General features: G+C 43.4%; 1 protein-coding gene across 1 annotated transcript; it reads left to right on the top strand.

The window, feature by feature from the left end:
* The first annotated feature begins 5659 nt into the window (after positions 1 to 5659).
* On the top strand, positions 5660 to 78453 carry LOC137651204 (heme A synthase COX15-like). Its single transcript, XM_068384360.1, has 9 exons — positions 5660 to 5889; positions 7353 to 7536; positions 35882 to 36014; positions 36483 to 36669; positions 46557 to 46736; positions 48159 to 48234; positions 48862 to 49016; positions 65241 to 65357; positions 77135 to 78453. The coding sequence occupies exons 1-9, from the start codon at positions 5827 to 5829 to the stop codon at positions 77273 to 77275; spliced, it is 1236 nt and encodes a 411-aa protein (XP_068240461.1). The 5' UTR covers positions 5660 to 5826; the 3' UTR covers positions 77276 to 78453.
* The last annotated feature ends 42864 nt before the right edge of the window (positions 78454 to 121317 follow it).

Raw genomic sequence — 121317 nt, 5'->3', positions numbered from 1 at the left:
TGACGTACTCCGTCCTTTGAATTTTAACTAAGATGTATGTGTCTGCCCAAAGAAAATGTTTATGATAAATTAAGAGAGACCCACCAAATGTAATGTCCAAATCAGACGTAAACTAAGGCGTTGAAGGAATACCTTTTTTTTTTTTCAACTCTTCCTAACGCAACAATGATACAGAATACTATCTTAAAAACTACCATCTGGTTTGTAACAACAGTAACTCTGCATCATTAGCCTCTGAAAGTATCCAGAGTTTTTTACTATTAATCGTGGTTTACACGGTCGAACGATTAGTCGAACCCGGTTGTCGAACCTGTTTGTCAAACGGTTTGAAGAGGTGGAGTTAGTCACAAATTTATAGGGCTTGTGGACAATGAAGCCCCGCCCACAAAAGTCAGGCGAGAACAAGCTTTATTTGAACCGTTCGACGAACATGTTCGACAACCAAATACCCCGTTCACACGTTTGAACATCACTTCAAACACTTGTCTGTCGAACCGCGTTCGACTTACCGTTCAACCATGTAAAACAGGCTTTACACGGTCAAACGGTTCATCGAATCAAGTTGTGGAACCTGTTAAGTCAGCCACAAATACATAAGGTTTGTGGACAATGAAGCCCCGCCCACAAAAGTCAGGCGAGAACAGGCTTTATTTGAACCGTTCGACGAACATGCTCGACAACCAAATACCTTGTTCACACGTTCGATCACCATTTCAAACACTTGTCTGTCGAACCGCGTTCGACGAACCGTTCTACAGTGTAAATCCACCTTTACCTGGAGAGGAGGCCTGACTTGTTGCAAGTACATGTCAGCTTTTAAAAAGAAAACAAAAATTACATCTCATGCAAAACATGATATTGTAGTTATAAAGATACTTGTTGTATAAAGTAAATAAATCATTATCCGTGAAAATCTATAAATAAGCTTTATGATGTGAATAGTGCATTATGTGTTGTGAAACGTGAAGATATAATAGTTTTTATCCGCATGCAAAAAGCTTCTGTGTCGGTCTTGTGTTTTTTCAATAACAGCAAAGCCTTGGTTATCAAACTCTTGATAAATTAACTCTCCTTGCGAAATTGAATATCATTTTAAGTAATTGGTTTTCTCCTCCAGAATAAGTTACTTTTAATTACATTTATGGCGATGGTGTCCTTGGATGAGGCGACGCCAATAGATAGATTCAGATCATTGATGGAATTTGACTTGGTAACCATTATTGCATATCTCTCTCTCTCTCTCTCTCTCTCTCTCTCTCTCTCTCTCTCTCTCTCTCTTAGAAAAGACTCGTCATCACCAGTAAGAAGGATAATCAACCAGGAGAGGCTGCACTATATGCCTTGTAAAAAGGATAGATTATAACATATATCTATTATTTATCCGAAAATTAAACACATTGTGCCTCTTAAACGTATCTTGCACTTTTGTTATAACTTAAGAAAACGTGTTTTGATTTATAAAGATATATTTGTACAAAGACTTTCATGTTTAAAAAAATCTCAAGTTGTTTGCAGAAGTCGATGATTCTTGCCACTGATTTGAAAATATAATTGGTCATTCACCCAATCCTTTACGAAGTTCCTTTTGATTATTGAGGCTTTGCTGTACTGCATATATACGCGTATATGTCTTATGTTCTTTTGAATATCTATATGTGCTGCACTTATATATACATGTCTATTTTTACACTATATGGATACATCCTATTATTGTTTATCGTTTATGATGTAGGCTACCAACTAGGAATTTTTTTTATATCTACAATTTTCATCTCTCTCTCTCTCTCTCTCTCTCTCTCTCTCTCTCTCTCGTTAACCACGTTAATGAAAAGCATTCGACTTTTCTGTTGTTCTGGCCTGATTGGTAACGTCTCTGCCTGGCATTTGCCAGACTAATGTTCGAGTCCCACTTAGCCTCTTTAGTTCCTTCAGTATATGCAACCTTATCATCCTTGTGAGCTAAGGTTTTGGGTGTTTGGGTCATCAGCAGCCATTGCCTGGCCCTCCATGGTACTAGCTTGGGTGGAGAGAGGGATTGGGCGCTGATCTTATGTATATATGGTCAGTTTCTAGGGCGTTGTCCTGCTTGCTAGTGCAATGTCACTGTCTCTTGCCTCTGCCATTCATGAGCGGCCTTTAAACTACCTTTGTTCTGCACAATGCCTTTTCTATCGGTCATTATTAAAATCCTTTGCCAAACCCAGTTCTTTTGATCATCCTTTTTAGATAAAGATATATCTTCATCTAAAGTCTAAAGCTTGCTAATCTCCCTGTTGCTGTAGTGACACATACGAAAACGTGCATCCATTAATGGTACATTCAATTCAAAACTTATATAATTCTTCAAGAATGGCTTTTTTCAATCTGATAAAGTAAGAATTTATTTTCAAACTTGCGTCTTGGCGTTGAATGTTCTTCCTAGTCCCAACACTGAACAATATGACAACTTCTATAAATCATATTCATAATTACCTTCCGTTACGGCTTCTACCCTTCTGTTTAGAAATAAACAAGAAATTTTCCACCATTTCCAGTTACATACGACTCTGGAGCTTCATATTAAAACACCGCTTTTCTGGTTAAATTCATTATTAAGAATCTCTCTCTCTCTCTCTCTCTCTCTCTCTCTCTCTCTCTCTCTCTCTCTCTCTCTCTCTCTCTCTCTCTCTCTCTCTCTCTCTCTCTCTCTCTCATTTCCAGTCGTTTATAATTGAATTCCTAGTTAAAAAAGATATCAACATTTCGCAAATCAGCCTTAATAAATGTGTGTAAATAAATAAGATCTCATGTGTATTAAATGTCATTATCTACACTATTTATCTTGTTTTTTTACGTTTTGTGAACTAATTATTTCCCATCAGTATCTGTGTACTCGCAAATATATAAGGTGTGCTGACATCCTTGTTTCCTTTACCTTTTAGTCCTATATACTTGCTTTACGTTACTTTAAGGGCGATTTTCGTATTGCTGTCACACGGAAACCCTGTATTTTACAGAACCTACAAGATTTGTTTATTGTACAGTCATAAGTACTTAAGAGTAGCACCCTATCCTGCTCTAATTGTCCAATCAACGTTAGCAAGGCTCTTAAAGAAAGAAACTCTTCAACATCTTGAAGGCCTTGATATTTTCATTCCTTCGAATGCCTATAGTCCATTTCTTTTAGCGAGGTATATTTGCACAGACGCGCAACGGTGCCCTTTTAGCTCGGAAAAGTTTCCTGATCGCTGATTGCTTAGAATGAATTTGTCCAACCAATCAGCGATCAGGAAACTTTGCCGAGCTAAAAGGGCACCGCTGCGAGTCGGTGCTAATACGCCTCGCTAAGAGAAATGGACTATAGTGTTTATATAGTCTTTTGGCGGAATATTCAAAGATTTGGGTTATACTAAAAATCGTAATTTTGAGAGAGGTAAGTAAGAAGATGCTACGCAGTCATAGGGAAGTAATTTCTTTTTTATTTATGCAAGTTATTTTTGTTTCTAATTTCGATAAATTCAATCATTTACACTGCTTTTGGGAGGGCCCCAGATAGTATGGTGGCAAGGCTCGAGACGGCTTGATGGTGGCCCGTATCCAGGCGGTAAGTTCACCTTTGGCTTTCCCACGATCCAAGAATGCCTACAGATACTGTGGGCTAGCTGACCTAGCTCTTGAGTGTTCTCGTGTGCTAACGAGCTGCAGAGTTGCAAGAGCCGTGCTTTGCTGTAAGGGCCAGGCAATCTATAAGCAGGATTGTGGCCAAAGTCTGAAGAGAAGTTCTTGCGTGTGCCCGCCATCTTCATGAACTCTGAAGTAAGTATCGTGTACGAGGTCCATTCCGATCCAGAAAATACCAAGTAACCCACTGATACACATGTAGTGAATATATCTGAACAAAAAAAATATATAAAAATGCTACAAAGATGTAATAGAAATTCGGCGGATGCAAAAAAAAAAAAAAAAAAAAAAAAAAATGGCTGTGTCAAAAATTGTTTCTTTTCATGTAAAACTTATCTTTGAATGAAATTAAAGGAGAAATAATTTAAAGTGATGTTAATTATCACTGTGGTGATATGGAAGGAAAATCCACACAAGATTACTCTTGATGTTATTAAGAATAAAAAAGATTTAGGGTCACATACGTATGCGTTAATTTTGTGCAAAGGGATATATCTATCTATCTATACATATATATATATATATATATATATGTGTGTGTGTGTGTGTGTGTGTGTATGTATGTATAGTCCGTAAATTTCTTAAATAAAGTGTCAATGAAAAACTTAAATCTAAGAGTCATTTCGGTGTATGCCGAAACAGGATAGAATAAATATTAATGTATAGAAAATTGGAAATGTAGCTTTGATAAAAAAAAATGCTCTAGATATTCTTGTGCAGTAGGCCTACACCGGACTAGACCATTGTAGCATATGATAGGCTGGTAAACTAAAAAACTTACCAGGCTAGCTATGCTATTATGAATTTTTAAAAGAAATGCTATAAAACAGTTCATGAACGTTTATCTTGTTATCCTCCAATAATCTGTAAAAAAATAGATATCAGATTTTCCATCGAAACAAAATAATTTTCTCATACAGGGCCGTTATTTATACATGGCCTTTCTGACTTCCAAGATGTTCCTGAAAGGCATAAGTGTCCAAAAGGAATTTATTCAGTGGCTCGTTTTGGTAATTAAACCTTGTATTTTTTTTTTTTGTCTGCCATCATTTCACAGAAACAGCTATGGCAGTCTAGTCTGTTGGCTATGTGTAGTTATGTGGAGACATTGCTAGTTTATTCATATCGAGATATTCATTTAAACAAAACTGCTCCTAAGATGCACAGTAGGCTATCATTACAAAAAAAAAAAAAAAAAGATAATGGAAACTACTTTTTTAAATCCATGCATACGAATCTGATACCTCAGAGAGACAAGTGTTGCATTTAGTATCAAGTTCATTGGATTGATTGAAGGCCTTATACATTAGGTAGCTTCGTAGATTCAGGCAAATATTAAGTGAGAGAGAGAGAGAGAGAGAGAGAGAGAGAGAGAGAGAGAGAGAGAGAGAGAGAGATTTTTAACGTTTGAATGTATGAAAGGGGCTATATGTGATTGCATGTGACCTAAGTGGACAAAGATAAATAAAGTATAAACTAAATATAAGTGTTTGATTCTCGTCCCAAGAACACCAATTCCCTCCTTAATATTGGTTTAAGAAACTCCATTTATTCTAAATTATGGAATATTTGCAACTGATATACAGTTTTGGGGCAGTAACTGTATATATTTAAATTACATTAGTCTTTCTATCGTACGTACAGTATAAACTCACTTTCTCTCAATTACATATCGTGTGATGTAGAATATGTAAAAAGAAACACGAGAAACCGGAGTATTGTCTCTGCCACTGTGGGTCAAAACAAACAAATATTTGCATGGTATGAAATATAAGCATACAAATTAATATTTCTGATATATGGAAGTTTTATAATTATCATTTTGATATTTCCTAAGAGCAATATTATCACAACAAACGACTGAGACGGTTCTAAATATAAAGCTACCATACAGAATAAGCCTTGCGTAAACATTGTTTTGATCATGACGCAATCAGTCCCAGAGCTGATATTTCCAATCCAAACCTTACCTGAAGTAGCATTGGCGTCTTGAATAATCACGTCCCTTTACGAAAGACGGAGCCTTAGATAACTTTACTCTTGACAATCTCTATTGTTTGTGTAAGATCACACCGACTGACAGAGACATAGTCTTCCTAGTCCAAATACTAGTGGTAATATCCCGTCACCCTGTGACTTTACGAAATCGTTCCGAAAAATCTCAAGATGTCTGTAATATGTTTAGCTTCTAGAGTGTGCAGAGCTGCTTTGCCGTTACGCAATGTTAAGGTAAGTTGGGACAATTTAGCCGAAAGTTACGTAAGTCTAATTCGGAGAATGACTACTGGTACCCTAAGCTGAAAGTCGTGACTGAGTTTGGGTTAATTTAACCCTATGGCAGTATGGCCTTTACATCCCGGGCTACCCCTTATCTTAGTTAAAAAATATACTAAATTTTGTCGTGTGAAAAGTTGTATGCCTTGTAATGTATACATTAAAATACTGAAGGTGCTGTAGAAAGTAGGGTTCCCCTGCAGTATAGGACCAGAAAAGCAGCCCTTAAAGTTAGTATGTACCCTTCTGAGATGGTAACATTTTCGATGAGTAAGGGAGAGGATATCCAAGGAAGGAAGATCAATTCCTTGCTGGTGTTAAATACTTTCCAGGTTAGCGATTTGCCATATGGAAATCTGTGCCTACCAGGAAGATGCAGTTTCTCCCTGGTAGATCAGTTTTAAGAAAATGGATTAGAGCCTTTGTATAACAACGGACAGGTACTTTCATTTGCATAGAAAATGGGAATTTTCTTCTCATTGTATAGTTGTTTGGGGTAGTTTGTAGCGCTACGGCCAAGCGTCCTAATTTGCTTATTATCGCTCTGACTGTTGTCTTGTATAGAATAAAAACGTTTGGAAATGGTCTACACATCTTAAATATGTTGTGTAAGGGGGGGTCCGGGGGGGGGGGGGCGCAGCCCCCCTGGGTAAGGACACGGCTTTTAGCATAGGTTAAGTGGGTTTTTTAAGTTAGCTTCTCCCGTCGTACTCGTAGGTAAGGAAACTGTTGTGTAAGGGGTGGGGGTCCGGGGGGGGGGGGGCGCCCCCCTGGGTAAGGATACGGCTTTTAGCATATGTTAGGTGGGTTTTTTTAAGTTAGCTTCTCTCGTCGTACTCGTAGGTAAGGAAACTGTTGTGTAAGGGGGGGGGGGGTCCGGGGGGGGCGCCCCCCTGGGTAAGGATACGGCTTTTAGCATAGGTTAGGTGGGTTTTTTAAGTTAGCTTCTCCCGCCAAAATCGTTTTTAGAACGACGGCCACAGTTCAGAATATTTCCGTTTAATACGGGATCTGGCCGTCACCCTACAAACGCTCCGTTGTTTGTAAGTCGTGGCTGTCGTATTACGAAATCTGTGCCCGTTGTTCAGGAAAACTTCTACACAAGAATACCACATACCCTAAACTTCCCCACCTAACCTAACCTACAAGCCATGTACTTACCTAAGGGGGGGGGGGGGCTATGGAATGGAATTAATAATAATTAAGCTAGCCCAAAAGACAATATATGCAGAGAAATCTAACATTAATGACTTCCTCAAGGCAAAATTTAACTTCACTTTATATAACCCCAAAAGAATTAATTGTAATACTATTAAGTAATTAATAATAATAATAGTTCACATTGTTTATTTTGCTGAGATAAATTTCTTTGTATTAGTGTATTGTTCATCGAATTGATATTTATTTCCTACTCTCAGGTAACTCCATCACGAAATGTTCCTCTTCAAAATGTTCGTTCTTGCCTTGGACGAACGTCTGTCACTTTAGCAGCGGAAAGTGTACAAAAAGTCATTGTAGATGAGATTCCAGAGGCTGGAAGAAAATATGTAGGAAGATGGCTATTTGGATGTTCGGGCATGGTTTTTGGAGCAGTTGTGATAGGTAAGATCATTAAAGTATTTTTTTTATTTGGTTTCTTTTTTATCTTTGATGCTGGAAATTTAAAGTATTGAACATTATAGTAGTCTTCTTACTGTATATAACAGTAACAAAATGCAAACGTTTGATTCTTGTGACATATTGGTACATGACACCAGGCCCAACCCTAGGCTTATACCAACGACAGTCTCTGTGTGGTAACTGCCGATGTAAACACTTGTACAGTACTTAAAACAATTCACATTCAAAAGACAATGGCAATAATGTAATAGAACTGCCATTACCTAATAATTCCACGATAAAATGCTATTGATCCAGGAGAAATGTTTATAACAGTGTAAACATCCTGCAGCCATTTGTAATACCTTCGATCAGCTGATCGCTAAGTTACGGAAGGAAATACTTCATAGGTGCGTTCACACTAAACTTTTTTTTTCAATATTAAACTTACCCGATAATCATGTAGCTGTCAACTCCGTTGCCCGACAGAATTCTATGGAGGGATACGCCAGCTATCACAATACTAGAAGGGGGTGTACTTACCAGCGCCACCTGTGGCCAGGTACTATAGTACTTCTTGTTGACACCTCCTCAATTTTTCCTCTGTCGTGCTTCCGGCAAGACGTTCTGGGATACGCTTATGATCTTCGAGTATTTTCACGGCTTTTGGTGAAGTATTCTCTCAGATTTCGGCTGTCGCTTTACTGGAAAACTTCTATATTAGCTTAGATAGCTATTATTTAGTCCTGATTTAACGGTTAACGATCTTTTGCTTGATTTTGAAACCCCACTTGGTTAACTCTTTTGATTCAAGATGTCTGACATTTCACAAGCCCCCACCCATAGACGATGTAGGTCTTGTAATAGGCGTATTCCGAAGGCCTCGGTAGATCCTCACACCGCTTGTTCTGACTGTAGGGAAAGGCCCTGTCAGTTAGAAGATCGATGTGAGGAATGCGCCGGACTTTCGGAACTTGATTTTGTCCGTCTTCTTAAGTACTCAACCAAGTTAGAGAGAGAGAGAGTTAGGAGGAGTTCTTCTCACTCTTCACTTTTTTCCTCACCTCATGATCCCCTACCTTTTCCTACCCCTGTAGTGGCTACCCCCGAACCTACTATTTGCCCTCAGCCTGATATGTCTGTTGTTTTGCGTGCCATTCAGGCCTTAGGCGATAAAGTAGAGTCAGTGGTAAGTGATCATAAGTCTCTTATGGCCGAAGTCAAGGAACTTAAGGTCAAGAGTGCAGTGGGTGGAATTAGTGCCAGTGCTGTGACGAGTGCTAGTGTCAGTGCAGTGCCAAGTGCTAGTGTCAGTGTCAGTGTGGTGCGTGAGGATACTTCTGTGCGTGCCAGTCGTCCTCCCAGTCCGGGACCTCTTGCAAGCTCCCAAGCCCAGGGGAGAAGCAATGTCGAAGGGCAAAAGGGTTCGGCAGGCCTTGATCGGCGCACAGAAGTATCCTCGGTGGTTGCGGGCGTGTCTTCCAGAGACCGTCACTCCCACCTGCAGACGATTGAGCCCGTCTTTTACTCGTCTGCTGAGCAATTGTCAGGGAAGAAACGCTGGACTCAGGTCTCGAGACCACTCAAACGCAGAGTCCAGACCTCAAGAACTCAACCGGGCTGCAGTCATTGGTTCAGCTCTGACTCGCCGCAGTCATCAGTTGAATGCACTCCGCCTAAGAGGAGTAAGGTTCTGCCACAACAGATCTCTGCTGTTAAGGCTTTACCTCAGCAGACCTTAGTGTCTGCCGACCCCAAGTTGACTCTACTGCAGTCCATGCAGTCACAACTTGCGGTCTTGATGCGTGAGTGTCAGGCTGAGCAGGTTACACCTCCTCCTGCGATCGCTCCGCCTGACCGCAGTACTGCCTGCCAGGCGTATGATGTTGAGGCTCCTCAGAATACCTTAGCACGTTCTGAGTTTACTGTTTCCAGTGGTGTGCAGCTCCCTCCGCCTTCCTTAAGGCAACCTCAGCAATGGGAACAGGAAGATTATTCCTTACTTCCTCCGCTTCCACTTGCAGTTCCACCAGTGAGGCAACACTCTCTTGAGGTACAACAACCTCTCCCATCCATGAGTCAGTCTCCTCAGCTCTCGCTGCAGCGAGCTCAACCCTCCTCAAGGCAACCACAACACCTTAGCCTTGCGCCTCAGGAGCCTCAACTCGCGAGACAATTACTGTGTTCTGCGCAGCCACTACCTCATCGCTCACAGCTCACACCTCAGGAACCTCAACTCGTTCCTCAGGAACTTGCTACTGCGCATCCGCCATCCGCTCAGCAAGCGCAACCCTTGAGTTCAGTCACTCATGCTAGGAGTCAGCCTCCTCCACCCATGCGCCTACCTTCTGCTACTTCTTTTGATCAGCCTTTGCAGTCTGAGCCTCGGGTGTTCCCTCAACAGAGTCTTGAAGAGGAAACCACTAATATTGTTGTTCCAGCTCGTGCTGACTCTGCTGTTCAGCATACCTTTCCGATCTCTTCGCTACACTCTGGTGATGAGGCGTCTGATGATGAGGTGGCACACCTGGATCCCTCATCAGACGTGGATGAATCCAAGTCTTCTCCACCTTCTATTGACTTTCGTAAGGTCTTGGCTCTGTTTAGGGAGGTATACCCAGACCACTTTGTCTCTGCTATTCCCCGCTCTCCGCCATCTGAGTTTTCGCTGGGCATGCAGCCAGCTAAGTCTACTTATACTAAGCTAGTCCTAGCAAGGTCCTCTAAGAGAGCGTTAAGGATCTTAGGGGAGTGGTTGCAGACTAAGCAACACCTTGGAAAGACTTCGTTCATGTTTCCTCCGACTAAGCTCACTTCTAAAGCGGGCGTTTGGTATGCCACAGGAGAGGAACCAGGCTTGGGAGTACCTGCCTCTGCCCAGGCTGACTTCTCAAGTCTGGTAGACTCGCCTCGTAGAACAGCAATGAGGCGCTCTAAGGTTTGCTGGACCTTCTCAGACCTTGATCACTTCCTGAAGGGTGTTTTTAGAGCATTTGAGATGTTCAACTTCCTAGACTGGTGCCTGGGGGCCCTCAGCAAGAAGACCTCCCCTGCGGACAAGGATTCTGCCATGCTATTAATGTCCTGCATGGATAAGGCCATTAGAGATGGATCTGGCGAGCTTGCGTCGATGTTTGTGTCAGGGGTTCTTAAGAAAAGGGAACAGCTATGTACCTTCCTTTCCTCCAGCATTACACCTTGTCAAAGGTCTCAACTCCTTTTCGCTCCGCTCTCGAAGTTCCTCTTCCCCGAAGAGCTGGTTAAGGACTTGTCTGCTGCCCTGATACAAAAGGACACACATGATCTTGTAGCCTCATCGGCTCGTAAGACTAAGGTTGCTACCTCAGTCCCCAGGACTTATCGCACCCCAGTGGCTGATACTCCTGCTACGAGGTTCATACCGCCCTTTCGTGGTAGAGCCCCCAGCCGAGGAAGCTCCCGTCCAGACTCTTCCAGGAGCAAGTCTAGGAAAGGTTCCAAGGCTTCTAAAGGAAAAAACTGACTCTCCGCATCTCCAGACAGCAGTAGGAGCCAGACTCAAGATCTTCTGGCAAGCCTGGGAAAAGAGAGGTGCAGACGCCCAGTCTGTCAGTTGGCTGAGGGAGGGTTACAGGATTCCATTCTGCCGCAAACCCCCTCTGACCACATCTCCCATCAACCTCTCTCCCAACTACAAAGAAGAGGACAAGAGGCTAGCGTTGCACCAGGAGGTGTCGCTACTTGTGCAGAAGAAGGCAGTGGTTATAGTCCGGGACCATCAATCCCCGGGCTTCTACAACCGTCTCTTTCTGGTGGCCAAGAAGACAGGAGGTTGGAGACCGGTGCTGGACGTCAGCGCGCTCAATGCGTATGTCACCAAGCAGACGTTCACGATGGAGACGACGAAGTCGGTCCTAGCAGCGGTCAGGCAGGAGGACTGGATGGTCTCGTTGGACCTGAAAGATGCCTACTTTCACGTTCCTATTCATCCAGACTCCCAACCTTTCCTGAGATTCGTTTTTGGAAAGGTTGTCTACCAATTCCAAGCCCTGTGTTTTGGCCTAAGCACAGCTCCTATGGTGTTTACGCATCTGATGAGGAATATAGCAAAATTCCTCCACTTATCGGACATCAGAGCCTCCCTTTACTTAGACGACTGGCTGTTGAGAGCCTCCACGAGTCGTCGCTGTCTGGAGAGTCTCAACTGGACTTTGGACTTAATCAGAGAACTGGGTCTGTTAGTCAACATAGAAAAGTCTCAGCTCATTCCCTCCCAATCCATTGTGTACCTGGGAATGGAGATTCGGAGTCAGGATTTTTGGGCTTTTCCATCGGCCCCAAGGATAAGCCAAGCCCTAGATTGCATCATGAGCATGCTGAAGAGGAGCAGTTGCTCGGTGAGACAGTGGATGAGTCTCACAGGGACCCTTTCATCACTGGCCCTGTTCGTCGAGCTAGGGAGACTCCACCTCCGCCCTCTTCAATTCCATCTTGCAGCTCATTGGGACAAGGGTTTGACTCTCGAAGCAGTCTCTATCCCAGTCACCAAAGAGATGAAGACCACTCTCTTGTGGTGGAAGACCAATCTCCTTCTCAGGGAGGGCCTATCGTTGGCTATTCAGACCCCCAATCTTCATCTCTTCTCAGATGCATCGGACTCGGGCTGGGGTGCAACCTTGAACGGACGGGAATGCTCGGGAACGTGGAACGAGGAACAGGGAACGCTCCACATCAACTGCAAGGAGCTACTAGCAGTTCATTTAGCCCTGCTGAACTTCAAGTCCCTCCTGCTAGGCAAGGTGGTGGAGGTGAACTCAGACAACACCACAGCCTTGGCTTACATCTCCAAGCAAGGAGGGACCCATTCGAGGAGCCTATACGAGATCGCAAGGGACCTCCTCATTTGGTCAAGAAGTCAAAACCTCACTTTAGTCACGAGGTTCATTCAGGGCAACATGAACGTCTCAGCAGATCGCCTAAGCAGAAGGAATCAGGTCATTCCCACGGAATGGACCCTCCACAAGAGTGTGTGCAACAGACTTTGGACCTTGTGGGGTCAACCTACCATAGATCTGTTTGCCACCTCCATGACCAAGAGACTTCCGCTGTACTATTCCCCAGTTCCAGACCCTGCAGCAGTTCATGTGGATGCTTTTCTGCTGAACTGGTCCCATCTCGACCTTTACGCATTCCCACCGTTCAAGATAATAAACAAAGTCCTGCAGAAGTTCATCTCGCACGAAGGGACACGGCTGACGCTGGTTGCTCCCCTTTGGCCTGCAAGAGAATGGTTCACAGAGGTACTTCAATGGCTAGTCGACATCCCCAGGACTCTACCTCTAAGAGTGGACCTTCTACGTCAACCTCACGTAGACAGGTTGCACCCAAACCTCCACGCTCTTCGGCTGACTGCCTTCAGACTGTAGAAAGATTCGCTAGAGCTAGAGGCTTTTCGAAGGAGGCAGCCAGTGCGATTGCCAGAGCAAGAAGGGTTTCCACTCGTAGAGTCTACCAATCTAAGTGGGAAGTCTTCCGGAGCTGGTGTAGAGCCAATTCAGTATCCTCTACCAATACCTCTGTGACCCAAATAGCTGACTTCCTATTACATCTTAGGAATGAGAGATCCCTTTCAGCCCCTACGATTAAAGGGTACAGGAGTATGTTGGCTTCAGTTCTCCGCCACAGAGGTTTGGACCTTTCTTCCAACAAGGACCTTCAAGACATCCTTAAGTCTTTTGAGACTTCTAAAGAGCGTCGTCTATCCACTCCAGGCTGGAACCTAGACGTAGTCTTAAGGTTCCTTATGTCACCTAGGTTCGAACCTCTCCAGTCAGCTTCCTTCAAGGACCTTACCCTCAAGACTCTTTTTCTCGTCTGCCTTGCAACAGCTAAGAGAGTCAGTGAGGTTCATGCCTTCAGCAAGAACATTGGTTTCACGACCGAATCTGCAACATGTTCTTTTCAGCTCGGATTCTTAGCAAAGAACGAACTTCCTTCACGTCCTTGGCCTAGATCGTTTGAAATACCTAGCCTCTCCAACATGGTAGGTAACGAACTAGAGAGAGTTCTTTGCCCTGTCAGAGCTCTCAAGTATTATCTTAATAGGTCTAAACCTATTCGAGGACAGTCAGAAGCCTTATGGTGTGCCATCAAGAAACCTTCGAGGCCCATGTCCAAGAACGGGGTTTCGTATTATATAAGGCTTCTGATTAGAGAAGCCCATTCTCACTTAAAGGAGGAAGACCTTGCATTGCTGAAGGTAAGGACCCACGAAGTAAGAGCCGTAGCTACTTCGATGGCCTTTAATAAAAACCGTTCTCTGCAGAGCATAATGGATGCAACCTATTGGAGGAGCAAGTCAGTGTTTGCATCATTTTATCTTAAAGATGTCCAGTCTCTTTACGAGAACTGCTACACCCTGGGACCATTCGTAGCAGCGAGTGCAGTAGTAGGTGAGGGCTCAGCCACTACATTCCCTTAATCCCATAACCTTTTTTAACCTTTCTCTTGAATGCTTTTATTGTTGTTTTTATGGTTGTTACGGTAGGCTAAGAAGCCTTCCGCATCCTTTTGATTTGGCGGGTGGTCAATTCATTCTTGAGAAGCGCCTGGGTTAGAGGTTGTGTAGAGGTCCTTTAGTAGGGGTTGCAGCCCTATATACTTTAGCACCTTTGAGTTGATTCAGCCTCCAAGAGGAACGCTGCGCTCAGTAAGGAAGACGAACTTAAAAAAGAGGCAGAGTAACGGTTCAATTCGACTTCCTTACCAGGTACTTATTATTTCATTGTTATTTGAGATAACTGTTATATGAAATATGGGATACTTAGCTATCCTTTAATCTTGTACACTGGTTTTCACCCACCCCCCTGGGTGTGAATCAGCTACATGATTATCGGGTAAGTTTAATATTGAAAAATGTTATTTTTATTAGTAAAATAAATTTTTGAATATACTTACCCGATAATCATGATTTAATTGACCCTCCCTTCCTCCCCATAGAGAACCAGTGGACCGAGGAAAAATTGAGGAGGTGTCAACAAGAAGTACTATAGTACCTGGCCACAGGTGGCGCTGGTAAGTACACCCCCTTCTAGTATTGTGATAGCTGGCGTATCCCTCCATAGAATTCTGTCGGGCAATGGAGTTGACAGCTACATGATTATCGGGTAAGTATATTCAAAAATTTATTTTACTAATAAAAATAACATTTTATTACATAAGTCTTAAGTTACAACATTTACGATGACATCAATTCTTTATTTCTCACTAAAATGAATTAAAATAAAAAGTATTGGCAATCTTTAAAATTCTTTAGAATTAGGTCAGCAGTGGTTGTGCTAAGAAGAAGAAAAGGCTGTTAGTTGCTATAATGAGCTCATCAGCTTTTTGGAACCGGTAGTTAACCCATGTGCACATGCCTTTCTTTATGTTCCCGTTACAATTGACAGCATGCTGAGAAAGGAATTTTTTTGGTCAATTTTATAAATATATGTTAATACTACTGTGTACAGTACTGTACACTATCATTTCATACGGTAAGCAGAGCAACACTTGTAATAACATACTGATAGTTTTTAATTAATGCTCAGTATTTTATATGATATGGTAACTTGTACACTGCTGCTTAGGCTAGCCAATAACTTAGGCGAGTTTTGTGTTATAAATCTTTTACTATAGTGCTGCTAAAGCTAGCCAATAATTTGGGTGAGTTGTATATTTTAAAGATCAACTTATGCTTCGGATATTAGCTAAAATCATAGAAATTTACTCAGATTTTGGGCTCGACTTATCTGTGGGTTGTCTTATATGGCAAGATATATGGGGCTTACCTGCAGTATAATCGAGATCCAGCTGACAGGGAAGATGGATGCTGTGTCCCAAGAGAGGAGAAGATGAAGAAAGAGGCCACTCATTCTTGCCATTCATCCCAGACTAAATCCATAACCTCCTTACTCGACTAACTGTTAATAATTCTGTGAGGGAGCAAAGGAAGCTGTACCACTTACTGAGCAGACACCACAGCTCCTAGAGGGAAAATATCTAGGGACCCGTATGTTACAGGTAGTGACCTGTGAAGTTGGTTTGTTGCCTCCATACACCCGCCTGAAGTACCTGCATCATTGAAAGATTCTTTCTGAATGCCAGGAATGTGCTTATGCCTTTGACATTGTGAGCTCTGGGTCTTGTCCTTCCTTGTTGAGATGTAATAATATACAGTAGTTGTCAATGACCTGCTTAATCCAGGATGAATTGTGTTCTTCGTGATCTTCCTTTTAACCTTGCCCATATTTACAAACAGATATTTAGTATGAGGGCGACCTCTTTTTGTGTGTTTGAAATAGCACCTCAGTGCTCTCACAGAACATGAAAGCATCTGATCAAGATCATCGCTTTGTTCTCTAAGACTTGAAATCTGGAAGGATGTAAATCTGTATTAAGAGACCGCTGAATTTTGAGCCTATGCAATGAACTTAAGGACCAATTTAAATGAGACCTGCCTCCCATCCCCTTGAATGGGTGACGTAAGAAAGACCATGCAGCTCACTGACTCACTTTTTGAGGCCAGGGTGAGCAAAACCACCATCTTAAGAGTCAACCTCCTTTTGATAATGATAAACAGTTAAGTCTCTATCACAGGCTTGACTCATCAGATCGTATTGAGCTCCTGTAAGGGAACGCAGTACTTCCGTCACATTCCAAGGAGTTGGTCTAACTTCCGACGGGGGGCAAGCTTGCTCAAAGCTCCATATGAACATTGACAACTCTACTGAAGAGGAAATACCAACTCCTTTCAGTCCGAAGACCTGATCCAAGGCTGAGTGATAGCCTTTAAAGGCCGACACCGAGCGCAGGTTTTTCTCTTGGTGGTACAGCAAAAACCCTGCTGTTAGAGGTATATGGGATCCGAGAGGAGAGAGACCCCTTCCACGACACCAACAAAAAAAGATTGCCCACTTTGCCTGCTACGCTGAGGAAGATGACCTCCTTAGGTATCCAGACATCTGTTTTGCCACTTTTTGGGAAAACCCTCTTTGTGTGAGGAGATGCTGGATAACCTCCAGTCTTGAAGTCGTAGGGATGCGACTGTCTCGTGGTAAATCTTGACGTGTGGTTGACTCAACAGTTTGAGAAGTATGGGTAACTCCCTTGGGACCTCCAGCAGCAGCAAAGGGTCCTTGTTACATTCTGCCTGTGACCATAGAGGAGTTGTCAGAGTCATAGATATCTTGGTCAGTGATCTGACCCATTTGAGGACTTTCCTTGAGGTAGAATGGGGGGAACGCAGAGACGTCCAAGTTGTCTCATGAATGTTGGAAGGTATCATGGAATGCTGCCTGTGGGTCTGTTACTGGCAAGCAGTACACCAGGAGCTTCCGATTTAAGGATGTCATAAAAAGTCTATTTTTGGCAAACCCCACAAAGCTATTACTTTTTTCGTTATCCGAGGACTCAAAGACCATTCGGATCCAACTGTCTTGAGTCTTCCAGCTCATATTGTCAGCTGGGATGTTCTTCTTGGCTGGTATGAATCAGGCTGACTTGAAGATCGCATTGTCCTCCATACAACGCAGGATTTCCATGGCTAGTGGGCAAAGTTGCTGTGAAATAATACGGTCATGTTTTTGCTCATCAACACTACCGGGTGACCTGCTAGAAGATGATGGAATTGTTGAAGAGCAAGGAATGTAGCTTTAAATTCCACGAAGTTTATATGACAAAGGCACTCAGATTCAGACCACTGTCCAGAGGCTATGTGCTCTACTTGGTAAGCCCTCAACCCATTTTTTGATGCATCAGTAAAGAGCATCAAATCCAAGGAAGGAGAAAAGAGGTCTCTGCTCTTGTGAAGGTTTGAGTCAAGACTCCACCAACTGAAGTCTTTCTTCTACTCCGACCCCACTGAAATGAACATTCTGGTTCCGGGAGGGTCCTTGCCCTAATACCATTTGGTCTTCAGTTGCCACTGTAGTTAGCGCATGCGAAGGCAACCGTCTGGCACCACACGCTCTAATGAGGCCAGGTGACCTAACCGCCGTTGCCACAGATGGAGTGGCAGAGGGTCTCACTGAATGAAAGTTTGCGCCATATTCTTGAATCTTGCGATTTTGTCCTGTGAAAGAAAGACTTTTGTTTGAATGGTATCTATCCTCATCTCCAGGTATACCATATCCTGGTTTGGCTGTAAGTTTGACTTTTCCTTGTTTATCATGATCTACAGATTGAGGCAAGACTTGAGAAATCTGTCATGATGGAGGATAATGGTCTCCATCGAGTCTACCAGGATCAGTCAGTTGTCTAGATAGCGAAGGAGGCAAATGTCTTTAGCGTGGGCCTGGGTTGAGACTAAGGTGAAGACTCCTGCAAACACCTGAGAGGTTGACGACAGGCCAAAGCATAGTACGTACCCTGAACTGGAATACTTTGCCATAAAACATGAAACGGAGGTACTTCCTTGAGGATTGATGTACTGGGCTCAATACTACACAGTATTGTGGAGGTTTTACTCCAGCTGTGAAAAGATTGTGAAATGATCTTCCTTATCTGGTATTTGAATCGGTAGATCGTCAGAAGTTCAAACTTGTTGCAAATGCTTTTTTGTTGAACAGGTCGACATAAGTCTCATGTCATAGTTAGTACTGTGTATGACTTTATCTATCTAACATTGTTACTGTTCTTAATATATTCGAAATAAGACCAAATACGATGAAGTAGTACTCCATTATATAACAGGAGAGAGCTAGATTGAGACAATACTGTTATAAAATTTTAAGTCCTTGTGTAATAATAGGTTTTTTATTTTTCTGTCAAGCGTTACTGTGTATAACGGAATGCTTGCTTTATTTTGTGTTGTATAACTATGAGCAGAATTTCTTTTGTCTTTTCTCTCAAGATTGAGCTACTCAAGTGTCCTTTTATATGCAACTGTTATTTGTGGTTTTTCATCATTTGCGAGTGTCTGGTTAGTAACCTCCACAAATGTTAAGGTTTTACTGTGCTTTCCCTCTAAGGTTCGATACTCATGGTACAAATAATTTTCAATATTAAACTTAGCCGGTGATCATATAAGCTGCAACTCTGTTGCTCGACAGAAAAACCTACGGTCAAAATACGCCAGCGATCGCTATGCAGGTGGGGGTGTACATCAACAGCGCCATCTGTCGAGCAGGTACTTAGTACTCCAAGTAAACAAAGAACCAATTTTCTCTCTGTCGGGCTACCGGCAAGACCTACTAATACGCTGTTACTAACTGGATTTGTTTTCACAACTATTTGGTGAAGTACACTATTCTAGTTTTGAGCTTTCGCTATGCAGGTGTTATATCTTCATCTCAAAACTTGAACTCGTTTTGGATAGATTTAATTATGGTGACAAAGAGAGTATGGACTCTCTTTCACTTTTAAATGGCCGACCCTTCCCTTAGACGGAAGTGTGTTTAGGTTTTTAGTAATTTTGCTTAACACGTTATAGTTCTATATATTTTATATCTCTCCGCCTTTATTAGGCCTCTTCGATTAACTTTCCATTTATTATAAACATATAAAAATAAATTTTTCAATATTAAACTTACCCGATAATCATGTAGCTGTCAACTCCGTTGCCCGACAGAATTCTATGGAGGGATACGCCAGCTATCACAATACTAGAAGGGGGTGTACTTACCAGCGCCACCTGTGGTCAGGTACTATAGTACTTCTTGTTGACACCTCCTCAATTTTTCCTCTGTCGTGCTTCCGGCAAGACGTTCTGGGATACGCTTATGATCTTCGAGTATTTTCACGGCTTTTGGTGAAGTATTCTCTCAGATTTCGGCTGTCGCTTTACTGGAAAACTTCTATATTAGCTTAGATAGCTATTATTTAGTCCTGATTTAACGGTTAACGATCTTTTGCTTGATTTTGAAACCCCACTTGGTTAACTCTTTTGATTCAAGATGTCTGACATTTCACAAGCCCCCACCCATAGACGATGTAGGTCTTGTAATAGGCGTATTCCGAAGGCCTCGGTAGATCCTCACACCGCTTGTTCTGACTGTAGGGAAAGGCCCTGTCAGTTAGAAGATCGATGTGAGGAATGCGCCGGACTTTCGGAACTTGATTTTGTCCGTCTTCTTAAGTACTCAACCAAGTTAGAGAGAGAGAGAGTTAGGAGGAGTTCTTCTCACTCTTCACTTTTTTCCTCACCTCATGATCCCCTACCTTTTCCTACCCCTGTAGTGGCTACCCCCGAACCTACTATTTGCCCTCAGCCTGATATGTCTGTTGTTTTGCGTGCCATTCAGGCCTTAGGCGATAAAGTAGAGTCAGTGGTAAGTGATCATAAGTCTCTTATGGCCGAAGTCAAGGAACTTAAGGTCAAGAGTGCAGTGGGTGGAATTAGTGCCAGTGCTGTGACGAGTGCTAGTGTCAGTGCAGTGCTAGTGTCAGTGTCAGTGTGGTGCGTGAGGATACTTCTGTGCGTGCCAGTCGTCCTCCCAGTCCGGGACCTCTTGCAAGCTCCCAAGCCCAGGGGAGAAGCAATGTCGAAGGGCAAAAGGGTTCGGCAGGCCTTGATCGGCGCACAGAAGTATCCTCGGTGGTTGCGGGCGTGTCTTCCAGAGACCGTCACTCCCACCTGCAGACGATTGAGCCCGTCTTTTACTCGTCTGCTGAGCAATTGTCAGGGAAGAAACGCTGGACTCAGGTCTCGAGACCACTCAAACGCAGAGTCCAGACCTCAAGAACTCAACCGGGCTGCAGTCATTGGTTCAGCTCTGACTCGCCGCAGTCATCAGTTGAATGCACTCCGCCTAAGAGGAGTAAGGTTCTGCCACAACAGATCTCTGCTGTTAAGGCTTTACCTCAGCAGACCTTAGTGTCTGCCGACCCCAAGTTGACTCTACTGCAGTCCATGCAGTCACAACTTGCGGTCTTGATGCGTGAGTGTCAGGCTGAGCAGGTTACACCTCCTCCTGCGATCGCTCCGCCTGACCGCAGTACTGCCTGCCAGGCGTATGATGTTGAGGCTCCTCAGAATACCTTAGCACGTTCTGAGTTTACTGTTTCCAGTGGTGTGCAGCTCCCTCCGCCTTCCTTAAGGCAACCTCAGCAATGGGAACAGGAAGATTATTCCTTACTTCCTCCGCTTCCACTTGCAGTTCCACCAGTGAGGCAACACTCTCTTGAGGTACAACAACCTCTCCCATCCATGAGTCAGTCTCCTCAGCTCTCGCTGCAGCGAGCACTACCCTCCTCAAGGCAACCACAACACCTTAGCCTTGCGCCTCAGGAGCCTCAACTCGCGAGACAATTACTGTGTTCTGCGCAGCCACTACCTCATCGCTCACAGCTCACACCTCAGGAACCTCAACTCGTTCCTCAGGAACTTGCTACTGCGCATCCGCCATCCGCTCAGCAAGCGCAACCCTTGAGTTCAGTCACTCATGCTAGGAGTCAGCCTCCTCCACCAATGCGCCTACCTTCTGCTACTTCTTTTGATCAGCCTTTGCAGTCTGAGCCTCAGGTGTTCCCTCAACAGAGTCTTGAAGAGGAAACCACTAATATTGTTGTTCCAGCTCGTGCTGACTCTGCTGTTCAGCATACCTTTCCGATCTCTTCGCTACACTCTGGTGATGAGGCGTCTGATGATGAGGCGGCACACCTGGATCCCTCATCAGACGTGGATGAATCCAAGTCTTCTCCACCTTCTATTGACTTTCGTAAGGTCTTGGCTCTGTTTAGGGAGGTATACCCAGACCACTTTGTCTCTGCTATTCCCCGCTCTCCGCCATCTGAGTTTTCGCTGGGCATGCAGCCAGCTAAGTCTTCTTATACTAAGCTAGTCCTAGCAAGGTCCTCTAAGAGAGCGTTAAGGATCTTAGGGGAGTGGTTGCAGACTAAGCAACACCTTGGAAAGACTTCGTTCATGTTTCCTCCGACTAAGCTCACTTCTAAAGCGGGCGTTTGGTATGCCACAGGAGAGGAACCAGGCTTGGGAGTACCTGCCTCTGCCCAGGCTGACTTCTCAAGTCTGGTAGACTCGCCTCGTAGAACAGCAATGAGGCGCTCTAAGGTTTGCTGGACCTTCTCAGACCTTGATCACTTCCTGAAGGGTGTTTTTAGAGCATTTGAGATGTTCAACTTCCTAGACTGGTGCCTGGGGGCCCTCAGCAAGAAGACCTCCCCTGCGGACAAGGATTCTGCCATGCTATTAATGTCCTGCATGGATAAGGCCATTAGAGATGGATCTGGCGAGCTTGCGTCGATGTTTGTGTCAGGGGTTCTTAAGAAAAGGGAACAGCTATGTACCTTCCTTTCCTCCAGCATTACACCTTGTCAAAGGTCTCAACTCCTTTTCGCTCCGCTCTCGAAGTTCCTCTTCCCCGAAGAGCTGGTTAAGGACTTGTCTGCTGCCCTGATACAAAAGGACACACATGATCTTGTAGCCTCATCGGCTCGTAAGACTAAGGTTGCTACCTCAGTCCCCAGGACTTATCGCACCCCAGTGGCTGATACTCCTGCTACGAGGTTCATACCGCCCTTTCGTGGTAGAGCCCCCAGCCGAGGAAGCTCCCGTCCAGACTCTTCCAGGAGCAAGTCTAGGAAAGGTTCCAAGGCTTCTAAAGGAAAAAACTGACTCTCCGCATCTCCAGACAGCAGTAGGAGCCAGACTCAAGATCTTCTGGCAAGCCTGGGAAAAGAGAGGTGCAGACGCCCAGTCTGTCAGTTGGCTGAGGGAGGGTTACAGGATTCTATTCTGCCGCAAACCCCCTCTGACCACATCTCCCATCAACCTCTCTCCCAACTACAAAGAAGAGGACAAGAGGCTAGCGTTGCACCAGGAGGTGTCGCTACTTGTGCAGAAGAAGGCAGTGGTTATAGTCCGGGACCATCAATCCCCGGGCTTCTACAACCGTCTCTTTCTGGTGGCCAAGAAGACAGGAGGTTGGAGACCGGTGCTGGACGTCAGCGCGCTCAATGCGTATGTCACCAAGCAGACGTTCACGATGGAGACGACGAAGTCGGTCCTAGCAGCGGTCAGGCAGGAGGACTGGATGGTCTCGTTGGACCTGAAAGATGCCTACTTTCACGTTCCTATTCATCCAGACTCCCAACCTTTCCTGAGATTCGTTTTTGGAAAGGTTGTCTACCAATTCCAAGCCCTGTGTTTTGGCCTAAGCACAGCTCCTATGGTGTTTACGCATCTGATGAGGAATATAGCAAAATTCCTCCACTTATCGGACATCAGAGCCTCCCTTTACTTAGACGACTGGCTGTTGAGAGCCTCCACGAGTCGTCGCTGTCTGGAGAGTCTCAACTGGACTTTGGACTTAATCAGAGAACTGGGTCTGTTAGTCAACATAGAAAAGTCTCAGCTCATTCCCTCCCAATCCATTGTGTACCTGGGAATGGAGATTCGGAGTCAGGATTTTCGGGCTTTTCCATCGGCCCCAAGGATAAGCCAAGCCCTAGATTGCATCATGAGCATGCTGAAGAGGAGCAGTTGCTCGGTGAGACAGTGGATGAGTCTCACAGGGACCCTTTCATCACTGGCCCTGTTCGTCGAGCTAGGGAGACTCCACCTCCGCCCTCTTCAATTCCATCTTGCAGCTCATTGGGACAAGGGTTTGACTCTCGAAGCAGTCTCTATCCCAGTCACTAAAGAGATGAAGACCACTCTCTTGTGGTGGAAGACTAATCTCCTTCTCAGGGAGGGCCTATCGTTGGCTATTCAGACCCCCAATCTTCATCTCTTCTCAGATGCATCGGACTCGGGCTGGGGTGCGACCTTGAACGGACGGGAATGCTCGGGAACGTGGAACGAGGAACAGGGAACGCTCCACATCAACTGCAAGGAGCTACTAGCAGTTCATTTAGCCCTGCTGAACTTCAAGTCCCTCCTGCTAGGCAAGGTGGTGGAGGTGAACTCAGACAACACCACAGCCTTGGCTTACATCTCCAAGCAAGGAGGGACCCATTCGAGGAGCCTATACGAGATCGCAAGGGACCTCCTCATTTGGTCAAGAAGTCAAAACCTCACTTTAGTCACGAGGTTCATTCAGGGCAACATGAACGTCTCAGCAGATCGCCTAAGCAGAAGGAATCAGGTCATTCCCACGGAATGGACCCTCCACAAGAGTGTGTGCAACAGACTTTGGACCTTGTGGGGTCAACCTACCATAGATCTGTTTGCCACCTCCATGACCAAGAGACTTCCGCTGTACTGTTCCCCAGTTCCAGACCCTGCAGCAGTTCATGTGGATGCTTTTCTGCTGAACTGGTCCCATCTCGACCTTTACGCATTCCCACCGTTCAAGATAATAAACAAAGTCCTGCAGAAGTTCATCTCGCACGAAGGGACACGGCTGACGCTGGTTGCTCCCCTTTGGCCTGCAAGAGAATGGTTCACAGAGGTACTTCAATGGCTAGTCGACATCCCCAGGACTCTACCTCTAAGAGTGGACCTTCTACGTCAACCTCACGTAGACAGGTTGCACCCAAACCTCCACGCTCTTCGGCTGACTGCCTTCAGACTGTCGAAAGATTCGCTAGAGCTAGAGGCTTTTCGAAGGAGGCAGCCAGTGCGATTGCCAGAGCAAGAAGGGTTTCCACTCGTAGAGTCTACCAATCTAAGTGGGAAGTCTTCCGGAGCTGGTGTAGAGCCAATTCAGTATCCTCTACCAATACCTCTGTGACCCAAATAGCTGACTTCCTATTACATCTTAGGAATGAGAGATCCCTTTCAGCCCCTACGATTAAAGGGTACAGGAGTATGTTGGCTTCAGTTCTCCGCCACAGAGGTTTGGACCTTTCTTCCAACAAGGACCTTCAAGACATCCTTAAGTCTTTTGAGACTTCTAAAGAGCGTCGTCTATCCACTCCAGGCTGGAACCTAGACGTAGTCTTAAGGTTCCTTATGTCACCTAGGTTCGAACCTCTCCAGTCAGCTTCCTTCAAGGACCTTACCCTCAAGACTCTTTTTCTCGTCTGCCTTGCAACAGCTAAGAGAGTCAGTGAGGTTCATGCCTTCAGCAAGAACATTGGTTTCACGACCGAATCTGCAACATGTTCTTTTCAGCTCGGATTCTTAGCAAAGAACGAACTTCCTTCACGTCCTTGGCCTAGATCGTTTGAAATACCTAGCCTCTCCAACATGGTAGGTAACGAACTAGAGAGAGTTCTTTGCCCTGTCAGAGCTCTCAAGTATTATCTTAATAGGTCTAAACCTATTCGAGGACAGTCAGAAGCCTTATGGTGTGCCATCAAGAAACCTTCGAGGCCCATGTCCAAGAACGGGGTTTCGTATTATATAAGGCTTCTGATTAGAGAAGCCCATTCTCACTTAAAGGAGGAAGACCTTGCATTGCTGAAGGTAAGGACCCACGAAGTAAGAGCCGTAGCTACTTCGATGGCCTTTAATAAAAACCGTTCTCTGCAGAGCATAATGGATGCAACCTATTGGAGGAGCAAGTCAGTGTTTGCATCATTTTATCTTAAAGATGTCCAGTCTCTTTACGAGAACTGCTACACCCTGGGACCATTCGTAGCAGCGAGTGCAGTAGTAGGTGAGGGCTCAGCCACTACATTCCCTTAATCCCATAACCTTTTTTAACCTTTCTCTTGAATGCTTTTATTGTTGTTTTTATGGTTGTTACGGTAGGCTAAGAAGCCTTCCGCATCCTTTTGATTTGGCGGGTGGTCAATTCATTCTTGAGAAGCGCCTGGGTTAGAGGTTGTGTAGAGGTCCTTTAGTAGGGGTTGCAGCCCTATATACTTTAGCACCTTTGAGTTGATTCAGCCTCCAAGAGGAACGCTGCGCTCAGTAAGGAAGACGAACTTAAAAAAGAGGCAGAGTAACGGTTCAATTCGACTTCCTTACCAGGTACTTATTATTTCATTGTTATTTGAGATAACTGTTATATGAAATATGGGATACTTAGCTATCCTTTAATCTTGTACACTGGTTTTCACCCACCCCCCTGGGTGTGAATCAGCTACATGATTATCGGGTAAGTTTAATATTGAAAAATGTTATTTTTATTAGTAAAATAAATTTTTGAATATACTTACCCGATAATCATGATTTAATTGACCCTCCCTTCCTCCCCATAGAGAACCAGTGGACCGAGGAAAAATTGAGGAGGTGTCAACAAGAAGTACTATAGTACCTGGCCACAGGTGGCGCTGGTAAGTACACCCCCTTCTAGTACAGTGAACCCTCGCTACTTCGCGGTTCGACAATCGCGGATTCACCACTTCGCGGGGTTTTCCCATAACCCATATATATATACATATCGCGGATTTTCCGGAAAATTCGAAAATACCGCGAAATCTGAAGATAACCAAATACGATATTTTGTTACCTGTAATTCCATTAATACTGTAATTAGTAATATCTGCTCTTACTGATTGTTCATTGCATTACATATGATATATAATTCAGCACAGAAAGAAATAAAACACGAAAAGAGAATGTGATCATACGATAATTCAGTACGTAGTAAAATTAAATCGAACATGAAACGCAAATCAGATGCAGTCATACCATATTAGAATGGTGTGTACTGTAATGGATGTGCTTCTTTTCCATGAATCTTTTGTATGTATACGTACGTAGTACAGTACTGCATCCAATAATATTCTTTGTTGCAAAAATCACATTTCGAATAAGTACTGTAAGCGTACGAGAGAGAGAGAGAGAGAGAGAGAGAGAGAGAGAGAGGCGTAAAATAGCGTACGTACGTAAATTTTTATTATTATTGTTATTATTATTATTATTGTTGTTGTTGTTAATAAAATTATTATTGTTATTATTATTAATCATTATTATTATTATTATTACTGTACAGTATTATTATCATTATTTATTATTATTACGGTATTGTACTTAATCTACGTACGTTCAGTGTGCGCGGGACATCTTCTATGAGTAACCAACGCACCATAGTACTGTATAAGACGGGTTGTGATTGGTTCAAGCGCTGATAGATGACGAATCAAAACTCAAGTTTTGTTATCTAGCCTGTGATTGGTGTTTTGCCCGCATCTTCTACCCGCAGCATCAAAGTTCTCGCGGGACTGCATCGTTCACTTTCTCTTTCCGCGTATTGCTGAGTAGACGTTCTTAAGTTTGTGAAGTTGAATCTGTGCTGTGTGCGACTGTTTTAAGTTGAACTTTTTGTTGAACTTTCTGTTACAATGGCTCCCAAGCGTTCTGCTTCTAGTAAGGCTGGTAGTGAGCCTAAACGCCACCGAAGAATGATGACGATAGCTGAGAAGGTTACGCTTCTCGACATGTTAAAAGATGGTAGAAGTTACGCGGCCGCCGGCCGCCATTTTGGCATCAACGAATCCACCGTTCGCTACATCAGGAAGGACGAGGCGAACATTAGAAAGACTGCTGCAATCACCTTTAGCAGATCAGCGAAGCGAGTCGTTACAACGCGTAATAAAACGATCGTACGCATGGAAGGTGCTTTAGCTGTGTGGATTGCCGACTGTCGGAAGAAGAACATAGCGTTGGATACGAACACCATCCGAACAAAGGCTTTGAGCTTGTATGAGAATTTTGCGGCAAAGGAACCTCATGACGACGATGGCGACCATGCTGAAGAAGATGATGATGTAGATGATCCTCAACCAGGGACCTCCACTGATTCCCAGCGTCAGAAACAACGTTTTTCCGCCAGCAAAGGATGGTTCGCGAAGTTTCAGAAACGCTTCGCCCTGAAAAGCGTTTCCCTGCATGGGGAGTCTGCTTCCGCTGACACTGCCGCTGCTGAAACTTACGTGAACCAGACTTTCAAGAACATAATCGCTGAAGGTGGATACAAGCCGGAACAAGTGTTTAATATGGATGAAACCGGCTTGTTTTGGAAGAGAATGCCGTCGCGAACTTTCCTGTTCAAAGAGGAAGCCAAAGCCTCTGGCTTTAAGGCATTCAAGGATCGCGTTACCCTCGTGATGTGTGGCAATGCTGCTGGATTTTTGTTAAAGCCGGGGCTTATTTATAAGTCGAAAAATCCTCGCGCTTTGAAAAACAAAAATAAGAATCTCCTTCCCGTGTACTGGATGCATAATCAAAAAGCATGGATTATGAAGATGCTGACCTCCAACTGGTTCCACCAGTGTTTCATCCCGCAAGTCCATGAATATCTCTTAGAGAAGGGCTTGCCATTCAAGATCCTTCTCCTTATGGATAACGCTGGTGGACACGCAACTGACCTGTCGCGTGAGGGCGTTCAGGTTGAGTTCCTGCCACCCAACACCACGTCATTAATTCAACCAATGGACCAGGGGGTTATCAGGGCGTTCAAGGCCCTCTACACGAAGAATACCTTGGCGGACCTCGTTGCGTGTGTGGATGCTGCCCAAGATGACGAGGATGAAGACTTCAACTTGAAGGCGTACTGGCGGCAGTACACCATAGCCACGTGCCTGCAGAATATTCAAAAGGCACTTCAAGAGATGAAACCTGCAACCGTAAATGCGAGCTGGAAGAAGCTGTGGCCCGATATTGTTTACGACGACAAGGGATTTACTCCGTCGGAAATCCAACACTCTGCAATACGGAAATCTGTGCAGTTGGCTGCCATAATTGGGGGTGACGGGTTTGGCGACATGACGACTGAAGACGTCGACGAGTTGTTGGACTGCCATTCCCAGCCCCTAACTGACGCAGACCTCGAAGACCTGACGAAATCGGCAAGTGAGGAAGAGAGTGAGGGTACCCAGGAAGAGACCCAAGAAAATGTAGAAGAAACGGGCTTAACATTAGAACGGCTCGCCAAGTTCTGCAACCATATGAAGGAGGCGAAAGAAATGTTGCAAGAGTGGGACGAGGATATGGTTCGCTCGATGCAATTCTGCAACAAGGTCGATGACATCACGACTCCCTACAGGATGCTCTTGGATCGAAAAAAGAAGCAGCGGCAACAACTTCCGATCACAATGTTTTTTCAGCCTCGCAAAAAAGAGCCAGTTCCTCCTGCTAGTACGCCTTCGGAAGAAATTGAAGAAGTTGAAGAGGTGTCCCAGGAAAAGACACCTCCGTCTGAAGAGACGTAAAATACTATCATTGACTGCACAGTAGAACACATCATCAGCTTCATCATCATCATTTCTACTGTGCAGCAAATTCATCGCCATCGTCATTCAAGTTTTTCTGGAACTTCTTTCGTGGTGAGTACAGTAACAATCTTTATTTTTTACTTTAACCTGTTTTATAGTTTAGTACTGTACGTACTGTATGCATTAAGTTAAAGGGAAGGTTTTAAAAGTCTACATGTTGTAACCTATCATATTTTTTTTGTTTAAAATTTACATTTACGTACGTAAAACAATCTCTCTCTCTCTCTCTCTCTCTCTCTCTCTCTCTCTCTCTCTCTCTCTCTCTCTCTCTCTCTCTCTCTCTCTCAAATTGTTTTCCTGCTTTGCTACGTACAAGTACTGTATAATTTATATTTGTAAGGTAACATATTTTGTAAATGCTTTGTACTGTAAATACTGTATGTACTGTATCATTATTTATCACTATCATCATGCGTGTTAAATGCCTTGTTTGTTCTGAGCGTGGTTGTTTACTGAGCGTACACGCCGTCGTTTCAGGCGGCGTCATAAAGAAAAAGATTTCATTTGGAAGTCCTAAGAAAAATACGTAAACTAAAACATTGGTAATAAAAAAATCAACATACAGTACTGTATAATCAATATAATCGATGCAAAAACTAACCATACGTACATATATGTGTACACTAAATGAGTTTGTTTCTTCATTATGATCAGAGATGAACGTAAACAAAACATTGGTTGCCATTTTTTATCGTGCTTTTTAGGTGTTTAGGAAACACATGATATAAAATCGCCTTTAATATTTGTGCCTGTTTTAGTTTAGGGTGCTGTAGTACATGCATTAAGTGTTCTGTACATTACAGGGTGTAAAGGGTGGTTTGTTAACAGTACTACGTACAAGGGAAGGTTTTAAAAGTCCGAATATACATGTTAAATAAATAGGTAAATATGCTGTCACTACTTCGCGGATTTTCACCTATCGCGCCCGCGTCTGGAACCTATCTACCGCGATAAACGAGGGTTCACTGTATTGTGATAGCTGGCGTATCCCTCCATAGAATTCTGTCGGGCAACGGAGTTGACAGCTACATGATTATCGGGTAAGTATATTCAAAAATTTATTTTACTAATAAAAATAAAATTTTTATGTTTTGTTTATATGCGACCTTTCCTGATAGTAGGCGGTCCTAACTTGGAACCGAAGTTAATCAACGTTGAGCCCGTTATATCGTATATAGCCTTTAAAGAATTTAAAACTTTTTAAATTTAATGTTTTATGAAAGAATTTCTTTGATAGTCTTCGTACTGTTTTCAAAGATGAACTAACGTTTAGTTTTTTAGACTACGCAGTTGTTGACGTTCAGGACGTTCAACATGCACTCTATCGTTACGATAGAGAGAGAGTGTATCACGGTTTCACTTTGCAGTAAGAGTAAATCGATTCTGACGTTTCGTTCATTCTTTCTTAGCTTAAATGTTTTAAATTCTAAATTAAAGGAACTTTTTATTTGGAAAACCTTTCAGTTTTTTCCTTTAGTCAAATAACATGTTTTTTTGACGATATATAATTGGGCTCTTCTCTTAGGTGCGAAATCAAGAGAGAAAGAGAGAGAGATAGAGACGGAGGGAGAGAGAGGAGAGAAAACGTTCCGTTCAAGCGGGTAACGTTTTTCTCGTGTTACTCTCCGCCCTAGTCGCTGTACGGGGAAGAAGGTAAAACGTTTCCAGGGTTTTATTCTTGTCCCCAGGCTATGTGCGGTGAGAGATTGTAAACGTAGTTTATTTGAACTAGTGTTTAGTCTCTTTCCCAGCCACTGAATTTTTTATCTTTATATATGTTTTCTGTTTTTTGCTAGTATTAATGAGCTGCATTATACGACTGATTTCGCAATTACTACCTTTTTATGAAGGGTAGAATTGCGTGTTTCAGGTAGAAATCAGTAAAAGTTTCGATTTCAGTGAAATCAGTGCAAAACAGAAAATCGAAGTGATAAAGTGATTTGCGCAAAGTGTTACAGTGTTGCGTCCGAGGGTTCGTCTGTTCGTGCCTGTCGTTCACCTAGTCCGGGACCTCTTGCAAGCTCCCAAGCCCAGGGGAGAAGTAATGTCGAACGACTTATGGGTTCGTCAGGCCTTGATCAACGAACAGACGTTTCTCTCCGTGGTTTCGGGCGTATCTACCCAAGATCGCCCCACCCACACAAAGACGAGAGAGCCCATTTATTTCTCGTCTGCGGAAGAGGTTTCTCGTAAGAAACCATAGACCAAGGTCTCGCAGCTTATTAAGCGCAAGTCGGTCCCTTCCGCGCAAGTCCAACGGCCCAGTTGTAGCCACTGGGTCAGTTCGGACTCGCTGCAGTCTTCCGACGACTGCTCACCTCCTAAGAGAGGCAAAGCGGTACCGCATCAGGCAGTCACACCGTCTGTTGCCGCACCTGCTCCTGTAGACCCTAAGTGGTCTTTGCTGCAGACCATGCAGTCTCAGTTAACGTCATTGATGCGGGACTTTCGTGCGGAGAAGGTTGACACTGCACCAACCTCTAGCCTACAACCAACCACGGTTGTGCGTCCTCTGGACGCTGGGGCTACCTTCTCCCGCACTCCAGCTGAGAGAGTCCCGCCACCCATGCGTTCCAGTGTACCCTGCCAGCCGCATGTTGACGTTCAGTAACGCACGGAGCCTTCCGTTGACGTTCGCGAGGTACAACAACAGTCTAAGTTGTTTTGTTTTGACGCGGTGCGTCAACCTCCGCATTCTAGAGTTGTTTTGACTGCTCAGTATAGACAGTCAAAGCAGTCTCGAGTGAACACTGTATGTCCTCACGCACCTGTTGTGGTTGACAGTTCAGTTGTTGACAGTTCACAGACTGTCAAGCAGTTACATGACGTTGCCTTCTGGTCTGCTACTAATGCACCAGTGCTGTATGTCCTCACGCACCTGTTGTGGTTGACAGTTCAGTTGTTGACAGTTCACAGACTGTCAAGCAGTTACATGACGTTGCCTTCTGGTCTGCTACTAATGCACCAGTGAGAGACTCACTGAGATAACCTAGCTTTTATCGGACAAGGTTCCTGTAGATGAGAAAGTGCTGTTCCCCCTCCTACTGATATTCCCTTGAGGACTCTGTCATTTGGAGAGGAGCCTTAAGCTGCTTAGCCTCCTATGGACTTTAATTAAATCATGATGATTTTTTAAGGATCTTCGTCCGGATCTTGTAACTGCTGCTCCTCGTTCGCCTAACGTCTGAACTTACACTAGGCCTAGCTACTTCAAAGCCGTTGTTTTTAAGCTAGTGCTCTCTCGCTCTCCTAGAGAGCGTTACGTTGGCTAGGCGACTGGTTTTTTGCACCAGGAGGAGTTTTAGGGATACAGCCTTTGATTTCCCTTCTTTTAAACTGGCTTTTAGAGCGAGAGTCGATAGGACACGAGAGAAGTTCTCGGCTTGGGAGTTCATGCCTCTGCCCAGATAGACTTCTCAATTCTGGTAGACTCGCCCTGGCGCCTAGCCAGGAGACGCTCCATGTTGTTTACAGGTCAACTTCTCAACTTTTGTCGAGCCTTTGAAGTTTTGCTGTACTATTATGTCACACATAACAAGGCTTTCAGGGATGGTAAATGGTTCCGCCTCAGTCGCTAACCCCGTCTGTTGCCACACCTGCTCCCGTAGACCCTAAATGGGCTTTGCTGCAAGACATGCAGTCCAAGCTTGCGTCCTTGATAGAGGACTTAAATGCGGAGAAGAACCTTCTGGCCAACAACCTTCCAACCGGTTGGTTGTGCGCCCTGTTGACGCTGAGGTAACCTACTCGCGTCTGCCAGTTGAGGTGGTTCCTCCTTCTGGCCAACAACCTTCCAACCGGTCGGTTGTGCGCCCTGTTAACGCTGAGGTAACCTACTCGCGTCTGCCAGTTGAGGTGGTTCCTCCACCGATGCGACCCAGTGTGGGTTGCCAGTCGCACGGTGACGTTAAGCGACGCTCGGAGGTGGTTGTTGACGTTCAGGACGTTCAACAACCAGCAGAGGTGACTTGTTGTGACGCAGTGCGTCAACCTCAGCAACCCGGTAGGGTGTTGACTGCACAACCCAGACAGTCTAGACAGTTTCGGGTTGACGCTGTACTTCCTCGCGCACCCATGGTTGTTGACAGTTCACAGACTGTGCAGCAGTGCCATGATATTGCGTCCGGCTCCGTCACGCATCCACCAGTGCGACCGGATTCAGCGAGTCAGACGTTGCCCACTCCGTTGCCGTTTCCTCATCAGTTTCGGATGAGGAACCCTCTGATGAGGACGTTGCTGAACAAGACGATCAGCCCCCAGCCCTGCTATCCATCCAGAAGATGCTGAAGAAGGAACGCTGCCCAGTCAGGCTGTGGATGAGTCTGGTAGGGACACTGTCATCCGTGGATCAATTTGTGTCACTAGGAAGACTACACCTCCGTCCTCTTCTATACCATCTAGCTTTTCACTGGAAAAAGGACAAGACGCTAGAAGCGGTCTCGATCCCGGTTTCCGGAAAGATAAAGTCTTGTCTGACTTGGTGAAAGGACTATATCAACCTTAGAGAGGGTCTTCCCCTGACTGTTCAGACTCCCAACCACGTTCTCTTCTCGGACGCATCGGACGTAGGCTGGGGTGCGACATTAGACGGTAGGGAATGCTCGGGATTATGGAACTCGAGTCAAAGGACAATGCATTTCAACTGCAAGGAGCTACTGGCAGTACGTCTGACCTGGAAAAGCTTCAGGCCTCTCCTTCAAGGCAAAGTGGTGGAGGTGAACTCGGACAACACCACGGCTTTGGCGTACATCTCCAAGCAAGGAGGAACCTACTCTCTGACATTGTACGAGATCGCAAGGGACCTCCTCACCTGGTCAAAAGGTCTAGACATATCACTAGTAACGAGGTTCATCCAAGGCAACTTGAATGTCATGGCAGATTGTCTCAGTCGGAAGGGACAAATAATTCCAACAGAATGGACCCTCCACAAGGATGTATGCAAGAGACTTTGGGCCACCTGGGGCCAGCCAACCATAGATCTCTTCGCAACCTCGATGACCAAGAGGCTCCCAATATTTTGCTCACCAATCCCGGACCCAGCAGCAGTTCATATAGATGCCTTTCTACTAGATTGGTCACATCTAGATCTATATGCATTCCCTCCGTTCAAGATTGTCAACAAGGTACTGCAGAAGTTCGCCTCTCACGAAGGGACAAGGTTGACGCTAGTTGCTTCCCTCTGGCCCGCGAGAGAATGGCTCACCGAGGTACTTCGATGGCTAGTAGACGTTCCCAGAACACTTCCCCTAAGGGTGGACCTTCTACGTCAGCCACGCGTAAAGAAGGTACACCAAGGCCTCCACGCTCTTCGTCTGACTGCCTTCAGACTATCGAAAGACTCTCTAGAGCTAGAGGCTTTTCGAAGGAGGCAGCCAGAGCGATTGCTAGAGCAAGGAGAACATCCACCCTTAGAGTCTACCAATCGAAGTGGGAAATCTTCCGAAACTGGTGCAAGTCAGTATCCGTATCCTCGACCAGTACCTCTGTAACTCAAATAGCTGACTTTCTCTTATATCTGAGGAAAGAACGATCTCTTTCAGCTCCCACTATCAAGGGTTACAGAAGCATGTTGGCATCAGTCTTCCGTCACAGAGGCTTAGATCTTTCCAACAATAAAGATCTACAGGACCTCCTTAAGTCTTTTGAGACCACGAAGGAGCGTCGTTTGGTTACACCTGGTTGGAATTTAGACGTGGTACTAAGATTCCTTATGTCAGACAGGTTCGAACCGCTACAATCAGCCTCCCTGAAAGATCTCACCTTAAAGACTCTTTTCCTGATATGCTTAGCCACAGCTAAGAGTCAGTGAGATTCATGCCTTCAGCAAGAACATCGGATTCTCATCCGAAACGGCTACATGTTCTACAACTTGGTTTTCTAGCCAAACACGAGCTGCCTTCTCGGCCTTGACCAATATCGTTCGATATTCCAAACTTATCGTATGGTTGGAAATGAACTAGAAAGAGTCTTATGTCACTGTAAGAGCTCTTAAGTTCTATTTAAAAACCTTTACGAGGCCCGTTTGAAGCTTTATGGTGTTCAGTTAAGAATCCATCTTTGCCTATGTCAAAGAATGCTTTATCCTATTTTATCAGACTGTTAATACGAGAAGATCATTCCCATCTGAATGAGGAAGACCAAGCTTTGCTGAAGGTAAGGACACACGAAGTTAGAGCTGTCGCAACTTCCGTGGCCTTTAAACAAAATAGATCTCTGCAAAGTATAATCGACGCAACCTATTGGAAAAGCAAATCAGTGTTCGCGTCTTTTTATCTTAAGAATGTCCAGTCTCTTTACGAGAACTGCTACACTCGGGGACCATTCGTAGCAACGAGTGCAGTAGTGGGTGAGGGCTCAACCACTACAATTCCCTAATTCCATAACCTTTTTAATCTTTCTCTTGAAATGTTTTATTATTGTTTTTGGGTTGTCCGGAAGGCTAAGAAGCCTTTCGCATCCTACTTGATTTGGCGGGTGGTCAAAGTAATTTCTTGAGAAGCGCCTAGATTAGAGGTTTTGATGAGGTCCTGTTGTATGGGTTGCAACCCTTGATACTTCAGATCCTAGGGGTCGCTCAGCATCCTAAGAGGATCGCGAGGCTCCGTAAGGAAGACGTACTTAAAAAGGCAGAGTAATTGTTCAAGTCGACTTCCTTACCAGGTACTTATTTATTTTATGTTTGTTATTTTGAATAACTGCTAAAATGAAATACAAAATACTTAGCTCATAATAATGTAAACATGTAATGCTGGTCTCTACCCACCCCCCTGGGTGTGAATCAGCTTATATGATCACCGGCTAAGTTTAATATTGAAAAATGTTATTTTTATTAATAAAATAAATTTTTGAATATACTTACCCGGTGATCATATATTAAAGGACCCTCCCTTCCTCCCCAATAGAGACCCAGTGGACCGAGGAGAAAATTGGTTCTTTGTTTACTTGGAGTACTAAGTACCTGCTCGACAGATGGCGCTGTTGATGTACACCCCCACCTGCATAGCGATCGCTGGCGTATTTTGACCGTAGGTTTTTCTGTCGAGCAACAGAGTTGCAGCTTATATGATCACCGGGTAAGTATATTCAAAAATTTATTTTATTAATAAAAATAACATATTTGTCGTATTTATCTGTACTGTAGTTAATATGTTGGTAAATTCTTTTTCGTAATAAACAAGATTATGTGTGGAAATATCCGTATATTGTTATTTGTTCTAGACATATTTTTATTTTAGCACTAAAGAACAATTTGTTTTCTTAGGTGGACTTACTCGTCTTACTGAATCAGGACTCTCCATGACTGACTGGCATCTGTTTGGCAAAAAGCCTCCATTAACGCAAGCAGAGTGGGAAAAGGAATTTGCTCAGTATAAGGAGTTCCCAGAGTACAAATTGTAAGTACAGTAACTGTATTTCATGTTTTTATTATTAAACTTCTAGTGTTTTAATTAAGTTTTGTTCTCATGTATATGCTATCTCTTTATTTCTGAAAACTAGTGATAAAATTCATTACCGTAACTGTTTTTTTATCTTTTCCACTATTTCTAATTAATTCTTCTTTGTCCATCAATAAGTCTGTTAATTTGAAGAATGAAATATGTTGGTTATATTCACTCAACATAACAATTATTATTGAATAAGGAATGCAGCCTCCTAAACTTCCATGAGCAGTATGTACAAAGATTTTGACTTGTCTTGGACATCTATAAAAGCGTTGGGTCATCTCATCACCAAACTGTAATACTGTATACCGTTTATGTCATATCATCGCTCATTTTCCTCTTCTCCTGTGAATTGTCCCCTTACAAATTTACTAAAGAATTTTTTTCCCATTATCTTATTCTGGGTTTATCTTCTTGCAGGAAAAATATGGACATGTCATTAAATGAGTTCAAGTTCATATGGTGGATGGAGTATGGTCATAGACAATGGGGTCGATTGATAGGCACAGTCTTCCTTTTGCCAGCTAGTTATTTTTGGTATAAAGGATGGTTTAGTAAAATGCTGAAGAAGAGAGTCTTTGCTTGTGGTGTACTTATTGGATGTCAGGTAAGATATACAGTAGGTATTATTCTGAAATATATAGAGAAAGTCTCTCAAGATTTTAGGATACCTGTTTCTTGAGGAAATGGTTTTGCATTGTTATTGTGCCATATTTTGAATATGATTTGTCTTTTTAAAATCTTTCAATTGGAACACATTCTCTGCCTTTACCAAAGTAAGGGGCTACTGTATTTGGATTTTTGGGGCTGATTAGATTGACAAACTGAAATCAGAGTTGTAACCAGCTAGAGATCTCCTCATGGAATTGATTCAGATGGCTAAGGTCAATGATGAGACAACAGCCTCCTGTCAGTTAATGATCAGGGAAAATGCAGCTGTAAAAAGGGGAGAGGATTTCATTACTTGCTGTACCTCTTCTTTTTTACGACTGATCTCACCTTTTTGTCTAATGTGTAAACCTTAAGTTTATTTCATATGAGTAAAGTTCTGCTTCCAATTTCTCTCACAACCTCCAGTGTTTCTGGATAGTTTTTACTGGGAAAGTTTGTAGCTGAAAGGAAGAGGCTTCTTTTTTCATCTAAAATCAAGTCTTGACATTTGTTTTGTCTTCATTCTAAAAGAATAGACAGCTGGCTGTCCTGTTTGGGGTGTCTACAGGCTAGTAGGTTTGGGAATGTAATAACTGAGAAATTTGACAAGACATTCGGACCGAAACTGGTGACTGTGACAGCCCAGAATACCCTATAGAAGTATTTGCCAGGCCTCTTTTCATAGTTATATAGCTACCAAGTATATGTTACTAACTAGACCACCAATACCTGACTAAGAGGTGGGAGGGGAGTCCACAAAATTCACCAATCTAAAGTATCTCCCATCCGTGGACAAGACAAAGTTTGAGAACTTTTCCAGGTCTCCACTTTTCTTTCTAAGGACAATAGGGACCAAACGGCCAACATTCATCATAAAGACCCCAATGGGGAACATGTCTGGAGACAAAAATTCCTTCCAACCTGGGAGAAGTTCTCTTATGTCTACTTCCTGGCTCAGGGCATTGCCAGTAGCTCTAAAAGTAAATTCTTGTTGAATAAAAAAGTAAGTTTGTGGAAAGATAGGTGTGCATGGTTCCTTGGCACCCAGGGGCAATTGGTAAACTTTTGAAGGGATGTGTAGTATTGCAGAATCCTCATGGTTTCCAATGTGGAGGATCTTAAAATCTTTTCCTAATTTATTCTTGACCCCATTCCTCCAAGTCTTTCCTTGATTTTAGATAAAGTGTCTTAATTGAATGGGAGGTAAGAAATTAAAGGAACATCCTTTAGCCTAGCTGATTACCTTTTTTTAGGTTACTGATTACTGGTAACTCTAAATAAAAGAAACTAATGCTTCTGTGAGGCATTATGGCACTTAGCAGATTCCTCCAACCATCCCTGTCTTGCTTTTCAAGCAGATCATCGTAAATGATCCCCAACTTTGTAAACCCAATTGTCCTGCACATAACAAAATCCATGGTCAATCCAAAATATCGAATCCCTACTGTATTAACATACACATCTCTAGAATTAGCAAACAAAGGCAAACAGCAGTACCAGTAAAAAGTAGAAATATTACAAGAATTTTCATAATTGATTATAAGAAAGAAGAGATCAACCCTTCGAGACTCATGAGGTGTCAAAGTTTGTTAACTGGAGAATTACTCTTGACCTGTTATGTATAAAAGAATGTTTCCCTTCCATTGCTTGTTGTTGATTTAATTTTCAATATTAAACTTAGCCGGTGATTATATAAGCTGCAGCTCTGCTGCTCGACAGAAAACTCTACGTTCAAAATCCGCCAGCGATCGCTATGCAGGTAGGGGGTGTACATCAACAGCGCCATCTGTCGGGCAGGTACTCAGTACTCAATGTAAACACAGAACTCAATTTTCTCTCTGTCGTGCTACCGGCAAGACCTACTAATTCGCTGTTGCTAACTGGATTGGTTTTCACATCTTTTTGGTGAAGTACACATTTCTAGTTTTGAGCTTTCGCTTTGCAGGCTTTATCTTCAATACATCCTTGCATTCTTTTGTTGATATCGGATTATTTGTTGATGACTTTGGATAGTTTTTGAATTCCCCTTTGACTAATTCAAAATGGCTGACCCTTCTCAAGTCCCTAAATTCAGGAAGTGTAATGCTAGGGACTGTTCAAGGCGTCTTCCGAAGGCCTCTATCGATCCTCACACCGTTTGTTCCAATTGTCGGGATAAAACCTGTCAATTGGAAGATCGATGTGAGGAATGCGTTGGGCTTTCGGAATTCGATTTTATCGAATTCCTTAAATATACACGTAGGCTAGAGAGAGATAGAGTCAGGAGAAGTTCGTCTCGCTCCGTTGAATTTTCCTCTCCTCATGCCCCACAACCTATTCCTTCCCCTGTAGTGGTTGCTCCTGATCCCCCTTCTAGCACTCAAGAACCTTCGATGGCAGATATGATGCGTGCCATCCAAGCTCTGGGTGAGAGAGTCGAGTCCTTGGCTAGTGACCGCAACCAGCTCATGGCAGACGTCAAGGAGCTGAAGTGTAAGAGTGCAGTGGGTAGTGATAAAGTGAGTGATAGTGTTGTGGATAGTGTTGCGCTTGAGGGTTCGTCTGTTCGTGCCTGTCGTCCTCCCAGTCCGGGACCTCTTGCAAGCTCCCAAGCCCAGGGGAGAAGCAATGTCGTACGACCAAAGGGTTCGAGAGGCTTTAATCAGCGAACAGACGTTCCCTCCGTGGTTTCGGGCGTATCTACCCAAGATCGCCCCACCCACACAAAGACGAGAGAGCCCATTTATTCCTCGTCTGCGGAAGAGGTTTCTCGTAAGAAACCATGGACCAAGGTCTCGCGGCCTCTTAAGCGCAAGTCGGTCGGTCCCTTCCGCGCAAGTCCAACGGCCCAGTTGTAGCCACTGGGTCAGTTCGGACTCGCTGCAGTCTTCCGACGACTGCTCACCTCCTAAGAGAGGCAAAGCGGTACCGCATCAGGCAGTCACACCGTCTGTTGCCGCACCTGCTCCTGTAGACCCTAAGTGGTCTTTGCTGCAGACCATGCAGTCTCAGTTAACGTCATTGATGCAGGACTTTCGTGCGGAGAAGGTTGACGCTGCACCAACCTCTAGCCTACAACCACCCACGGTTGTGCGTCCTGTGGACGCTGAGGCGACCTTCGGCCGCACTCCAGCTGAGAGAGTCCCGCCACCCATGCGCTGCCAGCCGCATGTTGACGTTCAGCGACGCACGGAACCTTCCGTTGACGTTCGTGAGGTACAACAACAGTCTAAGTTGTTTTGTTTTGACGCGGTGCGTCAACCTCCGCAACCCATTGTGGTTACCTCTGCTAGCCCACATCAGACTAAACAGTCTGGAGTAGACGCTATGCGTCCCCGCGCTGCTATGGTTGTTGCCAGTTCACAGACTGGGCAACAGTTCCATGACGTTGCGTCCGGTTCAGTCACGCGTGCACCCGTGCTGCCGGACTCAGCTGACCAGCCGATTCCTACTCCTTTGCCGCTTCCTCCTCAATTCTCAGATGATGGACTCTCTGATGATGACGACGCGGCACACATTGATGGCCCACATATGGACCTTGACGAACCCAAGACCACGCAACCCTCTTTGGACTTTAGAAAAGTTCTTGCTCTGTTCAAAGAGATGTATCCGGACCAGTTTGTGTCTGCGGCTCCACGCTCCCCTCCATCAGAGTTTGCTTCAGGTACGCAGTCATCCGCGCCTGCCTTTACGAAACTCGTCCTCGCCCGCTCGTCCAAGAGAGCTTTACGAGTTTTAGGAGATTGGATGCAGTCCAAAAAGGACCTAGGGAAGACAGCGTTTACGTTTCCCCCTGCGAGACTCTCTTCCAGATCGAGCGTCTGGCATGCCACGGGAGAAGTTTTCGGCTTGGGAGTTCCTGCCTCTGCCCAGGGCGACTTCTCAAGCCTGGTAGACTCTCCCCGCAGGCTAGCCATGAGACGCTCTAAGATATGCTGGTCTCCTACGGACTTAGACCATCTGTTGAAAGGAGTGTTTAGAGCCTTCGAGGTCTTTAACTTTTTGGACTGGTGTCTGGGAGCTTTGAGCAGGAAGATCTCCCCGTCTGACAAGGAATCTTCCTTGCTCATAATGTCCTGCATGGACAAGGCCATACGAGACGGATCTAGTGAGCTTGCGGCTTCGTTCGTATCCGGGGTCCTCAAGAAACGGGAGAACCTTTGCTCTTTCCTGTCAGCTGGAGTAACACCATGTCAGAGATCAGAACTCCTTTTTGCTCCCCTCTCAAAGTGCCTTTTTCCAGAGGACTTGATTAAGGAGATTGCTGCCTCTTTGATTCAGAAGGACACCCATGACCTGGTTGCGTCCTCTGCCCGCAAAGCCACCCCTTTGCCTTCCGTGTCAAGACCCAGGATGGACACTCCAGCGTCCAGATTCATTCCGCCCTTTCGTGGCAGAGCCTCCAGCAGAGGAGGTGCTTGTGCCGAAGGGAGACGTGGGAAGAAGAAAGGTACCAAGTCCTTTAAAGGCAGAGTCTGACTGCCTCCTTCTTCAGACAGCAGTGGGAGCCAGACTCAAGAACTTCTGGCAGACCTGGGAGGCAAGAGGCGCAGATGCACAATCTGTGAAGCTGCTCAGAGAAGGGTACAAGATCCCGTTTGTACGCAAACCCCCTCTAGCAACGTGTCCCATCGATCTCTCTCCCAGGTACAGAGAGGAAGACAAGAGACGAGCTTTGAAGCAGGAGGTGTCTCTCTTACTAGAAAAGGGAGCGGTAGTCAAAGTCCGGGACCATCAATCCCCGGGCTTCTACAACCGTTTCTTCTTAGTGGTAAAGAAGACAGGAGGGTGGAGGCCGGTGCTAGACGTCAGTGCGCTGAATGTCTTTGTCACAAAGCAGACGTTCGCCATGGAGACCACAAAGTCCGTTCTAGCAGCGGTCAGAAAGGAAGACTGGATGGTCTCTTTAGACCTAAGGGACGCATACTTTCACGTCCCCATCCACCCAGACTCTCAACCTTTTCTGAGATTCGTTTACGAAAAGGTTGTCTACCAATTTCAAGCCCTGTGCTTTGGCCTAAGCACAGCTCCTCTTGTGTTTACGAGGCTGATGAGGAATATAGCCAAATTCCTTCATTTAGCGGACATCAGAGCCTCCCTCTATTTGGACGACTGGCTTCTAAGAGCCTCTTCCAGTCGTCGCTGTCTGGAGAATCTAAAGTGGACTCTAGATCTGATCAAGGAATTGGGTCTCCTGGTCAATATAGAAAAGTCTCAACTGGTCCCATCCCAAACTATTGTGTATTTAGGGATGGAGATTCACAGTCAAGCTTTTCGGGCTTTTCCGTCGGCCCCCAGAACAAGTCAAGCCCAGGTATGCATCCAGAACATGCTGAAGAAGGAACGATGTTCAGTCAGACAGTGGATGAGTCTGATAGGGACGCTATCATCCCTGGAACAGTTCGTTTCGTTAGGGAGACTACACCTCCGTCCCCTTCAATTTCACCTAGCTGTTTACTGGAAAAAGGACAAGACGCTAGAAGCGGTCTCGATCCCCATTTCCGAGAAGATGAAGTCGTCCCTGACTTGGTGGAAGGACAGTATCAGCCTCAGAGAGGGTCTGCCCCTGGCTGTTCAGACCCCCAACCACGTTCTCTTCTCGGACGCATCGGACACGGGCTGGGGTGCGACATTAGACGGTCGGGAATGCTCGGGAACTTGGAACTCGCATCAAAGAACGTTACATATCAACTGCAAGGAGCTACTGGCAGTTCATCTGGCCTTGAAAAGCTTCAAGTCCCTCCTTCAAGGCAAAGTGGTGGAGGTGAACTCGGACAACACCACGGCTTTGGCGTACATCTCCAAGCAAGGAGGGACCCATTCTATGACGTTGTACGAGATCGCAAGGGACCTCCTCACCTGGTCAAAAGATCTAAACCTTTTTCTAGTAACGAGGTTCATCCAAGGCAACTTGAATGTCATGGCAGATTGCCTCAGTCGGAAGAGACAAATCATTCCAACAGAATGGACCCTACACAAGGATGTGTGCAAGAGACTGTGGGCCACATGGGGCCAGCCTACCATAGATCTCTTCGCAACCTCGATGACCAAGAGGCTCCCAATATATTGCTCACCAATCCCGGACCCAGCAGCAGTTCATATAGATGCCTTTCTACTGGATTGGTCACATCTAGACCTTTATGCATTCCCCCCGTTCAAGATTGTCAACAAGGTACTGCAGAAGTTCGCCTCTCACGAAGGGACAAGGTTGACGTTAGTTGCTCCCCTCTGGCCCGCGAGAGAATGGTTCACCGAGGTACTTCAATGGCTAGTGGACGTTCCCAGAACTCTTCCTCTAAGGGTGGACCTTCTACGTCAGCCACACGTAAAGAAGGTACACCAAGGCCTCCACGCTCTTCGTCTGACTGCCTTCAGACTATCGAAAGACTCTCTAGAGCTAGAGGCTTTTCGAAGGAGGCAGCCAGGGCGATTGCTAGAGCAAGGAGGACATCCACTCTTAGAGTCTACCAGTCGAAGTGGGAAGTCTTCCGAAACTGGTGCAAGTCAGTATCAGTATCCTCGACCAGTACCTCTGTAACCCAAATAGCTGACTTCCTATTATACCTGAGGAAAGAAAGATCTCTTTCAGCTCCCACTATCAAAGGTTACAGAAGCATGTTGGCATCAGTCTTCCGTCACAGAGGCCTAGATCTTTCCAACAACAAAGATCTACAGGACCTCCTTAAGTCTTTTGAGACCACGAAGGAGCGTCGTTTGGCTACACCTGGTTGGAATTTAGACGTGGTACTAAGATTCCTTATGTCAGAAAGGTTCGAGCCACTACAATCAGCCTCCTTTAAAGATCTCACTTTAAAGACTCTTTTCCTGGTTTGCTTGGCCACAGCTAAAAGAGTCAGTGAGATTCACGCCTTCAGCAGGAACATCGGATTTTCATCTGAAACGGCTACATGTTCTTTACAGCTTGGTTTTCTAGCCAAAAACGAGCTACCTTCTCGTCCTTGGCCGAAATCGTTCGATATTCCAAGCCTTTCAAATATGGTTGGAAATGAACTAGAAAGAGTCTTATGCCCTGTTAGAGCTCTTAAGTTCTATTTAAGACGAACTAAACCTTTACGAGGACAGTCAGAAGCTTTATGGTGTTCTATTAAGAAACCTTCTTTGCCTATGTCAAAGAATGCCTTATCTTATTATATCAGACTGTTGATACGAGAAGCTCATTCCCATCTGAGTGAGGAAGACCAAGCTTTGCTGAAGGTAAGGACACATGAAGTTAGAGCTGTCGCAACTTCAGTGGCCTTTAAACAAAATAGATCTCTGCAGAGTATAATGGATGCAACCTATTGGAGAAGCAAGTCAGTGTTCGCGTCTTTTTATCTTAAAGATGTCCAGTCTCTTTACGAGAACTGCTACACCCTGGGACCATTCGTAGCAGCGAGTGCAGTAGTGGGTGAGGGCTCAACCACTACATTCCCCTAATTCCATAACCTTTTTAATCTTTCTCTTGAAATGTTTTTTATTGTTGTTTTTGGGTTGTCCGGAAGGCTAAGAAGCCTTTCGCATCCTGGTTGATTTGGCGGGTGGTCAAATTCTTTTCTTGAGAAGCGCCTAGATTAGAGGTTTTGATGAGGTCCTGTAGTATGGGTTGCAACCCTTGATACTTCAGCTCCTAGGGGTCGCTCAGCATCCTAAGAGGATCGCGAGGCTCCGTAAGGAAGACGTACTTAAAAAGGCAGAGTATTTGTTCAAGTCGACTTCCTTACCAGGTACTTATTTATTTTATGTTTGTTATTTTGAATAACTGCTAAAATGAAATAAAAAATCCTTAGCTCATAATAATGTAAACAATTATTGCTGGTCTCTACCCACCCCCCTGGGTGTGAATCAGCTTAAATAATCACCGGCTAAGTTTAATATTGAAAAATGTTATTTTTATAATAAAATAAATTTTTGAATATACTTACCCGGTGATTATATATTAAAGGACCCTCCCTTCCTCCCCAATAGAGACCCAGTGGACCGAGGAGAAAATTGAGTTCTGTGTTTACATTGAGTACTGAGTACCTGCCCGACAGATGGCGCTGTTGATGTACACCCCCTACCTGCATAGCGATCGCTGGCGGATTTTGAACGTAGAGTTTTCTGTCGAGCAGCAGAGCTGCAGCTTATATAATCACCGGGTAAGTATATTCAAAAATTTATTTTATTATAAAAATAACATTTTTCAAGGTAAAGCCAGTCTTTTTGTAGTTTTGAAATGTAGAAAGTGTAGAATTATTATCTCTGAGTGATGTCCAAATCATTGAAGTCTTGATGGTTAGAAATTTTAGTGTCATTTGATATTATCACAATCTCAAAGGATAAGTTAAGTGAAAATGAAGGAAAATAAAAAGAAATCCATGATAAAATGGTTTCAAGTATTTTGAGGAACAAATTTTCCACTTTGGCTGAAAACTGAAGAATGAACTGTGTTTTCAGCAGAGATCTTCTGGGCACTTACAGTCTATGTGCTTTCCTCACCTGTCAGTAATTGGCACTTCCCTTTGGAGGTAATTTCATTGGAGGTCCCCGAAGGTTTGTCTTGAGCATGCCATGGCAAGTGAAAAGGTACTCTTAAGAGTTTGGTGGTAAAGCAAATCATTACTGGAGGTCTCCTTTTCCCAGTTGCATGTGTGATGCAAACTTTCCATTGAGAAGATCTTTTCCATTGATACCTTTTCATTTGTTCTTTTAAGTAGCTATTTAGCATCTGTACCCTGTCCTAACAGATCATTAACATGAAAATAATGGCGGAAACAAGACCACGCCTGAAGGGTGCTAAACTATAATAAAGCCCTAAATGTTATCCTTCGTTCTACTAAGAAATGATCTCAAAGCGTAAATAAGTACCAAAGTATATAACAAGGTTCAAATAACAGGCGCAAGACCTTAAATGTATAATAACAATAATGGTAAGAACCTAAATGACAAAGTACCGAACGGGCAATAAATGAAAGCGTAAGACGTAAACAATAACAATGGCCGCGAACGACGCGGGAGGCACAAGGCCGGTCGCACTAACAAACACTAAAAGTGAAAAAAGGATACAAAGCCCGGTACTAAGATAACTGTCACAATAATCTATGGTACTTAACATTGGTGTAGGAGGAAGGAGAGCATCGGCCATGATGAATAAATCCTCAAAACACAAAAGAAAGCGAGAGAACAAAACAAACGAGAAGACGCTTAAGAGTTCCAAAAGAAGGATGTAGTTCAGATGGCGCTCGCGTCGGGCGTCGGTGGTGTGGCTCAGGTAGCGTAGCTGGTGCCTCTGTATCGGCCCATCCCTTTTGACGAAGGAATTAGCTTAATGGAAGACAGCCTGTGAATAGTGGTTTTCACACGCCCCTGCTTTATATACGACACCTTCAGGGTGCTCGCACGAGGGTAGTAACCTCTGCATTCCATGCTTTTAACTTTCTCTGGTATATTTGGAAGTATTTATATCAGAAAAGTGTAAAGCTGGACCCTTTTCACCGGGCATCACAGGTCGACCCAGAAATAGATTTTTCCTTTGTCAAAATCCCTTAATGTTTATTTGAAAATCAAATCTTATTTAAAGAATTGTGAAGGGGGGTGACAGATTTTGTACTCTTAGCAATACATCTTTCACTAATGTAAAATTTTACCTATCCATTTTTTAACTACCATGAAGCTCATTATCTAGTTAGTAAGGAAGTCTTTTAATTTAACCACTTTATATCTAGGTGTTGTGGCACTATTTGATTATTTTTATAAGTTTAACAATATATGACAAAAGCAAAATTATAGTGTTATGCATGGAATTGGATGAATTTTAAATTTTGTACAGCATATGCAACTATCAATAGAAATGCTGCATTGAATACAGTATGCATATTTCCTCAGGGTCTACTGGGATGGTACATGGTAAAGTCTGGCTTGGAGGACAGATTTACTGAACCATCTGACGTTCCAAGAGTCTCTCAGTACAGACTTATGTCCCACTTAGGAATGGCTTTTATCTTGTACAGTCTCTTCCTCTGGAATGCATTAGGTGTTGTCTATCCAGCTCAGAAAGTCAAGCAGGTAAGCCTCTTTTAATTTCTGTATATTTTTAATGTAAATATTTGATTTGTGTGTTTCTTTACCACTGATTAGCCTTTTATGTAGGTATATGAACCGACTGATATTGTGATAATTAAATTAGCCGATGGTGTCATCTGTAAGTTGGGAACCATAGGGTAGTGTCAGTTTTTTCTCTGGAGCCACCATCAATTAAGGATAGTGTGTAATAGTGAAAGAGAAATAAATTTTGATATTAAAGTAGATATAGTAATGGATAATAACTTTGTATAAATTACTAGATCCAGTATTCCCTGAATAATAATGACTTATGTAGTGTGCTAATGGTACCAGGTTAGTGAGTGATACTATACAGTATCTTGCATTTCACAACCAGTGAATTTAGAGGTTATGAGTATTCATAGTGAATTCAACAAGGAAAGTTGTATGAAAACTAATCTTGTAACCCTGTCTCATGCTCAAAACTCCAACTCTCCCCACTCTCCAACCGTTTTTGCTGCTTCATGATCAATTAATCCACATCCCTTTTCCTCACATATTGAAACAACCTCAGTTCAAGTTCTGAGCCTTTTTCTGTCTCTGGACACATCCTCTTTTTCCCAATTCCTCATGTATAGTATGACCTTCTCACCTACTCCAGCCACTAATATAAACATTCTAATGTAGTACCTTTCAAAAACAAAATTTTCCTTAAATGTTTTTTTTTTACAAATGGGACTTTTCATGTACAAGTAGTCTAGCTAAGCCTCCATTTTATCTTATATGCAGCTCTCTCTCTCTCTCTCTCTCTCTCTCTCTCTCTCTCTCTCTCTCTCTCTCTCTCTCTCTCTCTCTCTCTCTCTCTCTCTCTCTCTCTCTCTCTCTTTTTTTGTAGTGTATTTCCATGGTAACACAAAAATGCTTCACCTCTCTTAAGTTCTGTCCATCTATTTCAACTGGGATTTTTAACTTCTCTTCCTCATTTAATTCTAAATATACAATTGAGCCATTGAAATTCTCATACTCTATGTGTGTTCAGTAACTGAAATCTGTTTTATTGGCTACTCTACAAAGCTGTCCTCTCACCTTGCCCACAACAATTACATGGCCACTGTTTTATATTGTATATTTTCCTTTGCTTCATTTTCAGTCATCCCTACTTTTTGTAAATTAATTTTCAGTTATCTCTTCTCCATTCCACTTTTCCACCGTATGATTTTCCCATCAACTAGCCCTCTGATTCTGCTTTTAAACTTTAAGCTGTATTTAGGGTCACTTATCCTGCTTCCATTTTAGCACTGTTCATTATTATAAAGCCTAATGTACACCTAATGCATTTTTCAAGTACCTCCAGAAGATGAATATGTAAAGTATTTTTTTGTCTTATAAATTTGAAAGTATTTGACAAAAAAGTACGCTGTATTAAGATTAAGGTATTTGTTCCAGGTGACAGCACAAGCAATGAAGTTCCGCAGACTTGCTCATATCACCAAGGGATGGGTCTTCCTTACTGCTATGTCTGGTATGAGAAATTTCTTTCCTGTATAACTATGACATGGTATGTTAGGAAGAATATGAATTAGTTCCAAATTTGTCATAATTAGACTAAAGGACGGGCACTTGTACCTGCAAGGCTATTTAATGTTGTGTAACTGGTTGTTTTCGGTCTTATTTATAACCATATTTGAGTAATGGACCCTCATGACAGATGATGATACCCAATCACTTAGTAAAACATACATGGTCCCTTGGACTAGACATCATTTGTAGTTTAATGCCCTAGTATGGGGGACCTATCGTGGGGTACTATTTTGAACTGTGTAATGTGGCGTATAAGGTATCTTGAAAGTGGTTAGCTAATAGAAAGTGGCTTTTAATTTTTTATAGTTATTTTAACTTTAGTGAAAGTTAAATCTTTTCTTAAGTTATTATATCTTATGACTGTATCATTTGTATTTAGATAGATTACAATGTGTATTTGACAGTATAATCAAATTTTTTTTGTAACTTTGTGTACAGTACTTTATTATAATTCTTTTAAAGGAACACTTTAGTGGTACAGTATTTTGTTTTGAAGTGAGTCTCGTATTTCACAGCTGTCAACTTTTCGTGATGCCAGTTTACCATTATCATTTCTCTCATCCTTCAGGTGCCCTTGTTGCTGGCTTGGATGCCGGTTTAGTTTACAACTCATTCCCGAAATTTGCTGATCGGTGGATTCCAAGTGATTTGTTGGCCTTTTCTCCAACCCTACGAAACTTTACGGAAAATCCAACGACAGTGCAATTTGATCATAGGATTCTTGTAAGTTACATTTTTTTTACAACATTTTATACCTTGTAACTGATCAGTTCAGCATTATCATTTATTGGCTTACGGCTATCTCAATAAACTAATTTGTTCTCGCACAAATGCAAACCCTTGCCATATTGTAATACTGTAGTAAAATTCTGGTGACAGCTGGTAACAACCAATGAAGAATTATCAAGGTTCTGTTACCCACCACCCAGTATCATTGGTGGTCTGGGTGTGACAATGCTGTGAATCTCCATTCAGATTCTGGCCATTGTGTTGAACAGATGAGTGAGTTCCAGACGCTCTCCAACTTGCTTGAAGTTTTGTGCAATTTTTCTGGATACAGTATTCTCTTTTTCTCATTATAGTAAGAGTATGAAGGACCTTGGTAAAGTGCGAACATGTCTAGGATTGCCTTATTGTCATGGTGGAACCCTTATGTGTAAGGTTGAGGTTGATCCTCACTCTTTGTGTCTGATATGTAGTGGACACCCCTGCACTTCAGAGTCCCCATGTGATGTGTGAAGGGAGTGGTCGCCCTCCCAGTGGGTGAGATTTCAGCATAAAAAAAGAAGAAATCCAGGCGTGTATATCATGTATATATGCAGTAGTACTTCGGTATATGAGTTTAATCCGTTGTGGAAGCGAACTTGCAAACCAAAATGCTCGTAATTTAAAAAAAAGTTTTTTTCCAATAAGAAATAAAGTAGATTAACTCGATCTATTCCACAGGTCCATAAATACACCTATAAACTCATTTTTAAAGGTTTGTGTATTATTTAAGGATCAAATTATAACCCCTAACATCAGAAATTAATACAAATAAATGATTCACAGTAGAAAATTCAGTAGAAGTATATTAACATATTAACTAGCACTTTACCTTTAGAGGAGAGTTGTGACTGGCGTTAGGGAGATGAGAGAGGAGGATGAGGAAAAGATGGGTATTTGCTTGGAGGGAGAATCTTCCTGCAAGAGAACCTTATCGGGAGTTCTCTTTCTTCAACAGCGTTCATTATCACAAACTGCATCACTTAATATATTCTTTCTGGACACTTGGTCACCTTTTTTGCACTCTTGCGTTCTGTTTTGACAAGGAACCTTTATAGAGGTGACTGCTTTGTGATGGGCGACATCACATTGTTGATAGTAAACAGATTCAATATTATTATTATTATTATTATTATTATTATTATTATTAGCTAAGCTACAACCTTAGTTGGAAAAGTATGCTATAAGCCCAAGGGCTCCAACAGTGACAAATAGCCCAGTGAGGAAAGGAAACAAAGAAATATAGTAAGTAAACTAAAAGAAAAGTAGTGAACACTTAAAATGAAATATTTTAAGAACAGTGAAAGCATTAAAATACATAATATATATAAACAACAAAAGCTTGAAAGAAAAACAAGATGAAGAGAATTAAGATAGAACAGTGTGCCCGAGTGTACCCTCAGGTAACAGAACTCTAACCCAGTGGAAGACCACGGTACTACCCGACTGAAGACCAATGGTTTGATTTTAGTGTTCTTCTCTTAGAAGAGCTGCTTAGTGTAGCTAAAGAGTCTCTTCTACTCTTACCAAGAGGAAAGTAGCCATTAAATACTACCGCTAGAGAGTTATTGGGCCCTTTGACTGGCCAGATAGTAAAACATAGGATCTTTCTCTCGGGCTACGGTTCATTTTCCCTCTGCCTACGCATGCACCGAATGGTCTGGTCTATTCTTTACATATTCTCCTTTGTCCTCTTGCACCTGACAACAGTGAGATTATCAAACAATTCTTTGATTAATGGGTTAACTACTGCACTGTAATTGGTCAGTGGCTACTTTCCTCCTGGTAAGGGTAGAAGAGACTCTTTAGCTATGGTAAACAGCTCTTCTAGGAGAAGGACATTCCAAAATCAAACCAGTGTTCTCTAGTCTTGGGTAGTGCCATAGCCTCTGTGCCATGGTCTTCACTGTCTTGAGGTAGAGTTCTCTTACTTGAGGTTACATTCTGGCACACTATTCTATCTTATTTCTCTTCCTCTTGTTTTTTAAGATCTTATAGTTTATATATGAGATTTATTTTAATTTTTTTACTGTTCTTAAAATATTTAATTTTAATTTTTGATTACTTCTTTTGTAGTTTATTTGTTTCCTTATTTCATTTCATCAATGGGCTATTTTCCTTGTTGGAGCCCTTGGGCTCATAGCATCCTGCTTTTCCAACTAGTGTTGTAACTTTGCAAGTAATAATAATATTGATAATAATAATAATAATAATAATAATAATAATAATAATAATAATAATAATAATAATAATAATAATAATAATAACCCTTTTACCCCCAGGCTATTTGGGAATTTCCAACCCTTAACCCCCAGGGGTTATTTTTTTTTCAAGCACATTTTGCAGTATATTTTTTTTAAATTGCTTTAACAGCCTTAATTTTTGTCATAGAGAGGTCAGGTTGGTCTCATTCTCTTGGAAAATGCCTGAAGTTTCTCAAAAAATTATCAAAAATATGCAAAAAAAAAAGTTAGATAGCAGTTTTTTGCAAGGACGTGCCGGTACGTCCATGGGGGTAAAAGGGTGAGTTTTGTGAAACGTACCAGTACGTCCTTTGGGGGTAAAAGGGATAATCATGATGATGATGATGAAAAGCACAGTGCAATAATTAACCCCTTGTGCAAAGAAGAATTGTTTGGTAATCTCAGTATTGTAAGGTGTATGAGGAAAGATGCAAATGTGGAAAGAATAGGCCAAACTATTCAGTGTATGTATAAGCAAAGAAAAATTGAGCCATAACCAAAGAGAGGGATCCAATGTACTACTGTCTGGCCAGTCAAAGAACATAATATCTCTCTAGCAGTAGTATTGCAGCAGGTGGCTGCTGCCTTGGCCAACCTGCTACTAGTTCCAACAAAGCTGTATATTTTAAGAAATGTTGTAGGCTTCCCCACATTCTTAAAATCTCCTCCTCCTCAGTTGAAATCTTTGCATTCCTTTGATGTCGCCCTGTATTCAGCTCCAGTACCATTGCTCTTTCAATAATGGTGTTTTCGGTAATCGTACCACCTTGTAACTGCATCGTATCAATCCAGATAAGCACATGACTTTCAGTGTCAAGAACATGTTGCCATTGATTTGTCAATGACAACTGCAATTCCAGATTGCCTAATGCTTCGATATCCTCTTTATTGTCAAAAATTGTTACTGTACCAATTGTGAATATTGGAGGATAAATGTACAGATTTTGCAGGCTAACTGCATACATAATAGTTTTCTTCTCACCATCTTTTTTAATTGCCATTTTTATGATACTGTTAACTTAACAATGCAGTACAAAATGTCTTTATGATGAATAAAAGCGATCACAACTCTACCAAGAACATGCACTCACAACTATACAAAAAATCTATTCCAAAAATGCATGTGAGAGATGAGTCTTCTGCTATTGCTATGGGGAGAGTAAAAGTTAGGCTTAGAGAAAAATGAGGGCGGTTTTACACGCTAATACAAAAAAACATGGCGTAAAAAGCCTGTGAACATTGACTGGGTGCCATATGGGTTAGCATGCTAATCTTGTTAATCATCATCTCTTCCTACGCCTATTGATGCTAAGGGCCTTGGTTAGATTACACCAGTCATCTCTATCTTGAGCGTTTAATTCAATACTTCTCCATTCATCATCTCCTACTTCGTTCTTCAGAGTTCTCAGCCATGTAGACCTGAGTCTTCCAACTCTTCTTATTACTTGTCCACAAAAAAGTTACTCATACATAGAGAAATTTTTGCTCACAGACAAATACAATGCTTGTAAACCGAGTTGAACTTGTGTGCAAGTAAACAAATTTGCTTGTATTCGATCACATGCAAGCCGAAGTACTATTGTATAATATTCTTATTAGTTTATTTAAAAACTGCAAATGTGCTGTCACCAGCTTATGCCTATAAAGGGAAGCTAACTGTAAGGTAAAGAACGGTAGATATTTTCCAGTTACAGTACCATCCTTCTTGGTTTTTGTGCAAGGGTATCCGGGCAGCTGCATCTAGGCATTTTCTCTTCTCTCTTCTTTCCCTTCCTCTCTCACGACTCTACCATTGTGGACTGCTGGTTTAATATTTGTTTGTTCCAACACAGAGTACTTACCTCAAACTACTTTCTTAGGAGTATCTGGGATCTCCTCCCAACCGACCAGAGTTTTGTGTATTTTACCCTAGTCCCGTTTTCTATGAAGGGTAACCTCAGGTGGAGTGGAAAACGCCCTGAGGCTATCCCCAGGTCAGAGAGCATGCTTGCTCAGGTCTCGATCTCCAGTAAGTTCTCTGGTCGCGTCGTGAAAACATCTCGACGCTCTCTCTTTACCCAGTGCGACCCTTTGTGTCCCCGACCCCCCTTTTGTGTCTTACGCGGTCCCCATGTGGACCCATTGTGTTCATTCTATACCCCTTCCTACCCTTATCCTCTGTGTTCGTCGGGTAGGGGAGGCTTATGTTCTCCTACAGCCACGTGTCCTGAGTGCGAGTCCTGGAACGTGGTGAAGTGGGTGCGCTTCGGCACCAAGAAGAAGAAGGCATCCAAGAGGTCACATAAGAAGACGAGCCTCTCCTCGCCGCTTACTTCTCCCGATGCCTCGTCGAATGGAGCTTCTTTTATACAGCCACCTTCCCCTACCCAGAGTAGGGGACGAGGTAAGTCAGTTGTGGGGAAGTGGCCCATTGCTCTTCCCCAGGAGTCTGAGTGGGTGCGGTATAGCACCAAGAAAAAGTAGGCGACGAAGAGGTCGCCTAAGAAGCCTAGCGTCCCTTCCTCTCTTGCTTCGCCGGGCGTCTCGTCCGACAGAGCTTCCCTACCCAGAGTAGGGGACGAGGTAAGTCCGTTGCGGGGAAGAGGCCAGCGGCCCTTCCCCAAGAGTCTGATCTTCAGGATAGTGGGGTTGTGGCGTCGTTCCAGACGAGTGAGGGGCGGGAGTGTGTATAGGAGACGGAGTCCTGGTGCAAGCAGGCCATGTCTCCTCTGATGACCCCATGTGGGGGAAAAATGTCCCTAATTCTTCTCCAGCCTCTTTGGCGTGTTTTTCAGTCACTTCTGCAGCCGGGGACGTCGCCGAGAAGGAGCCTCCCAAGACGAGGCGCTGAGGAAGCTCAGGAGACAAAGGGAGAAGTCCCGCAAGAAGTTGTCGCGTTCTCGCTCCCCCTCGAGGTCACGCCACAAGAGTCGTAGTTCAAGATCCCCCAAGAGCAGTGAGTGGGTGGTGGTTCACCTCGACAGGCTGCTGGAGCTAGCTGCAGCACCGGGCCCTTCAAGTTGACGTCCGAGGACGAACTCCCTGGATAGATACTCCTCTGGCAGCAGCGGCACCCGACGGAGGGACTCATCATGGCAGGTTCCAGTCGACAGGCGTAAGTCCGCGAAGGTTCCGGCTCCATCCGCCCAGCGGAGAGAGTCGCCCCTTCGGTCTGGCAGCCGAGTCCTGACCTCCAAAGGCCACCTAGCTCGTCATGAGCGCAGCCCTCGGTTTTCCTCGACGGGCAGGACCGCAGATGCAAGAACCTCCGGAAGAGTTGTTGGACCCAGGACGGAGGCCCCCGTTCCGACGGCGATGCCCGTCCTTCGACGTGATCCCCGGCAACCCTACAGCAGGCTCTGGCAGACCGGCATAAGTCCGCGAGGGTTCCGACTCCTTCCGCCCAGCGGAGAGTCGCCCCTTCGGTCTGGCAGCCGTGTCCCAGCCTCCAAGACTTCGACAGCCAGGTCTCGGTCGACAGGCATAAGCCCGCGAAGGTTCCGACTTCTCCCACCCAGCGGAGAGAGTCGCCCCTTCGGACTGGCAGCCTTGTCCCGGCCTCCGGTTCTTCGATGGCCCGCCCTGAACGAAGGAACCAGCCAGCCAGCACGGGGAGGCCCGTGGCTCCATGGATCTCCGCAGGAGCTCCGTCCTTCCAGCGGAGATAGCCGCTGACTCGACCCGGCAGCGTGGCATCCATACCCGGTACCACGACAGCTCCATTCAGGCTTCGTGGTCAACCGCTGGTATACCAGGGTACTCATACCCCACGGATTCCCCGGGAGGGGGTAGACCCATGACAGCTACCTCCGTCCCAGTGGCTTCATCCGTGATGGAAATAGCTGCTCCATCGTCCCAGCCAGCCCCATCCAAGCATTGGAGGTGGCCGCTGACACACCAATGACGGCTACCTCCGTCCCGGCGGCTCCATCCGTGATGGAGCCAGCCGTGCCATCGTCCCGGCCAGCCCCATCCAAGCATCGGAGGTGGCCGCTGAAATGGCAGGGTACTTAAACCCCACGGTTTTCCCCGGGAGGAGGGAGACCCATGACGGCTACCTCCGTCCCAGTGGCTTCATCCGTGATGGAGATAGCCGCTCCATCGTCCCGGCCAGCCCCATCTAAGCATTGGAGGTGGCCGCTGACACCCATGACGGCTACCTCCGTCCCGGCGGCTCCATCCGTGATGGAGCCAGCCGTGCCATCGTCCCGGCCAGCCCCATCCAAGCATCGGAGGTGGCCGCTGAAATGGCAGGGTACTTAAACCCCACGGTTTTCCCCGGGAGGAGGGAGACCCATGACGGCTACCTCCGTCCCAGTGGCTTCATCCGTGATGGAGATAGCCGCTCCATCGTCCCGGCCAGCCCCATCTAAGCATTGGAGGTGGCCGCTGACACCCATGACGGCTACCTCCGTCCCAGTGGCTCCATCCGTGATGGAGCCAGCCGTGCCATCGTCCCGGCCAGCACCATCCAAGCATCGGAGGTGGCCGCTGAAATGGCAGGGTACTTAAACCCCACGGTTTTCCCCGGGAGGAGGGAGACCCATGACGGCTACCTCCGTCCCAGTGGCTTCATCCGTGATGGAGATAGCCGCTCCATCGTCCCGGCCAGCCCCATCTAAGCATTGGAGGTGGCCGCTGACACCCATGACGGCTACCTCCGTTCCGGCGGCTCCATCCGTGATGGAGCCAGCCGTGCCATCGTCCCGGCCAGCCCCATCCAAGCATCGGAGGTGGCCGCTGAAATGGCAGGGTACTTAAACCCCACGGTTTTCCCCGGGAGGAGGGAGACCCATGACGGCTACCTCCGTCCCAGTGGCTTCATCCGTGATGGAGATAGCCGCTCCATCGTCCCGGCCAGCCCCATCTAAGCATTGGAGGTGGCCGCTGACACCCATGACGGCTACCTCCGTCCCAGTGGCTCCATCCGTGATGGAGCCAGCCGTGCCATCGTCCCGGCCAGCACCATCCAAGCATCGGAGGTGGCCGCTGAAATGGCAGGGTACTTAAACCCCACGGTTTTCCCCGGGAGGAGGGAGACCCATGACGGCTACCTCCGTCCCAGTGGCTTCATCCGTGATGGAGATAGCCGCTCCATCGTCCCGGCCAGCCCCATCTAAGCATTGGAGGTGGCCGCTGACACCCATGACGGCTACCTCCGTCCCAGTGGCTTCATCCGTGATGGAGATAGCCGCTCCATCGTCCCGGCCAGCCCCATCTAAGCATTGGAGGTGGCCGCTGACACCCATGACGGCTACCTCCGTCCCAGTGGCTCCATCTGTGATGGAGCCAGCCGTGCCATCGTCCCGGCCAGCACCATCCAAGTATCGGAGGTGGCCGCTGAAATGGCAGGGTACTTAAACCCCACGGTTTTCCCCGGGAGGAGGGAGACCCATGACGGCTACCTCCGTCCCAGTGGCTTCATCCGTGATGGAGATAGCCGCTCCATCGTCCCGGCCAGCCCCATCTAAGCATTGGAGGTGGCCGCTGACACCCATGACGGCTACCTCCGTCCCAGTGGCTCCATCCGTGATGGAGCCAGCCGTGCCATCGTCCCGGCCAGCACCATCCAAGCATCGGAGGTGGCCGCTGAAATGGCAGGGTACTTAAACCCCACGGTTTTCCCCGGGAGGAGGGAGACCCATGACGGCTACCTCCGTCCCAGTGGCTTCATCCGTGATGGAGATAGCCGCTCCATCGTCCCGGCCAGCCCCATCTAAGCATTGGAGGTGGCCGCTGACACCCATGACGGCTACCTCCGTCCCAGTGGCTCCATCCGTGATGGAGCCAGCCGTGCCATCGTCCCGGCCAGCACCATCCAAGCATCGGAGGTGGCCGCTGAAATGGCAGGGTACTTAAACCCCACGGTTTTCCCCGGGAGGAGGGAGACCCATGACGGCTACCTCCGTCCCAGTGGCTTCATCCGTGATGGAGATAGCCGCTCCATCGTCCCGGCCAGCCCCATCTAAGCATTGGAGGTGGCCGCTGACACCCATGACGGCTACCTCCGTCCCAGTGGCTCCATCCGTGATGGAGCCAGCCGTGCCATCGTCCCGGCCAGCACCATCCAAGCATCGGAGGTGGCCGCTGAAATGGCAGGGTACTTAAACCCCACGGTTTTCCCCGGGAGGAGGGAGACCCATGACGGCTACCTCCGTCCCAGTGGTTTCATCCGTGATGGAGATAGCCGCTCCATCGTCCCGGCCAGCCCCATCTAAGCATTGGAGGTGGCCGCTGACACCCATGACGGCTACCTCCGTCCCAGTGGCTCCATCCGTGATGGAGCCAGCCGTGCCATCGTCCCGGCCAGCACCATCCAAGCATCGGAGGTGGCCGCTGAAATGGCAGGGTACTTAAACCCCACGGTTTTCCCCGGGAGGAGGGAGACCCATGACGGCTACCTCCGTCCCAGTGGCTTCATCCGTGATGGAGATAGCCGCTCCATCGTCCCGGCCAGCCCCATCTAAGCATTGGAGGTGGCCGCTGACACCCATGACGGCTACCTCCGTCCCAGTGGCTTCATCCGTGATGGAGATAGCCGCTCCATCGTCCCGGCCAGCCCCATCTAAGCATTGGAGGTGGCCGCTGACACCCATGACGGCTACCTCCGTCCCAGTGGCTCCATCCGTGATGGAGCCAGCCGTGCCATCGTCCCGGCCAGCACCATCCAAGCATCGGAGGTGGCCGCTGAAATGGCAGGGTACTTAAACCCCACGGTTTTCCCCGGGAGGAGGGAGACCCATGACGGCTACCTCCGTCCCAGTGGCTTCATCCGTGACGGAGATAGCCGCTCCATCGTCCCGGCCAGCCCCATCTAAGCATTGGAGGTGGCCGCTGACACCCATGACGGCTACCTCCGTCCCAGTGGCTTCATCCGTGATGGAGATAGCCGCTCCATCGTCCCGGCCAGCCCCATCTAAGCATTGGAGGTGGCCGCTGACACCCATGACGGCTACCTCCGTCCCAGTGGCTCCATCCGTGATGGAGCCAGCCGTGCCATCGTCCCGGCCAGCACCATCCAAGCATCGGAGGTGGCCGCTGAAATGGCAGGGTACTTAAACCCCACGGTTTTCCCCGGGAGGAGGGAGACCCATGACGGCTACCTCCGTCCCAGTGGCTTCATCCGTGATGGAGATAGCCGCTCCATCGTCCCGGCCAGCCCCATCTAAGCATTGGAGGTGGCCGCTGACACCCATGACGGCTACCTCCGTCCCAGTGGCTTCATCCGTGATGGAGATAGCCGCTCCATCGTCCCGGCCAGCCCCATCTAAGCATTGGAGGTGGCCGCTGACACCCATGACGGCTACCTCCGTCCCAGTGGCTTCATCCGTGATGGAGATAGCCGCTCCATCGTCCCGGCCAGCCCCATCTAAGCATTGGAGGTGGCCGCTGACACCCATGACGGCTACCTCCGTCCCAGTGGCTCCATCCGTGATGGAGCCAGCCGTGCCATCGTCCCGGCCAGCACCATCCAAGCATCGGAGGTGGCCGCTGAAATGGCAGGGTACTTAAACCCCACGGTTTTCCCCGGGAGGAGGGAGACCCATGACGGCTACCTCCGTCCCAGTGGCTTCATCCGTGATGGAGATAGCCGCTCCATCGTCCCGGCCAGCCCCATCTAAGCATTGGAGGTGGCCGCTGACACCCATGACGGCTACCTCCGTCCCAGTGGCTTCATCCGTGATGGAGATAGCCGCTCCATCGTCCCGGCCAGCCCCATCTAAGCATTGGAGGTGGCCGCTGACACCCATGACGGCTACCTCCGTCCCAGTGGCTTCATCCGTGATGGAGATAGCCGCTCCATCGTCCCGGCCAGCCCCATCTAAGCATTGGAGGTGGCCGCTGACACCCATGACGGCTACCTCCGTCCCAGTGGCTTCATCCGTGATGGAGATAGCCGCTCCATCGTCCCGGCCAGCCCCATCTAAGCATTGGAGGTGGCCGCTGACACCCATGACGGCTACCTCCGTCCCAGTGGCTTCATCCGTGATGGAGATAGCCGCTCCATCGTCCCGGCCAGCCCCATCTAAGCATTGGAGGTGGCCGCTGACACCCATGACGGCTACCTCCGTCCCAGTGGCTCCATCCGTGATGGAGCCAGCCGTGCCATCGTCCCGGCCAGCACCATCCAAGCATCGGAGGTGGCCGCTGAAATGGCAGGGTACTTAAACCCCACGGTTTTCCCCGGGAGGAGGGAGACCCATGATGGCTACCTCCGTCCCAGTGGCTTCATCCGTGATGGAGATAGCCGCTCCATCGTCCCGGCCAGCCCCATCTAAGCATTGGAGGTGGCCGCTGACACCCATGACGGCTACCTCCGTCCCAGTGGCTTCATCCGTGATGGAGATAGCCGCTCCATCGTCCCGGCCAGCCCCATCTAAGCATTGGAGGTGGCCGCTGACACCCATGACGGCTACCTCCGTCCCAGTGGCTTCATCCGTGATGGAGATAGCCGCTCCATCGTCCCGGCCAGCCCCATCTAAGCATTGGAGGTGGCCGCTGACACCCATGACGGCTACCTCCGTCCCAGTGGCTCCATCCGTGATGGAGCCAGCCGTGCCATCGTCCCGGCCAGCACCATCCAAGCATCGGAGGTGGCCGCTGAAATGGCAGGGTACTTAAACCCCACGGTTTTCCCCGGGAGGAGGGAGACCCATGACGGCTACCTCCGTCCCAGTGGCTTCATCCGTGATGGAGATAGCCGCTCCATCGTCCCGGCCAGCCCCATCTAAGCATTGGAGGTGGCCGCTGACACCCATGACGGCTACCTCCGTCCCAGTGGCTTCATCCGTGATGGAGATAGCCGCTCCATCGTCCCGGCCAGCCCCATCTAAGCATTGGAGGTGGCCGCTGACACCCATGACGGCTACCTCCGTCCCAGTGGCTCCATCCGTGATGGAGCCAGCCGTGCCATCGTCCCGGCCAGCACCATCCAAGCATCGGAGGTGGCCGCTGAAATGGCAGGGTACTTAAACCCCACGGTTTTCCCCGGGAAGAGGGAGACCCATGACGGCTACCTCCGTCCCAGTGGCTTCATCCGTGATGGAGATAGCCGCTCCATCGTCCCGGCCAGCCCCATCTAAGCATTGGAGGTGGCCGCTGACACCCATGACGGCTACCTCCGTCCCAGTGGCTTCATCCGTGATGGAGATAGCCGCTCCATCGTCCCGGCCAGCCCCATCTAAGCATTGGAGGTGGCCGCTGACACCCATGACGGCTACCTCCGTCCCAGTGGCTCCATCCGTGATGGAGCCAGCCGTGCCATCGTCCCGGCCAGCCCCATCCAAGCGTCAGAGGCGGCCGCTGACATGGCAGGGTACTTAAACCCCATTGATCTCCCCGGGAGGGGATAGACCCATGACGGCTACCTCCGTTCCAGTGGCTTCATCCGTGATGGAGATAGCCGCTCCATCGTCCCGGCTAGCCCCATCCTAGCATTGGAGGTGGCCGCTGACACACCCATGACGGCTACCTCCGTTCCGGCGGCTCCATCCGTGCCATCGTCCCGGCCAGCCCCATCCAAGCACCGGAAGAGGCCGCTGACATGGCAGGGTACTTAAACCCCACGGATTTCCCCGGGAGGGGGTAGACCCATGACAGCTACCCCCGTTTCTGACGGCTCCATCCGTGACGAAGGCAAAGTGGTTTTCCCCCTAGCGGGTCGAACGGGGCTATTGCCTCTCCAGTGCCTGCCTCAGTGGCCGCTGGAGAGAGACCCCCGCACCTTTGCCAAGTGCCTCTTCGGCTCCGTCCGCCCGTCGGATGTAGAAGTTGGCACGTAATCTTTCCCTTGCCTTACCCCCCGTAGGGGAGCTTCGACTCCTCGGTTAACCTTCAGACCCTCCTACTTGGGCCCCAGGAGAGGGCGTTCAGGCCGCGGCTCTCGAGGGAGTTAGAAGGGGAGGCCCCCTACTCCTGCTGGCGCCTCAGGTGGGGGGATGCCTCAAACGATCTTGGCAAGCATGGCGGGACCACGGAGCGGATCCGTGGACCGTAGCAGTACTAAAGGAGGGGTACAAGCTGCCCTTCCTAGCGGACCCCCACCTCGGATCCCAGATCAACAGGCGGAGGGGTTGGCACCCAACGACCCCTTGAGAGTAGCAGTATTGCAGGAAGAAGGCTCGGCAATGCTGGTGAAAGGGGCAGTAAAACCATTCGAGAAACCGAGTCCAGTGTTCTACAACAGGCTCTTCCTGGTGGAGAAGGCGACAGGGTTCTGGAGACTGGTCATAGACCTTTCAGCCCTCAACAATTCGTGTGCAACACCGACTTCAAGATGGACACTCCGAAGTCGGTCCTAGCGACCTTGAAGGAGGAGGACTTCATGAGGTCCATAGGCCTCAAAGACGTCTACTTCCAGGTCCCTGTTCATCCCTCCAACAGGAGGTTCCTTAGGGTAAAATGGAGTACCAAAACGTGGCAGTTCAAAAACCCTATGCATCGGACTGTCGACAGTCCTCAGGGCTTCACGAGGGTCATCGCAACAGTTTCAGGCTGGGCGCACGAACAGGACGTCCGCCAGATTCGGTACCTAGATGACTGGTTGTTGCTTTTAGTCTCAGAGGAAGTACTGAGGGAGCAAGGCGAGAAGCTCCTGCAGTTCTACAACGTCTTGAGTATCATCATCAACCTGGAGAAGTCCCGGCTGATTTCCTCCACCAGGATGAGCTACCTAGGGTTGGTTCTAGACTCCCGGATGGCGAGGGCCTTCCCCTCCGCGGAGAAACTGGACACCCTGAAACAGATACTCTGGCCCTTCCTGTCGGGCCAACCCAGGCAAAGACTGATAGGACTCCCCGCACTAGATAGTCCTGGTGTCCCCGGAGACGAAGGAAGTCCTGGGGTGGTAGCAATCAGAACGAACACCCTCAAGGGAATGCCCTTTGCTACCGACCCTCCGGAGATGCTCCTGTTCTCGACAAAACGGCAAAAGGTAAATGGGAAGTCGAGGAGACGAACTTGCACATATACGTGCTGGAGATGAGGACCGTACAAGAGCGTGCCTAGAGATCGTCCATCTGCCCCGGGGAAGCTTCGTGGATCCGGGGTGCGACAACGCCACGGTGGTGGCCTACGTGAAAGAGCAAGGAGGACTGAAGTCGAAGGAACGGTGCAGTCTCACGATGGAGTTCCTAGAATGGGCTGAAGTGGAACAAATCAATTTTTCAGCCAGGTTCTCTCCGGGGAAGAGGAACGTCCTGGCCGTCCTGGCCTCAACAGGATGGGTCAAGTGGTAGGGCCCGAGCGGTCCCTACACCCAGAAGTGGTCAAAACCCTCTCCCTGAAGTGGGGCTCGCCGGTGATAGACCTCTTCGCCACGAGACTAAACGCACAGCTCCCCGTGTTTTGTTTTCCTGTGCCAGATCCAGCAGCAGCGTTCGAGGACGCCTTCCAATGAGACGGACAGCCAACCTGTGGGTGACTTTGGTAGCGCCCTGGTGGCCAGAGAGAGGGTAGTTCGCGGATCTAAAGGAACTGGCATGCCTTACACCTGGGCCACTTCCAGACAGACCAGACCTTCTTCGGCAGCCTCACTTCCAGAGGTTCCACGTAAACCCTTGGTCCCTCCTTCACGCGCGGAGGTTATCGAGCGTCTCCGGAAAAAGGAAGGATTTCCGTCGAGGACGGCATCAAGGATGTCAGGGGGCCTGAGGCGTTCGTCAATCGAGGTGTACCAGGCGTAGTGGGGTACCTTTTCTAAGGGGTGCTCCTCGAAGAACATCAGGCCGATAGGGGCCTCCATTCACGAGATAGCAGACTTCCTGGTCTATCTCAGGGACGAAGTGGGCATGTCCATCCCAAGTCTTCCTCCTGAAGGACATAGACCTGGGTGCCTCCAGGTAGATCTTGACGTTCTTCGAGATCTTCAAGCAGTCGTTTTCCCCCCAACCCGTTAGAGTGCCCCAGGGGGATGTGGCTAGGGTACTTGAAGATGCTTTTGGAACCTCCCTTCAAGCCTCTAAAAGACATTCTCGACAAGGAGTTCACCTTCAAGGCAGTCTTTCGTTTAGCTCTGGCATCAGCAAAGAGTAGGTGAGATTCTTGGCCTGTCGTACGAGATCTCACACTCGAATGGCTGGCGAGATACTACTTTCAGATTCTTACCCTCCTTCGTAGCCAAGACTCAGAATCCAGCTGTTTGGGACCCCAAAGTGGAATTGTTCTCAGTGCCAGCTATCCCTCGCTCGGACAACCCGAGGGACTTGCAGTATGGCAGTATTTAGAAAGGACAGCTAGACTTCATCCCGAGATCAAGAGTCTGTTCATTTTCCTCGGGACTGTGAAGAAGCCAGTCTCCAAGAGCACTTTCTTCTTCTGGATAAGGCAAGTGTTCGTCAGGCCCTAAAGTAGTGCAGGGGTCCCCTTTCCAGGAAAACCCAGACCCCACGGCATTAGGAGTCTAAATACTTCTTTGGCGTTTGAGAAAACATGACAGTGGGCCAAATCCTGAGGGCAGGTACTTGGTCTAACCAGTCGACCGTTACGGCTCACTGCTTGAAGGACTACTCGAGAAAGTCCCTGGGCGGGTTCTCGCTCGGTCCCGTCATTTCCGTGATCCAAACAGTTTAATGGTGTTGCCCCAGTGGTAACTGCGGGTAGCGAGTCCAAGAGACACAGGTTCCTTCCTGAGCCCCCTTGTTCTTCCTTCCCCTATTCCCTTACCAGAAATGACTCAGGTAGCCCCCTGAAACTGCCATGGAATACACTATCATTGGAAGGACATGTCTCCTAGGATTCTTGCAGAAGTGAGTTACTTAGACACTAAGATGGTTTTTTGCGTAGTTTTCCCTATTTTCTCGTGTTTTCTTTGGGGTCAGCAGAACCTAGTCTCCTACCTAGGTTCCTTTTCTATTCTCGTCACGGTCTCTAGGTCCTGAAGGACACTCCCACCTCCTAAGGTATAAATCTCCTAAGAAAGTAGTTCGAGGTCAGTACTCTGTGATGGAACAAATCACAAATTTTTAAGTAATTTGTATTTTTCCTAACAGTACTTACCTCGAACTACTTTCGGGTAATGGCCCGCCCATCCTACCCCAAGTGCCTTGCTGGACTTCATAGATACCTAAGCTATCAAGAACTTACTGGAGATCGAGAACTGAGCAAACATGCTCTCTGACCTGGGGATAGCCTCAGGGCGTTTTCCACTCCACCTGAGGTTACCCCTCATAGAAAACGGGACTAGGGTAAACTACACAAAACTCTGGTCGGTTGGGAGGAGATCCCAGATACTCCTAAGAAAGTAGTTCGAGGTAAGTACTGTTAGAAAAATACAAATTACTTAAAAATTTGTGATTTTATAGAGCTCTTACAATTAGTAATTTTGTAAATGATGATGATTCGCTTCTTGCCTACAGTCCATGTAACTTCAAAGTGATCTAAGGCTAGAAATTTCTTATAAGAAAACTTAATTGATGAGTCAATTAAGTTTTCTTGTAAAAAATTTTAGCCTCAACATCAGGAACTCGATATATTTTTTCATCTTAACAAAATTTCTACTGCCTTAGATGTTAGGTAATTTTACTCCTTCCCACTATTTTAAAATTTGCAACAAAGATTGAGAAACTAGAGCAATAATCATGAACATCAATGATTATCTAATAATAATCCTGTGTGAGGAAGGAAAAGAGTAAGGATTGTTGTTATTACATGTAATCATCCAACCAGAAATTTAATTGTCTATACATAAGAATGTTTATAAACAATACAATCTGCAAGTTTCACATGACCTTGTGGTAATACGATTATATTACCCATATGAACGTTTTTGTTTAAGGGTTTTGAAATATATGAACACTAATTTCATCATACAGTCATATATGACACTAGATATAGTGTACTAAATTATCTGTTATCTGCATAAAATGTGAGATTTGATTATAACATTGCTATAAATATTTAAAGAAAAATTTTGTTAATTTAATTACTGAGAGTAGAATATACATTGAATTGTCTGTTCCAGGGGACAACTTCATTGGCCTTGGCCTCAGCTGTTTATTTATGGTCGAGGAGAGGAGTTAAATTACCCCCAAGAGCATACACTGCTGCGGCTGCTCTTGGTGGAATGGCTTGGATGCAGGTAGGAGATTGAATTATTTTATTTCAAGTACTTACTCTAATCTAAAGGGTTATAATTATGAATAGAGTAGTTAGACTAAGAGACAATTGTTTATTTCAAAATACAATTCGTTATAATACTGCATGTTGCCAGGTTTTAAATAAAACAAATTGGTAATTGTTCTGACACAAAATCAAACTTTTCATCCTTTAAATAAGAGTATGATTTCAGCACAAGCATGAACAGTCATTTAATCGTTAACAAGGTAGTTATAATTACCAAAAGGTGGTGCGGGGAAGGTGTTCTCACCTGTCAAGTCAGTTAAACTACTCACTTTTGAATCCAATTTTAAGCTGTATGCATGTACATTTACTGCCTCCAAAAATTCTGGCTTATTAATTTTTTTATTTTACTTTGCAGTGTGTGTGTGTGTCACCAGAATGGAAACCTTTGAAATAATATTGTGCCCTGGTGAGGGAAAGAAGTAATTTTAAATATTAAACTTAGCCGGTGAATATATAAATAGCTGACGTCTCCGACGGCCCGACAGATTCCAAAAAACTCGCGAGCGATCGCCATGAAGTTTGCGGGTGTGCCCACCAGCGCCGACTATCGGCCAGATACCGCATATACTTCTCAACCACTCCAGTTCTTCTCTGTCGGTGTCACCGACAACATTGGTTCCGCTTGCTCTAGACCTTGAGTTTTCTACCGAATTGGTGAAGTACTTTGTTTTGGGTTTTATTGGCTTTCGCTGTGTTGGTTTGTTCCTTCAATAAAACTCTTGAACCCTTTTTTGTTTTGTTGATGAACTTGGCTTTCCTTTGGATTTTCTTTGGTTTTTCATAATGGCTGACCCTTCTCCTGTATATCGCAAATGTGCGAAAGATTGTAACAAACGTCTTCCGAAATCTTCTATTGACCCTCATACTGTTTGTGCTAATTGCCGGGGTAAATCCTGCCAATTAGGAGATAGGTGTGAGGAGTGTGTGGTTTTATCGGAATTCGAGTGGTTAGAGTATGAAAAGTATACTCGTAAACTCGAAAGAGATAGGGTGAGGAGAAGCTCATCTAGATCTTTAGAATTTTCCTCCTCCCATGCCCCTGAACCTAATACTTCCCCTGTAGTGGTAGTTTCTGAACCCCCTATTGGCACTCATGAACCTTCAATGCGCGATATGTTTTTAGCTATTCAAGCATTAGGTGAGAAGGTTGAAACCTTAGCCTCGGACAGGAACCAGCTTATGTCCGATGTTAAGCTGTTAAAGAGTCAAAGTGGTAAAGTGGAAAGTCAAAGTGGTAAAGTGGAAAGTGCGCAAAATGTGTTTAGTGTTGCGACCGAGGGTTCGTCTGTTCGTGCTTGTCGCTCCCCTAGTCCGAGACCTCTTTCAGGCTCCCCTGCACCAGGGAGAAGGAATGTCGTAGGACTTAAGGGAGCGAGAGGTGTAAACCGACGTACAGACGTTCCCTCTAAGGTATCAGATGTTTCTCATCAAGAACGTCCTTACCATAAGACGGGGGAGACTAAGTTCTCCTCGTCTTCCGACGAATTGCCGCATAAGAAACCTTGGCGTAAGGTTTCTAGACCCTTAAAGCGCAAGTCAGTCCCTTCAGGACAGGTCCAGCGTCCTGGCTGTAGCCATTGGGGCAGCTCTGACCTTTTGCAGTCATCGGATGGCTGTTCGCCTGTTAAGCTTTCGAAAGCGTGACACGGAGTCCGAGGGTCTCGTTCGGTGCGATGATTTGCATGCACAGACGTTGCCGACGTCACGGCCCGTTCCGACTCCCGTTGACCCGAAGTGGGGTGTCCTGCAGGACATGCAGTCTAAACTTTCATCTTTAATGGAGGTTTATGAGCATGAGCAGGTTCGTAAAGATCCTTTGCTTGCGGTTCGCCAGTCCGACAAGCGTGACTCTGGCCTTCAACCGCCTAAACAAGTGTTTTCTCGTCCTTATGATGTTAGCGCTAACGTTGTCCGTGCTGTTAAACGCGATTCTGATCGTGTTCCTCGTCATTCACGTCAGTCACGTGACGTGGAACCCCTTTTGCCGCAGACTCAAGGTGACGTTCAGCAACTGTCGCCGCAGTCTCGAAGTGACGTTCGTCGGCCGACTCCGTTGCCCCGACGTGACATTGAACCGCAGTCGGGTGTTGTTTTTCATACTCAAACCCTGCAGTCAATGCAGTCCCGACGTGATGTCGAACGGCAGTCGACTCAGGCTGTTGTTGTTTGTCAGTCTCAAGACTTTCAGTCTTTGCAGCCTCGGCGTGACTTCGTTTACCTCAGCTGTTGCTGCGGCTCCGTCGCATGTTGACATAGCCTGTCAAGCGTTGCCTCCTCGGCATGTCTCTCCGTATCGCGAGACTCGGCCGTTGTCGGATGAAGTTCCTTCGGATGAGGAAGTCGTTGATCCCCTTCCAACTGATGTTCCTTTGGGGACTCTTTCGGATGGAGAGGAGCCTAGGGTTGCTCAGCCCTCTCTTGATTTTAAGAAGATCATGCTAATTTTTAAGGACCTGTTTCCTGATCATTTTGTGTCTGCTGCTCCTCGTTCGCCCCCATCTGAGTTCACGCTGGGCCTAGCTTCTTCGACTCCGTCGTTCACGAAGTTAGTGCTCTCTCGCTCTTCTAAGAGAGCTTTGCGTTTATTGGGCGACTGGTTAATGTCCAGGAGGAATTTGGGGAAGTCAGCTTTTGCTTTTCCCCCTTTCAAACTGGCTTCTCGTGCGAGCGTCTGGTATGATACGGGAGAAGTTCTCGGCTTGGGAGTGCCTGCCTCTGCCCAGGGAGACTTCTCAAGCCTCGTAGACTCTCCTCGTCGTCTGGCCATGAGACGCTCGAAAGTTTGCTGGTCCTCTTCAGACCTAGATCATCTCCTCAAAGGAATTTATCGGGCCTTTGAGGTTTTCAATTTTTTGGATTGGTCTGTGGGAGCCTTGAGTAGGAAGATCTCGTCAGCAGACCGTGATGTCTCTGTTCAAATTATGTCCTGCATGGACAAGGCTATTAGAGATGGCTCTAATGAACTTGCTGCTGCTTTCACAGCAGGGGTTCTTAAGAAGAGAGAGACTCTTTGTTCTTTTCCGTCTGCAGGTGTCACTCCTTGTCAAAGGTCAGAACTTCTCTTTGCGCTATTGTCTTCTGCCCTGTTCCCGCAGCAGCTTATTAGGGATATCGCAGCGTCTCTTGTACAGAAGGACACTCATGATTTGATGGCCACGTCTGCTCGTAAGGCTGTACCTTCGTCCTCTTATGTCAACAGACCTAAATTTGAAACTCCAGCGACAAGGTTTATCCCGCCTTTTCGTGGCAGAGCTCCCAGTAAGGGAGGCTCTCGTGCCGATAGTAAGCGGGGTTAGAAGAGAGGATCTAAATCCTCCCGTGGCAGAGTCTGACTGCCCACGTCCTCAGACAGCAGTAGGTGCCAGATTGACCAACTTCTGGCAGGCCTGGGAGAAGAGAGGTGCAGACCGGGAGTCTGTTTTGTTGCTGAAGGAGGGTTACAAAATCCCTTTTGTATGGAGACCTCCTCTAGTAAACGATTCGATAGACCTCTCTCCCAGGTATCGAGAGGAGTCGAAGAGACAGGCATTATATCTGCAGGTGTCTCAGTTGTTAGAGAAGGGGGCCGTGGTGAAAGTCTCGGACCTTCAATCCCCAGGTTTTTACAACCGTCTCTTCCTGGTTCCAAAGAACACAGGAGGTTGGAGGCCAGTGCTGGATGTCAGTGCTCTCAACGTTTTTGTTGTCAAAACAAAGTTTACGATGGAGACCACCAAATCCGTTCTAGCAGCAGTCAGAGAGGAGGACTGGATGGTCTCTCTCGACTTGCAGGATGTGTACTTCCACATTCCGATACATCCAGACTCTCAACCTTATCTGAGGTTTGTATACAGGATTGTGGTGTACCAATTCCGAGCACTGTGCTTCGGCCTCAGCCCTGCTCCTCTTGTTTTTACAAGGCTCATGAGAAATGTAGCAAAGTTCCTACATTTGTCGGGGATCAGAGCCTCCCTGTACCTGGATGACTGGTTACTCAGAGCGTCGTCCCGTCATCGCTGTCTGCAGGACCTACAGTGGACTTTGGATCTTGCGAAGGAGTTGGGCCTCTTGGTGAACATGGAGAAGTCACAGCTGACTCCCTCCCAAACGATTCTCTATTTGGGGATGGAGATACAGAGTCTAGCTTTTCGGGCTTTTCCGTCTGCCAACAGGATCGAGCAGGCTTTGCTCAAAGTCCGTCTCGTGCTAGAGAAAAACCGTTGCTCTGTGAGAAGCTGGATGAGCCTCCTAGGGACGCTTTCATCCCTGGAACAGTTTATCTCTCTAGGGAGACTTCACCTACGCCCTCTCCAGTTCCACCTAGACTCCCATTGGAACAAGGAGAAAACTTTGGAGGCGGTCTCGATTCCGATCTCCGAACCAGTCAAGACTTGCCTGGCCTGGTGGGACAGCAATATAAGACTTCGAGAAGGTCTGTCTCTGGCAGTCAAGAACCCAAACCATGTGTTATTTTCAGACGCGTCGGATTTGGGTTGGGGGGCGACTCTGGACAGCCTGGAATGCTCGGGTCTTTGGGCGGCAGACCAGAGGAGCCTTCACATCAACTGCAAGGAGCTGTTGGCAGTCCATTTAGCACTGAGGAGTTTCGAGAGTCTGCTTCGAAACTAGGTGGTAGAAGTGAATGCAGACAATACCACGGCCTTGGCTTACATCTTGAAGCAAGGAGGCACTCACTCCCATGCTCTTTTCGTCATCGCAAGGGACCTCCTCATTTGGTCAAAAGATCGAAACATCTCGCTTTTGACGAGGTTCGTCCAAGGGAAGTTGAACGTCTTGGCGGACTGTCTCAGTCGAAGAGGTCAGGTGATCCCTACAGAGTGGACGCTCCACAAGGATGTGTGCAAGAGTCTTTGGATGACTTGGGGTCAACCCACCATCGATCTCTTTGCAACCTCGCTGACCAAAAGGCTCCCGACTTATTGCTCTCCAGTCCCAGATCCAGAGGCGGCCCACATAGATGCCTTTCTGTTGGACTGGTCTCACCTGGATGCTTACGCCTTTCCACCGTTCAAGATCCTCAACAAGGTGTTGCAGAAGTTCGCCTCTCACGAAGGGACCAGGTTGACGTTGGTTGCTCCCCTCTGGCCCGCGAGAGAGTGGTTCACAGAGGTACTTCTATGGCTGGTAGACGTTCCAAGGAGTCTGCCTTTGCGGATGGATCTCTTACGACAGCCTCACGTAAAGAGACTTCATCAAAGCCTCCCCGTGCTTCGTCTGACTGCCTTCAGACTATTGAAAGACTCAAGAGCTCGAGGATTTTCGAAGGAGGCAGCTAGAGCGATCGCGAGGGCTAGAAGATCCTCTACCATCAAGATCTACCAGTCGAAGTGGGAGGTATTTAGAGATTGGTGCAAGTCCTCCTCTATTTCCTCCTCCAGTACCTCTGTAGCGCAGATTGCGGATTTTCTCCTTTATCTGAGAAACGGTCGCTCCCTCTCTGCATCCACCATTAAAGGCTACAGAAGCATGTTAGCTTCTGTTTTCAGGCATAGAGGCTTGGATCTTTCGAATAACAAAGATCTCCAGGACCTCCTTAAGTCTTTCGAGACCTCTAAGGAGCGTCGTATTTCAACTCCTGCTTGGAACTTGGACGTGGTCCTACAGTTCCTAATGTCAGACAGGTTTGAGCCTTTAAATTCAGCCTCCCTGAAGGATCTTACCCTCAAGACACTTTTTTTGGTTAGCTTGGCTTCGGCTAAAAGGGTCAGTGAGATCCATGCTTTTAGTAAGAACATCGGCTTCTCGACAAATAAAGCAATATGTTCTCTTCAACTTGGTTTTTTGGCCAAGAATGAACTCCCGTCTCGTCCTTGGCCTAAATCTTTTGAAATACCTAGTCTTTCAGAGATCGTAGGTAATGAACTTGAAAGAGTGCTGTGCCCCGTTAGAGCTCTTAAGTTTTACTTATCTAGAACTAAACCAATACGAGGTTGTTCTGAGGGTTTATGGTGCTCCGTTAAGAAGCCCTCGTTGCCCATGTCTAAGAATGCGTTATCTTACTTTATTAGACTTTTAATCCGGGAGGCACATTCTCATTTAAGTGAGAAGGATCGTAGTTTGCTTAAGGTCAAGGCTTACGAAGTTAGAGCGATAGCGACTTCGGTGGCATTTAAGCAAAATAGATCCCTTCGAAGTATTATGGACGCGACCTTTTGGAGGAGCAAGTCGGTGTTCGCTTCGTTTTACTTGAAAGACGTCCAGACTCTTTATGAGGACTGCTACACACTGGGTCCATTCGTTGCAGCGAGTGCAGTAGTGGGTGAGGGTTCTACCACTACATTCCCTTAATCCCAATATCCTTTTAATCTACTCTTGAAATTTTTAATCTTGTCTTGGGTTGTACGGAAGACTAAGAAGTCTTTCGCAATCTTTTTGATTTGGCGGGTGGTCAAAATGTTGTTTCTTGAAAGCGCCCAGATTAAGGGTATTGATGAGGTCCTGTTATAGGGGTGTTCGCCCTGGATATAACAGCTCCTGGGAGTCTTTCAGCATCCTGAGAGGATGGCTGGGCTTCGTGAGGAAAGCGGACTAATGAGGCAGAGTAATCATCAGAGTCAGCTTCCTTGCCAGGTACCTATACTTAAGTTTGTTTTTATGAAATATTTGTCAAAAACTCTTGAGCATATACACCTTTATTGTTATAATACTGGTCTCTACCCACCACCATGGGTGTGAATCAGCTATTTTTATATTCACCGGCTAAGTTTAATATTTAAAAATGATATTTTCATTATAAAATAAATTTTTGAATATACTTACCCGGTGAATATATAATATTAAAGGCCCTCCCTTCCTCCCCGATAGAGACCCTGCGGACTGAGAAGAACTGGAGTGGTTGAGAAGTATATGCGGTATCTGGCCGATAGTCGGCACTGGTGGGCACACCCGCAACCTTCATGGCGATCGCTCGCGAGTTTTTTGGAATCTGTCGGGCCGTCGGAGACGTCAGCTATTTATATATTCACCGGGTAAGTATATTCAAAAATTTATTTTATAATGAAAATATCATTTTGGGAGATTTACATCAAAGATAACTGTTAATCCCCAATGTATATGTTTGCTTTGCAGAGGCCACAAGTGTTTTCAGTCATCTAAGTACTGTTTGTAACAGTATTCACAGTTGGAAATGTTTTCTAAGGAGGACAATAAAAGGTCTAAGAAGGCTTCTTCACAGTCAACTTTTTGAACTCAAAGTTGATGCTGAAGAAACTTTACAGTCCTTATTTCCTCCCAACTCGGAGTGTCTCCTACGTGTCCTTGGGCTTGGTCCTGAGGAAGTGCGTGTGGGGGTGGGTTGACCTCAGAGTATTCTTCAGGAATGGTGGGGGCATCACCTTTCCCTAGTTAAGGGAATACTCCCTTGTCTCTTGGCAAAGTTTGCCGGTAGCAATGCAGACTGGCAATGAAGGCTGTTACCAGAGGAGGTTGTAGCCTATCTTGGTTATTATTGGTGCCCCAGTGGCAGATAAGCTGAAAACCTTAGTGACTGCTGCCTGTACTCTGAAGGGGAGTCTCGTGTTGATGACAACTTGTGACATCTGTGGCTGTGTCATAGGATATATATTTAGTGATGGTTTCCCTTGAGGCTTCTGTTGTTGTTGAGGATGCTCCTTTTGAGGTCTCCCTCTGAGGGAGAGTTGTTGTTGGTTACCCACACCTCAACCTTGAAGACTGGTTAGAACACATTTTCCCTCCCTTTTCCAGTTCTTCTCACTTCTACTTTGGTTCTGACACTTATTCTAGTAAGAAGAATGAAAAGCAGCAGCCCTTTCACAAGGAGTCTCATGAGGCTCCAGTCAAAGACTTTCAAGAGAGAGAGATACAGTGTGCTTCTACCTTCCAACCCGGCCAGGGAAGGTAGTTCAGGCTGAGGTAAAAGTGGCCAGGCTCCTATCGGTACTAGACGGAGCATGCACACTGTCGGTTGGTTGGATGAAGATTGTTCCTCTTTTCCAGCTTCCTCTCTTGGATGGTTGATGATCACCCCACCTAGGTCTCTTTTCCTCGACATACTCCGGTATCAAAGGGAAAGAAGAGGGCATGCAATGGTGTTTTGCTGTGCACGCAAGAACAAGAACTGGCGGTGACAGTAACTAGTGATTGGTCTCTTTGCTTGGACAAATGACGAGACATCCCCATTTGTGCATGTGATCGGGAAGATCATCCTTAATTTTCTGGTGATCATTCTCCTCATGGTTCATGGAAAAGCTCCCACATGCACTCACAGTCAGAGGCATGAAAATCTGATACCTAGTCATTCCCCTTGCTCATGTAGGGAGGGTCTCACGAGTATGTGCGATTGAGAACAAGACTAGGCCAGGATTGTTGTTTTGTGGCTCATATGAGCATAGAGAAACTCTCCAACTTTGTGTAATTTGGAACAAGGTCCTAGATTACCTGGTGATCGGTTCTCACGGAGATGTACACTCAATGTCCAGGAACACGCTCAACTATACGATCCTCAGAGAAGAAGGCACAGGGTACTTATGCTCTTTATGAAGGTATCATCAGTACCAGAGATGGTTTGGTTTCTGATGGGGATTGTGATAATTTGTGACTAGGTCCTTCATTGACCAATTATGAGTGTAATCCCGGTTCCGTTCTCTGTTGGAAGCATACGTACTTAAAGAAGTAGGAATGATCTCCCCAGTGGTCTGTTTAGGCCTCCGCCTTTACGAAAGAAGAGGGAATAAGGGAACAATACCTCTAAGGCCACCCAAACTCAGTCTGGTACCAGAGGAAGGAGAGTATGCTGAGTTAGAGTGTTCCTTAGGTTTAGTGGACATTCTTGCACTCATTTGTGAGTGGATAATGGTTTGGGGGGAGGCAACTGTTGCACCTGTTGTGAGAAGATCTTCAGTCAATGATCAGCCCTTCTGTTTCCCTCAAGGATCAAAGCCTTTCCTTGAGTGGTCATGATTGGATCTAGCTCATGTGGAACTAAACAAAGTTAATGATCAGATATGTGGTTCTGAAATTTCTCTAGTCTGGACAGTCAGGCAAGATCATGGTTTCCCACACTCTCTCAGCAGAAATTATTCTATGTACCGGAGGTTATGGAACCATCTCCTACCTGTTGATCATGCAGTCTCTACACTGACAGGGGATTTCAGTGGGGAAGCTCAGAACAGAGGGCACATTCTTTTTGGTTCACAAGTTGTTAGACTTGAAAGCTTTGTCTATGGTCAATTTCCATGCCACATTTGACTTGATCAGTGGTCAGGGGCTTTGGTGTACTTTTCCCAATCCCAAGATTTCTCAAATCCTGAGACTGGCAGAGTACAGGAAACAGGTACTGTCTGGTGGAAAGACAGTGATCTTTCTGGCACACCAGTCAACCAATCAGTGGATCAACTATGTCCTGAAGAGGAGACATGCAGATGCATCTCAATTCTTTCACCAGCTTGGATCAAAGGTAACGATAGAACTGGGGAATACCTAAGCGCCTGGAGGCAAAGTGAAGGATTGCTAGACATAACACTAATCCAATGTGTAGTAGCCTTCAAGGGTTGAAGTCCTATGAAGACTACTGCTGCCATACCTTCAGGATTGGGGATGAAGAAACCTCCTGGTTTCTCCTAGCCATGGTCAAGATTTGCAGCGATTTCTTTCACTAGGAAAGGAGTGGATGTGCTCCACCTTTTCATGGCCTCCATCCTGGTCAACTCAGGAGAGGTGACAGGGGGCCGTTCCCTTCCTTAAGACGGGTATTTACTTCCAGGACCAACGGCCACCCCTGACTTGCACTCCGAAGGTATTCAATTATACCCTCCAAAATTGTAGAAACCTCTAACCTTAGCAACTTAAGTGAAAATGATGGATGAGAATAATACTGTGCTCAAAAAGTCATTTGAGATGGGTCCCTGGGTTTCTACTATCAACTCTTCCTGGTGGAGAAGTTTCCTTGACTGGGGACTGGAGGTCGATCATCGACCTCATGCTATTGAATTGGTTTGTTTGTCAAACTGTTCTGCCATCATGGATCAATGGGTATTTACTTCTAAATAGCTATCCATTAAAACTTCAGAAAGTACCTTCACCCCCTCCTTGACAGAGCAGTGTATTAATTCAAGACCCTGTTTTAGACTGTTCACTGCTCCTCAGGTATTCAATCTGATTTCAGCTGGGGCCCACTCACATTGGATACGTCTGTTTAGGTGTCTCGATGATTGGCTTATACTGGCTCCCCCCAAGAGGCAGATGCTTCAGGATCAAGATATATTAATCTCCTTTTGTCATGAGCTGGAGATCATGATAAATAGGGAATAGTAGTCTTGTACCCCCCCCCCTCAGTAGAGGATGAAGTACTGATTCTGGGCATGCTAAGGGACATAGCAGTAGTGTGAGTCTTTCTATCAGACGATTGCAACATCAGGCTCAGAGAGGCAGTGCATCAGCTCATGTACAAGAAAGGCCTTCCAGCTTGGCAGTGGCAATATCTTGTGGCACTCCTTACCTTGTTTGAGAAACTTGATGCACATAGGTGACCGGTAATCACTTCAGGAGTGTTTGAAGCATCACTGGTTAGCAGCCAGCGATCTCTTCGTCCCATCTTGCTTCAGTGCAACATTAGATTCAAGAAGATCTTGCCTGGTGCTGGAATGACAAAAACCTCACCTTGGGTTTTCGACTCAACTCTCCGTCTCCAGAGATACTTTTGTTTTCAGACATATCCATGGAAGGGTTTTGCGCATACCTGGAGGACTTAGTTGCTTCAGGGGTGTGGTCAACAAAAGAATGGCTCATACACATCAACCTTCTGGAAATGCAATTTGTGTTCCTTGCACCACAAGCATTCCTAGTGTTTGATATGGCACTCAGTAGTGATAATGAGCCATAACACCATGGTCATAGCCTACATCAACAAGCTAAAAGCCAGATCTCTTATTTGTTGCATATATTAGCCCATGAAAAGATCGTCTGACACAGATCTGATTCTAAAGCATCGTTGCAGCTAGTCAGGGGAACTTTGTGGTATTTTGTATGTGACCGAACATTTTGAAGGATGGAGGTCTTTATTTGTGACGAAGTACCACTCTCCTATACTCAGTAGGGAGCTTTAATCCACATGGAAGAAGGGAAGGGCATCTCCCACGAGGTAATGACATGTTGGGACTCTGCTTAACGACGACTGAAAAAGCTGATGTCAGTATTAGTCATGACGAACATGTGCTGCTACTTCAGCAATTGCCTTCCCTCTATCGCTTTGGGTTGGTAATTTCCTAGAAAGACATAGATAAGGAATAACAATGTGTGGTACATTATATACAAAACATAAAACTGGCCTGGTAACTCAAGTCATGAAAATTTCATGTGACATAACTCAAATATTAAGGTTTCTACTGCTATTTGAAAATTTTATTTATGATGCACAAAACATAACGGTCATCTAAGAGTTAAGTTAACAGCGCCAATAATCAAACCAGCTTTCCCCAAAAAGGTAATCCCATACTTGATTATCTTTAGTTGGAAATATTTTCCTGTACTTATGATATTTATTTAAAGTAGGTGTACATTATTAAGTATTTCTTTCCATAGTAAAATTTATTATGAGGATTTGAGAAGTAATTTTTAATCCTAAACCTATCAATTTCATTTATTTATTTGTGGTTGTAGTTGTACATAATCACCAGAGCAAAGCAATGACAAGTAAGTATGAAAACGTGCAAATGAAAATATATCAGAACTCTTATACTATACAGATATAAATTATAAAATTTCTAATTATTCCAGGTTGGACTGGGCATAAGTACACTTATTCTCTATGTTCCTACGGCCATTGCTGCAATGCATCAATCAGGATCTCTCTTAACCCTCTCATTTGCAATCTGGCTTACGCATGAACTCAAGCACCTCAAGAAGATTCCAAAATGAAATTATTGTTACGATAGTCGTATAGAAGCCGAGAGCTAACTATTTATAGAAAGGTAATGTGTATGATTATAAAAATGCAACTTTTTTCTTTATAGTTGTACAGTATTGAAGGTGAGAACCAAAGTTGAGAATTTGAAATATAAGCTGTTTTTGCAATCGCGGTATACAGTAGATGTATTGGAACTTTTTACATGTTTTCATAACAGTGCTGTATTTTTTCCCTTGTAGGAGACGGAAGGGTATTCCCTATAAAGAAGCTTATCTTGTTTGTTTTCTTTGATGATAAGTTTTTCAACGTATTGTTTTCAATAGATTTTCAAAATTTTGCTATTTTTATGATACAGTAATGCATTTACAGTAACAAATTTCATTTGTAATTTTGTTTGTCTTTTGTATTGTCATTGTATAATTTACCTCAAGATAACTTTATCATATAAAAAAGACATTTTGAATCTGAGGTGCAGTGGAGTGACTTAAAGTTCAAGATGAACAGCAAAGTGGGAAGAAATTGAAGAGAATTTATATGGCATGAGAAGCTGAAACTTTCATATTTTTAGCAAGGTCTCGTCAAAATCATGTTTCAGCTAAAATCAAACGGCTTCAACATTCAATCAGTTCCAACTCATAATATTATATTGTACCCAACTTGTAAATTTGGACATTAATATGTGTAATAATTCTATGTTGTAAAATTATGTGTAATTACATGTCCGTGAAGCACAATATATAAATTATAGTAAAATCTGCGGACATCTTTAGACCATTGGTTATTCTATATTTAGGTAATCTTTCAAAGCACCACAGTTTTAGTAGATTACTTTATTGTACTTTAAAATTTATAAATGCATACAGAAATATTACTTATTCAAGGAATGTGTACTTTTGTATCACTAGTATGTACAGTATTTATATAAGCTTGCAACAGTTTATAATCGATGGGATTCTGCATATGGAAGGTTCCAAACATTCATTAGAATGTGAATTGTGTTGCTCCTCATTGTAGTAATTCCCATTTTAAGAGACTTCATTTTTAATCTTGTAATATATTTATCTGTGATAAGAAAGTACATGCCACTATTATTTGGGAATTATTCCAGGAATGTATTAAACCTCAATTTTAATGAGATATAACATGTTTTTTTATGTAAAGCATGTAAAGAAATGTATATAGACTTGTTTATAATCTGATAGTTTTATTAAGCTTCCTCCTAAGCAAAATCTATAAGAATATCTTAGTTATAGTATACAGTATGTGAACTCATTTGGAAGTGAGAATTAAGTTAACATTCTTATTATGTTGATCAACCTCAAGTTCCATACATTATTATTATTATTATTATTATTATTATTATTAATTATGAATAAATCCTTACCTAAGGCAATGAGTGCTACGTGACCTGAGGGGAATTTTTCCCTACCTTGATTGACTGGCCTTTCAACGTAACTTGACCTACAGTGCCATAAATCACACAGAAAAATTTGCTTGCATAGTCTACAAGGGTACCATGTAAATTTATTCATTCCTTGGAGGAAACATTTTATACAAAAGTTTCATTGAGGAAATGAAACCAAAGTTAATACAGTATAGGTAAAGTATATTCACGTATCTACTAAGTCTATTTTGATATTATGAGTTACATGAACTTTGTAAAGATGGATACAGTTATAGTTATCCTAATTTTTCTGGCAGATATTACGATATTTTCGTTTTCTTCCCATCATTGATAAAGAGGTAGGGGCAACAGGAATGAGTCTATTTTGACTTATGCCATACATTTACATATTAACATTCATCGATAACTACAGTATATGGCTCTTTTCCATCAAGAATAAAAAGACTACTGAAGCTTTCCACAAGAAAATGGGTGAGTTCCCAGGATACATTTTTTTTCAGTGGTAGATTGTGACGAGACCTTTAATATTATGAATACCCTCCATAGTGCTTCTGTAATATTGCGACTACATATTGATTTTTTCTAGTGTACTGTAATATCAGTCACTTTTTCATAGTGTGGCCAACTCACTTCCCCATACTAGACCTCAAAATGACACTAAGTTTGCAAGGAAAAATTTGCCAAAGCACAGTAGATTTTTTATCAACTCACCGCTGGGGTCTGTTGAATTGGCCATGCACACACAATGATGAGTTGACCATGCACACTGCTTTGACTTATTAAAGGTAGTTAGTACTGCAGCCCCATTATTGGATGGGGGCAGCCATGATTCAAGGATTCACACCATTCTTAGGTATCTCTCTTATATAATTTCCCTCCGCTTGAACCTTGATCTTTTTATTTTACCAATGCTTTAGTTTTTACACCAATGTCTTTTAGTCTTTTGAGATAAGTCTGCTCAGCAAGTATTGAATCCTTTAATTACACTTACAACTACCAGTAAAATTCTACGTTAAAAGTTTAAAAGTTGCAGAGGTAAGGAAAAGGACTTTACACTGTCCCATAATAGCCTTAAGATTGAATTTAAACCAATTACAAAGTGTCATCGGCCTCACTACATCCTGATTAAGACCAGGAAAGCCAAGGCAATTGCTGCTGCTAGTTCAGTACAGTATAAACCTATATTATTTATTAAGTTTTATATTGTTGCTGTATTGAAGGGAAACAAGTTAACTTGTATGCCATTATTAAAGAAAGCCTGTGTGAGTTTGTAGCCACCTGTTCTTTGATGCGTAAATTGCTGGTGTTATATTTTTTAACAATGCCTTTGATCATATTTAAAGTCAAGGTAGTAGAGATCAAGAAAGATTGAGAGAATATATATTTATTAATCTTTGTCAAATGTCCTTTATAGAGGGTTGAAAGTTCTGCTCGCCTAGCCTAATAAGAGCGCCCACTGCTTAGGCAGTCTCTCGTTAACCATGAAAATTATTAATGATTGCCATTGTACTTAATACGGTCATGGAAACTTTAGTGGATCAATATCATCTTCCATGAATGTGTTGTAATGTATGTTGATTCCTTTCCACATTTTAAAAGCATTCTCTTATCCAGTATTGGCTTTGTAATGTTTTAGTATAAAGGCCTGGAAATCAATGAGGCCATCTTATAACTTGTGTCACTACTGGACAATTTTTGTTTTAATTATTGCTTTACAAGCTTGTATTTCGTGTCACTCTTTAATCTACATTCACATATCTGAAGAAATTATTACAACTTAATAATTTCCTATGTTGATATTAAGTATAACTTCGGATAAACTTTTGGCAGTCAGTAGGTTAGTCCTCTCATTTCCTTAAACAGTCTTAAAAGTTATGTTGTTATTCTAACTTTCTTGTAAGCACCATAGGGAGTTAGTGCCATTAGTGTGGCTTACACAGTGCATTGTTAACATTACTAAAGTCTTCTTGGCATAGTCTCTTTGATGCCTAGCCTCACCATTTTTATCCAACTTTGTTGGTTTCCACTTCCTTAATCACATCTCGTTGAAGATCTTTTGCATATTACTGCAATTTAAGTGTAAACTAGGAAACAGGCTAAAATATAAGAAAGCCATAACTGGAAAATTGTTAAGTCTAGTATTGCAATTGAAATTCTATATTCCATGGTTGCAATGCAAAGGACTGTGTTGAGAACTAGCCAATCTGTGTCTTTTTTCGTTAGTGTGAAATATGTATGGAACTTGGTTCATAGTGTTTCAGTCATATCAACAGAAAAATAAAAATTGCATCAATGTTAATTAGCTCTTCTTAGTTCAACAAAGTTTGGATATCTTATGGTAATAGTGCATTATACAAATCTCCAATAAACCAAGACTCTCCTTCCAGTGTTAGTGATGGACATCAGTTAAAGTTGTGTAATGTTAAGAGTTCTTGGGAAGAAGAGTAGCCTACATCTTATCCAAACAGTCTCCCAACCTTATCTTCCTTGTGAGAAGTAAGATTCCCTTATGATTATTCTTGAAGGAAAGTGAATACAGTAGATCCTAGTGATGAAGGTTACCTAAGTGTGTTTTCATGATGCTGTTATGCAAACAAAGATTTGAGATGCAAGTTTGAGACGCTGCTGTTTGATGTGGTGAGCAGTGAGACACAGCATCCACCCTACAACATGTTCTCTTGTTCTCTTTGTGCATTCACCTCGAAGAGTAAATAACTGATTTGTTGTGCTCATGGTTTCTTGCCTCGTGTTTTGTCAAAATTCCTTATTCTGACTTTCTTTTAACCATGCCCCCTAAGAGGTCACTGTAAGTGCTAGTGACAGTGGAGAGAGGAGGGGCGAGTATGTCCATAGAATTGAAATGTGAACAGTTAAGAAACGCGAATAATATGCACATGTGAAGGACCAGGCTAAGATGTTCAATATCTACGATCTGCACAGTTTTGAAGCAGAAAGAATCTCCCAAGCATATAACGCCAACCAAAGGTCTTAGGATAATCTCCAAGTTCCAAATATATGTTCATAGAAGAAAATAAAAAAATAAAAAAACAATTCTGTAGTAGCATTTAAGTTTAGGGTTAGCTCAAGTCATCTCATCTCCAACGTAAGTAGACTATCATATCTTTACATATTCCTTCTAATTTGTTTTTATATAATAATTATTATTGAGGAATGTATTCTCCTTATTAATAACAGGAAACATAAGAATCTGGGCTGTGATTTTGAGGGTTGGAACAGGTTAAGGACATTTTAAATAACTTTAATGGGAAATATTGATTTGATAAATGAGCAAATTGAGATACGAGCTCACCCTGGAACAATTTAAACTAGAAAGTCAAGGTACCACCATTGCTAAAAAAAATGTGTCTGCTTTGAATCTAAAGTCCTTAGCTGCAGCCACTTTGTCAAGAAAAGTTGACTGAAAAACGCCCATGTTTCAGCCAAAAGATGAACAAATAAATCAAAATACAGGTAATGATCTTTTGTGTCTTAAGTAATCTGATTTATTCATAATTATTGTACTATGCAAACTAAATAATGTGTTCATATATTGCATCCAAAGATTTTAACGATGTAGTTGTGTTCAAAGATATAGTGGGCTACAAACTTTGAAGCAAGGGTATTGTAATACTACAGGCTATTAATGAACCCATATTTCAGTTGATATAAATAAACATGAATTATGATTTGTAGAGTTTTTTAATGGATAGAGTAATTTATAAATTTGAAAGTCATAAATAAGCTCCCTATATGATAATAATAGATTTCAAAATCGGGTTTGTGTATCTATTTAAAATGCTATAGTTCCTCTTAAAACCTGCATTTCTTAAAGGAAAATGCCGTTTTCTTTTTTATGAATACCGCAAACAGTGGTCAAAATAAACGATTTTTCTTATACTTTCTACTTGTACTTATATCTATTAAATTCTCAATTATATTCATGTCTTTTGAACGCCTATTATAGTCTAGTTATTCCATCGATAGTTGCTTGTATTAGTCTTAGCCAAAATGCAAGATTTTTAAATAAAAAGAAAAGAAAGAACCCCTATGTAAGGTGGCTATCTCTGATTGGCTAAAACATTTTCTACACCAGGGGCAACCACTCTCGGTTTTCGGTGATTTTGTCCCCCAAAAGTTGGAAATTTTTATTGGTTTTAGGGACAAGCTTTGGATTTCTTTCAGGGAAATTGATAAATTTTCCCATCCATCTATAAATTACTGGGAAAATTTAATGGTAGCACTTTAAAATCCCCAATGTTCCTTAAGGAAATATTTAAAAAAAAAAAAAAAAATAAGGGACACAAACAATACACAGTATGCCAAATTTATCAAATACAAATAAGTAATCTAAATAAATGTTAGATAAGCAAAACGAAAATTAAATCTTCAGTGAGATTGAATTATAATGAATGGCTTGCATCTTGTTAATTTTCCCTCTGCATGACACTCGATATGATTATGATTTTATAGAAATAACTTTCTGAGCACAAATTGAAATAAAGAAAAAATAGGTATGCTCTTAACATTGGTGGTTTCACAAATGCACGGGTTAAAATTAAATACATAGTATGTTATAATTGTAGAAGATACATCAGTATATTACAATAGTTAGCTCTGTTAAATTACATTGAAGAATAGTGGGAGAAATAACTTCGGAATTGGGGGAAATTTTTGGGGTTGTCTAGGGACTAGGGATGTCCCTGAGTCTGACAGGCGACAGCTGACTGTCAATCTGTCATTAGTAAGTTCTGTCGCAGACAAGGACGAAGAAGAATCTGTGTTACTAACTACTATAGTGCTCCTATAAAAAAAATGTAAGTCACTGGTAAGTTTTATAGTTTTCAGGTTGTTTATTTCTACATTCTCACTGATATTTTTATTAATTTGAATGCCGTAGATTCGATTGACCCGTGATTTTCTCTGCAGCAATCTTAAAATGACGAAAAAATTTATTTGACGTTGTTGATAATGGATTTTAGCCCATAGCACCTTCCGGGTTTTGATATTATTATTATTGTTATTATTATTATTATTATTAATAATATTATTATTATTAGGTGCTGGTTTAGTATGTGGCCTAACCTTACCTTACCTTACCTAACCTAACCTAACCTAACAAGTCAGGTAGGCCACATACTCGACCAGAATAATAAAGGTAGGCCACATACTAAATCGGCACCTATTATTGTTGTTATTACTTGCTAAGCTACAATCCTAGTTGGTAAAGCAGGATGCTATATGTCTAAGGGGACCAAACAGGGAAAATAGCCCAGTGAGGAAAGGAAACGAGGAAAATAAAATATTTTATTAACAGTAACAATATTAAAAAGTCGGCAAGAATACAGCAGTGACGCAGTCTTAAGGTGAGTAAGGATAGATACATCAGTGTATGGGGTTAGGTAAGAGTATGGTAGTTTAAATGTGGCGGGGGGGAGGGGCTATCACAGGGTCAGTGGATCCTAGGTTAAGTTAACTTTGGTTTGTGTGTTTTTTCCCTTTTAAAATGTGAGTATTCAGTCATAGCTTGAAATTATGGCACATTGACGCCAATGATACGAACCATATATTTTTCCAACTGGTTATCTTACATTTATGTATTTCTGACCATTATTATTTTTTTACCCCCCCCCCCCAAAAGAAAGGGATTTTAGCATATTCCCATACAAAGAAGCCCCGGTTTCCCATTGGGTTCCTCATAATTGTTTTTATGTAATAGGGGTCCAAAAATTTATGAATGGGTGGTTTGCCCCAATAATCCCATGGCCAGAAATGCATGAAAAACACACACACACACGCACACTGAGGTTTCATGTGTGAGTCTCGTCTAATTACTATGAGCTCGGAGCAGTTTCATTTTGGTGTTCTTGCAAGTTCTTTTCCATATGCGTAGTAAAGTGACACTGACGTAGGTACCTCTCTTTTGAAGCAGAGCGTTCCATAATCAGTAAAATTACGAGATTCTATTACAAATTAAAGGTAATTACTTTTTTTTGTTTGTTGATCGTTGGAAACTCCTTCAGTTAGAGCAAGAACAGTCCAGACGTTATATTGCTTAACAAGAACACCAATACAGTATGTATTTCTGGGTGTACTGTAGGCATTTATAAGATCTTGCAATGTTCCTTTAACCCCCCCCCAAATTACATCCAATTTACCTCCTTTCCTACTTCCATCTTGCTGTCCAATCTCTCCTAACAAAGGTTTCACAAATAGCGCCTGTGTAAATATTAAATTTGTTATAAAACAATTTAAATGCGAGAATTTTTAAGAGAAATTTTTTGTTCAAGAAGCAGCTTTGTTGTTCTCAGCTTTGTTGTTCTCTACTGTGGATTTGACAAACACCTGTTATGCTGTGTAATATGTTAAATACCTAAGAATGTATACGGTAAACTGATAATGTAGTTTTTGTAGTGCCTTGGTCTCCCCTGTGCGATAGGACCAGGAAACAGCCTTTAACTTTAGTACCATTACCTTGGATGCCATATAACTCGAGTCTCTCTCTCTCTCTCTCTCTCTCTCTCTCTCTCTCTCTCTCTCTCTCTCTCGTGAATCAAACATCTAATCTCTGTAAACATTAGGTGTATAATAAGATGGTGAATTTGATACCTAGAAATATTTTATAAGTATATATGAGTAGAATTAGAATAAAGCAGACCATACATTATCCAACTTGGTTGGACAACAATGTTGGCCAACATTTTCTGCTCTAGAGCATACACTGTAAGACCAAGTCGTCCAACATTAGTTATAGATGTCGATCTGTTAGGATTACAACAACCTCCTGCCAGGGTTGAACAATAAAACATCAAAAACTGATAAAGTTCATTACCATTAAGTAATATACATTATAAAAACACATCAACTAAATATTACAAGGTTCAAAAACGTTTCCTTTAAATAATGCAAACTAAAAATAAACTATTTTACCAAAGGAATATATTTTTTAAATATTAAACTTAGCCGGTGAATATATAATAGCTGACGTCTCCGACGGCTCGACAGATTCCAAAAACTCGCGAGCGATCGCCGTGAAGGTTGCGGGTGTGACCACCAGCGCCGACTATCGGCCAGATACCGCATATACTTGTAAACATCTCCAGTTCTTCTCTGTCGGTCTTGTCAACAAGTTGGTTCCACTCGCTTTATGACCTCGAGTTTTCTACTGTATTGGTGAAGTACTTGGTTTTGGTTTTATTGCTTTCGCCGTGTTGGATTATTCAATACTATCTTCAAAAGAAATGCTTTTGAAATGAGAGTAAAAGTGTTTTGCCCTTGCTTTTTTTTTTTTATCCCTGGTTTTTCCATAGAGTAAAGATGGCCGACCCTTCCCTCAGTGTACGGAAGTGTGTTTAAGGCTTTTAGTAATTATTTTATCACGTTATAAATTATTGTTGATATTTATAGATTTTCCTCTACTGTATATATTTTATATCTCACCCGCCTTTATTAGGCCTCTTCGATTAGCTTTCCATTTATACTAAACATCAAGATAAATTTTATGTTTTGTTTATATGCGGCCTTTACCTATTCCTTGTAGGCGGTCCTAACTTGGAAAACGAAGTTAAACAACGTTGAGCCCATTCAACTTTTATTTTTAAGTTTAAATCCATTGCTCTGTAAGAGTTATGAAATGAATATTTTTTAGAAAATATTTTAAGAAATATATTCTTTGAATAGTCTTCGTGCTGTTTTTTTCAAAGATGAACTAACGTTTGGTTTATTTATGCTACGCAGTTTGCGCTCTATCGTTACGATAGAGAAAGAGAGAATCACGGTTTCACTTTGCAGAAAGAGTAAATCGATTTTGACGTTTTGTTCATTCTTCTTTCAAACTGAAGTGTTTTAGATACTAATTTAAAGGAACTTGTTAATTTTCAATTTCTTAGTCCTTTCAGTTTTTTCCTTTGGTCAAATAACCTGTTTATTGACGAAGGGTGAGTGGGCAATTCTCTTGTGTGTGACAAGAGAGAGAGAGAGACGGAGAGAGAGAGAGAAAGAGAGAACGATCCGATCTTTATTCTCGTCCCAAGTCTCTGTACAAGGAGTTTGGGAGCGAGTAACGTTGTTCTCGATTCAGTTTTTTACTCTCGTCCCAAGTCTCTGTACGGGGAGAGAGGATAAAACGTTTTTAGTTTTTATTCTCGTCCCAAGGCACTGTACGGTGAGAGATTGAAAACGTAGTCTTTAGTGAACTAGTGTTTAGTTTCCTCCCCAGTCACTGATCCTTTTTAACTTTATATATTTCCGTTTTATTCGATATATATGTATATGTTTATTGATTTTTGCATGTGTGTTTCATTTTGTACTAATGTGCTTACATTATATGACTCATTTTGCAATTATAACCTTTTGATGTAAGGGAGAATTGCGTGCTTCAGGTAGAAATCAGTTTTATTCATGCCTAATGTGAAATTATTGAAAAATACGATATCAGTGAAGTAAGTGCAAAAAACATGTTCTGTGTTGCGGAGGGTTCGTTTGTTCGTGCTTGTCGCTCCCCTAGTACGAGACCTCTTTCAGGCTCCCCTGCACCAGGGAGAAGTAATGTCGTAGGACTTAAGGGGACGAGAGGCTTTAACCAACGTACAGACGTTCCCTCTTTGGTATCGGACGTTTCTCGTCAAGATCGCCCTTACCATAAGACGGGTGAGACTGTGTTCTCCTCGTCATCCGAAGACTTTTCGCAAAAGAAACCTTGGCGCAAGGTTTCTAGACCCTTGAAGCGAAAGTCAGTCCCTTCAGGACAGGTCCAGCGTCCTGGCTGTAGCCATTGGGACAGCTCTGACCCTTTGCAGTCATCGGAAGACTGTTCGCCTATTAAACGCAAGCGTAACACGGGGTCCGAGGGTCGCGGTAAAGGCAATGTTTTGCCAACACAGACGTTACCGTCGTCTCGGCCCGTTCCGACTCCCGTTGATCCTAAATGGGTTGTCCTGCAGGACATGCAGACTAAGCTTGCCTCCCTTATGGAGAAGTATGACGTTGAGCAGGTTCACGATGAACCTTCGCTTTCGAGTCGCCGTTACGCTAAACGAGACTCTGGCCGTCAGCCGCCCAAACGAGCATTTACTCGTCCGTTTGACGTTAGTGCTGACGTTTCTTGTACTTTGAAACGTGATGTCAGTAGTTTTTCACGTCAGTCACGTGACATGGATCCTCCCTCGCCGCAGTCTCGTGTTGACGTTCAGCCGCTGCCGCAGTCTCGTGTTGACGTTCAGCCGCTGCCGCAGTCTCGTGTTGACGTTCAGCCGCTGCCGCAGTCTCGTGTTGACGTTCAGCCGCTGCCGCAGTCTCGTGTTGACGTTCAGCCGCTGCCGCCGCAGCCCCGTCCTGACGTTCGCCGACCGGCTCAGTTGCCTCGACTTGACGTTGAGTGTCAATCACCGCAGTCGAAGGTTGTTTTGCCTGCTCAGTCTATGCAGTCAAGGCAGTTCCGACGTGACGTCGAGCGTCAATCAACTTCAGTTGTTGTTGTTGGTCAGTCACAAGGATTTCAGTCCTTTCAGCAGCGGCGTGACGTCGCTTCCTCTACTGCTACTGCTGCCCCTTTGCTTGTTGACATTGCCTGTCAAGCGTTGCCGCCGCGGCAGGTCTCTCCTTTTCATGAGACTCGGCAATTGTCGGACGAGGTTCCTTCAGATGAGGAAGTTGCTGATCCTCCTCCTACTGATATTCCTTTGGGGACTTTGTCAAACGGAGAGGAGCCTAAAGCTGCTCAGCCCTCTATGGACTTTAAAAAAATCATGCTAATTTTTAAGGATCTTTTTCCGGACCATTTTGTAACTGCTGCTCCTCGTTCGCCTTCGTCAGAGTTTACGCTAGGACTAGCTACTTCGAAGCCGTCGTTTTCTAAGCTAGTGCTCTCTCGCTCTTCTAAGAGAGCTTTACGTTTGCTAGGCGACTGGTTGATCACCAGGAGGAGTTTGGGGGAGTCAGCCTTTGCTTTCCCTCCTTTTAAACTGGCTTCTAGAGCGAGCGTCTGGTATGACACGGGAGAAGTTCTCGGCTTGGGAGTTCCTGCCTCTGCCCAGGGAGACTTCTCAAGCCTCATAGACTCCCCGTCGCCTGGCCATGAGACGCTCCAAGATTTTATGGTCGGCTTCAGAGCTAGACCATCTCCTGTTAGGAGTTTTTCGAGCGTTTGAAGTTTTTATTTGTTGGATTGGTCCCTGGGAGCCTTAAGTAGGAAGGTCTCTCCAGCTGTCAATGTATAGCTGTACAATTGTCATGCATGAACAAGGCTATCAGGGATGGCTCCAATGATCTGACAGCCACGTTCACTGCAGGAACAAGGCTATCAGGGATGGCTCCAATGATCTGGCAGCCACGTTCACTGCAGGAGTACTTAAGATGTAAGTGCGCTCAATGTGTTCATTGTCAAGACAAACTTCACGATGAAGACTACCAAATCTGTCTTGGCAGCAGTAAGGGAAGGCGACTGGATGGTCTCTCTCGACCTTCAGGATGCATACTTCCACATCCCGATTCATCCAAACTTTCAACAACATCTGAGGTTTGTGGACGGGAAAGTAATGTACCAATGTCGAGCACTGTACTTCGGCCTCATTCCTGCTCCTCTTGTTTTTACAAGGCCCTTGCAAAATGTAGCAAGCTTTCTACATTTTTTGAGGATTCAGAGCCTCCCTTTATTTTGACGACTGGCTAATCAGGGCGTCATCATTATATCGCTGTGTGGAGAGCTTCTAATGGACATTAGACCTAACCAAGGAGCTAGGTCTCATAGTGAACGTAGAGAAGTCGTAACTTACAGTACCCCATCCCAGACTATTCTTTATTTGGGAATGGAGATAGTGTCGGATTTTTCGGGCCTTTTCGTCTCCCACAAGAATGGAACAAGCTCTGTTAAAAGTCCTTCACTTGCAAGAGAAAAACAGTTGCTCTGTAAGAGTTTGAACTAGCCTCGTGGGAACTCTTTCATCGCTGGAGTAGTTTATCTCTCTGGGGAGACTCAACCTATGCCCTCTCCAATTTCACCTAAACCATTGGAACAAGGAGAAGGGCTTAGAGAGTATCTCTTTCCCAATCTCCAACTCAGTCTAGACATGTCTGACTTGGTGGGACAGCAACATCAGACTTCGAGAAGGTCTTTCTCTTGCGATCAAGAACCCAAACCATGTGTTGTATTCAGATGCATCGGATTTGGGTTAGGGAGCTCCACTGGACAGTCTGGAATGCTCGGGTCTTTGATCCACGGATCAGAAGGAACTCCATTTAAGGCAAGTAACATCTCTCCTTTGGCGAGATTTGTGCAAGGAAAAATGAATGTCTTGGCGGACTGCCTCAGCAGAAGAGGACAAGTCATCTCCATGGAGTGGACGTTGCATAAGACTGTGTGCGAGAAGCTATGGATGACACGGGGTCAACCCACCATAGATCTTTTTGCGACTTCTCTGACAAAGAGGCTCTCGACTTACTGCTTTCCAGTTCCAGATCCAGAGGCAGCCCACATAGACGCTTTCCTGCTGGACTGGTCTCACCTGGACGTTTATGCCTTTCCACCTTTCAAGATCCTAAACAAGGTGCTGCAGAAGTTCACCTCTCACGAAGGGACCAGGTTGACATTGGTTGCTCCACTCTGGCCCGCGAGAGAGTGGTTCACAGAGGTACTTCTATGGCTGGTAGACGTTCCAAGAAGTCTGCCGTTACGGATGGATCTCTTGCGACAGCCTCACGTAAAGAGATTTTTTCAAAGCCTCCCCACGCTTTGTCTAACTGCCTTCAGACTATCGAAAGACTCTCTTGAGCTCGAGGGTTTTCGAAGGAGGCAGCTAGAGCGATCGCGAGGGCTAGAAGATCCTCTACCATCAGGATCTATCAGTCGAAATGGGAGGTATTTAGAGACTGGTGCAAGTCCTCCTCTATTTCCTCTTCCAAGTGCCTCTGTAGCGCAGATTGTGAATTTTCTGCCTTATCTGAGAAACGGTCGCTCCCTCTCTGCATCCACCATTAAAGGCTACAGAAGCATGTTAGCTTCTGTTTTCAGGCATAAGGGTTTGGATCTTTCTAATAACAAAGATCTCCAAGACCTGCTTAAGTCTTTCGAGACTTCCAAGGAGCGTCATATTTCGACTCCTGCTTGGAACTTGGACGTGGTCCTACAGTTCCTTATGTCAGACAGGTTTGAACCATTAAATTCAGCCTCCCTGAAGGATCTTACCCTCAAGACACTTTTTTTTGGTGAGCTTGGCTTCGGCTAAAAGGGTTAGTGAGATACATGCTTTTAGCAAGAACATCGGTTTCTCCGCTAATAAAGCAGTATGCGCTCTTCAACTTGGTTTTTTTGGCCAAGAATGAACTTCCGTCTCGTCCTTGGCCTAAATCATTTGAAATCCCCAGTCTTTCTGAGATTGTGGGGAATGAAGTTGAAAGAGTGCTGTGCCCCGTTAGAGCTCTTAAATTTGGTTTATCCAGAACCAAACCGCGACGAGGTTGTTCAGAGGCTTTATGGTGCTCCGTTAAAAAGCCCTCTTTGCCTATGTCTAAGAATGCGTGGTCTTATTTTATTAGACTTTTGATTCGGGAGGCACACTCTCAATTAAGTGAGAAGGATCATAATTTACTTAAAGTCAAGGCTCATGAAGTTAGAGCGATAGCAACTTCTGTAGCGTTTAAGCAAAATAGACCCATTAAAAGTATTATGGACGCGACCTTTTGGAGAGGCAAGTCGGTTTTCGCTTTATATTACTTGAAAGATGTCCAGACTCTTTATGAGGACTGCTACACACTGGGACCATTCGTAGCAGCGAGTGCAGTAGTGGGTGAAGGCTCTACCACTACATTCCCTTAATCCCAATATCCTTTTAATCTACTCTTGAAATTTTTAATCTTATTTTGGGTTGTACGGGAGACTAAGAAGTCTTTCGCAATCTTTTTGATTTGGCGGGTGGTCAAAATATTGTTTCTTGAGAGCGCCCAGATTAAGGGTATTGATGAGGTCCTGTTATAGGGGTGTTCACCCTGGTTATAGCAGATCCTGGGAGTCTTTCGGCATCCTAAGAGGATCGCTGGGCTTCATGAGGATAGCGGACTAATGAGGCAGAGTAATAATCAGAGTCTGCTTCCTTACCAGGTACCTATACTTAAGTCTGTTTTTTGAATAATTGTCAAAAACTCTTGAGCATATACGCCTTTATTGTATTAATACTGGTTTCTACCCACCACCATTGGTGTGAATCAGCTATTATATATTCACCGGCTAAGTTTAATATTTAAAAATGATATTTTGATTATGAAATAAATTTTTGAATATACTTACCCGGTGAATATATAAATTAAAGGCCCTCCCTTCCTCCCCGATAGAGACCTAGGGGACTGAGAAGAACTGGAGATGTTTACAAGTATATGCGGTATCTGGCCGATAGTCGGCGCTGGTGGTCACACCCGCAACCTTCACGGCGATCGCTCGCGAGTTTTTGGAATCTGTCGAGCTGTCGGAGACGTCAGCTATTATATATTCACCGGGTAAGTATATTCAAAAATTTATTTTATAATCAAAATATCATTTTTTCCTTGAAGTTTAATCTAGGTATTCTACAACTAGCTTAAGGAATAATTTGGGTCTTGAGGAAGTTCAGTTATAGTATATTGACACTCTTTGCTTATGTCAGCTGAAGCATTTTCATTGGTTAAATGATATGTGCATACAGGTTGGATTGAAAATATCACTGAGGTTTATGCTCGAGTACTTGACCTACTGGACGATAGTGACACAGAATCCAATGTTAACTGGTTTAATTGGCCCATTATAAAAATCTCATCAATTGCTTATTTTGTGTTTCGTTTAGCTTTCTGTAGGATACAGCCCAGCTATCCGCATAGGTTTCGGCTTCGTCCGTCATGAGTTTCTGTTCTTTTATGATATCTAAATGTTCGACAGCTTTTTGCAAATAGTGATTTTTAGTTGTATCATGAGTAGCCCGCATTTTTCTCTTGGTACCTACTGTATTTCCAATTCCCTGGCCATCGCTCTCATCCAAATTACTATCTCCAGGTATCTGGATTTCTTGGTCTCCTTAAAAATCATGCAACAAATCGAAATACCATAAACTTGGTTCGTACATATCATCACCGGCCGCACCAGACTTTTTTAATTCCCTCTTATAACAAGTTCTCATATAGTTTTTTTTTTTTTTTTTTTTTTTTTTCAAAACTTCTAGAGTGGCATTGCCAACTATATCCTTCTCAACAGTACTTCCCATGTTTTATTTAGTTTGTTTTTATCTTCACCTGCGATTTGGAAAGTGAAAAGCGAAGAATATAAACTTCTGTATGTATTAATGAAACTTCTCACTGTTCAGTGTCATTTATATTTGCCATCACGTCTATTTAACACTTATAAAACAGCTATTTCCAAAAAAACGTGCCTTTAAAGCAAGGACTACACGCAATCAAACTAGGCTTCCAACTGATGTTGGTTGTGATGTCATGCCCAGACACTGTCAAAAAGGTTGTACAACATAAGGCCACCCCCCCCTCCCCCCCTTAAAATCAAAGCTGCTTTGATTCTCTCCAGCCAAAGCAACCAACCAAAATCTCATTGTACAACCTGCCCATACACTGTCCAACATTATTCACAACCCAACCAAGTTGTACAGCTAGTTGGATAATGTATGGCCCGCTCAAGCCGCCATAAGTCAGCAGGCACAGCACAGACACTTTTGCCATAGTATACAGTATCTTATTTTGCGCAAGTTAGCAAGAAGAGGAGCTTTTATCACTTGTTGGAGAATTGGTAATGCTGCTACTCTATGTAAATGTGTTTGTGGTAGCTCAAGTCCCACTGATTACCACCCAATTTCCATAACTCCCATATTACCTAAAGTTTTTGAAAGTCCTCTGGCAAAACGTCTTAATAGGTTTGCTGAACGTAATCATCTATTCCCTAGTTTGCAATTTGGTTTTCGTAAAGGCCTTAGAGCATGTGATGCCCTTCTTACAATCTCCAATGCTGTACAGAATTCCCTTGATTGTGGTCAGGAAGTTCGTATGATTGGCCTTGATTTTAATGCTGCCCTTGACCGTGTTAATCATAAGGTCCTTGTTTTCAAACTCAGTGTGAAGTGGAGGGGTAGTTTCTTAGCATTATTATTATTATTTTTTAAAGTAATAGATCTCAAAGAGTTGTTGTTGATGGGCACCATAGTGAGTTTAGGAATGTGATATCCGGTGTTCCACAGGGTAGTGTTCTTGGCCCATTATTTTTCATACTATATACACATGACATGTGGTTTGGCCTAGAATACAAGCTTGTTGCATATGCAGATGATGCTACTCTCTCTGCATCAATTCCATCCCCTGAATGTAGATCTGGGGTTGCTGAATCCCTTAATAGAGATCTAGCTAAAATTAGTGCATGGTGCAAATTATGGGGTATGAAGTTGAATCCTAACAAAACTCAAAGTATGGTTATAAGTAGGTCAAGGACGGTGGCTCCACAACATCCGGATCTCAGTATTGATAATGTTTCTTTAAATTTCTGAGTCTTAAAATTTTAGGTGTGATTCTCGACATCAAATTTACTTTTGAGAAACACATTAGGTCTGTGTCGTCTTCAATTGCACAAAAAAAAAAATGGCTTTTTGAGATAGTCTTACAATATTTTGGGCGATCAATCTATTCTGAAGAAGTGTTTTAATTCTTTCATTCTACCCTGTTTTGAGTATTGTCTCCTGTCTGGTGTTCAGCTGCTGATTCTCATCTTAATTTGTTGGACAGAAACTTAAGGTCTATTAAATTTCGTATTCCTGATCTAGATATTAATGTTTGGCATCGTCGTTCAATTAGTTCATTATGTATGTTGCATAAGATTTTTCATAACTCTGACCATCCTTTACATTCAGATCTCCCTGGACAATTCTATCCTGTTCGTAATACTAGGCAGGCAGTTAATTCTAATAGCCAGGCCTTCTCCATCATGAGGCTCAATAGTACACAATATTCTAGAAGTTTTATTCCAGCTGTGACCAAGTTGTTGAATGATCTTCCTAATCGGGTAATTGAATCAGTAGAACTTCAAAAGTTAAAAGTTGGAGCAAATGATTTTATGCAGACCAGGCTGACATGTCTTTTTATAGTTAAACACGACATATCTGTTTTGACGTTGTTAGTAGTTTATATATTACATAGCTGTTTTGACGTTGTTAATAGTTTGTACAGTGAACCCTCGTTTATCGCGGTAGATAGGTTCCAGACCCGACCGCGATAGGTGAAAATCCGCGAAGTATTGACACCATATTTACCTATTTATTTAAAATGTATATTCAGACTTTTAAAACCTTCCCTTGTACGTACAGTAGTACTGTTAACAAACTACCCTTTAATGTACAGAACACTTAATTCATGTACTACAGTACCCTAAACTAAAACAGGCACAAATATTGAAGGCGATTTTATATCATGCGTTTCCTAAACACGCCAAAAAGCACGATAAAAAAATGGCAACCAATGTTTTGTTTACGTTTCTCTGATCATAATGAAGAAACAAACGCATTTAGTGTACTGTACACATCTGTGTATAGGTTAGTTTTTGCATCGATTATATTGATTATACAGTATGTTGATTTTGTTATTACCAATGTTTTACTTAATTTTTCTTAGGACTTCCAAATGAAATGTTTTTCTTTATGACGCCGCCTGAAACGATGGCGTCATAAAGTACGCTCAGTAAACAACCACGCTCAGTAAACAAAGAAGGCATTTAACACGCATAATGAAAGTGATAAATAATGATATTTACAGTAAAAGCTTTTAGAAAATGTTATTACAAATATTATTTACCGTATCTATATAAAATCATACAGTACATACTGTACGTAGCAAAGCAGGAAAACAATTTGAGAGAGAGAGAGAGAGAGAGAGAGAGAGAGAGAGAGAGAGAGAGAGAGAGAGAGAGAGATTGTTTTACGTACGTAAATGTAAATTTTAAACAAAAAAAATATGATAGGTTACAACATGTATACTCTTCAGACTTTTAAAACCTTCCCTTTAATTTAATGCATACAGTACTAAACTAAAACAGGCACAAATAATAAAATGTTAGAATATTAAAGTAAAAAATAAAGATTGTTACTGTACTCACCACGAAAGAAGTTCAAGAAAAACTTGAATGAAGATGGCGATGAATTTGCTGCACAGTACTGTAGAAATGATGATGATGAAGCTGATGATGTCTTCTACTGTGCAGCCAATGATAGTATTTTACGTCTCTTCAGACGGAGGTGTCTTTTCCTGGGACACCTCTTCAATTTCTTCCGAGGGCATTGTGATCGGAAGTTGCTGCCGCTGCTTCTTTTTTCGCAAGAGCATCCTGTAGGGAGCCATGTGTTCATCGATCTTGTTGCAGAATTGTACAGAACGAACCATATCTTCGTCCCACTCTTGCGACATTTCTTTCACCTCATTCGCAAGCTTGCAGAGCTTGGCAAGCCGTTCTAATGTTAAGCCCGTTTCTTCGACATTTTCTTGGATCTCTTCCTGTGTTTCACTGTCTTCTTCACTGGCCGATTTCGTCAGGTCTTCAAGGTCTGCGGCCGCGTAACTTCTACTGTCTTTTAACATATCGAGAAGCGTCACCTTCTCAGCAATCGTCATCATCTTTCGGTGGTGTTTAGGCTCACTACCAGCCTTAGTAGAAGCAGAACGCTTGGGAGGCATTGTACAGTAGGGTTTAACAGAAAGTTCAACAAAAAGTTCAACTTGAAACAGTCACGCACAGCACAGATTAAAGTTCACAATAACTTAACAACGTCAACACAGCGATACGGCGGGAGACAAAGTGATCGCGGAAAGAGATGCTGCGGGTTGGAGAAGCGGTCAAAACACCAATCACAGGCTAGATTACAAAGCTTGGGTTCTGATTCGTCATCTATCAGCGCTTGAACCAATCACAACCCGTCTTATATGCTACGTAGGTTACCAATTCAAAGTACAAGATACCCTGCGTACAGTATACTGTACAGTAATAATAATACTGTAATAATATTAAATAATGATACTGTAATAATAATAATAATAATGATAATAATAATAATAATAATAATAATAACAATAATAATTTTAATAACAACAATAATAATAACAATAATAATAATAGCTTTACGTACGCTATTTTACGCTTTTGTTGTAGGATGTGTGTGTCTCTCTCTCTCTCTCTCTCTCTCTCTCTCTCTCTCTCTCTCTCTCTCTCTCTCTCTCTCTCGTACGCTTATTCGAAATGTGATTTTTGCAACAAAGAATATTATTGGATGCAGTACTACTTATGTATACATACAAAAGATTCATGGAAAAGAAGCACATCCATTACATTTGTAGTACAGTAGTAGCCAACAGCAGCCTTACACCATTCTAATATGGTATGACTGCATCTGATTTGCGTTTCATGTTCGATTTAATTTTACTACGTACTGTATACAGTACTGAATTATCGTATGATCACATTCTCTTTTCGTGTTTTATTTCTTTCTGTGCTTGATTATATGTCATATGTAATGCAATGAACAATCAGTAAGAGCAGATATTACTAATTACAGTATTAATGGAATTACAGGTAACGAAATATCGTATTTGGGGTCTTCAGATATCGCGGTATTTTCGAAATTTCCGGAAAATCCGCGATATGTATATATATATGGGTTATGAAAAAAACCCGCGAAGTGGTGAATCCGCGATGGTCGAACCGCGAAGTAGCGAAGGTTCACTGTAGCCTATATGACATATCTGTTTTGACGTTGTTATTGTTTTTAGAATGATTTATTGTTGATTTGTTCTCATTTATTTATTTCCTTAGTTCCTTTCCTCACTGGGCTACTTTTCCCATATTGGAGCCCCTGGGCTTATAGCATCTTGCTTTTCCAACTAGGGTTGTAGCTTGGCTAATAATAATAATAATAATAATAGTATCCTTGAATTGATGTTAGTGACTTCAAGTGTTCTCGGTTAATTGTGGTATTATGTTCTTTGAAGTCTATACTGTCAAGTTTTGGTAAGATATAATAAAACACAATTTCTCTTCTTATTTAGACAACGGCATGTGCTTTGTGTAGGTCGTGGTCCCATTGGGAAGAGATTACCACTTTGAAATAAATAAAAACAAAGTTATCCGTTCAATTGCGTTTTCTATTTTAAGCTAAAGCTTTACAGAAAACGGAATAGGTATAACTTAAGTAATCATTTATTTGAAATTTAAAATTTTCATGAAATTACAAATAAAGTTATGACATTTGTTAAGCAGATATCTTTAGTATGTACATTTAGGACTTTAAAAATGCTTGTATGTAACGGTGATAGATACTGAAATGAATTGCGTGATGTTTTAAGAAATCAACGCTTTTTTTTTCTATTCTATCGTTTTGATTTCCAATTTGGATGGCCTTTCAATAATAATAATAATAATAATAATAATAAAAGTGATGATAAGCTTAGGGTGTATCTAGTCAACAGTTCAACTTCATACAGTAGCTGTGTATTGAAATCAATTTATAAACAAGGACTTTGTCAAGCTGACCTGATTGGTGCTTAAAAGTAAAATGAAAAAAAAACATATGTCTTTGTTAAATTGTGAACTTTAAAATTTTCTGATTTTCTATATATTTAAGGAAAAACTTTATTACCTCGCCAAACGAAGTTGGAAGGTGGTTATGTTTTCGTCCTTGTTTTAATGTGTGTGTGAGAAAAGCTTCCTTACCACAGTTTTAATCGTACAGTAATGATACTTGCAGGAATTACCTGTTATGTGAAAAGCTGGAAATTATTAAATTTCGGAAGGTCAAGCAAAATGTCCAATTCACGTAATCAGCCATAAGTTTGGACATCATTGTCAGAGACTTCAAACTTGGTTCATATTTGAGTGTATGAAAATCCACGCCAATTAATATATGTTAAGGTCAAAGGTTAAGGTCGAGAAACAAGCTGCCGTGGCCTAGGTCTGCGCTCTGCTGAGTGTCCCACTAGTTATAATTATGTGGGTTAAATTATTAGAGGACAAACTATAGACACTGTTAGGACAACGTCCTACAATGGTTGTAGCACTCATTTTATCTTTGTACATATTCTGTGTAAATACCCTATAAATATTGTTTATGCATTTAGGTGCAAAATTGCCTGCCCTTCATTTTTGTGTTTGACTGATTGTTATATGTCAAGCGTGAGTCTTTATACTAACCATAAAGTCAATGCAAGAAAACACAAATGCCCCACATTTCTCACCTGTTCGCGGTCGGACAGTCGCCTACCCAGGTCACTACATTTCCGTCCGCACAGGTCAATATATTCTACCCGTCTTGAAAATAAGCATCACTCGACTATGGTCTGTCTCTTTGGAGGTTTCCCTTAACGGACTTATGTCAATTTCTAAAGAAATTGTTTGGGCTCTCGACTCCATTCACTTCAACACCATTAACGGACTCATCATGGCGCAAGTTATTTTGTGTTTGGCGTAGCAAAGTTTTGCTACGGAGTTTCTCTTAATGGACTCTTGACGGCGATTTTGACAAATCATTTGGGCTTGCAACTGCATTCACCATAATGCCATTAGTGGACTCATCACGGCGCAAGTTATTTTGCATTTTGGCGTTAGTAAAATTTTGCCTCGGAGTTTCCCTTAATGGACTCACAACGGCAATTTGGACAAATCGTTTGGGCTCGCAACTCGACATACCCCAACGCCACTAACGGATACATTACGACGCAAATCATTTTGCGTTCTGGTGTTTCCAAACTCAGTTTTTGCCATGGCAATTAGCGACTACTCGGCTGCTTGGAATTTCTACTCTTAGCGGACCAAATAATGCTCACTACTGAGTTTCAAAGTGTGAGGCCAGATGAGAGATTCAGAAGTCGATAGTACCTCGCCCCTTGCAACCAAAGGGCACAAGGCGGTATTCACACAAATAACATAAACGGCCACACAGATGTCGATGGGACAGAATTTAAAGCTTGGCTCCATTCACACCAGACGCAGCGACGGTATGGTTTCAGCGTGCCGAGTCCCCCTTCAGGTTGGCAAACATCACCGAGGAATTAGAAAAATCAGACATGGTGATGGTAATGCTGACGCCGGACGCATTAATAAAAAGTCTCCTCCTGGCTGAAACAGAGGCCAGGACCTATGAGGTACAGCAACCTTAAAAATAAACTGACGGAGGTCTACGATCTCCCGGTACACCTGAAGGTCCAGCGCGCCCTCGACCTAATGACAATGCCCCTCAGTAACATCCGTACCTCAGCAGCCTGGGACAAACTGTTGGACCTCCTCCAGCTAAACAAGCTCGACACTGACGGGCGACCCAGGGAGATGAGTCTGTCAAGGGAGATCTTCCTCCGTCGCCTTCCCCATAGCATATGCATCTAGTTGGAGGTCGCCGAGGACCTGGATATCTCATCGTTGATCGCCAAGGCCGACAAACTCCACCTGGCAACCCATGCTGCCAGATACACCACTATCACCTACGTCAATGCCGTCATAGAGCCAGATCAGTACCTGGCAGAGCTAGACGATGTAGAGGTCAATGCGATCTATGGCGGAAGATCCAAATAGTCCAGCCCACAGCCACCACTGCACTGACAGCAGCAACAATGCCAGCAGCCCCCCAGCAGGAACAAGGGCAGTGATAAGAGGACCACTACCACAAGGGCCCTGACATTCCTAGATGGTGCTACTTCCACCAAGTCGGGGGGAAAGAGGCAAGGAATTGTGACCAACCATGCGCCCATCCAAAAAACTAGGTGGGCGACCACACCTACACAGGACTGTGGAGCAGGTGAGGTCCGATCACTCGGACTTCTACCTCGATGTCAACTCAGGAAAAAGGTTCCTGGTGGATACCGGTGCTGCAGTGTCAACGATCCCGCCCCCGAAGGACAACCACGGCCTCCCATCAGACGACAGGGCTGCCATGGTTGCTGCGAATGGCAGCCCCATCACCTGTTACGGGATGAGGACTGAAGATATCCATCATGGGTTGGAACTACAGCAGGCCTTTCCTGATCGCGGACGTCAAGGGGCCCCTCCTGGGCGCAGACTTCCTCGCTCACCACGGACTGCTGGTAGACGTGCGTCGCAAACAACTAGTGGACCAGGGGTCCTACCGGTCCCACCACTTCTCCAATGGGCCCAGCCTTCCCAGGGTGTGCTCAGTCACGCCCCACAAATACGGTCGCCTTCTGCAGGAATTCCCGGAGGTTTACAAACCTGAGCTCTGCCAACTGGAGGGCGTCCCCGCCAAGCATGGGATATTCCACCATATCTCTACGAGTGGCGTCCCAACCCCCTGCAGGTTCCAACGCCTCCCTCTGCAGAAGTTACAGGAAGGCAAGCTCGCCTTCCAGGAAATGGAGCGCATCAGAATTCCAATGGGAGTTTGAGGCCCTGCTGTGATAATAGAAGCCTCAATCTGGCCACGACACCTGACCACCACCCGTTGCCCAACATGCAGGATCTCACCGGAGCCCTCCATGTGGCCATTATTTTCTCAAAGATGGACCTCTTAAAGTCCTATTTTCAAGTCTCTGTACACCCTGACGTCGTCCCAAAGATGGCCATCATCACCCCCTTTGGGTCCTACGTCTTCTCCTACCTGACGTTCGACCTGAGAAACGCTGGGGCGATTTTCAAGCTTCAGATGGACAGCATTTTGAGGGACCTTCCCTTCTGCACCGTTTACGATGACATCCTCGTGTTCTTCAAGACGCGGCAGGAACACCTGGGGCATGTGAGGACAGTTCTGAAGTTACTGCAGAAGAGTTGCCTCGTGGTACGCTTTAACAAATGCACTTTCAGGGCTGAGAAGGTGGAGTTCCTTGGGCACGAACTCTCAAAAAGGGACGTGCGCCCCGGGATGTCGAAGATGGATTACATAAATAAGTTCCCGACGCCAACCTCCGTGAAGTCACTCCAGGAATTTATTGGCATGGCGAACTACTACTGGAGGTTCCTGCCCAACATTGCCGGCATGATGACCAGCCCCCTTCTCAGTGTCATGAGAGGGAAACCGAAGAAGCTACAATTGGGGTCCCCCTCAACAAGAAGCCTTCATGCAAACAAAGATTGCCCTCTGCAAGGCCAGACAACCCTGGCCTACCAGGACCTTGGGGCCCCCCAGAGGTCAACTACGGATGCCAGTAACAGTGCGTGCGGCGCCGTCCTGGAGTAGGTGATCAATGATATGCCCCAACCACTAGCCGCCTTCAGCAGGACGTTAAAACCACCCGAGACTTGCTACAGCACTTTCGACCGTGAGCTTCTGGCTGTGTACCACACCATCAGACACTTCAAATACTTGCTCGATAGAACCTCATTCACCGTCAAGGCTGTTGCGTAGAAATGAAGAAAGGCGAGTCATCTTATCTTTGTTCTACGCAGACGTCAAGGCCCTTGCAGAGAAATGAAGAAAGGCGAGTCATGACTCCCTCCTTCATAGGGCCGTTTCTTCTCGTTCTTTTTTTTTAGGCACCGGTCACACTGAAAATGTCCCTTGTGCAAAGGCAGACACACAAGGCGTCAAAGTACTGTAGCCTCCTTGGCAGACACTCGCCAAGAAGGCTACCCTTTCCAGACAGCCCTTTTGGGGTAAGAAGGCATGAGGAAGGAGAGGGAAAACTGCCAAACGTGGAAAGTGCCCCCACTAGGGGGTCATTCCTCTCACAGTACCACCAGTGGGGGATGCCTTAGACGCAAGTAGCAGAGATGGGAGGGCCATGGGGCCAAACCCTGGACAGTCAACATCCTCTGAGTTGGTTACATTGTCCCTTTCATCAGCTCTAACCCTCCCCGATTTGTCATCCAGTGAGGTTATTGTCCTTCGAGTAGTGACCAGTGAAGGAAATTGCCTTATGAGCAGAAGTCCAGCCCGTGTCTATGGGGTTTCATCGAGCTATTTTTCCCTATTGGAGCCCTTGGGTTTATAGCATCCTGCGTTTCAAACTAAGGTTATAGCTTAGCTTGCAATAATAATAATAATTTGGTGATTACTTCTGAAATTGAGGAAGACTTGCACAAAATAGTTGTAGAATGGCAAGAGACTTAATGGGTGGCTTGGTGGTAAATGGTGATAAGACTGAAGGAAGGTAGGGACTGGGTAGCCATACATGAAGATAGAGGCTCAGTTATGAAATAAGTTGAACAATTTAGATATTTCGGATTTACTAGAAGTCAGAAGAGATGATGTGAGGCTGAAGTTGAGAATAAGGTATGAGCAGCCTTGGGGGAGTTGAGGGAGGTAGCTGGAGTAGTATGTAATAAAATTCCAATAAAGCTAAAGTCATGATCTATAGAATAGTATGATGAGTGTTAACATATGGATTGGAAATGTGGCCTCTAAGGCAGAAAGAGGAATTAAAGCTTGAGAGAACAAAGATAAGAATGCTGAGGTGGACTATAGGAATATCACTGCTTGAAAGATTAGAAAATGATGAAATAATAATGGCAGGCGTAGTGGTAATCGTCACGATTTAGTTGGTGTGAACGTGTGTTGAGGATGGATGGTAGGAAGGGAGTGAGGAGGGCTTGAGAGGAACTTATGGAGGGAAGATCAAGAGGGAGGCAGAGAATTAGATGACGAGATAAGAGGAAGGATGCTATGAAAATGGTTTGGTGGAAGAGAATAGCTTTGATAAGTCATTTGATAGGGCTCATCAGGCAATCAACACTTGAATGTAGGGATAACGGTGAGAAAGAAATGCTATTCCAAAACAATTTCAAGTACTGTAAACACACATTGTTTGTTTAATTTTTTGGGATTTGCTTTCTTTTGTATCTTTGTGTTGTGTTGTGGTCAGGAAGTAATTCTATTTTTTGTTGACAACTGAATTCCATTCATTTATCCTAAGATTTGAGAAGTATGGTAAACTGGCTAGCTTTTTTAATGTGGTCAATTATCGAGGTCATTTTGGGCTTGTGTTTTTATCTAACAATGATTTAAATACTATTGTCAGAATTATTAGTTGCTGCTTATTTGCTGCTTCATGTACGATTAGTCTGAACCCAATTGTCATCACAGTCAATATCTTTATTGCGGTTACTGGTTAAGAATCCTCATATGAAATTCTTGGGACCGGAAGTGTTTCAGATTTCAGAGTAGCCCTATACAGACGGGTTCGCCATTCCCTATTTTATCGTGGAGCAATTGTTCCTCCTGGAGAAATTTCTAGTACTGGGCCAAAACTCCTTATATATCCACTTTGGGAAGAACTGTATTGCCAGCCCTCCACATCATGAGTAACCTGTCCCTTATCACATGGTTGTTCCAGATAAACCTGAATTTTTTTTTTTTTTTTTTTAATAAGTAGGGGGTTTGACCTTCAAGCCCTCACTTGCATTATCGAACAGCAACATAGTTAGCCTAACTTTCACAAGCTTATGCCGAAGTAATAACTTATCTCCCTGGATGGTATAAGCCCTCATAGGTCTTTTCTAACAAAAGAGGCCAGTTTTATCATAGCTAAAAGATTGCCGAGACTACGTAGCTTTTAAATTCCCCAAAATAATTCTTGGCCACTACTTAGTCTGAACTGGCAGTCTCCCCGTGTCTCAGTGCACTATCAATGCCACATTTCTTGTCGGATTTACCAGACCAGCCTCGGCTATTCCTAAAAACTACATTACAGTCTGCATCATCACTTTTTACCAGGGGTGTTTTCCAATGATGTCCTGTTTTATTAGCTTCACCTTTATACTAACAATGGTCTCGGAAACTTTGTCTACTAAATATTTGATTTACCCAAATTAATAAAATTCTCAACTTCATCAATGGTCTAATTTGTCTAGGTAGAGATGTCATTCCTTTTGCTGCATTAGCTTCTTTATTTTTCAAATTTGTACAGATAAACTTGGAATACCATACTGTACTCTAGAAGTTTCAATCATACGGACACTCAATCTGACTTTTCAGTTGTTTCCTGGCTTATGTTTGTAGTGGATTTAGAAACACTGCCACCACTAGCCGTTTTAGAATCCATTGTGTATGGATAAACACATTAGATTTAATATAAAAAGTTAATGTAACCATGTGTGACCCATTCAGGTTCTATAAAGTAGTTGAGCCTCCAAAGCTTTGTTCAATCTCTGGTACAAAATAAGGGTTATAAATTTTGTTTTAAATACTTTAAAACTGTTCGGGTTTTGGGTTGTTTTATCTCTGAAGTTTTACTCCAGTGGTTGTGTAGCTTGCCGACTGGTGCCCTCAGTCACAGAACTGACCCTTTTGTTTCAAAATGTTACAATTCGATCCAATCTTGCTACTTAGCGTCATGTATGCTGTTAGTTATATTCTTGAGAATTGTGTATCATGTATGCTGTTCTATTCTTAAGAGTTACTGTATATAAATAATTTTAGTATCGAAACCTCACATTCTTGTGTAGCCTAATAGCCCTCTTCTAAAAGTTTGGTCGATAATGAGAAGTGTTAATGGGAGTGAGGCAGCTGTAATGAGGGAGACCAGCCTATTACCAATAGAATGAAATAGATAAGATTGTTCAAGAGTCGAGTTAAATCTTTTGAGTTTCTAGGTAATGAGAAAAAGGTTTCATTGTAATAATCCTGCACACCTCTTAAGTTCATCCCCAAATTTATTAAACGAACAGGTTCGAAACGAGATTGACATATTTGTACTTTATATATAAGAAACAACTCGAGGGATGTGTGGAAAAATCATCGAAAATTGTGATCTTTATTTTATTCTCTTAATGTTTTGAAAATCGTAGGCATAGAAGTCCAGATTCTATGTATTAACCATCTGGTTAACAGCAACTATGTAAGGTTAGTCTGCTAGCCCTACACCATATTCCAGTGTTTCTGATTTTCTCATATGTCTTTCAGGCACAGGCAATAGCCAAAGCCCCCGTTACCATCGCCAAACTTGAAGAGATGCAACTGCAAGTGGATGTCCCATTTTGCAACCTAATGCCAGCCTGCATGACGCTTGAAGCATTCACATGGAGCTAATATCTAGGTACTGTAGATACTCATTATGTTGTCCCTCCTATCCTTAGCTGTACCCTTTTTTTTTTTTTACTTAATATTTGATCTCTATTCTTGCTTGCCTTTTCCATCTTGCTATCTAACCTGCATTGAAATTTTGTCTTATTGCAACACACGTAGTTTCCCCTTTTTGCACCCTGGTTCAGAATGAACCTCTTAAGTTCAATGCTTGGCTATGTGGACAAAAATCATAAGTCCAATACGGATATTAACAGTTCTCCCATTGGAATCAATCGAGGGAAAGTTGAATCTTAAGTTTATATTGATAGTTTATTGAAAGAAATTGTTTATTGAAATATATTGAAAATTACATATACTGCTGTAGTTTATTAAATGAACTATTTACACTTGCTATTTATTTAGCGATGTAAGAAATACCGAGTTATGTTTTTTATGAAATACGTAGTACAGTATTCTCACATATACAAAAAATATCACTATATTTATTTAAAAGGCACACTGTTGCTAATTTTTTGTAAAAAAAATTCTTGCCACCTAAGACAACTCTATAGGTTTGAATAACAAGAAACCCCCATTCTAGCTTTTCACTTTTGGAGCCAGGATTAATAAAAAAGGGTCGAACTAACGATTTTATGATCATCATCTGTGCTATCATGTTTTCTTATAGTAATTTAGATAAATTGACCCTTGTTTTTTAGGTAAATACATCTAAATAATGATCATGTCAAAGTTTAGGGCGTAAAATATTTTGTAAGGAATAGCCCATCTGTAATAGTCAGTCATTCAGGATTTGTACTTTCTAATGTTTAAATTATTGAAAGATAATACTGTATGGCAAGTGTCACGACTGAAATGGTGTGGGCATGTGTTAAGGATAGATGGTAGGGAGGGAGCGAGGAGGTCTTGGGAGGAGTTTGTGAGGAGGGCAAGACTGAGAGGTAGGCAGAGAATTACATAGTGAGATAAAAGGGAAGGATGATATGGAGAGGAGGTTTGGTTGAAGAGGATGCATTTGATAGAAGTCAAGGCACTGGAAAAGGTTCATTAGTCAACTGACCCCTAATGTATTGGTAACAGTGGGGAAAAAAGATGTGTTGATGGTTTTGTAGTGAAGTGGGGTTAAAGTTCATAATCTATTTACTTATTTAAATTGTTAACTCACTATGACAGGACATTTTCATTTACTTGAGGAAGCAGCTGCTTCAGTTTTTCAGACCGCTGATAAAGCAGTTTTACTACTACTTATGAAAAATTTGAATCATAGTTGAAATGAAGGTAGTAACCTTTTTAACATCAATTCTTTCATTGCAGATAACCCTTCAGTATTCTGGATCATGGAGTGGTGGGAGATTGCAGTCCTGCATAGTCCTCGATCAACTTCAGCAATCAATTAAATTTATCTTTTACCCTATTTTTAAGTCTGTCATCTAAGAGGTTAGGTTATCGTTTATAGAAATACAGCAGTACCACTCAGTGTCTCGCATCTATGTCAAGATTTTGATAAAAGCTCTTTGTTCCGTAACTGGAATACAAACTACGCTATTATTAGGGTATTATTTTCGGCGTAGCTGAAAAGAGGAGCCATTAAAATTTAGCGAGGGTTAACTACCCACACCGCTAGTTAGCGGGGGATAGGGTGGGTAGCTTGCTACCACTCCCACACCTGTGATTTAGCTCACTTTACTTTTGCCTCGGATGGAGAGCGGTTGTTTCCGCTGTTCCTCCTAATATATATGTATAGAAATGTTGTAAGTTTCCTTTTCAGTGTTTGTGCTGTGCGTGTGATACATATACGACGGGTTCTCATGACACTAGCGCAAGGCCAGGACACTTCCCTTTGTGGGGAACAACCTCCCCCCCCCTGGTCCATCGGTCTTCCTGTCGGCATATAACCATTGACTCGGCCGCCGCAGGGGAATCGTCATCGTTTTGACCCTCCTCATTCAACTGTTGTCTTCGCCTTTCCCTTTTCCTACGGGAAACATGGATTACTGAGCGAAGGGAGTGTGGCCTCAGAGATTGACTATGGTCTTTCTCTTCTCAAGGCCGTTCACCTTTCATGGGCCTCCGACAGTGTACTAACGGGGGGAGTAACTTTCCCGTTCGCGGGTTAGAATGTGCTTCCGATTGTTTTTCTCAATTATTTTAGTGAAATTATAATTGTTTGTAATTTTAACTTTTCAACTTCTTCCCCGTGGGGAACACTTCCCTTCGGAGGATCAGTGGTTCCTACTATTAGTGAATATTTTTAGCAGATTTAAATAATTGCAATTCTTGTTTTTAATATAGTTACTCTTCGCTCTCCCTTCTCTCGTGAATGTCAACTGGGGAAGGGAGAGCGCAATACTTATTTTATGTTTGTTCCATCGGTGGTGCCTCTTTGGAGTTCCTCCCTAGTGAATTTTCTGTTACATAATTTATTTTATATGTCCTCAGTTAGCTACGCAGTTTTCTTCGTTCGACTAAGAGTACCGATGAAGCAGAGCTGTTCTGTTCATGCCTGAGGAGTCTGCTGTCACTGCCGTCCCTCAGAGGACTTCATCATGGGCATAATCCCTTCTCTTAGAAGTACGCCCGTGACAACATGATCAGCACTTCAGATCATCTTAGACCCCCACCAGGAGGTTCGCCTCAAGGGGCTGGACAACTTTCCCTTCCAAGGTAGAGTTTCCTCCTGAGAAGTGAGGTTGTTTTCTCCCTTCCGAGGGAGAACTTTCCACATTTTAATCACTTCGTCTCAGACTGCTGTTGCTGCCTTCGCCTAGACTACTCTCCCCCCTTGCTGAGTCTCTCTTCCTTCGGGGGGCGGAGCATAGTCTTAGGCAAGTCTCTCCTGCAAATTGATCACTTCTCTTGTTCGCGAGAGGGGCCACTCATAGAGACTCCTCTTCGGAGGATCGCCACTGCTGAAAGTCAGATTGCTGACCCACTAGCCCTCATGGGCATCGTCCCTTCTCTCAGAAGTACGTGTGTGGCAACACCAGATCAGCAGTTCATCTTCGAGGAAAGGTTGTTTATCGCTTCCGAGAGAGAACTACCTGCATCTTAATCACTTCAGACTTTGACTGCTGTTGCTGTCTTCGCCTAGACTACACTCCCCCCTTGCTGAGTCTCTCTTCCTTCGGGGGCGGAGCATAGTCTTAGGCAAGTCTCTCCTGCGAAGTGATCACCTCTCTCGTTCACGAGGGGCCACTCATAGAGACTCCTCTTCGGAGGATTGCTACTGCTGAAGGTCAGCTTTGCTGGTCCACCGGCCCTCATTGGCATCATCAGTTCCTGATCGTCCTACCAGCTGACCTACCAGCGCAACCTTGCGCTACAGCTAGTCCTTGGACTTCGGTCCTGGACTCTTCTGTGGATCGTTCACGATCGCCATTGGTGGATGTTCGCCCTTCCAAAGGGCACATCCCAGTTCCTTATCGTCCTGCCAGCTGACCTGCTGACCTACCAGCGCAACCTTACGCTTCAGCTTAGTCCTTGGACTTTGGTCCTGGACTCTTTTGTGGACCGTTCCTGCTTGCCAACGATCTTCTGCACCTGCGCGCCAGCGGTCTCCTGTACCTGCGCACCAGTGCTCTCCTGAACCTGCGCGCCAGTGCTCTCCTGAACCTGCGCGCCAGCGCTTTTCTGAACCTGCGCGCCAGCGCTTTCCTGCACCTGCGTGCCAGCGCTCTCCTGCGCCTCCACGCCAGTGATCTCCTGCACCTGCGCGCTAGTGCTTTCTTACGCGCCCGCGCTCATGCGCGCCAGCATTCTCATGCGCCCACAGTCTATTGCGCGTGCGAGCACCAGCAGTCTTCCGCACGCGCCATCGTTGTCCTACGTGCTGGCGCTATCCCGGGCACCAACAATCTCTGCTCACCAGCGTTCGGCAGTCATCCACTTCCGCGCGCCCGCGCCGGCAGTCTTCGGGTGCCCACGCCGGCAGTCTTTGGGCGCCCACGCCGGCAGTCTTCGGGTGCCCACGCCGGCAGTCTTCGGGCGCCCACGCCGGCAGTCTTCGGGCGCCCACGCCGGCAGTCTTCGGGCGCCCACGCCGGCAGTCTTCGGGCGCCCACGCCGGCAGTCTTCGGGCGCCCACGCCGGCAGTCTTCGGGCGCCCACGCCGGCAGTCATCCATGCGCGGGCTAGTTCTCACCCGCAATTGGGTGCCTAGGCACCCGCCCTTGCGCGACCAGTCACGCTCTTCTGCGCATTCTAGGGAGACTGCATAAAACCCTACACAGTGCCGTTCTGCGCTCGCCAATGCGCCAGCTCTTCACAAAGAGCCAACGCTTGCCTGTTCGCCAGCGCTCTTCTGCGCTCAGACCAGCGCTCTCTGCGCAGTTGCGGTATCGGATCCAATGCGCCAGCTCTTGCCTAAGAGCCAGTGTTCACAGATCCAATGCTCGCCAATGCACCAGCTCTTGGCAAAGAGCCAGCTCTCACCTGCGCACCAGCGCTTGCCTGCTCTCCAGCGCTCTTCTGTGCATTCACTGAAAACTGCACTTCAGCAGAAACTGAGCACCAGCATCATCCTGTGTGCCATCACTCCAGTACTCTCCCACACACTTGCGCAATAGGCAAAAAGAATAAAACTTCCTGGACAGGTCACCATTGCACCATTCCTCTCCCTGCAAACGCATAACAGCATGGCCGCCTGGAAAAGGGGAAAGGGGCTTCACAGAAGGATTCAAGATCCCAAAGATTCCATCTTCCAAGGGGAATCAAAACGGGGAATCCTTGATCCCTGTCTCAAGTTTTTCTTGACAGACAACCGTCAGCAAATAAGAAAGCATCAACAGACTGATCGCTAGATCACTGTTTGCTGATCGCTAGCTCGCCGATAACTAGATTGCCAATTGCACTGTTGCCAGAACAGCCAATTTCCAACTAAACTTAGCCGATTTTGGCTGTATCTAGCCGAAAAATATTTCGTTTAGCTGATAGCCAGAAAAACCAGCCGATTAGGTTAGTTGTTTCGCTGTTTTTGGCTGATTTTCAAGTATTATCAAAATTATCATCATTGTTGTTATTACTATCATTATTATTATAAATATTATCATTATTACTACTTTAAAACATTTCAAAGTATTTAAACATCTCTAAGCTATTTTTAACAGCTGGCAATAGACAGACTGACCTATAATTGGTTTGCTAGGTCTTCCTCAAGACAGCAGGCATATACAGTACTAACTCATTCAAACTTATAAATGATGGCCATGAGCGCCTCAAGATTGTGCAAGCCTCCCAAACCTGGTGGTTGTGTACTGGTTCTTCAGTACAAAGATTGTGACCAATGGTTGAAGCTAAAAACTCATTTTAGCCTAACAAAATCATGTGACCAATGGTTGAAGCTAAAAACTCATTTTAGCCTAACAAAATCATGTGAGAGGTGTTATACGTCAGAAATGCTTCATGCCTTGTACTGTGATTAATTTAATCATACATATTTGGTTTTTCTAAAGTCAGTCTTAAGTGAGGTTCAGAGAGTGAACAAGATTTTTTAATATAATGACTGTGACCCCGCAAAATTACTGGATGACTTGATGACCCTTTTGATTGAGATTTTAGTGAAGAAATTAATACTTCCTGCAAATTGGCATCGGATAGATCCATTTACTTGTAATTAGGAAGAGTACATAGTTCCTAAATTGTACTTAGGATATGAAACGGAAAATCTGTTATCAGAACTTCCCAAACATCTGCCTGAGGATCGAGAAAAAAACCTAAGAGTGTGGTGTTCTAAATTTTTGATAATTCTAATCAAAGAACTTCGAAATAGACTACCTGATAATGTGCAAGTACTGAAAACTGTCACTGTCGAGTATAGAAAACACACTGCGTGTAGTGGAAAAACACTATTGTCCCACTCTTAGAATCACCAAGTATAAATCTAGAAAATATTAACTAAAATTGAATACTAGTGGTTAAACATAACTCTCGTGAAATGGTGTGAAACGAAGGACACTAAAATTTGGGCGGAGGTCAAGACTTATAAAGATGCAGCGAACATAAATCCTTTTGAAGAGCTTTCATCTGTTGCTTTGACAGTTTTGAGTTTAACCCCATTCCAATGCTGAAATTGAAAAGTTTTCAGTCAAATGAATCTCGTCTAAACCAAATTAAGAAATAAGATGAAAACAGACACAACAAATGCTTTGCTTCATAGACGGTATGGCCTGAACAGAATATCAGAAACTTGTGTGACATATGATTTTTCAAATGCTGTACTTGATCGAGTAACCAAGTGAAAAGTATCATGGATCAATCTGGAACCTCAAATATGGAAGAAGAGGATGATGATGATCTGAATATCTTTTTTGCAAGATGTGTAAAATATAAAGAAAAGAATAAATATGTACATTTATTAATCTATAGCCACCTGCTATTAATATTTTTTGTAAGATTTTTCTGTCAATTTAAGAACAGGATTTTCTTTGGTTACATTTATTAAGATGCAGTAGATAGTTTTTTTTTTTAAATTTTGATTAAATCGGAGGAAGGGAATATTACTTTGCCTACACATTTCATGATGCAGTAAAATATTTGTTTATTTTTGTACCAAAATAACAAATGAAATTACTTTGCCTACAATTGAAGTGTAAGACATAAATTCTTGTAAGATTCTTGAGATGATGTACATGAAAATTAACATATAAATTTAGCCTTTTTTTTTAGCCATTTACTACAGAATCTAGCCGATTTCAGGGCTAGTTATAGCGGGTTTCGCTATGAATCATCTGGCAACACTGGCCACACCTCCCACATTTCCACCACAGATGAAGCTTCATAATGCTGACTCCCCTACTGCTGCTACCTCCGTGGTCATCTAAGGCACCGGAGGAAGCAGCAGGGCCTACTGGAACTGCATCACAATCGCTCGCCATTCATTCCTATTTCTAGCACGCTCTCTTGCCTCTCTCACATCTATCCTCCTATCACCCAGAGCTTTCTTCACTCCATTCATCCACCCAAACCTTGGCCTTCTCCCATCAACTCTTGTATTTATCACCTTCTTTAGCAGACAGCCATTTTCCATTCTTTCATTATGTCCAAACCACCTTAACACATTCATATCCACTCAAGCTGCTAAATCATTTCTTACACCTGTTCTCACCCTCACTACTACATTCCTAACTTTATATACTCGAGATACACCAGCCATACTCCTCAGACGCTTCATCTCAAACACATTCAATTTCTGTTCTCCGTCACTTTCATTCCCCACAACTCCGATCCATATATCACAGTTGGTACAATCACTTTCTTATGCAGAACTCTTTACATTCATGCCCAACCTATTCTTTACCACTCCCTTCTCTGCCCCCATCCTTCATTCACTCCTTGACGTACATCTGCTTCCACTCCACCATTTGCTGCAACAACAGACCCCAAACACTTAAACTGATCTGTAATTATGCACTACAGAATCCATTGTGTCAAAGGAAACAAATGGATATTTTCACTACATTTCTGAATAATAAAGTTCATTATTACTTACAAGTAATTTTGTTTCTTGTTATGGCTATTTATTGGGAATTATTATGGAAAAGTAGTCAGTTTAATAAATAGTTTTTTTTTTTTTTTACACAAAATCAATGCTTCACCATGCCTTTGATTATACATAGTAGAATACTTGTGTTAAAGGAAACTAATGGATATTTTCATTACTTTCCTGTATAACATAAAGTCCATTATAACTGATGAGTAGTTTTATATCTTTCAATGGCTATTTGTCCTGGAATTATTACTGAATAACGAAGTCACTTCAATAAATGTAAGGTTTTTTTTTTACAAATAAAATCACAGGGCTTTACCATTATTTAGAGGAAATATCAAAGAAATCTCTTAAAAAATTATTCCATAACTTCCTAATGAATAGAGAAAATATTTTGGTTTAGTGTGAAACAATAGAAAATAAAGCAAACTTTTGAGAAAATGTATTCTATAATCAGTAGTAAAACAAATAAACATGGAAATGTTGGTTATTATAGAGTGATCATGTATATCAATGGTAACAAATCTCATATACTGTATTAATGTTGAGAAATTACTCTATTACTATACTTATTTGATATTAAAGAAATGTTGTATGGGAAATCTAAGCGACTGCTCTCTTGGTCACATACTGTGCACATGATTTCAAATTATATTTAGAAAGGAAATACAGAAATCTCTTGTAAAATTTCTAACTGTAATTAATAACGTATCAAAACTGTAATAATGTAAATGTGATGTCATTAGTCTGTACAAGGAATGTTCAAAATAGCCATATGTATGTGGTTATGCCAATATTTATTCTGCTTACTTTTTCCTATACAAATACTGTATAAATGATCGTCCTTTAATTGGATTATGACTTGGACCAAGCTAGAATCATAATGCTATTAAGAGACTCAAAGTTTGTACTGTATATAGTTTGGAAAATTTTAAGTGTCAAAATTTTTTATTGATAAATTTTTTAAAAAATTCTAGAACCAGCAATGTGTTTTCAATATATCAATTAACTGAACACTTTGGATGGCATTTTGTTTTTATGCCAAAAATTCTATGTGCCTTTAGGTAAATTTTAAGACTGTGAAAACTACTGTAATGATTCATTTCAATGAACTTTCCCTGATGTTCAAATTACTTGTCTATGGAAGCTAAATTTTATCAGCATTTGCCTCTAAAACATGAATAATTTCCTGAATTTCCTTTCAATAGATTTACACCTCTAGTAAAGTAATGAGACAGTGTAGCAGCTCATGGCAATAACCGATGGATTGTGCTAGCCACAGTCTTTGTTTTTCAGTCACCTTTGATCTGACAATCCGTAGCTCAAGTTTTTTGTCGGATTTTAGCTTTTAACCATCGTATCTTATCTCGCCAATGTCAATCCTATTGGAGGACGTTATCAATTGCTTCTTTTGAGGTCTTAATCTTAGCACTGAGGGCCTAGGGTGTGTCTTTGTTGAAATGTGTTCTGTTGTTTGTAGTGTTGCCTCACATTGGGCATTCATTGTTGGTGGCTAATCCTCATTGGGGATGGTTATCTCCAGTTTTGTCCACCTTCATCCTTGCTCTGTTTATGATTACCCAGTCTTCCTGATAATGGTTATTCTGCTTGGCAGCACCTCGTTTAATAGCCATTGGTCGCTTTCCCACCACTTTTATAGCCTGTGAGCAGCTGCCCAGTTTATTTCTAGTCCATCCATTGTTGCCAAGCCTTTGCAGTATTTTTTGCTTCCTGATGATTGTGGAAGGGATGGCTGGGGTCTTTAATTTGTTTATTCTTTTCATTTTTTACTAGATTTTCATGTCGGATATGGAGTGGTGGGATGCCAGCCACTTTGTATAAAGATTGCATAGGTGTTGATTTAAGGATGGTCGTAATAATCAGACATGGCTTGTTTAGTTAAGAGATGTCTTTTTCTGGATTTAATACTACTACATAGATTATACAGGGAATAGTTTCTGGGCAATCATGAACCATATTCTCACTAATTCATGTTAGCTACGAGATTGGGACTTGAGTAAACATTGTGACGAGTGCGAAGGCTGCACCTTGTGTTCCTCTTTTAGAGAATTGTTTCTATGGTTGCTGACCAAATAAAAAGTCTGAAGTGCAAAAGGAAACTTTGTTTTTACTTTAGGGGGAAATCCAGAAAAGGCTAAAGACTAGGCTAGTTGAATATGTCAGAGATGGTGATAACACGGTTGCACTGTGCATTGATAAAGGAAATCAAATACAAAAGCTTTTTTCTAGATTACAATTTAATCTCTACCCTTGAACCAATTTGTAAAGCCAATGGACAAAAATCTTATATGTGCAGTTTGGAAGATGGTTTATTAAAAAAAAAAAAAAATTTGGATTTTGTGGTAATGAAGTAGGAAGTATTCTTGAAATACTCCACTTTGCAGATTCATAAGTTAGATTTATTTCTAGTATTATAGAAATTTGGTCTTGGATTATCTGACCTTTTTATATAAAGCTGTCACAAGATAGCAACAATTTTTGTATGTTTCGTGATTTCAAGAGAAGAAGAATTATGCGCCTCGATGTTTTTGTATGTAAATAAGATATCGTAGTAGTTCAAGTAGATAAAGCAGTTGCTCAAAGTGACATGTTCACTTTGTAAGGATATCCAAGTTTCTGCCTGTTGAGATCTAGTGTTCTTGGAATTGTACCCAAAAGAAATCCTTCGGTATCATTGATACATTTTGATTCCACTTACGTAGGCATTCCAGACTCCAGAGATTTATATAAGAACACAGCAAAGGCACGGATTTTTCAACTAGAAATTGCAATTTATCTGGAATTTTCCAACATGTTATTCCTAGTCTACAAAGATTGAGGGGTTAAAAAAATTATAGATGTCTCAACCCTCAAAGTGTTTAAGAGTTTTCAGTTTTCTATGGAAATTCCCTAAAAAGTTCTTGGAGCGATTAAAAAAAAGATTTTCAATTGATGCACATTTTCACATTCCATTTCTTCAATTCGTGGAAGTACTTTCGTATCATCAATGAGTCCGAGATTTACCAATTTGAGTTCTTTTTTTGGTTTTGGGACGTACCTTCAAGTGTTCACCAAGATGATGGCTCCTTTTCAAATGAGTCGAGAAATCTAGGGTAAGAAGTCTTTTATACCCGGAAAATTGGATATTTTGTTATTTGTTTGAAAATATTCAGATTCAGCAAGTGTGTTGTTGGCCAGGCTTAAGGAACTGTTGTGGATGCTGGTCAATTTTAAGAAGTATCTTTTGCTTCCAACTCTGTAGATCTACTGTATATTTGGGAATGGTCTGTTCCTATTCCAGTTTTTCCATCTGAGGAAAGGATTTGATCTTCTAATCTCTAGTTGACAAATATTAGAAGGTTGAAGTTTTTTATTCAATTGTGGCTGAAACTTCTAGGGAACATTATTTCCATAGAAAAACTTTAGATGACAATTTTCCAATTTTACCTTGATCTACTTTGTAACAGAATAATTGATCTAGATGTTTCAATTTCTGTGATAAAGAACCAATTGCAACTTAGATGATGGGACAATTGCAGTGGTAATCCCAGGGAATTTCCTTGGAAATGAAAAGCCCAGACCTTTCCCTGTTTGCAGAAATTACACACGAAAGATGGAGGGCAACTAAATCTTTTACATCCTTCAGGGAATTAGTTGTCACAAAACTCAACTAAGTATCAATTACCTAGAGCTTCTAGCAGTATTCAAGATTCTTTAGGAACAGGAGCCACTGGTTGAAGGGAAGACTGTGGCTATGTTTTCAGACGATAAGAATGCTTTGTGTTATATCTGGAAATAGGGGGAAAAGGGAATATTGGTAGATCAATTAAGTTGGAAAACTCTGATTCTTACCAGCAAACTGTCCCTACACTCGTCCATGCTCTACAATACGACAAGAAATTGGAAAATGTTGGGGTTGATTGACTGTATGAATGTACAGTAGATGCTTCTGCAATGTCTTTATAGAATGAGATAGAGATGTTTTGTTCACTTATTCTAGATCCCTTCCCACCAAATTTAGATACCCTGTTACAAGCTGGTCAAATCTGGGATGATACTTATTTGCAAGATACGCTATGATTCGACAAGTGAAAAAGTGTAGAATTTCTACAATCAGCAGGGTGATACGTAGCCCCCCACTGTCCACGAAAGAATTGTTTTCATAGATTTGTGGCCTCTTATTATTATAGCCAAGAAGGGTGCAATAAAAACCAGTCTTCTCAGGCAACCAATTTCGAAGGTGGTTCATTTAGCCCATATTCTCAGGGTTTTTATTGCCCTCTAGATTGGCTAACTCCAAAAAAAAAAAGGTACTAATCTGTATATAAAAAACTGGAAAGATTGATGTAAATTTAGAAATGTATATTAACCCTTTTACCCCCAAAGGACGTACTGGTACGTTTCACAGAAGCCACCCCTTTACCCCCATGGACGTACCGGTACGTCCTTGCAAAAAAATGCTATAAAAATTAGTTTTCCATATTTTTTGATAATTTTTTGAGAAAATTCAGGCATTTTCCAAGAGAATGAGACCAACCTGACCTCTCTATGACAAAAATTAAGGCTGTTAGAGCAATTTAAAAAAATAACTGCAAAATGTGCTGGGAAAAAAATAACCCCTTGGGGGTTAAGGGTTGGAAATTTCCAAATACCCCGGGGGTAAAAGGGTTAATACATTTCTAGTTTGGATGTTTAGATTTTTACTTTTTCTTTTTTTATGAAAGACAGAAAATTTCAGTTATTTAGGAATATAGAGTTGTTGATGGGAGTGTGATTTCTGGTGTTCCTCGGTAGTGTTCTTGGTCCATTACTTTTATACTACTGTGTAAATACATGATATGTTTGGCTAGAAAATAAGCTTATTGCATATGCCAATGATGCTACTCTGCCTCAATTCTATCTCCTGAATATAGATCTGGGGTTGGTGAATCATTTGATAGATATCTAGGTAAAATTAGTACAGGGTGCAAATTATGGGGCATGAAGTTCCCAAACAAAACAAAATGTATTGTTGTAAGTAGGGCATAGACAGTTGCTCCTCAACATCCGGATCTTGGCATTGATGTTTCTTAAACTTTATATGACCCTCTCGGAATTTTAGGTGTGATTCTCAACAGCAAGTTTACTTTTGAGAAACACTATTTCTGTGTCGTCATCATCATCATCTCTGCCTACGCCTATTGACGCAAAGGGCCTCGGTTAGATTTCGCCAGTCGTCTCTATCTTGAGCTTTTAAATCAATACTGTACTTGTCCACTCATCATCTACTTCACACTTCATAGTCCTCATAAAGGCCTGGGTCTTCCAACTCTTCTACTGCCTTGTGGAGCCCAGTTGAAATTTTGGTGAACTAATGTCTTCAATTTCACAAAAAATTGGCTTGCTGAGAAAGTCTTAAGATTTTTGGTGATCAATCTAATCTGAAGAATTGTTTTAATTCTTTCTTTCTTTACCTTATTTGATTATTGTTTTCCAGTCTGGTCTTCAGCTGCTGATTCTCATCTTAATTTATTGGACAGGAACTTAGTCTACAAAACTTTTTATTCCTGATCTAGATATTAATCTCCGGCACCATCATTCAATTAGTTCTTTATGCATGTTGTTAAGGTTTTTCATAATTCTGGATAGTACCTTCTTGTGCGTAATACTAGGTATGCAGTTAATTCTAATGGTCAGGAATTCTCTATTATGAGGCTCAATACTACACAGTATTCTAGAAGTTTTATTCCACCTGTGGTCAAGTTGGGGAATTATCTTTGTAATCGGGTAGTTGGATTGGTGTTACTTCAAGAAGTTCAAACTTGCAGTATACGTTTTCATGTTGAACAGCCTGACATATGTCTTTTATGATTTATATACAAAGATGTTTTAATGTTTCTGTTCTTATATTTCATTTTAATTGGTCATTACTTTTCATACAGTTTATTTTTCCTTATTTCTTGGTGAGTATAAGAACGTGATATTTGGTGTTCCTGAGGGTAATGTTCTTGGGCCATTACTTTTCATACTATATACACGTAACATGTGGTTTGGCCTAGAATACAAGCTTTTTGCATACGATGCAACTCTCGTTGCCTCTATTCCATCTCCTGAATGTAGATCTGGGGTTGCTAAATCCCTTTAAAGAGATTTAGCTAAAATTAGTGCATAATGCAAATTATGGGGCATGAAATTCAAACGGATTTTGACGTAGGAAAAATCTATTTTTGGGATAGAGCCACGTCGTCCTGATGGAAGGTCCTTCCGGCAGCTTCCTACTGTATAATATTTCTGTGAGTGATATTACAAGAGAATTACCGTCAGGTATCACGGGGTGCTAACCCCCGGAACAACTATCCTAAGATATTGTGTATAATTGTGGACGTATCCGTCGATAACCATAGATATCTGCACCCCAAACAGACTCTACCCAGTCTAGGAATCTAAGGAGAAAAGGATAGGTGAGGAACCGTTACATATCCTCTCCCCTCAAAGTACTGCCCATCTCTGATGAACCCATTCCTTTTGTTCGCAGCGTTCCTACTTCGTTGTAGTTTTTTGGGTGCCCTTTTTCAGCTTTTTTGGAGTAATTCCTTGCATGATGGCTTCCTCTTCGTCGTCTTAAGTTAAACACTTACAAAACTCAAAAGTATGATTAAAAGTAGGTTAAGGATAGTTGTGCTATATCCAGATCTCGGAATTAATAATGTTTCTTTAACTTTATACAACTCTTTTTAAATTTTTGTGTGATTATTGATTTCATATTCAATTTTGAGAAACACTTTTGGTCTGGTTCTTTAATTGCACAAAAATAGGCTTACCGAGAGTGAGTTTTCAGAGTTTTGGTGATCAATCTATTTTGAATAAATGTTTAATTCCTTCATTCCGACTGATTTTGAGTATTCTTCTGTCTGGTCTTCAGATGCTGAATCTCGTCTTGATTTGTTGGACATGGACTTGCGGACTTTTAAAGTTTTTATTCCTGATCGAGATATTAGTTCTTTATGCATGTCTCATAAGATATTTCACAATTTTGACCATCTTTTGCATTCATATCTTCTCAGACTGTACATCCTGTACGCAATACTAGGTATGCAGTTAATTTTAATAGTCATGCCTTCATCATAAGTCTGTTGAACATATCTCTTTATAGTTTATATACAAGTCTATTTTAACGCAGCTACTGACCTTAAGATATTTTATATTCTTTATTCATTATTTTTCGTATAATTCATTTCCATTCCTCACTGGGTTATTTTTCCTTGTTGGAGCCCTTGGGCTTTTAGTACCCGGCTTTTCCAACTAGGGTTGTAGCTTAGCTAGTAATAATATTTTTTGGTCTGGTTAATTTATATTTTTCTTAAGATCTATGGTTTTGATTGTTGTTCCTGTTAAATTGCTTCAACAATTGGTTAGAACACGGCGGCAATGGTTTTGGTTACATAGTGTTGAGGTACATGGGTATGTAATTAGGTTAACGTTAAGTGTTTATATTGTTTTAAAGTTATAAATGACCTCGATTTCCTAATGTGGCGATCAATCTTCATCAGTGTGGATATGTCGGCATTGGATTCAAATTTATGGCCTGATATTCTTATACATTTCTACCCTCCTCCTACTGACTTATGTCAAGAAGATACAAAATAGCTGAAATACAAGACAGCGGCATGCACAAGCCATCGGTTATTACTGTTAACTGCTAGCTGTTTCCTGTTATTTTACTAGCGATATAAATCTATTGAAAGGAAAGAAACCAGGAATTTTTTTAGTTACATATAATTGTCAGTGAAGTTGAGTTTCCATTCCATGTAGAAGCAATTTGAACATCAGGTGAATATAGAATAAAAATTTTAATTGAATTCTGTATTTTAAGAGACCAACTTACCATTAATCTAGACCATACTGAAATGTAAATGGTAAAATTGAATACATAGTGAATTTTACCTTACAAATAGGTACCATTTTGAATGAGCCGTTTAAAATAGTCATTGAAAATTATGAATCATTAAGGGATTATGTATAAAAATGATAGCCTGTAGTATTCTATTTTGAACAAATGTAGAACATTTTATGGATAGAACTTAAAATACCTGTTTTTCTTTCTCTTAAAAATTGTGTAAATATTTTCAACTATTTTGTTACTTAGAATATTGTAAAGTCTTTCAATGAAATGATTTTTAAGTCTTAAGTGTGCAGTGAATCTCAACAATTTTGAGACAAAATGTCTTCTTATAG

The sequence above is a fragment of the Palaemon carinicauda genome, chromosome 12 (assembly GCF_036898095.1).
Source record: "Palaemon carinicauda isolate YSFRI2023 chromosome 12, ASM3689809v2, whole genome shotgun sequence".
Taxonomy (NCBI): Eukaryota; Metazoa; Arthropoda; class Malacostraca; order Decapoda; family Palaemonidae; genus Palaemon; species Palaemon carinicauda.
This window is presented reverse-complemented; position numbering and strand designations above follow the sequence as displayed.

Coding starts and splice junctions, on each gene's coding strand:
- LOC137651204 (XM_068384360.1), top strand. CDS start 5,827: ATGTCTGTAATATGTTTAGCTTCTAGAGTGTGCAGAGCTGCTTTGCCG. Junction 7,537..35,881: donor TTTTGGAGCAGTTGTGATAG/GTAAGATCATTA, acceptor TTGTTTTCTTAG/GTGGACTTACTCGTCTTACT. Junction 49,017..65,240: donor AATTTGATCATAGGATTCTT/GTAAGTTACATT, acceptor TGTCTGTTCCAG/GGGACAACTTCATTGGCCTT.